General features: G+C 36.5%; 21 protein-coding genes, 4 long non-coding RNA genes, 1 other non-coding gene and 1 pseudogene across 33 annotated transcripts; 16 read left to right on the top strand and 11 right to left on the bottom strand.

The window, feature by feature from the left end:
- Positions 1 to 7771: 7771 nt before the first annotated feature.
- Positions 7772 to 9934, top strand: LOC121803060 (protein XRI1-like). The gene is made up of 8 exons (XM_042202773.1): positions 7772 to 7852; positions 8255 to 8310; positions 8387 to 8509; positions 8662 to 8792; positions 8870 to 8933; positions 9025 to 9112; positions 9198 to 9241; positions 9316 to 9934. The coding sequence occupies exons 1-8, from the start codon at positions 7830 to 7832 to the stop codon at positions 9651 to 9653; spliced, it is 867 nt and encodes a 288-aa protein (XP_042058707.1). The 5' UTR covers positions 7772 to 7829; the 3' UTR covers positions 9654 to 9934.
- A 2517-nt stretch (positions 9935 to 12451) lies between these two features.
- LOC121804353 (serine/threonine-protein kinase STY13-like) lies at positions 12452 to 15495 on the top strand. Its single transcript, XM_042203837.1, has 6 exons — positions 12452 to 13586; positions 14196 to 14314; positions 14397 to 14602; positions 14675 to 14849; positions 14941 to 15075; positions 15153 to 15495. Exons 1-6 carry the CDS (start codon positions 13271 to 13273, stop codon positions 15357 to 15359), a joined length of 1158 nt encoding a protein of 385 aa, XP_042059771.1. The 5' UTR covers positions 12452 to 13270; the 3' UTR covers positions 15360 to 15495.
- A 76-nt stretch (positions 15496 to 15571) lies between these two features.
- LOC121804352 (ATP-dependent RNA helicase SUV3, mitochondrial-like) lies at positions 15572 to 21073 on the bottom strand. Its single transcript, XM_042203836.1, has 16 exons — positions 20736 to 21073; positions 20244 to 20367; positions 20027 to 20148; positions 19768 to 19958; positions 18667 to 18807; positions 18329 to 18451; positions 17780 to 17857; positions 17210 to 17378; positions 16933 to 17045; positions 16762 to 16842; positions 16616 to 16681; positions 16418 to 16482; positions 16293 to 16338; positions 16089 to 16205; positions 15916 to 16007; positions 15572 to 15850 (listed from the first exon to the last, which is right to left on the bottom strand). Exons 1-16 carry the CDS (start codon positions 20782 to 20784, stop codon positions 15757 to 15759), a joined length of 1671 nt encoding a protein of 556 aa, XP_042059770.1. The 5' UTR covers positions 20785 to 21073; the 3' UTR covers positions 15572 to 15756.
- A 6495-nt stretch (positions 21074 to 27568) lies between these two features.
- LOC121804351 (type IV inositol polyphosphate 5-phosphatase 6-like) lies at positions 27569 to 31145 on the top strand. Of its 3 annotated transcripts, none has more exons than XM_042203833.1 (11): positions 27569 to 27662; positions 27865 to 27986; positions 28081 to 28171; positions 28441 to 28509; positions 28627 to 28732; positions 28825 to 28929; positions 29013 to 29742; positions 29845 to 30038; positions 30101 to 30227; positions 30346 to 30494; positions 30591 to 31145. In XM_042203833.1, exons 2-11 carry the CDS (start codon positions 27957 to 27959, stop codon positions 30811 to 30813), a joined length of 1824 nt encoding a protein of 607 aa, XP_042059767.1. In that variant the 5' UTR covers positions 27569 to 27662; positions 27865 to 27956; the 3' UTR covers positions 30814 to 31145. The 3 variants fall into 3 exon arrangements, with proteins under 3 accessions (XP_042059767.1, XP_042059768.1, XP_042059766.1); XM_042203834.1 differs by having other exon boundaries at positions 28624 to 28732; positions 30119 to 30227; XM_042203832.1 differs by having other exon boundaries at positions 28624 to 28732.
- A 285-nt stretch (positions 31146 to 31430) lies between these two features.
- On the bottom strand, positions 31431 to 31512 carry TRNAS-AGA. The gene has a single exon. It is a non-coding gene; the product is annotated as a tRNA-Ser (tRNA).
- A 3664-nt stretch (positions 31513 to 35176) lies between these two features.
- On the bottom strand, positions 35177 to 36327 carry LOC121803375 (non-specific lipid transfer protein GPI-anchored 21-like). 2 transcript variants are annotated; one of them, XM_042203048.1, is made up of 4 exons: positions 35906 to 36327; positions 35786 to 35812; positions 35623 to 35691; positions 35177 to 35481 (listed from the first exon to the last, which is right to left on the bottom strand). In XM_042203048.1, exons 1-4 carry the CDS (start codon positions 36258 to 36260, stop codon positions 35252 to 35254), a joined length of 681 nt encoding a protein of 226 aa, XP_042058982.1. In that variant the 5' UTR covers positions 36261 to 36327; the 3' UTR covers positions 35177 to 35251. The 2 variants fall into 2 exon arrangements, with proteins under 2 accessions (XP_042058982.1, XP_042058983.1); XM_042203049.1 differs by lacking the exon at positions 35786 to 35812.
- Positions 36328 to 37549: 1222 nt separating this feature from the next.
- Positions 37550 to 38233, bottom strand: LOC121803442. Its single transcript, XR_006051009.1, has 2 exons — positions 38142 to 38233; positions 37550 to 38028 (listed from the first exon to the last, which is right to left on the bottom strand). It is a non-coding gene; the product is annotated as an uncharacterized LOC121803442 (long non-coding RNA).
- Positions 37736 to 38392, top strand: LOC121803441 (non-specific lipid transfer protein GPI-anchored 5-like). Its single transcript, XM_042203107.1, has 2 exons — positions 37736 to 38036; positions 38158 to 38392. The coding sequence occupies exons 1-2, from the start codon at positions 37736 to 37738 to the stop codon at positions 38271 to 38273; spliced, it is 417 nt and encodes a 138-aa protein (XP_042059041.1). The 3' UTR covers positions 38274 to 38392.
- Positions 38393 to 45870: 7478 nt separating this feature from the next.
- On the top strand, positions 45871 to 47951 carry LOC121804923 (FCS-Like Zinc finger 8-like). Its single transcript, XM_042204637.1, has 4 exons — positions 45871 to 45888; positions 45979 to 46379; positions 46462 to 47276; positions 47576 to 47951. Exons 3-4 carry the CDS (start codon positions 46504 to 46506, stop codon positions 47688 to 47690), a joined length of 888 nt encoding a protein of 295 aa, XP_042060571.1. The 5' UTR covers positions 45871 to 45888; positions 45979 to 46379; positions 46462 to 46503; the 3' UTR covers positions 47691 to 47951.
- Positions 47952 to 51854: 3903 nt separating this feature from the next.
- LOC121802753 lies at positions 51855 to 58365 on the top strand. Its single transcript, XR_006050844.1, has 3 exons — positions 51855 to 53289; positions 57448 to 58033; positions 58111 to 58365. It is a non-coding gene; the product is annotated as an uncharacterized LOC121802753 (long non-coding RNA).
- A 3680-nt stretch (positions 58366 to 62045) lies between these two features.
- Positions 62046 to 62393, top strand: LOC121802913. The gene has a single exon (XM_042202605.1). It carries the CDS (start codon positions 62046 to 62048, stop codon positions 62391 to 62393), a length of 348 nt encoding a protein of 115 aa, XP_042058539.1.
- A 2224-nt stretch (positions 62394 to 64617) lies between these two features.
- On the top strand, positions 64618 to 66208 carry LOC121805204. Its single transcript, XM_042204993.1, has 3 exons — positions 64618 to 65465; positions 65532 to 65681; positions 65774 to 66208. The coding sequence occupies exons 1-3, from the start codon at positions 64776 to 64778 to the stop codon at positions 66059 to 66061; spliced, it is 1128 nt and encodes a 375-aa protein (XP_042060927.1). The 5' UTR covers positions 64618 to 64775; the 3' UTR covers positions 66062 to 66208.
- On the bottom strand, positions 66176 to 68728 carry LOC121805203 (pentatricopeptide repeat-containing protein At4g14820-like). The gene is made up of 2 exons (XM_042204992.1): positions 68055 to 68728; positions 66176 to 67828 (listed from the first exon to the last, which is right to left on the bottom strand). Exons 1-2 carry the CDS (start codon positions 68633 to 68635, stop codon positions 66235 to 66237), a joined length of 2175 nt encoding a protein of 724 aa, XP_042060926.1. The 5' UTR covers positions 68636 to 68728; the 3' UTR covers positions 66176 to 66234.
- A 942-nt stretch (positions 68729 to 69670) lies between these two features.
- LOC121802543 (protein OBERON 2-like) lies at positions 69671 to 73058 on the bottom strand. Of its 4 annotated transcripts, none has more exons than XM_042202230.1 (6): positions 72992 to 73058; positions 72579 to 72643; positions 71444 to 71838; positions 70736 to 71277; positions 70561 to 70624; positions 69671 to 70251 (listed from the first exon to the last, which is right to left on the bottom strand). In XM_042202230.1, exons 3-6 carry the CDS (start codon positions 71829 to 71831, stop codon positions 69809 to 69811), a joined length of 1437 nt encoding a protein of 478 aa, XP_042058164.1. In that variant the 5' UTR covers positions 71832 to 71838; positions 72579 to 72643; positions 72992 to 73058; the 3' UTR covers positions 69671 to 69808. The 4 variants fall into 4 exon arrangements, with proteins under 4 accessions (XP_042058164.1, XP_042058165.1, XP_042058162.1 ...); XM_042202231.1 differs by having other exon boundaries at positions 72984 to 73002; XM_042202228.1 differs by lacking the exon at positions 72992 to 73058 and adding an exon at positions 72824 to 72910.
- A 4630-nt stretch (positions 73059 to 77688) lies between these two features.
- On the top strand, positions 77689 to 80367 carry LOC121802471 (electron transfer flavoprotein subunit beta, mitochondrial-like). The gene is made up of 5 exons (XM_042202148.1): positions 77689 to 77911; positions 78008 to 78292; positions 79388 to 79468; positions 79809 to 79903; positions 79980 to 80367. The coding sequence occupies exons 1-5, from the start codon at positions 77843 to 77845 to the stop codon at positions 80203 to 80205; spliced, it is 756 nt and encodes a 251-aa protein (XP_042058082.1). The 5' UTR covers positions 77689 to 77842; the 3' UTR covers positions 80206 to 80367.
- Positions 80368 to 82356: 1989 nt separating this feature from the next.
- LOC121804132 (transcription factor bHLH104-like) lies at positions 82357 to 85110 on the top strand. Its single transcript, XM_042203673.1, has 5 exons — positions 82357 to 82714; positions 83697 to 83783; positions 84239 to 84316; positions 84423 to 84585; positions 84679 to 85110. The coding sequence occupies exons 1-5, from the start codon at positions 82578 to 82580 to the stop codon at positions 84925 to 84927; spliced, it is 714 nt and encodes a 237-aa protein (XP_042059607.1). The 5' UTR covers positions 82357 to 82577; the 3' UTR covers positions 84928 to 85110.
- A 132-nt stretch (positions 85111 to 85242) lies between these two features.
- Positions 85243 to 87478, top strand: LOC121804131 (annotated as a pseudogene).
- LOC121804130 (1-aminocyclopropane-1-carboxylate oxidase homolog) lies at positions 87436 to 90907 on the bottom strand. Of its 2 annotated transcripts, none has more exons than XM_042203671.1 (3): positions 89576 to 90907; positions 87924 to 88245; positions 87436 to 87783 (listed from the first exon to the last, which is right to left on the bottom strand). In XM_042203671.1, the coding sequence occupies exons 1-3, from the start codon at positions 90058 to 90060 to the stop codon at positions 87649 to 87651; spliced, it is 942 nt and encodes a 313-aa protein (XP_042059605.1). In that variant the 5' UTR covers positions 90061 to 90907; the 3' UTR covers positions 87436 to 87648. The 2 variants fall into 2 exon arrangements, with proteins under 2 accessions (XP_042059605.1, XP_042059604.1); XM_042203670.1 differs by having other exon boundaries at positions 87436 to 87821; positions 89576 to 90899.
- Positions 90908 to 91365: 458 nt separating this feature from the next.
- On the bottom strand, positions 91366 to 93581 carry LOC121804133. The gene is made up of 5 exons (XM_042203674.1): positions 93391 to 93581; positions 92262 to 92376; positions 92052 to 92141; positions 91871 to 91969; positions 91366 to 91728 (listed from the first exon to the last, which is right to left on the bottom strand). The coding sequence occupies exons 1-5, from the start codon at positions 93456 to 93458 to the stop codon at positions 91627 to 91629; spliced, it is 474 nt and encodes a 157-aa protein (XP_042059608.1). The 5' UTR covers positions 93459 to 93581; the 3' UTR covers positions 91366 to 91626.
- Positions 93582 to 95729: 2148 nt separating this feature from the next.
- Positions 95730 to 96917, top strand: LOC121802911 (FHA domain-containing protein At4g14490-like). Its single transcript, XM_042202603.1, has one exon. The coding sequence runs from the start codon at positions 95730 to 95732 to the stop codon at positions 96915 to 96917; it is 1188 nt and encodes a 395-aa protein (XP_042058537.1).
- Positions 96918 to 101295: 4378 nt separating this feature from the next.
- LOC121802561 (ethylene-responsive transcription factor 14-like) lies at positions 101296 to 101877 on the top strand. The gene has a single exon (XM_042202248.1). It carries the CDS (start codon positions 101301 to 101303, stop codon positions 101682 to 101684), a length of 384 nt encoding a protein of 127 aa, XP_042058182.1. The 5' UTR covers positions 101296 to 101300; the 3' UTR covers positions 101685 to 101877.
- A 1730-nt stretch (positions 101878 to 103607) lies between these two features.
- Positions 103608 to 106403, top strand: LOC121802905 (protein FAR1-RELATED SEQUENCE 5-like). The gene is made up of 3 exons (XM_042202598.1): positions 103608 to 103680; positions 104111 to 104837; positions 104966 to 106403. The coding sequence occupies exons 1-3, from the start codon at positions 103608 to 103610 to the stop codon at positions 106401 to 106403; spliced, it is 2238 nt and encodes a 745-aa protein (XP_042058532.1).
- A 1036-nt stretch (positions 106404 to 107439) lies between these two features.
- Positions 107440 to 108716, bottom strand: LOC121802902. Its single transcript, XM_042202592.1, has 5 exons — positions 108595 to 108716; positions 108336 to 108516; positions 108142 to 108264; positions 107902 to 108045; positions 107440 to 107829 (listed from the first exon to the last, which is right to left on the bottom strand). Exons 1-5 carry the CDS (start codon positions 108714 to 108716, stop codon positions 107440 to 107442), a joined length of 960 nt encoding a protein of 319 aa, XP_042058526.1.
- A 675-nt stretch (positions 108717 to 109391) lies between these two features.
- Positions 109392 to 109852, bottom strand: LOC121804419. Its single transcript, XR_006051139.1, has 3 exons — positions 109829 to 109852; positions 109569 to 109679; positions 109392 to 109476 (listed from the first exon to the last, which is right to left on the bottom strand). It is a non-coding gene; the product is annotated as an uncharacterized LOC121804419 (long non-coding RNA).
- Positions 109853 to 113567: 3715 nt separating this feature from the next.
- LOC121804559 lies at positions 113568 to 114222 on the bottom strand. The gene is made up of 3 exons (XR_006051174.1): positions 114095 to 114222; positions 113959 to 114015; positions 113568 to 113648 (listed from the first exon to the last, which is right to left on the bottom strand). It is a non-coding gene; the product is annotated as an uncharacterized LOC121804559 (long non-coding RNA).
- Positions 114223 to 123398: 9176 nt separating this feature from the next.
- On the top strand, positions 123399 to 124041 carry LOC121803113 (ethylene-responsive transcription factor 1B-like). Its single transcript, XM_042202816.1, has one exon. The coding sequence runs from the start codon at positions 123511 to 123513 to the stop codon at positions 124039 to 124041; it is 531 nt and encodes a 176-aa protein (XP_042058750.1). The 5' UTR covers positions 123399 to 123510.
- An 11471-nt stretch (positions 124042 to 135512) lies between these two features.
- Positions 135513 to 136144, top strand: LOC121802897. The gene is made up of 2 exons (XM_042202585.1): positions 135513 to 135872; positions 135941 to 136144. The coding sequence occupies exons 1-2, from the start codon at positions 135513 to 135515 to the stop codon at positions 136142 to 136144; spliced, it is 564 nt and encodes a 187-aa protein (XP_042058519.1).
- The last annotated feature ends 1899 nt before the right edge of the window (positions 136145 to 138043 follow it).

Here is a 138043-nt window from a genome sequence, read left to right as displayed (position 1 = left end):
GCTCTTATTTTCTCTGCCAAACTGCCCAGTTTATCAACTTGCCCAGTTTACGTTCCAGTTTATATGTTTTCTTCTAAATGCTTTTTATTCTCACTATTAATTCCCACATTAGTTTAAGTGTTATTTATATTTCGTAGTTTAGTTCCCACCCCCAATTTAGAGCGTGGCGGCATCGCCAAAACCTTTCTAAGTGTGGAAATACATAACGGATGCTACCGTTCCTCGTGGGTTCGACACCCTAACTTACCATATGCTAATTAATAGTATTTTGGAAAGTGGGAACTTTTAAATATTGTTGAATAGGAAGGGACACGCGCCTACGACACGCGTGCAAAATCCCGTCCTTTCAAATGGCGCCGTTGCCGGGGAACGGTGTTGTTATCTTGTTATGTTTTTCTATACTTATTGTATATAGTTTTTGACATGTTTTCTTTTTTTTTTGTTGTTTTTGTTTTCTTTCTTTTTATTTTTAGTTTATGAGTAGGTCCTCTTCACCAAGGCTGCTGTTCGATATTGAGATCGAGAAGAGGGCGAAGAGGCTGCGCAAGGAAACACGTTTGAGAAAACAAGCTGAAGCTAGTCTTTCTGGCCTGGGCAGTCCATGTACTTGCCCAGTTCACCAGACTGTCCAGTTTGAAGAGTCAGAAGGTTCGGAGTGAACCGAAGAGGAAACCAATTCAAGCGGCAATGACAAGAGCGGTGCGCCATTAAAGGGAAATCATGGATCATTTCACAGATCCTTACGATCATGGATGGGATGATTACTCCTATTTTGAATGAACCAACCCGAACCAACAATATCAAGGTCCACCACCACAAGGATATCATCAAGCTCTCCAAGAGTCAAATGAAAATCATGTTTATTGGCCTCCCGATCAAGAAGAATTCCCTCCGTGTTTCCAGCCACAAGAATTCGGCCAATATCAATCAAATCATTCGTCAATGCCGCCCATGTGCTTAGAAGATATGATGGAGGATCTAATCACTTCCCAACAACTCATGCAAAACAATTTGCAAGCCAATTACAATGTGGTGCATGAGATGCATGACGAACAATATGAGCAAATGATTAGTCTTGATCATCTTGCACGCCAAATGACACAATTGGCGACTTGCATCAATGATATGCGTGGGAATGGTAGAGGAATTCCGGCTCAAGTGCAACCACCAAGAGAGGAGAATCTTGATCATATCACCATTAGGTCGGGGAAAGAGTTGAAAGCTTCATTCAACAATAACTCAAACAACGGACTGGGTGAATCATTGGATCAGGGGCTCAGATTGCCCAGTCCAACACACTGCCCAAGTCAGGTGATTGCTTGGTTTGAAGATGAAGAGGATAGCGATGAGGAGATTGAAGAGAATGTCATCATTCAACCCAATGGGCCTACACCCATGCAATTGAGACCAGAGGCGGCCATCATGAAGTGGTGCAACAAATTGGAGGGTGCAAAATCTGCCAGTAACCTACCCAATCCAGACGAACTGCCCAGTCAGTGCCACCTGCCCAGTCTGAGGGCAGAAGAGGAATTGGTGCCGTCGGAAGTTCGGCCTCCAAAATTGGAATTGAAGCCGCTGCCTACTAACCTCAAGTATGTCTACTTAGGAGAAAATGACACTCTTCCAATCATCATTAATAGTGATATGGAAGATGGCCAAGGTGAAAAGTTGATCAAAGAGTTGAAAGGTCCCGACTTTCTTGATGCCGAGTTTTTGCAAGATATGTATCCATTGCCCTCCATTGAAGAAAAAGTTGAGCTCAAAGAATTTAGTGAATGCAAGTTGTTCATTACTCAAGGGCTTGGTGATGAGGAGATAGAGGCTGAAATAATGACTTGGTGCAAAATGAGGGATCACACAAACCCACCCGAGAGATGTAAACTCTTCGATCCTAAGGAACTGCCTAGTCAGAATGAACTGCCCAGTCCAAGAGTGGAAGAAGAGTTGCTAACGTTGGAGATGCATCCACCTAAATTGGAGCCAAACGTATTTCCTTCCAAACTCACATATTTGGATGAAAATGAAACCATTACCACGATCAGTAGCCTAGACAAGAGTCGAGAAGGCAAGACAATCAAAGCTTTGAAGAGGTATAAGGAGGTGATCGGTTGGACTTCGGCCGACGACATCGTGAGTATAATCCCCGATGTTTGCATGTTTTACATGAGTTCAGAGAAGGGTTCCAAACTCTACAGGGATCCTAAAAGGAAGTTGAATGCTTCTACTTGGAAGGATTGGAAAGCAAGATTTGATGACGATTTTTTGGAAGAACACATGTATCCTGCCCAGTTTGTTGAACAGGGCAGTCTGAATGCCCTAGTGGATAAAGTGGCCAAAACTGGAGGAGCCGTGAAGCCGACACATGAGCTTGGAATCGAAACCCAAGGAGGCAGTTGCAACACCTCCACCACCACCTGCCACATCAGCCCATACCCCCCGCTTTGTGCGGGGGAGGTGATTTCTATCCAACCCTCTCTTTTAGTTGTTGTATATATGTGTGATGTATGGGTTTGCTTTGCAATTTTTGTAATTGTGGCCTTGCCGGCCTTTGTGAATGTTTTGTGTTGTTAGTAATCTCTCTCTAAACACTTGGTCTACTTGCTCTAGAGCAAGCAATGCCCAAGTGTGAGGAGGTGGGATTCTTGTGTGTTGTTCTTGGTTTTCTAAGTTTTATGTGATGTGTTTCCTTTCCAACATTTTAACCAAACTTGCTTGAGGGCAAGCAAGGTCTAAGTGTGAGGAGGGGGTTTGTTTTGTTGTTCGGTCGTGTTAGTGTTGTTTTGTTTTTGTAAAGAGTTGTGTTTTATCTTTTTTCCAAGCCTTGATGCATGATTTGGTAATGATCCCCCTATTGAATCGTAGCAAAAAAAATCATGACTTGCTTTGTTTTGAAAAATCTATTCAAGAACTTGTGGTTTTGATTGAATGAAGTTGAGTACGATGGAAATGTGAAGCACTATCACTTGCATAAAAACCCATAAATGGTAAGGTTCAAAGCCTCAAAGTAGAACACTTTCTACTTGTTTTCGAGCGTGGAATGACATTGCATTGCATGATAGTTGATATCGCTTGGTCACTATGGCATAGATAGAGGGCACTAGGAAAAGCCAATTTGAGCCTTATTCTTTGTGATTACATCAACCAAAAATAGCTATCCCTAGTTGCCACTTTGAAACCTTGAGCCTACATTTCATTTTAAGTTAGAAAATGGTTTCCCTCTTGTGCAAAATAAATGTGCTTAGTTGCTCCTACATGATCACCACATTTTGGTAAAGAGATGTTGATTGTAAAAATTCAAAAAAAAATCTATCGCCTCCCACCAAGAAAAAAAAAGAAAAAGATACAGTGGCTACCAAAAAAAAGAAGAAAAAGGAAAAAAAAGAGAAGAAAAAGAAAAAAAAAAGAACAGAAAACAGAAAAAGAAGGAAAAAGATGAAGGAAGCCAAAACAAAGATAAAATGACAAGGAATGTGTGGGAAGGTAGATGTTGATCGAAGAAGAAAAAGAAAAAAGAAGAAAAAGAAGAAGAAGAAGAAGAAGAAGAAAGTGAAGTGCATCTCTAGTTTTGGTTTGATTGTAGGTGATTGTGTTTTGGTGTTTCTAAGTATCCCTTTGGAGAAAAAGCACATGTTTTTTGTTGTACTACACTCACTAGCTTAGGACCCCTAGGATCTAACCGACAATATTTAAATGGTCCCAAGCCCCATTACATCCCGTACAAGACCCTCTTGAGCTACATGTGATAAAGTGATATCTCCTTGATTGCATCTTCGTCATTATTATTGAGAGAATGGTCCTTACATTTTGAGAGGGATAGGGAGTGAATCTTTTGCTTGTGATATATGCTTAATTATCTTGATGAGACCGACGGTTGGAACCACATTGTTCGATGAAGAAAATTATGTTTCAAAAATTATGTTTTACAAATCTGTTTTGAGCTTGGTTCTTGGGGGTATCATTACGCTTTTTATACAATTTGCTTGGTATGTCTTTCATGTGTTTCTTGAGTCGTTGTGTGTTGTCTTATAAATGTCTTTGTGTAATGTTTTGTTTTAGTGCTGTGTGTTTAGAAAGTAGAGGGGAGTGACTTAAACTAGCATTGAGTGAAAAGTCCAACCACATACTTGGGACAAGTATGATCCAAGTGTGAGGAGGTTTGATAGGCTAGTTTTCGTCACTTGGAATTGGTCACTTTTCGCACTTATTAGTTGAATATTTGCATGAGAAGATGCTATTTTGGCAGGGAATGGATCATTAAGTTCGGAAGCTGCTTAATGAAGGCACAAAGAGGAAAACATGCAAGAAATAGGGCAAAATGACAAATAATGGAAGAAAGTGAAAGGCAAAGAAGACTCAAACTGCCCAAGCTGTTGGACTGGCCAGTTTGAACCTGACGGGAAAATGACTAAAGCCACTTCCACGTACTTATCAAGGATGTATCCCACTTGCTACACACACCCATTTCTTCCCTTGGAAAGTAAAAAAGAAAGGAAATATCTTTTATTGGAAAGAATGTAACAAAATACTTAACTATTCTCTCCCCCAAGATTCACTAGTCACTTTGTCACTTAGCTTTAGTTTAGTTTTAGTTTATTCTCTCTCTAGGAAACTTTCCTCTCTTCCTTAAGAAGAGAGATTTCAACTTCAAGGCTGCCAAAAATCTTTGTTCATCATGGGTTGAAGTACTAGTAATTTAGTAGTAGTGTTTATTTTCTCTAGTTGCTTGTTCTTAACTTTTGGAGTTCTTTTGCATCAATCTCACTCTTAGTTATTGTTGTTGTTCTTGTTTTAAAAGCTCATTTCAAGTAGTAATTTCTTTAAGTGTTTGTGTTTAATGTGCTTTAAGTTTAGCTCTTGTTTGAATTTCGGTTTTAGCTTGTTGTTTAATTTTAGTGTTGGTTATGCTCTTGTTTAGTTAAAACTTCTTTCAAGCTTTTAAAATCAGTTTCTCAAGCATTTTCTTTTCACCATGTTTAAGTGTTCTTGAAGCTTCTTTCATCATGTTTAAGTGCTTTAGTTTTCAACTTTTCATTTGGTGTTTTCAATGCATGTTTAGGTAGTTTAATTGATGATTTGGTGTTTCTCTTGCTTGGTTAGTTGTGTAGCAGCCATTTAGTCTTTTATTTACTCTTATTTTCGTGCCTTTAGTGTAGGATTAGTAGCTAAAATCAACTTTTAGAAGTCAAGTGAAAGAACCATTAGTTGTAGGCTTTTATCCAATGGTTTTACACTTTTGGGTAATAGGAGTTAGGAGACAAGATGTACACCTTTTCCATCACTTAGCTTTTCACTTTAGAAAGCCTTTTAGCTTAGTTTATCACTGCACTCAACCACCATTTAAATCTTATTTAGTTTAGCTTTTAGGATTCAATTAGTTTAGCTACTTTTTAAGGTCACAATCCTAGTTTCTAGCTTCCTTTAGGTGATAACACTTAGTTTATTTTCCTTAGCTTTTAACTTAGTCTATTTTGCTTTCTAATCTTAGGAATGTTCATGCATGTAGCTGCTCTGTTTTTATTTCCGAATGGTCTTATTTTCGTTGTGTTGTAATTTTCTAGCTACTGCTCTTATTTTCTCTGCCAAACTGCCCAGTTTATCAACTTGCCCAGTTTACGTTCCAGTTTATATGTTTTCTTCTAAATGCTTTTTATTCTCACTATTAATTCCCACATTAGTTTAAGTGTTATTTATATTTCGTAGTTTAGTTCCCACCCCCAATTTAGAGCGTGGCGGCATCGCCAAAACAACATCCTAAGTGTGGAAATACATAACGGATGCTATCGTTCCTCGTGGGTTCGACACCCTAACTTACCATATGCTAATTAATAGTATTTTGGAAAGTGGGAACTTTTAAATATTGTTGAATAGGAAGGGACACGAGCCTACGACACGCGTGCAAAATCCCGTCCTTTCACATGTTCATATATTTGTGTGCTTACTGTTATAAAGATATTGTCTAACTATCTTTTGCAAATACTATTATATTAATCTGCATATATCATTATCTCACTTTGAAAATGTCACTTGTATGATCTATATCAGTTTATCACATAACTTATATCTATATGGAAATAACAAAGATAATTATAAAAATATTTTGAACAAAAATTATTGATCAATTATCATATTAAATGTATCATCATAATATAAAGAACATATCAATACGTTACATGCCATATAATAGTAGTATTATGTATATATGCATATCAAAAACACGGACTAACAATAGAATTTTCCATAACTAAAATTAAAGGTAAATGAGTAAAATACATTGAAGTTGAATTAATATGAATAAACTTGCTTAAAACATTAGATGTCAAATTAAATGAATGTTAGTAATAAGTATAATTTTCATTTTAGATTTGATTATTATACGTATAATTAATCAATTGGTCTGTCTATCTCTCTAGTCAAGGCACCCACTGTCCTTTTATCACAAATCCACTTTATCCGATTTTTATCTAAAATAATATTTTAACCATTTTTTTACCAATATGTGTACACGAACTGTATGTTCTCGTTTGACAGATATTACATTTCTTTTAAGTATATTTTATATTATATTATTACTGAAATATGTAAAAAATTGATATTGTATATATATGCACGGTAATAAGGATCAAGAGGATCGAGTCAATTGACCATGAATTAACTAACTCTCGTTGAATGAGATTAAAGAAATTTTAGAGAAGAGAATGGAAATAATTAATAATAAAAAGCAAATGCTCGTGAAATGTTAATTATTTCAATTAATGTAGCAGATCGTTTAAATACAAAACTAGACATTTTTAATACAATAATTAACTCCGGTCCTACCAAAAGTGGAAATTAATTCATTATTTAAATTAATTGCTTATAAGTCATCAAAATTAAAACATACTGTATACAAGAATATAGATCTATGGAAAATAAAAAAGGAACCATGATCAATCAATATATATTGATTCATTAAAATTAAAACATTTTAATAATATGGATCTATGGAAAATAAAATAGCAACAATGATCAATCAATATATATTGACTCTTCATAAAGAGTCAATGAAACAAAAAAGATACTAATCCATAATTGAGATCCCATATTCGCATGTAATAATTTTTAATTTATAACGCTCTTCACACAAAAAAATTCTATATTCATGACAAGATGTATATAATGTTTACTTATGATTTGCTACATGCGTATAATTTACTATATATGGATGAGGAATGATATGCTACATATCTTATGTGGACTCCTTATGTGAGAGCACCACTCTCGTTTGACACACGTTTATCGTTGTTTGTTTCGATTTATCTATTTAGTTTGATTCTAATACATTAAAAAATGTTATTGCAATTTTTAATTTCACAAAATTCATAAAAATCAAAGCTCGATTTGCTCGTTTTCTCTATAATTTCAAATAAATGAATAAAATAATAAATCAAGCTTTGATTTTTATGAATTTTGTGAAATTAAAAATTGCAATAACATTTTTTAATGTATTAGAGTCAAACTAAATAGATAAATCGAAACGAACAACGCTAAACGTGTTTCAAACGAGAGTGATGCTCACATAAGGAGCCCATATAAGGTATGTATCATATCATTCCTCAGATGTGTATTATTCAAAAGATGAGCTTTTTCATTAATAGTTAGCTATATATTCCGTCTTGGAATGTGTAGTTGCTGAGTTTTATTTTTTCATTTATTAAACAGGTGAATGTTTAATTAAACCTGTAACGGCTAGTTAAGATTTGTTGTTTTATAACATTATAGCAGTTGTATTGTCTGATTTAAAGCATATTTTTCTTTTATTGGAGGAAGGAAATTTTTTACAGGAATAGAAGATGAGCTACAACAACAATGGGAGGTTAGTTCTTCAATCCCCAACCAAAGCCCCACTTTGTTTTCTTCTAATTTTTCGAAGAGGGTCCATTTTAATTCTATTATTTTCTTGATTTTGTGGTTTATCATGCTACTTTCTAAATCTGTAAATGGAGATGTTAATCCTGATTGTTTAGCTATCTTGGAATATCTGATTCTTGTATATTGTTAGATGTCTTTTCTTGAAGAACTTTCCCATTTATTTTATGTATTTGACAAGAATTTGTTAATTAGGGCATTGTGTATGCACAAAAGAGGTTTCTTGATTTATTTAGTTAGAACAATCATTTCTTAACTTCAGCATGATTTTCTAGTTGCTTATGGTTTCTGGGCTTCTTAGATTATGCTCAAAGCTCATTGTTAAAAGAAATTGGTGAATTGATAACAGTGACATGTGGGGCTGGAGAAATCAGGTTTATTCTCTTGAAGATAACACTAGCATAGGTAAGCTTCGAATTCGTGTTTTTTGCTTGTTTGATTGAGGGATTTGAAGCTTAATTTTGCCTAATGTGGCTGGCAGAAGCATCTAAGTCCCTTATGAATGAAGTGGAGCACAATGTAGATCATATCTCTTATATGTTCGACAACGAGACTACCCCGGTTAAGGCCTGTGGAGACTTGCCTTACTACGTCTCCAACAATGGTACGATGTTCTGTCCATCTAATCGTTTTTAATTGATGTGATGAAGCAAAATCATCTGTTTTTTCATCATTTGTTACTACGCTTGTTCTATCTGTGTGCATTCTTGCTTTGTCCATGTTGCTCAACTCGTGCCTTGTTGGACAAAACTGCAGGGACATCAGGGAAAGAGTCGGAGCTGTACAGGGATCACTCGTCTCAAGTGAAAAGGCGCAGGATGCTGCAGTTTGAGTCCGAAGTCTTGGAAACGCCCATTTGCAATGATGAGGAGTTTTTAAGATCGAAGGTTGATGCAACTAGTTAATTTTCCATTACATTTTTTTTCCAACACAGATGCTAATTCTAGTTTGATTCCTTGTTTAGGAGACAGAACAGTCTCTTGAAGCTGCTATTTCAGACATGTCTGAGTGGGTCGCTGGTTTCACAAGTTCGTCTCTTACATATCTCGTGCCTGAGTTTAAAACATGCGTGTGTTTTTTATATAACGATATACTAATATATAGATGGCATGTCTGCAGCCAGCAATGAGTGCTTGGATCCTTCATCCGAAGGGTGGATGGCAGACTGCTTCAATGATCCCGGGATGCACCTCTGCAACGAAGATTTGTACGTTCGCCATCACTTTTTCACCGTTTTTTTTTTCTCAAGTAAAACAGTATTCATGACAGGAGCTCTGTGTAATAAACAACAGCAATAGTGCATGTGGAGGAGCTTCCGACGTTCAAATTGATACGGGTAATCTAAAAACCATCTCCGTTACTTCCACCTCTCGTTTGATCTCTCAACGCAGCGTAAACGTGCTATTGCAGAGCTTTGCAACACTGCTCCTACTTATGAGGTCAAGAACAATCTTAGTATTAGCACTCCTCGAAACGTTGTCTTCAAAGGTACAAAATCATACATGCGAACGCCTCCCAAGCCAGCATCATCGGTGATCTATCCATTCACGTTCATCAAACCATATAGTCTGCTCGGACACACAACTCTCCAGGACATAAACCAGAGGATACACAATCCACCAAAGCCTAAACCAGCAGAAGACGAGTATCCCACATCAGCATTCTCCGGGAAGCCTGTCGTTGGGAAGACCAAAATCCACACTGAAGGTGGGAAGGGCAGCATCACAATCATGAGGACCAAAGGGTAGGTGATGGTCAAGGATGCTCGTTTCTCACGAGGAACGAGAGTTGCATCCGCAGTAAGCCTGCTCGCGCCTTGAGATCAGTTCCCAACTGATTTCTCAAGATTATACTAGAGGATCTTAGCTTAAGTTGAGCCTCATTTTTGCATTGTTTCTATAGAGGAAAGCTACTTCAGTTTTCATTGTTTTTCTTTGTGATAAACACTTGAACAGCCATTGATTTTGAGGTTTTCCTTTTCCTACAGCTTTATCAAAATGATAGGCATATAAATGTATAAATAGTTATACTTGTTGATGCCATTCTCTTTTTTATTTTTCAACATGTTGGTATTGATTTCAAATTTCAGTACTGAAATGTGTATTTATTTTTTTTCTTCTTTTTTTGTGAGATATGTTTTACTGCATTGGGCTTGAATAAATATGTAAAAAGGCTAGTAAATATTGTTAGATCCCAATAAAACATAACAACACCTTATAAATAGTTGGTGGTTAGTATTTAAAAAAGCAAACTGTTAAATTCATATTTTCTTCTACAAACTACTGTTAGCACAAGCATTCTTTGTAACAAACTTTCTCATCAAAATTATTCTATCAACTAGATGTGAAAAGTTCTATATAAGAAGAATGTTTGTATTCATTCATCAGTGAGGCTATACTAATTTAATCTTCCATTAATTATTACAAGTATCTAAAATTAAGTATCATAAGGGTATAATATTATGATTGTGGTTTCTATTATTTTTGTAGTAAGAAATTTGGGGTCCTACGCGCGCAAGATTCGAATCTGGAAAATCAATAATATATTTAATTATTTTGTGTATTTATTTACGTCATTAAATGTGAGTCTAAAATCAAATTTAAATTTATTACACGATGAGATAGTATATCCATCACAAAACTATCTGTAGCTTACAGAACCAAATAATCTGATTGTTTATTCTGTATAGAAAAACTCAATAACTCACTAATTTATTGGTAGTCAACCTTTTGTGGAAGACTCGTATTTGTTGGATCTAATCCTTAGGCGTGCTCTTTACATTAGAATCAATCGAATATTTGTTGAAACAATAAATAATTGTTATTTATAGGTAGACTTTCTTTTAATTTGCAACTTCTATCACTATTATTGTATGTATTAAAAGATTAAATTTTAGAGACGAGTTTGGTTTGACATCCCATTCAACTACTGCTACTTGTTGTCAATGAAGGTGTTGGGTATCGGTGGTGCACACCCGAACTCCACATTAGTATGAAATTGTCCGCTTTGGGCAAAGCCCTCACGGTTTTGCTCTTGGGGTACTTCCCAAAAGGAGTCATACTAATGGAGTTGGGGTAGCTCATTTATATGCTTGCAACTCTTGTCCATTCTCCGATGTGGGATATGGTTTGCTTCACCACAATCCTCCCCTCAAACCAAGACCACCAGACCAAGACCACATGTCTGTGCCCCCATGTTACAGGTCACCAGGTCACCACAAGTCTTGGTCGAGCTCACGCAGAGACATCGGAGAACTTGCAAGCGCAACCCACCGAACCCCGAGCCACACAGGCCCAGCCCCTGAACCAGGGCTCTGATACCACTGTTGGGTATCGGTGGTGCACACCCGAACTCCACATTAGTATGAAATTGTCCGCTTTGGGCAAAGCCCTCACGGTTTTGCTCTTGGGGTACTCCCCAAAAGGCCTCATACTAATGGAGTTGAGGTAGCTCATTTATATGCTTGCAACTCTTGTTCATTCTCCGATGTGGGATATGGTTTGCTTCACCACAGAAGACAAAGTAAACACTAAAACAGGTGGTTGCTTCTTGTTACCTTAAAGTTAACATTTTTAAGTTTATGCCTTTTCCATAAGCATAATGTATACATGGGCTCATGTGATTTTCTTATAAATGTCATCATAAATTAATGAAAAAAAGGTTATGCTGCATATCTTATACTACTACTATAGTATATATCGCTCTCGTATTGTTCATTCTTAACTTTTTTGTTTCATTCATTTGGTTTGATTCTAATAAATTAACCATTATTATTAACAAATTGCCAGTTTTCTATTAGAATTAAACCAATTAAAAAATGAAAAAAAAATATAATGTGGATAATTGCCAATGGTCCACAAATTAACCATACTAACAATAATAGCAAGGGAGTACCTTGGTATCTCCGCCACACCTCCAACTCCCCTCGTCTTTTATTTGTTGTAATTGGATACTTACTAATAAAAGTAGAGGATAAAATATACTTCTTTGTTTAGATTATGCAATGCAAAAATTGGTGAGATGATTAATAATACTCCTTCCGTCCGCTACTAGAAGTCTCATTTCTTTCCGGTACGGGTTTAAAGAAATGTTAAGAAAAGTGAGTGGAAAAAAAGTAGGTGGAATATTAGTCTCACTTGAATATATTAGTTTTAAATGAAATGTGAGTGAAATGAGTTAATGGAATGTATGACCCTTTTACCATTTATTGTAAAAGTGAACTAAAACTCTTTTTTGCGGACGGACTAAAATAAAAAAACGAGACTCCTATTCGCGGATAGAGGGATTATAAGAGAAATACTACAAAATAAGTGGAGCCACAATAACTTGTGTAAATAATTATATTGAAGGGTTTCATGGATTGAATTTTTGTTTTTAGGCAGTTTTAGGCCGAACTTAAATGAAACATTTAAAGTGGGACGAAGGGAGTAAATTAAAAAAAGTGGAGGGGTAATTTGGTAAATTCAAGCGCGCACTTCTAGATTTTCAGGTAATTTAGTTGGACGGACATGCACGGAATAGTACCTTTATGTTTTTCGGTGTAGCTTCTGTCCTATCCTAAATTCTCTCTCACTAGAAACCTAAGTAAAAGTAAAACCTAAATTTTAGGCAACACTCTCTCTCTCTCTCTCTCTCACAGCACTTTATATCTGGACCCTCATTCTCCGTCATTCTTCTTCACATAATTAATATTCTCTCTTTCTGGGAATATGTCAAGTTCTTGATTTTTTTGAAATCTGGTCAAATTTTGCGGTTTTGCAGTTTAAATCGTGCGATATACGTATTCGTAGTTAGCATATGCTTGTTAGTATATTTTGATTTGGATATGTGAAACTGTTTATTTTTTTCACTTGAAGAAAGATTTGTTTTTTATTTTGTTTTTTGGGTTTGATTCTGTTAAGAAGATTGTTTTGGGTTATGTTGGAGTCGGTCTCTGAGATTAGAAAAATATTGAGGTCATTTTCTTAGGGTACTTTATAATCTTTTCTATTTGGGCATTTTCCCCAGCTCTGATTGCTGGCTTGAATAAATAAGGCTTTTCATTTTTTGAAAAGTCAAATATTAGTTTTTAATTCTCTTGCATTACTTTGTCCTCTCTTTTATATGAATCTTATTGGCTTAGAAGTCCACATTGGAATAGACTTCTTTGTTTAGCTCATTCGTAGTTATTTGTGGTAGAGTTCTTCTTGCAATAGGAAAGTTATCAGAGTTTTCGTTGCTATAAATTTGGAGATAGAAAGGTTGAGTTGAAGCTCTGATCATTTTGGTGCAACATATTGATTTTGTATGCTGGTTTGCCTGTTTTAGTTAAAAGTTTTGGTTTCTGCTGGCATATTTTCGAGTTTAAGGGCTGAGTTTTAGCAACATGGATCCGAATACGAGTGAGGAATTGAAGGGTCTCGGAAATAGTAGTAGTAAGAGCTTGTCGGATAAGAGCGTAGGAAGCATTAGCAGCAAAGATATGATTTTTCGGGCGGATAAGATTGATCTCAAGAGCTTAGATTTGCAGCTTGAGAAGCACTTGAGCAAGGTTTGGTCTAGGAATTTGGAAACTCAGAGCAGCCAGAAGCCGAGAGAGGTGTGGGAGATCGATCCTACTAAGTTAGAACTTCGATACCTTGTGGCTCAGGGAACCTATGGCATAGTTTACCGGAGTACTTATGATGGTCGGGATGTTGCAGGTATTTTGTCCAATCTTGTTGTTTAAGGCTGTCTTCATTTTATGCACTATCTGAAACTGTTTTTATCGGCTGTATCTTTTAGGCGATGCTCGTTGCTTTCTTTTCTGGTCGATACTAGTGAAAGCTTACACAATGACTTATTCTATTTAGCTTTTAAATATCAGAGTAAATGTTTTGGCTGATACTGTATCTACCGAGTGATGGCTGTTGAAGTCGTTATTCAACCAAAATGCGGTTATTACTTAAACTTGTGTGCCCTCTAAGTCATAGTAGTATTTGCGCGAGTTGCTTCTTTAATAAAAGCTCATCTTCTTCGATAGACGTGTTCATTTTAGGCCTCATGACGTCCCTTTCTCTGTTTCACCACTCTGTAGCTACAAAACATCATATGCGTATTTCTTATAACGACAACCCTTGATGTGTTTCTAGACATTGCCTGTATTCGAGTGCATAGATTTAGATTTGCAGCAAAATTAAATCCAAAACACAGTGGATTAGATGATTAAAGTAACTGAGTTGCACAGTGAAAACTTTATATGCCACATTATATGTTTGTGTGATCATTATTTATAGCAAAAATCGAGTTTAGATGTTTTTCTTCTTCTGCAGTTAAGGTGTTGGATTGGGAGGATGGCACGAAAACAGCTGCAGAAGCTGCTGAGATTCGAGCATCATTCAAACAGGAGGTTTCTGTTTGGCACAAGCTCAACCATCCCAATGTTACAAGTGTAAATATCTAACCTTTTTCACGGTCTATTCTCCGTGTTTGAAGTTTTTGTAATTATTTCTAAAAATGAATTCTCGGTGTAGTTCATTGGCGCGTCAATGGGGGTGTCACAATTGAAAGTTCCTCCAAAGAATCCATCCGAGGGTCACACAAACCTTCCGCCAAGGGCATGTTGTGTTGTCGTGGAATTTCTCTCCGGAGGCACATTGAAGAGCTACTTATTCAAGAATCGAAAAAAGAAGCTTCCCTTTAAAGTTGTGATCCAGCTTGCTCTGGACCTTGCACGAGGGTAAATCTTTCTTAAATGTGCATTTTGTCTCTATTATTCGATTCTTACCTTATATCATACGTCTCCTTGCAGGTTGAGCTATCTGCACGCGCAAAGGATTGTACATCGTGATGTCAAAGCAGAAAACATGCTTATAGGTGCTCAAAGAACACTAAAAATCGCTGATTTTGGTGTCGCTCGTGTTGAAGCTAATAATCCGAGCGACATGACTGGTGAAACTGGAACTCTAGGCTATATGGCCCCTGAGGTAACTCTCTAGAAATGACATAAAATATGGAAATCAGTATCCTTTCTTGCGACGTATATGCTTATAAATGATAAATTTATGGTCTACTTAGGTACTCGATGGGAAGCCTTATAACCGGAAATGTGACGTATACAGCTTCGGTGTTTGCTTGTGGGAAATATACTGTTGTGATCTGCCTTACAATGATTATAGCTTTGCTGATATTATGTCAGCTGTTGTTCGACAGGTAACTTTTATTCACCTTACTGTGATTAAGTTTTGAGCGTTCGATCATTCTAATACTCTCGTCATATGTGTTGGTAGAATCTACGACCGGAGATCCCGCGTTGTTGTCCTAGCTCTCTTGCAAGCATCATGAAACGGTGTTGGGATGCAAACCCGGACAGACGGCCGGAGATGGATGAGGTTGTGAGGCTGCTTGAGGCAATCGACACGAGCAAAGGCGGCGGCATGATACCGGAAGACCAATCAGCAAGGTGTTTCTGCTTTGCTCCGACTAGAGGCCCATAAAAGATTGTCTAGCTTCTCCTCTGTTTTTTCAGCCATTAATTAGATGAATTCCCATTTGTGAAGATAGTTTTCTTTATCTACTTTTGAAGATTTATGGATTTGTGATTTCCTTCACAATGCTATCAATTTGCCTTCATTGTTGGCCCTTTTTTTTTCTTTTTAATTCCTAATGAAATGACAGATTTGCAAAAATATTGTACCAAGTAAAGTAATGGAATGGAGGTAGGAATGGTAATTTTATTCACCCCATTTCATCATAAAATTTAAAGAATGTGTAGTTTATTTTCTGTACAATGTTTAAATGCAACCAAACTAAATCAACTAAGCTATGTCAACAAGGTTTTTCATTAAATTGCTATCCCTAAAAAAATAAGGTTTTGGGATTACAAAGAAATGATCAATACAAAGATTTCAAGCGAGTGGGGCGAGGTAATTTTCTAGGGATTGGCTTCTTCTCCCATCCACTCCTTCCCAAGAACTCCTCGATCAACCTAGATGAATTTTATCAGAAGCAAAACAAATCTAAATTATATTTCAAGAATAAAAGTATACTTACATGCTGCAAATGGCCTTTTGCGATGCTGCTAGCTCCCGGTCGGGAAAGCATTCGTCCATATGAAAACTCAGCCAAACGTAAAGATCTAGAACCTACAGTTACCAACAGAAGAATAACCCAACGGCATTTCTACGGACCATGGGTCGACAAAGATACTAGCTAGTGTTACAGACCTTATGAATTGATTCGAGTTCCTTTAGTTGCTTGTGTGACTTGGGTATTTTGAGCGTTCCGGGGGTAAATATTTCCTTGAGCCGCACAATATGATTTGTACAATAACTTGTTGCAAACTGACATCAGAGGGATAAGGTAGAATAAGAAAAACCTCACCACTAATTTAACAAGGTGACGGGCTAGAGACTAGAAGCATATCTCACCTGAGTGAGTCCCTGAGACGAGATGTCATCTTCCATGTCAACGGGACTGGAAGTAAAAATGCAGGCTAGTTATCATGACCATTGTGTACGAAGGGGATGATTCAATAGCAGAATATAAATGTCACCTCATAACAAATAGATACTTATCACTCAAAGTAAGAGGTAGCTCATCTATTACGGCTGCTACTTTCTGTATATAGGTAACAAGAAATTAGCATCTACAACGATAGATATATTAGAAAAGACGAACAAGCATAGATGGGAAAATGAAGTAGATATATCGTCTTGTGTGTGCGAGCAGTGGAGGAAGCAAGCAAGCATACCAACATCTCCTCACAATTAGTGATAAAATAGTTATCTGACAACTTGGCGTGCTCAACAAAATGCTCCTAAGAAAGACGAGCAGATAGGTATCAGACTAATTAATGGATACTGAAGTAAACACGTACAAAGAGAGAGAGAGACGTACCAATATCTGCCTTAGACCATAAGTTGGATGTAAACGTGAAAACATAACTATAAGATCGAAGCTAGGGAAGAGTCCAGCTTGCTGCATCACAGAATGTCCAACCAGAAATTGTGTCATTGGAAAAATTCCAGCTTAAGTTGGTAAGAGCCAAAATGGAAACACCCTAACTACCTCCAGAGTAGGAGAAGGGGAACTTAGTGATGAATGAAGTAAAGGTAGATCGTCAGCCTTTACACAAGTCACTTCACCAACAGGAAATTTAGATTTGTATCTTCCAGCTCTTCCTACAAGAAAATTGACGACATAAATATATATTGCGTACAAATGATAAGTATATTCTTAACAAAAACTACTCTCAGACAAAGACTTCATGAAAGATTTGCCACTCAGCATTAATTTTAGTGAAACACAACTTACACAAGTACAGTTGGCAAACAGAATAGCTTACCTGCAATCTGTTTAATCTCAGAAACAGTAAGGTCCCGCATTTCTATACCATCAAATTTTTTCAATGTTGAAAAAATTATTCTGGATATGTTAAGATTGAGACCCATTCCAATGGCATCACTTGCCACAAGAACATCAAAACCATTGTTTTCGTCGTTGAACATTGTTGCCTGCAATCTTAAGGAATTTGGTTAGTTCAGCCAATTTCTGCCCTACCAGATAAAGAAATCAAAATGAAAATGGAAAGATAAATAAAATTATCCTGTAAGAACAATAGCATGTAGTCTGAATGAAAAATAATAGTATATATATATGTGCGAATAGATGAAAGCGAAATAATAAAATCCATAGAGATAATATATATAATTGACTTAATCAAAAGCAAAAAACTGAATCACGTAGAAGGTAGATGTCTCCAAATGCCTTAAACATTAAAAGCCTTCAGTAAAAGGATATATTTCAACCGCATTACAATTAGATACAATTCAAGAAGACACAGAAACCTATCCAATTTACTACACTATCTAAATAAACAAATTCCTAAGCAAGACAAATGATAGCCATAAAGAACCTGTCTGCTTCGAGTGGCTGGAGGCAATGAACCATAAACAACGGAGCACATATGCTGTCTTTGATCTTCGATTAGTCTCTGCCAACATAACAATGATAAGAGGGGAACTCAAAAGCCTATAAACTAGTGACCACATTAAAATCTGTATATACATGATTTTGATTTGATTCAGATGACACTGTAATTATATGAAACATCCCTGACATTATCTAGAAAACCCTTAAATTTATATTAGAAGACCTATACACATACAAAAAATAATTGACTTCTCCACTTTCGACCAATACTACAATGATTTGCATCCAACTCACAAGTAGCAAATTTGATTAGTACTACATAGAAGTTATGGTGAAGATCAGGGCCATATTTTGGCAGTTTCTTTATATGCAAACCATTAGTTTTAGGCTTGCATGCACATGGTTCTTGCCTACATGGTGACTTTAGAAGGCATTCAAAAACTTGCAACTGAGTGTCAGTGGGGAGGTACAAAGGGTCAGATACTGAGTACATAAGCCTACCTAAAAGAAAATAAACTGGAAGTTGCCATACCTTCATTTTGTATATCTCATAACATGAGAATGTGACAATGCAGTCACCTGTCCGTATCTTGGAAAAAGATCCCAGCGGAACATCCAAGGGGACAAGAGGTGAAAGTCTATCATAATATTTAACCTGAATCAACAGGAAAAGTGTACAGTTCAGATTCACTAAGAAGAACATCACATTCCTCTCCTGTAATTTGGCAATTGGCCGCACGATAGACATAAGCACATGTGTTTGAAAACAGTGCAGTTTAAGATTGAGAGAGATTATAATTAAAAGAAATGTGACTTGCTTGAAATGAAAAAGAAATTCATTCTACAGATTAGAAAGCCGAAATGCAATACCTCGACAACATCATCGGTCACTTTAAGGATCTCTTTAATTAAAGGAACAGCTGCTGGATCCCCACACAGGTGTAGTTCATCAGCACATATTCCTAGTAAAGCCCTGGTAAATGAAAAGCCACTTGTTTTGCACCCCAACATCTGTGAGAAAGATAAGATAGTAAACACAGATTACGTTGCGCACACGTATTCAATACTACAGAACAGAATCCATATAAAAAATCAAGCTGATGAAAGAATTTAGATAATGATGCCTAAACTGTGAAGAACTACAAGTGAAATGCAAACATGGAGAACATAAGCAATCTAAGCCACACCCAACCGCCGTATCAAAGAAGAGAAAGGAAAAGAAACCAAATCAGAAATTTCCATTTCAGAATAGCATAAGTTGTTTTGTCCCGTCCAGCACCTTGGAATGAAAAAAGATAACCAATGTCATAATACCAGCTAAAAAGAGACAAAATATCTTTCAAGCATGTAATAGTCTGCCTTTCAATCCTTAAATATTTTGATCTACCCTCCATCTTATTTATGAATAGAAGTTCTATTAAGCAGAATATAATCAGCACATGACGGCTTCTCGTTAGGATTTCGCTTAGAAGTGATATTCCTAGGGTTGGAACGGTACGGTATACCGTGCCGAAATTGCCATACCGCATACCGATATACCGAAAAGTCAGTATACCAAAATTTAGATATCGTTACCTTACCGACATTTCGGTATACCGCAATTATGTTTAATAAAACATTTTGGTACGGTACGGTATGATACCGTACCGAAAAGTACGGTATACCAAAAATTCGGTATTTTCGGTACGGTAAGTGCGGTATTTCGGTATATTTTCCCAACCCTAGATATTCCCACCCAAATTGTCCTTCCCTACAAATAAGATTTATAATTGGACATTGGAGAAAATATCATCTAGGTCTTCGAAGGGGTAAAATAAGCATCAAGCGAATAATCTTACAGTCCAGCAAATACAGTTGCTTTGCAAGAGACACACAAACATCCTGCTAGTGACACTATCTGGTATGCACAAAGATCTTGCTATCTGAAGTAAATAGACTAAAAATAATGTCCGACTTAGACCATAGGCACACCTGAATTTCATCTACAACCGCACAGCTATAATCAGAATTGACATCTGACATTTCTACAGTAACAGCTTTATGTTTTGCTCCATCAATCTCCTCTCTCTCTTGCCCAGTAATGAGCTCACAAGGAACATTGGCCTTGTTCAGACGCTGAGCAACCTCCCATGCTAAAAGTCTCAACGGCCCACAATAGATACCTGTGGCATGATTGTTAAGTCGAAGCCTAGATTCCACCTCAATAGATAGACCTAAACATATTATGCACCTGAAGGACTCAACTCCAACCGCTTCAGAGCATGGTATGTTTTGCCACTATTTGTTGGACCAACATGCAATATTACATTCCGTTTTTTTCGCCGAGCAACAGGATACCATGTATGAGGGCGCCTAATTTGTGAATACAGAATTAGTACTACAAAAAGAATGCAATAAAAATGAATTGCCAAAATACCAAACTCCATACTGACAAAAGTTTCTCTTACGTGAGGTCTGTAAAATCAAATTTAACGTGCGGTGTAGAGCTGCTGAGCTTCCTTAAGCATTCATAGATGCCACATGAAGTTCTAAACTTCAGCTCCCACGTAGAGCAATAGAAATCAGTATTATCTGATCAGCAAGAGTGAAAAAAATGAAGATAACATAACAAAAGAATTGCAGTAAAATATTTAATGCATTTGCATTAATTTCCAATCATCATTCTACCGCAGTCTATCCCAAATGCACTAAAAATGTCAACATGGAAAACGGAATAAATAAAATTCAAGAACCCGAACCTTAAATTCCTCAGCTTGGTGAATCTAATATAAACAGAATATGTCCCATTTGACCCACTCCTATAAAAAAACGTACATATTTATCATATGTTCTTCTTTTAACGATCCCCATTCTCATACTTGCCCTATAAAGAGCTCCCATTTTCACGGAAAGCAATAACCAAAACAAAACCTCAAGAAAAAACTAGAAAAGTGAATTACCGGGAAGCAATGACCTAGAAATCCTCCGGCGGAGAAGCAAGGAGCTCATTTGAATATTATACGTTTAACTTAGAGAGTGTAGAATTCACAAGGCTCGGTGCCAAATTAAATGGAAATTGTCATTGCAGAGAAATTGCAATTTGGGAGTGCTAAAAAATTAGCGATAAAATAACGAAACATTGGGAGAATTGGTGGCGCGAGATTTCAGTGGAGGTGAAGAATTTCGGCGTTAACCCGCCGACTCCGAAAATGTTCGGCGTTTATATATTTGCGTCTTTGTATTGTTTGAAATCTGCTCGAGGGAAGAAAGAGTATTTTGCAATTTGGTCGTCAAGGATTAGAGAAATACCTATTAGGTCCAAAAGGTTGTAAGGGAAGTCAAAATAGTGGATAACTATATATCATTGTATCAATTCCACCATAAAAATCTAAGGACTTTCAATTTTAAGGTTTACGAGACGTTTATCAGATCATTTCTCTACATCTTTGGAATTATATGTTGAGCGTTAAATATAGGCAAGACATCTTAAGGGAAAGTGAAAAGGGAGAAAATTATAAGAATGTTAGCTCAACTGTTGTTTATACTGACACGCTCAACATATCATTTCTCTATATATGTGTATACAATATATAATTTGTTGGCGAAACTTGAAAATATATATGGTTGAGTTAAATGATTGAATTATAACTAGAAAGAATCATATACACGTTGCGATTTGGACTACAGTTTGGCAGGGAAATTTTATGTCCTAGTATTAATAATAACAATTCCATTTTTGAATCGTTTTATCCATTTTCTGTATACAAACTAAGTATCTTCAAATTTAAGTTAATTTTGTTATTTTATATAAAAGCTATCATGTCACAAACTATAGATAGTGTCATTCGTGTGTAGAATGAAGTTTTTAAATAACTCAAACTTGATATCGACTATATTGGTTGACTTGTTATTGAGTAAAGATGAAATCTATGTGCATGTGAATCGCATTAATTTCATATCAAATGTAATAAGTAGGAGAAATTTACAAGCACTTTTTTATAAAGAAATAGCGATATTAAACATAGCTCTTTTTCGTTGAAAAATATATACTCGATCATCGATCACAAAGATATTGGAAGTTTAGGAAAGACACAACACATATTCGGTCTCGAATAGTTTTTACGAGAAAAAATCAAGATGAAAAAAGTAACATGATGTATGAATTTGTTAAAATTGGTAAGATTTGATATTTTTAAAACCCTATTGTATAGAGAAATAGCTTATTTATACTACTAATAATATTTTATTGGTATAAACAAAAGGTTACTGGGCCTTTAATGAAGCCATACGGCTCATATTCCACAGTCGTCACTGGGCCCATTTTGTAGCTGATGAGGCCATCCACAACGCTGTTCCTATACCGTTCCTTAAACCACTATTTGAGGGCCCCTTGTACTTTTTTACTCCATTCCTTAACTAAGGAACGGAACCTGCAACCCTTCGTTCCTTAACCGTTCTTTAAATTACTATTCATTCAATTTCATTTTTTTTATTTCCAACCCAATTCAATTTAAATAAACACACTTTAATAAAAAACAAACACACTTTATTAAAAAACACACAACATTAAAAAAAATTCAACTTAAACTAAAAAAAATAAAAAAAGCACACAATTAAAATCCTAAAAACATAAAAAGCCGCGAATCTGGGATATCCTCCCGAATCTGGGACAAACCCTGAGAAAGCCGCGAGCCGGGTGGTCGAGCGTAGGCATCCACATCGAAAGTGGGTGGTTGGTACCCACCCGGCGTCGCCGACCCCTGGGTGCCCGGCGTCGACGACCCGGAACCACCTAGTGTGTTGTACATGGTCTCCCAATCGCCGAACGCGTTGAGATCCCACCCACCGGAGCCGCCACCGGCGTAATTCCCGTCGCCGGACATTTTGTGAAGGAGATTGATATAGAAAATTGGAGAGGAATTGATGTTGATTTAGGAAGAGTAGATGTGTAGTTGTGTGTGAAATGTAATAAATTAGGTGTATTTATAGAATACGAAAATAAAAATAAAAATAAAAAAAAATAAAAAAAAAAGTTAAAAAACGGTAATATGACCGTTTTAAAAAAAATTATAAAAATATATTTTTTTTAAAAAATTAATTATTGCGTCATTGCTGACGTGTCCCACTCGCGGGCCGGCGAGTGGGAAGCACGCACGAAGCGGGGGCGCCACGTCGCCCGAGCGCGTGGCGGCACAAGCCGTGCCGCGTTCCGTGCCGTCGGCAAGCGGAACGGAATGGGAGCGGAACGGTGCGCCGCAACGCGTTCCGCGGCGAAACCGTTCCGGCGGAACGGCACGCGGAACGCCGGCGGCACGCGTTGCGGGTGCCCTGACAGACATTAGAGAAACTAGTATCACGCCGGTGCTATGCACGGATTAATATATTTTTAAAATATTAATTTAAAATTTAAAATTAATTAAATAAAATTAGAATCAATATTAACAGAGCTTCGGCTATGCTTAGATATGAAATTATATTATTATACTAACTGGTATCACGCTTGTGCTATGCACAAATTAATATATTTTTAAAATATTAATTTTCAATTTTAAATTAATTAAATAAAATTAGAATCAATATTAACAGAGCTTCGTCTGTGCTTAGATATGAAATTATATTATTATACTAACTGGTATTACACCTGTGCTATGCACAGATTAATATATTTTAAAACATTAGTTTTCAATTTTTAATTAATTAAATAAAATTAGAATCAATATTAACAATGAATAATAATATGAGTAACAATTTTAGTTATATGAGAATCAAAAACTATACGAATCAACATTGAAGCAAAAATTTAAGGGAGAAGCTTGGAGAACCCAATTTTTGATACAAAAATAAAAACTTGAAGCATCAAACCGCTAAAATCCTTATAAAGGAATACAATGCTAACCTCCCACTCACTCACGTATATATGAAACATGGGAAATTAATCTCCACTAATAAGAAGAAACGTGGGAAACCTGTTTATTAGGATTATATTATATATTTATTATAATTAATTTCTGAATTTTATATTAATTGCATTTACATTCCTCAGCATAAAATATTATTCAAAACCTCCCAAAACTCCCCTTTTATAGATTGTATAGATTACTATAATATTTAACCAACTTTATTGGATATGAAAAATGTGAAATGAACTAAAAAGATTGGCCTCTGAAGATTGTTGTAGTATATAAATGATCTTAATATAAATCTATTTATCCTTTCAAAAATTTCATTATTTGTATTTTGAATATAACATGTTTTGTAAGTTGTAACGTCACAACTCATTTACTTTATATTATAACCTAAAGATATTCGCTCAATAAATATAGCATAATCATTAACACAGATGATATTTTGCCATAAAAAATACATACATGTAAATGAATACATAATTTTTTTACTCAATAATTTTACACAGACGAACGACGTATATATTAGCATCATTTTCAGTGAGTATATATAGTTTTATTAAATTATTTCACCCCAAAAAAATGTCGCATCAATTTCCACGCTTCATTCATGCACTCACTGAAAATTAAATGTAATCATGTTCTGATTGAATATAAACACAATTCATTTATTCAGATGTCATTTTCTTTATGTATGCCAATCAAAATTAGTCAAAGCTTCAATAGGGACATGTTTTTGATTGAGTTAAATAAACACGATATTAATTAAGTAAAATTATAAATAAAAATGGTGTGAATTTATTCACCGTATTAAATTTTCCGTCACAAAATGGTGTCATCTATCCGAAAGAATCATTATTACATGAGATAAAAAAAATATATTTATATGAGTTCTGGTTAATCATGGGATGGTTCAACCGTAAAATAAAATAAATAGGTTTGATGTAAAATGTTACGAATATGATAAAAAGAAAACATAAAGCGTCCACGAAATAAAAGAGATTGACAAAGATGACACATACATGATACATCCCATGTAAATGGAGTTATACAAAACCTTAATCATCATAAATATTGGGACCCAAATATTGTGGATTGCTTACTTATTCTATCCTCGAGGACTAGCATTAATTTGCCGTCAATTATATATTTTTTAAATATTATTAAATTTGGTGCTATTAATGTGAATATATTGCTAGTAGATAAATATGAGTTTATCGATTTAATTGTCTCAACAACGGGGTATTAATATGACAAAAAATTACTACTATTATCATCATTTGAATTAGATTTTTATAAATATGTAAAATATTATAAATTTTGGTTTTTAATCAGCTCTATTTTTGTCAATAAATAATTTACTCGGAATCTTATATGAATTTCGGAGGTACTATTGGAAGGAGGTGGATCCCCTACGGTGCACAAAATCACAACATCTTGTGCTGTGCTTAATAAGCAAGTTTTTAGGAACAAAACACAACATTTTTATTCCTTTTCTTTTTTCCAATATTTTCATTCTTTATTTAATACCTTCTCAGTCTTTTTCTACTTTTAATAGTAATTTCTCGTCTTTATTTAATAGTGCTTAATACGCAAGTTTTTATGAAAATATTAAAAGTAGAGAAAGACGAGATGGTATTAAATAATGAATGAAAATATTGGAAAAAAGAGAAGAAATAAGAACGTTGCGTTTTGTTCCTAAAAAAAATCATACACAATACTATAGAATTTGATTTAAAAAAATCTAAATTAAGTGGAGTGTTATGACAAAAAAAAGAAGGCTATTTCCTAACCATTTTCGGTACTCAACGCCTAATTAATGAACAATTATGAATTGGAGTGAAATTTCGAACAAGATATATATAAAATTGGTTGAATGGCTGCATAAACAAAATCATGATTGATGAAGATAAATCAACTAAGGGAAAAAAAGATATAGCAAGAATCAATAAATAGATATGGTATATCATGTTTTATGAAAATAAATTGATTTAAGGAAAAAATATATTACAAGAATCAATAACATATAATGAAGTACATAGGTCACAGTCATTAAAAATAAGATGGAAAATAATATTGAAATCTTGACGTGAATTGTCGATTAACAATTCTTCCTAATAAGTGAGAATGTAAAATACATTATGAAATCTTGATAGTCATTTTCGCTTGATTTATTACGTGAAATATCAGAGGTAAGATAATATAATGAGCGAAATTTATGCAGATAGCTGATGATTTTTAAAATGACATTCTTCCTTTATCTTTAAATTTAAAAAATAAATATTGTAATATAATGGGTGAAATTTATGCCTATAATATCTGAAATTTATTTAAAATAACATTTATTCCCTTATCTTAAATATTTTAATAGTACTAATAAATATTGTTAAGTGTTAAAAAAGATCTGTTAGATTTTTAAATCCAATAATTTACTAATATTATTTGTTTTACAAATAATTAATTATGATTTGATCAAGTGTAGGTTTTTTATAATTAAATTTATTAATTCAAAAATACAAATTAAATGGACAAAATGAGCCTTGAAAAGGAAGGGCCACTGACGACGCCCCCCTAAACTGAGACAACATATCCCATATTTTCAGCCTCACATTTCTTCAATATTACCCACAATTTTCAATGGTTTTAGGCCATCCCAACAATATAAATATTATTTTCATCCGAACAATTACCTAATAGAATTTTATTAAAAAATTTAATTGCATAAATATTAAACTCTACACCCTAGTAATAAAAAAATGACCTTTTACTTTTACAAATGAGTAGGAGATTATTTCTCATTGTGCACAGACAATTATACTGATATTGCACTGATAAATTCAGTCAAAATTGCAGGGTCCTCTTATAAAATCTTGGAATAGTTTTTGTTACAAAAATATTTACTGTAATAGATAAAAAAAATTGATCTATTTTGTTAACTGTGAATATCAATGAGGTGGTCTTCCAAACATTTAATTAAGAAATGAAACATAAAGATACACATATAAAAATGACCAGTTGAAACTAAATGTCCTAACTACATTAACTATCATACTAAAAACACAACCACTTTCAAAGATAGTACAAACTATATTAAAAAATCATGACCAAATTAATGAATCTTGAGGAGGCAGGTTGAATAAATGTTGACAATTAATATCACCAGAAAATCCTGACCACTTCAATTTATGTCTCAACAGCATAAAAAAGCATTAAAAAGAAAATAACCTAATGGTGATAAGATGCTAAATCCCACTTTAAAAAGGGTATAAAAAAGATTAAAAAAGACCATCCTTAACATACAAACATTCCTAAATTCTCAGACACCCAACACCAAAACCCAAGAAAAGGAATTATTACTACAGCATTGTATAAAGCAACAGTACAACATTAAAAAAGTCCAATAAAAGAAAAGATGAAAAAAAATCACAGATTTGCAGCACTGTTAATCACAGAAGGGACTACTAAGCTTTATCTTTACATTACATATAACAATGTGCCTCTTTTAATTGCTTGCTTTTAACTTTGTTTTGTGAGACCAAATGGCAAAGACAAAACAAGATAATATACATACAGCTATAAAAAGTATTTCCATTTAGCACTTTTTGTCATATCTACACACTTTTGCTGACCAGCTCAATTTGTGAAAATAAATTCAAGATTTTTATCAGAATTCGAAGAAAATGTATATGAACTTATTTTGATGAAATTAAAGATGGAATTTGAGTTTCATCTATGAAATCTGAGTCTATATATTTTTAATTTATTCTGTTATTTAAAGAATTGATTTTGATTAGAAAAATGGATCATAATTGGCAATTCGACTTGGTGGGCCAGCCTTGGGCTTCGTGTAAAACATACAAACAAGAGAGAGAAGGGCAATGGCTGAACTTTATTCCAATCACGCTATATAGTTTCGATACAATGGTGTAACTATTTTGCTGCTGAGAACGAGGCAGTTTTTCAAAGAAAAAGAAACTAAAGAAGGTCTCTCTCTATCTCTATGCAATGTCATGTCAAAGTTGGTCTTTTCGTGTTTTTGGTGTCACTTGCATATGGGTTTTTGAAGTGGGCATCTTAAACTTCTTTCATTCTCACTTGCATTCATAATTAAGTGTGTGTTGCTAATTTTTTGAGGATCATGAAGTCAATTCAAGCATAAAAATTCGATCTTGATTGATGGGTGCAGAAACAAGAATGGGAAAATGAAGGTTTGTTGAATTTTGGGAGTGCCCAGAGAGAGGTTTGTGAAGAATTCGCATGAAGCAATAAGTGGGAGCCATGAAGTATGAAAATGGCAGACAGAGCAAGGTTTTTTTTTTTACTTTACTATCAATTCTTGAATTGGAAAAAAAAAATTAGTTAGTTAATGTTGAAAATGATCTAGTTTTGGTGTTATGTGAAGCTCTCTTGGTCAAAGAAACTGGTTAGGAAATGGTTCAATATTAAGTGCAAAGATGAGGAATTTCAGGCTGATGAAGAAGCTGTTTATGGAGGTGACCTTTGCATTTTGCTAAATTTACTCTTTGCCTTTTATGGTGATTTCTTATTTTTATCTTTTTCTTACATCAATTTTTTAAGTTCTTAATATTTTAATGATTAGCTGCTACGAAATCCTATGAAAGAAACAATTTTATGGTGTTTTGTTGCCTTCTTTGACTCTCATCTGTTTGTCTGTTGTCAAACAATTAAATAATTAGCTACTTTGTCTTCATTGGTGCTGTAAATGACAAATTAATTTAATTTTTGTTGGTTTTTACTTTAGGGGGTGAAATGGAGTGGAGGAGTTGCTTCTCTGAAAGGGAGCCATCTACAATCAAGAAAAGTAAAACAGGTGATTGATTTATGTCTAAAACTGGAAACAAAATGCATTAATTGATGGTTTCTTCCTTCCAAGTACTATGTTCTTGGAATCACTCCTTTGATATTGAAGATGTTGGTTTTCTAGAAGATTCAGCGAAGAACATGGAGCGTTCCTTTTCACGTTCAAATTCGCGATCCAGGCGAGGGAGAGGCTATCTTGATCACCCCCAGGTTTTAAACATCCAAAACCACAGGTTTGATTCGTCTCAGTGACAAACATTGTGGTTCAGTGAATGTGTTTCCAGCTCTTGGTTGAAGTTCTAGAATCTTCTTATATTTCGAGCAGTGTCTTTGTGTCAACGTGGAATGTGGGAGGAAAAGCACCTAGGAGCAACATGAACTTAGATGATTGGCTACACTCATCTCCTTCTGCGGATGTATATGTTCTTGGGTATGATCATGATCATCATTTTTTGCAGATATATATATATGTTCGTCTATGGCTTCTAATTCTTTGTTTTTTCAATCTTGAAGTTTTCAAGAAATAGTTCCTTTGAATGCTGGCAACATTCTTGGAGCAGAGGACAACGGCCCTGCTAAGAAGTGGCTCGCCCTAATCAAACGAACACTTGACAATGCTCCGGGCACTAGTGGAGTTGGGGGGTGCTACACACCATCTCCGATCCCTGATCCAGTCGCTGAGTGGAATGCAGATTTCGAGGGATCATCCAGGAACAAAGCCTCCACCTTCTTGCCACGCCGGTCGTTCCAAACGCCACCACAGCGCTGGAACATGGAGAATGACATGTCAATCCCACAACCTCCCCATGATAGGCGACTCAGTGTGTGCGACCGTGTGATTTTTGGTCACAGGCAGAGTGACTTTGGTGGGAATGCGAGATGGGGTTGTAGACCTAGTGACTGCTCGTCTAGCCAGAGGACGAGCGACTTCTCTTGTGGCCCTCGTCCCAGTGACTACTCCTCCAGCAGACGACCTAGTGACTACTCATCCAGCAGAAGGCCTAGTGACTTTGACGATTATCTGACTGGTGACTCGCCTAGTATGGTCTTACAGTCCAGAGCTTGTGCCCCTGCAGAAGATTCTTACACAGAGCCGGGAAGATCGAGATACTCTTTGGTTGCAAGTAAACAAATGGTTGGCATCTTTCTCACTGTCTGGGTTAAAAGTGAGATGAAGGAACATGTGAGAAACATAAAGATTTCATCTGTTGGAAGAGGATTAATGGGCTATCTTGGTAATAAGGTAGTTGATTTATGTTATTACATTACAAAAAAATTAAATTTTTCTATAGTTTTTATGTTGTTTGATCAAACTTAGAAGGCAATTACCGTCCTTTGATCACAGGGTTCCATTTCAATCAGCATGATGTTGCACCAGACCAGCCTTTGCTTCGTGTGCAGTCACTTGACATCCGGTGAGAAGGAAGGAGATGAGCTCCGTAGAAATGCTGATGTCATGGAGATCCTAAGGAAGACACGGTTCCCACGTGTCAACTCCATCAACGATGAAAAATCACCCGAGACAATCCTTGAACACGAGTAAGATTTCCTCTAGTTTCAACTGAAAGAAGTTCAACAAATTGTTTTTATTGTGTCCATAGATTTATTCTTGAATACAGTCGAATAATTTGGCTTGGAGATCTGAACTATCGAATAGCTCTGCCCTACCGATCTGCCAAAGCACTCGTTGAAATGCAAAACTGGAGAGCATTGTTAGAAAAAGACCAAGTATGTTATATAACACACTCTTACTCGGGGACTTGGTTCTATAGATGTGGATTTTACCATGTCTGCTCTTTATAATGATATGAAACCCTGAATCCCGACAATTTCTATCATCTGACAGCTCCGGATAGAACAGAGACAAGGACGAGTATTTGATGGATGGAAAGAAGGGAAGATCTACTTCCCTCCAACGTATAAATACTCGCACAATTCAGACAGATACGCCGGCGATGATATGCACCCAAAGGAGAAAAGACGAACTCCCGCATGGTAAGGCTCTCCTGATTTTCTACAATTTAAAAGCAAAAAAAAAAAACTACCAAAAACAATCCATTCACCCAATCTTGGCATTGTGTGAATCTGAAGGTGTGACAGGATCTTGTGGTACGGAGGTGGTCTTCAGCAGTTATCCTATGCACGAGGCGAATCCAGATTCTCAGATCATAGACCAGTCTCTAGCGTTTTCTGTGCTGAGATCGAGCTAGTCCCCAACCGGTTCAGGAGAAGCGCAAGCTGCTCGAGCTCCAGAATACAGGCCGAGGAGCTGTTACCCTACACAGATAGTTACACCGAACTCTGCTTCTTTTGAGAAAGGATACGTGCTGCATTGCCATCCCGTATCATCCTAGTCTAATTGTCTTTCTCGTCAGATGTAGATACTGACAGTTTTGGAGGCCTAACCTAACAACAGAAGATTCCAAGTGGGAGTACAAGATTCTTATTGTTTTAAGATTCTTTGATTTGTTAGCATAGGATCATAGATTCTTGATAAGGTAGGGGGACTAGGCAGTCACAATAATCACCCTTTTTCTTCTTCTTTAAATTCAGAAATTTGCAGTTATCAATGTAAGAAAGAATTGGGAATCTTGATGTAAAAACACTCATTGGTAAGATGAAAGTGAAATATCAAGGTTGTACGAAGAAGCTTGTTGGTTGCCAATGATTTTTACTGAAAAGTTGGTTTCAAGGTGCCTCCACATTCATTCTCTGTCTGCTTTTCCTTTTTGTCTGAAAATTGAAAGAAAAAAGATAAATCCCTCTGCGCATACAAAAGCAAAAGACAGGTTAACACATTTTGCTTAGATGTCACACTTTGAAATATTGTTAAAAATTGAAATTAAAATATTTGGATAGAGATTCCTATATTATCAGGAAAATTTGTTTTGAGTAAAAAAATGGGAAAAACAAAAAAATAAAATAAAAAAACGTGGACGGCAGGATTCGAACATGCGCGGGCAGAGCCCACATGATTTCTAGTCATGCCCGATAACCACTCCGGCACGTCCACTTCATGATATTTAACGAGCATGTATTTACTTTGAAACATTGTTATTTACCATATCTTATTGATTGAACTAGTAGTTCATACACAATCGAAAAAAATAAGCCCCAAAATCCTTGTAAATTCTATGAGAATAATAATGTGTCGGTCGCTCTTGACGAAACCAAATCAATTTGCATTATTGTTTTTGGGGAAATAAGTTCATAATACCGTGACACATTATAATACGTGTGCATCCAAATGCAACTTTGTTTTCTTGCATATTACAATATAGTATTACGTTAGTTACTCTTGACAAAACTCAATCAATTTGCATTATTATGTTTTGGGAATAAAAGACACTGATTATACCATACCTACTACACATGGTGCATTGTTTATTGTGATAGTGTGTATTCCAAATGCAGCTTTGTTTTGCTGCGTAATCAATGCTGGAAAAATATTCAGAACCATAAAATGATAAAAGTACAAAAGGGCCAAAAAAGTAAAAAGAAAAGGATAAATTTACAAATGATTTGATTTTTTTATTATTGTAGATTCTCTCTCTTGAAAACTTTTAGAAGAAGTGTCAACATCATCTTTGACCTTTGCAGGGATAACGAGAACGCACTTCATTTTATGCAAGGCAAAGCCAATCACGCTAGATACCTAATTTTCCTTGATTTGATCAAATATTTAATCATGGAAAAAAATATTAGTATAAATTTCATGATTGTAATGCAATCGTTGGATTAAAACAAAATCAATGTTATCATCTATTAATAACACTATAATTTTGGAGACAATCATGCTATATACCTAATTTTGCTTTATTTGATCAAATATTTAGTCGTAGAAAACATTATTATAAATTTCATATGTGTAATGCAATTGTTGGATTAAAACAAAATCAGTTTCATAACATTATAATTTTGGAGACAATCATGCTACATACCTAATTTTGCTATATTTGATCAAATATTTAGTCGTATAAACATTATCACAAAATTCATGATTTGTAAAGCAATCGTGGGATTTAAACAAAATCAGTTTCATAACATTATAATTTTGGAGAATTTAAGAGATTGATAGCCAAAACATAGCCCACATGATTTCTAGTCATGCCCGATAACCGCTCCGGCACGTCCACTATATGAGCTCGTTTTCATTATTTATTTAGTTATAACAACTTATGATATCAATCATATGATTTAATGGACTTATATATGATGTAGCTCGATTTAATGAAGGTCTTATACTCTCATATGATGTAACTCAAACCTTAAAACATGAACAAACTATATAGGGCAGACAAATTGTGTGGCTTGGATATCAACTAGAGGTAAACCTACTTCGCTGTTTAGGGTTCAACTAGAGGTAAACCCATATCAACTAGAGGTAAACAGGAACCCCTAGAGGCAGTAAAGGGAACAAAACTCAAAAACTTGTAAACCTACTTCGCTGTTTCTCCCCCTCTCAAACAACAATGTTTGTCTACAAAAATGGATATCAACTATTTTTCTCTCTCTAGTTCATACAAATTCGATAAATTGTAAGTCCTAAAGGTAAGAGCATCCGCATCGGTGATCACCGGGACGGACGGCGTCCGTGCCTCTGGCACGGCAACGCGTTGTCTGCCGCTGCGCTCTTGCCGCTGGCACGGCGTTGCTCGATGCATCGAGCACGTCCGCGCCGCTGAGCAGGCTGACGTGATGCGATGGGATTGGCAAACGGCATAGCCGTTGGAATTTTCAATTTTTTTTAAAAAAATCGAATTTAATTTAAAAAATCATTTTTAAACAAAAAAAATTTTCTCTCTTCCCAATAAATTATATCTGTTTACTCTCCACTTTTAATTTATTTTTCAATTTTTTTCCCAAAATTCACATTTCATCTATAAATACCCTCATTTCCACACAAAACATTTCCCACCACATTACACAATTCTCATCTAAATTCTCTCATCAATTCTCAATCTTTCACTCTTACAAACACAAATGTCCGGCTCCGGCGATCACCCCTCCGACTCCCGCGGTTGGAACCACGAATGGTTCAGCTCACAACCATTCCCTAGTCCGAAAACGCAATTCTCGGCCCCTCCTCAAACCTAAGGTTCTCAAATTTTGGGTGGCTACCGGCCTTACCCGGTGGACAACCAAGATGCCCCCGATGGGCGATACGAGTGGGCACCCGAACCCGGATCGGGAGGGAGCGGCGACACTCAAACTCCTCATACTCCTACTCCTCATGGTGTTCGTGTTCAGGGTCGTGGTGGTGACAGTCATCACGTCCGCACACGTACACTCCGGCGGAGATGAATCAATTATTCAAAGCCTATTTGATTATCTCTGAAGATCCGGAGGTTGGCACGAACTAAAGCGGGGATAGGTTTTGATGGCGCGTCTCTCGTCGGTACAATGAAAACCAACCGGATGGAACCATCGAGCGCAATGAGAGTATGGTGCGCAATGCCATCTTCAGAGCCAACAAAGAAATCCAAAATTTCAAGGGGTATTACCTCCAGGAAGAGAGGTCGACGGGGAGCGGTAGGATCGAGCTCGACATCATCAGTTCCACCATGGCGACCTACCAATCCCAACATTACAAACCATTCAAGTACCTCAACGCTTGGCAGGAGGTGCGTGTGCATCCGAAGTATAAAGGATGCGTATCATCCTCCTCCAGCTCCTCCAGCAAACGGTCGAGGTCGGTATCCCTATCTGACGTCGGCGAGGATGAGGTGGCTAGCCAGCTTGCCGGAGCTAACTTGGGTAGCTTCGACGCCGGCCCGAGTAGTTCCCAACGCCGGCAGCAAGGAAGGAAACAGATGACGGCCAACCACCGTTGCACCGCTCCCGCTCCCTTTGTGCCACCTCAACCCCCCACTAACTCGTTGTGGACCCTCTTGGCTCAACTCAATATGGCCGAGACGTCTCACATGTCTCCCGAGCAACTTGAAGCACATCGAGCAATGATATGAGGTCTTCGACAAACATTGGGGATAGGGCCGGGGAACTAGTCTTCCACGGGGGTATTTTTTAGCCTTTAATTATGTAATTTTTAATTTGTAGGATTTTAATTATGTATTTTTTATTTTTTAGGATTTTAATTATGTAATTTTTATTTTTTAGGATTTTAAGTTTGTAATTTTTATTTTTTAGGATTTAATTATGTAATTTTATATTTTTAAAATTTGTAATAGTAGTTCGAGTATTTTTAATGTATTTTTTATTGTAGAAATGTTTTTAGTAATTGAAGTATTTAAATTAAATAATGGAATGGTGGGACCATTGAGCATGTCCTTGTAGAAGAGCATGGATGTGAGTGTTGTGCTCTTGGGGAAGAGCTGAGAGTAAAAAATTAATAAAATTGGGTCCGAGCTAATATCCATGCTATTTGGTAAGAGCATGGATGGGGATGCTCTAAGATCAAGACAACAAAATAGATTTTTATTAGTCAAATGATTCAAGAGGATGCAATTAATGAAACCGGCACAAGAGATATGGTTATTTATTATTTTTATTATTATTACTATTATTATTATTTTGGTGCTTCATTTGTAAGTTTGTCAATTATTAATATCACGACTTCACGAGTATAAATTTATGTACTCGTAGATTATATCACAACTCAGAATTAAATATCACATTTTTTGGTCTAGAGAAGCGCAAAATTAACAAAAGATCGAAGGGTATATTAAAGAAAATATTCTACAAATGATGAATCAATTATCTCTAAAAAAATCCACAAAAATTACATAGTACTATCAATGAAAGAAGACAAGAAAGACGCCCATCGTCACTCCAAGAATAGATGGAATAACACTCGAAGCTGGCTGTGCAGCCGACAATGTCGGCCGCATTTCCGGCGGCGTAAGCGTCGGGACTAGGTCACCTTGCGGCGTCTCAGGCTGCGTCATGCCATCGTCACCGTCACCAGTACCGCCACCGCTCCCGCCGGAAGAAGGTGGTGTCAAGGGCTGAGGAATAAACGGAACTGCAAAATTTGAAATTATATGCAACATAAGAAGTAGTAGTAGAATTTGACTATGATATGTGGACTTAAAGACATTAAGTAATATTTTAAAATTTATATACCAAAAGTTACATAGTATAATATTGAATTGAAAATTAGTACCTTGAGGAATTGAGGGAGGAGATAATCCAGGATTTGTATTTGGTGCACCGGGGTTTGAATTCCTTGGTTCTATACCATCCAAAACATCAAATTAATCCAAATTCATCAAAATTTAGTTAATCATTATGTTACAACAATATTAATTCATCCAATGTACACATACCTGGAGCTGGAACAGGGCTAGCCGTGGCTGGAAATTTAGGACATATTTAGTTAATTAATTACCACCTTAAATTTATAAATCTAAAACATGGAGTATTTAATTTTTGATAAAGTTAGTTACCTTTGCATTCAATTGGGACACCGGATTGCTTGCATGCTTTAGGAAGGGAGATAGCCAAAGATCGATTGATGGGAATTTCGAAAGGTACACCTCCGGTAACGATGAGGCACAAGCAATCTTGGCCGTTTCTCATGAGGTCTCTCAATGAGTTGCAGCAGGCTGAAGTCGGTGATGACGAACCGCCTGACCCACCAGCCAGGAAGCCTAAGCAAGACCCGAAGCTTCGCAGCATCGGCCCCGTGCATATGGCATTCGTGTTCGTGTTCGTGTTCGACTGCGCCGCTGTGTATGGGCTTAGGGAGGCTAGGATGATCATAGAGGTTGCTAGAGGGATAAATAGATTCATGATTTCCATATGGATTCTTGTTTCAGAGAGAGAGAGAGAGAGTTGTACTAGATTGGTGATTAGGGAGAAGCTAGAGAGGGAGAGTTTATAGATTGCTTGGTTTAAGGTTGCAAATAAAAGTGGGATTTTGTGGCTAGCTCAACTACCTTAACTGTATTTGGAGGGTTTGGGAGACTTTGCTAACTAGTTTTTCTGTTTCTCACGAAATAGAAGAAGCAATAAATTAAATATGGTGTTGCTCGATTTAAATTCTGTTGATTGAGATTGACTACGAATATTTTAATGTGTAGTTTGATTTGAAAAGATGGAATATCGATGGATTTTATTTAGTTCTACACATTTAAACCCTAAAGATTATAGAGTCACAATTGAATTAGTTGAGTTACATCACTTGATCTTGAGCAAGGCAAATTAACATCGATTAAAGTTTTAGAAGAAAGAAACACTTGTTATAACAATCTGCATGACACCTTGCATAGATAACCAGGGGTTGGTCAACTACATAACACTTTCATGAATAAGCCTTTTATTGTATAGTAGTACTAAATTAATCTACATTTCTTTTAGCAACTCTTGTACACCAAATCCCGATTCGTCTGTTTTATGAAAGTTTTCATGAAGAGAATATATATATATATATATATATGGATGTATTCATTTCCTTTTTGCATATTTTCTCTTTTTCCTTCTCAATCTCAGCCCCACGATTTTGTCATCCAACGGTTAAATTAGTGCCACGTGTCATTTAACAAGTTAAAATAAACGCCCGTTTTGGGTAAGTTAAAGTTTGAATTTTTATCATGATAGGAGTTGTGGGGAATATTGCAACGGAGGATATATATCAACTTCTATATTTTCGTACAAATTTCCAAATATATATCAACTTCTTCACTAAATGCCCTCTTATTAAAATTCATAAAATTACTCTAGAGGATATAATTTTGCCCCCTTGAGGGATCCGATCATAGATATATATCCAATGTAAATTTCATTCGGTTTGTTTTGTATCATGTTTTTATTGTATATAACTGATCAGTAGTGCATTAGATCTTTACTTTGTATTTCATGCGTGGTAATGGTACGGTCTCACAAAAGTCCATAGAGTTCTATCTCAAAACAAATTAACGATATCTATGGAATAGTCGATAAGACTTGTATCACAATTTAAGTTTTCTATTTACAGCTATAAATACTACTAGTATTTGTTGGTTTCATTTGCCCATAACAACTTTCCTCCACAATACTACGCACTCAAGAAACCCATTTCAATTTGTTTCTAGAAAAGAAAAAGAAACCCATTCCAAAATTCCGAAACATTAGAAAAGAAAATTCAAAGAGTAGGAAGAAAAGAATTGGTAACCCAAAACCAACCCCCACTCCCAACTCCAAGTCTTCATTTTGGCTTAATAATCCTAAGCCCACTAGAATAAATCCCAAAATCAACACACTCAAATTTCTAATAAAAAACGCCACATCTCCCCCAAATGGCAAAGCTACAATTCCAAATGATTTCAATTATCGTCGTCGCATTCGTCGCCCTTGCGGCGGCGCAATCCGACGATTGCACGAATGTGGTGGTGAGCATGTCTCCGTGCCTCAACTACGGCAACTCCTCCGCTGCCCCGACGGCGGCATGCTGCACGCAGCTGAACACCGTGGCCCACTCCCGACCACAGTGCTTATGTCAAGTATTTAACGGCGGAGGATTAACCGTTGACCAGAGTCAAGCTCAAGCCCTCCCAACGGCTTGTAATGTCCAAACTCCCCATCTCAGCAACTGCAAAGGTACCATATTTGACCACAATTTCCTTTTAATTTTTTAGATTAAAAAAATACCATAAATGTTAATAAATTTGATTTGTTTAGTTAATTAGTTTAATAAAAAAATACCTATATTTGGATGCAGGGGGTGGATCATCATCACCTGGAAATGGCTCCTCCGATGCAAGTGCAACCTCCTTTGGATTTAATCGATTCTTTTTTATTTTGCTTGTTTTTGCTACATATACATACACATTTTGAGTTTGTCTATGGCGGGTGGGAGTTGGTGAGCGGGGGTTTATGTCCCTACATTAATGATTGACTTATAAAAATTCATCTACAATGTATGACCAACTTTCCTTAATTGTAACTTTAGTTAATTGAGTTGGTGGACTGTTAATGATCAGCTCTCTATTATACACACTCCTTTCATTTTAAAATAAAAACTACTACAAACTAAGGATTTTTTTTTATTTTTTCATAATATACATGAGTACATTGTATGAATTCAAATATAAGGCTTCAACTCCCGATTTTGAACCGAAACAAGAACCGATGTTTTCAGTTTTACCGGAACCATTAATAAGGCTTCTGGTCCGTCTGTGGTTCAACTCTCATGGAACTGGAACAGGAACCGGTCGGCGATTTCCATGTTGGCAATTATTGGGCCGAGTCAAAATAACAGGCCCATTGCTGAGAGATGTTTATATGGAGTACATTTTAGCCCAGGATCCATATTTACTCGGGCCTTTTACCTTTCAAATAGTGCAATGTTATTAATTGCGTTACAGATTTTATAGAATTAGTTATTTATTGTTAATTGTATAGGGTGATGGAACATCGACGTGATTAATTATTAGACATGCTATGATGTGGTGATTACATTAATATGCAACTTGAGAGTACTGCTAAAATGTGACATTAACTGAATGCTATGGCGTAGTATTAGACATTTTTATATCGAATACTTCAATTAGGGATTTTTTTTATTTATTGTGAGCAGACCTACATACCGAATGAAATTCTTTCGTGTTTTATATTTTGCTTTTAATTGAGAAAGTCACTATTTAACGTGTATATTTAGAGAGTTCCACTTACATACTTGGATAATATTATTAATATCCAGAAATCCTCGTTTCAACTAGTTTCTAAAAGTGAGATTATACATGCAAAGATAATTCACATCATCAAATCACACTCTAAAGTTGCTTATTCATTATAAATATATACTTTAGCTTTTCAATTAACGACAATTTTCTTTTTAACAAATGACTCTTTTCTAGCAAGTTGGTAGATCGGCTGCCTCGAGACTAATGATTTGTTTATAATTTATATATTTTGAATGATGCTCATCAGTATATATCTGCAAAATGGATCAAGCATAGGCTGTATTTTAATAATGATCTACTTCCAATCAATTATTAATATATATACTTATAACAATGCTAATTGAGGGATCAAATTAAGAATATCCATTTTCTTAGTTAATTGCGTCTACTAATTTGAGGGCCGCGTATTACTTGCCCTTTGTTTAATTTATCGAGTTGAGTATAACGTCATCACTCTATTGTCTTTTAGTGGATTTGACTTAAAAAAATAATCCTTCGTTTTAGAGCATCCACTAGAAGGGAGCCGCGGCTCGTGGCTCGGTCACGGCGGGGGACAGGAGAGAGCCACTCCGGCGGCTCGGACGCGGCACTTGGGCAGGGGCCGAGAGCTGTGGCTCCCCTAATTTCAATTTTTTTTATTTTTTAAATATTTTCGAAGTATTTTTTTATAAATATCTCATTCCACCCTTTTTTATCTCACACACATTTTACCCCATTCTCTACAATTTTCAAAAAATGCAACGAGGAGATGATAATTCCCCCGGCTATGGAGATTCGGGATACGAGAGCTTTCCACCTCCCCAACACTAGAGATCGAGTCCCACCCCCTTCCAGATGTGGAGTCTGCCATCGCCGTGGCAACAAACACCCTAAAACCGGGGTCAGTCCCCCCGCTCAACAGCAAAGGTATGTGGGTCGTCCCCAATCTGGGTTGGGCGACTACCGACCCAACATGGACGCGATAAACTTTCCGCGTTCTGATATCCCTTCTCAATTCCATTCCAGTCAATCTCCTCTGGATGAATCTGATAGATTCACATAGGAAGAATTGATGGGGACACCGGAGACCCCGACGTCCAGACGTGTGGAGACGGGGAGAGGCGGCGGCTCTGGGGTGGGGTGAAGTCGCGGTGCGCGAGGCACCGGCCGCGACGGAGAGCAGGAAAGCGGCGGCCGCGGGGGCGATGATAGAGATGGCGATGGCACTAGTGGTCGATGGGGGACTCTGTATACAGAGGCGGAGTCCGTTGCTATTGCTAGGGCCTGGGACGCGGTCACGACGGATGCCATAGCACGAATCAAACCGACGTATGCTTCTGGAAGCGCGTCTTGGCAGTGTACAATGAATTCAAACCGCCGGGTAGCGCTGAGGGTACACACGACCAGGTCCGGAAGAAGTACGGCAGGATCACTACAGCCCTCCAGAGTTCATTGGCATATACGAGAACCAAATGCGCACTCCTGAGAGCGATCGCAGCGAAGCCGACATAAAAGCGTTGTCGATGCAGTTGTATAATACTGAAGGCTACCCCAAGTTCGCCTATTGGGAAAAATTCCTCGTTCTGCGGGACTCCCCGAAATTCAGAGCCATCTGCGAGGAAGAGATTGCTCCTGGTGCGAAGCGTACAAGACTCGGCAGGGCCGGAAACTACAGCAGTAGTAGCGGCTCACGTCCCTTCGACCTCAACGACGATGTTTTGGAGGAGCCCCCCTCGTCACTCTCCCGGTGCCCAGGTTCACAGGGTCAGCAGTCCACAATCCGAGACGCTAGATCCGCCTCCCAACACTCTGCTGCAGGCGCGTCTGCATCCCGCCCCGGACCGGCTCAAGTGGCGTTGAACAACACCCTGGAGGTGCAGATGATAGAAGCAAATTCAAGATACTTTGTCCTTGTATGAGAAGACGGCAGACCCGCCCACCAAGCGGATGTACTACGACCTTATACTGAGGCTGAGGTCGAGGTTGGGGTGGGAGGAAGCGGCAGCGACGGGGGAGCTGAGTGCGGCGACGGTGACGACGATGGTGATGCAGCGGCGGATTCTGATGACGCCACCGAGTAGGCGATGGTGACGGTGTTTTTTTAGTGTTTTTTAATTTTTTTTAAAAAAATTCGTTGTATAATTTTACCCATATCTATAATACAACGAAGATTTGGTTTTAATTTTTGTTTTTATTAAATTATGCATTTTTTTTATAATTATTATAGTCCGATAATTTTTATTATAGTTAAATTAAAATACATCAAAAAATGAAAAAAAATTAATATTTAGTGGCTTGAGCTTGTCCACTATAGTGTGAACAAGTATTTTTTGTGGCCCGGCCAAGTTTTATGGCTTGATCCAGGGCCACGGGCTCTACTATTATGGACACCCTTAAAAACAAAGTATTTTATGAATATGTATAATATCATAGTGTGGCCATAGGTCCTATATATATAATACTACTACTAATTCTACAAGAAGCATTCATATCTGTTTATTACTTTCGTGAGTCTTACACATTAATATTCGAAAACAAATCAGAAACTGCAATTAGTCAAATTGCACCATACTGATCATCACAAAATTCTACTGAATCATTAACTACTATCATTTTTAAAGGAAAATTACCACTAAAATAATGAAGATAGAAAGGTTCTGATTAATCCCACAGATTTAAAACAATATCATATCTCAACTTTGTTATTTTTGTAAATTATCCTATTGATTTAGATTTAGGAATAAATTGTGTATAATTTGAAAGCCAAAATACTTTAATCAATGAATTTTGTAAGTGATATAAAAATATAAAAAAAGTACGGCTTCCAATTCATACATAATTTTCCTTCAAATCTAAATCCATGGAACAATTAAATAAAATATCAAAGATTACATTATTTTGAATTTAGTGAGATTGATCAAAATTCATAATTTTTCCAATAACTTTCCATTTTTAAATACTGTATTTTAAAGAAACGATTCAGTTCATTTATTACAGAAGGATTAATTATCTCTACTTGTATTATCATTATTATTGTTATAAATATGAAAACTTAGACCATCTCCAACCCTTTACACCAAACTCAAATCCATTTTTTGGTATGCGTCACACCAAAAAGTAGTTTACTCCAACCATTTAAACCAAAATCAAAATTTACACCATTTTTGGTATCACAAAAATTTTGCAGTAACACCATATTTGGTGTTGTTTCACAAAAAATACCAAAAATGAGTTTGAGTTTGGTGTATGATTGGAGAAGATTTCTACATCAAAACTGATTTTTCGAGTATGGTTGGAGATGGTCTTAGAGTAGCTGAGTATATTGTGTGTGGGGTGGTATTGCAATATAGTAAAAGGTGGTGGGTGAATATGGAAATAAGGGGGTCACAGTTTACTAGGAGTAAAGTGGACCCCACATCATAGACCTCGAATTTACGTAAGCTACTCCATGAGTCTATTGACTGTCACGTCATTATAGCTGGGCCAATATTTCATAAAGTTGAGTGGCCCCACTCTTTTATCATTGGATTATCTCATCTTTCCTCTATTATTGGCCCTTTTTCCTCATTGGATTAACACCTATAAATACTACTATCTCGCCCACTTCCACTTTTGCCCCTCAACATGCCGGTTTTTGGATTAATTAAAATTATTAATTCAATGTAAAATTTATAGTGAATTCTAGTGGGATTACTTCATTCATCATATTTTAAGAAAATTGATGAAGGTGGTTATGAGATCGTTCCATGACTTTAGATACGAAGCTGTCTGAAATCATTGTATCAATTGTATCATTCTTCAAGGTGTGTATAAATTCACACTAGAAATAGTTATCGGTCCAACCAAATGATACACTTAGAGCATCTCCAATAAGCACGGACGTCAAATAGCCATCAAATAGCCTTCACACTGCCACATCATCAGCACTACAATTCTCCTGCCACATCAGCTTGCCACATCAACTGGACATCAAATAGCCCTCACATAGCCTTCACACTACCTATCCACATCACTAATAACAATTATATAATTTAATTTACACTTGTATAAACATACGAAATTTAATTTACGAGACAAATACGGAAAATTCGAATAATAATATTAAAATTTAAAAAGTACATTACTTTTAAAAAAAAGTACAATAATATAAAAAAGTACAAAAATTAAAAAGTACATTAATTTAAAAAAGTAAAACAAAATCACTCATCGCCGCCGTCCTCGTTAAAACAAGTGGTGCGAATGAAAATGAGGTTCAACGCGCGTATATATAGTGTTTTCGAAAAACAAAATTTTTTTTTTTAAATCCGACGCCGGTTTGGCGCCGATCCGGGACGCACAATGGCGCCCGTGAGGATCGGCATCGGAACCGGCGTCAGCGCGGGAATCGGCATGGCGACGCCGATTTTGACGCCGATTTCGCCCACGCCGGTTCCAATGGTTCGGCGTCAAACCGGCGTGGGCGAAAAATCAGCGTTGCGGTGGTGACGCCGGTTATTGGAGATGCTCTTAATCTAGCTAAGATAAAGTATTGTAATAGTAGTATATATTTTTATGTCAAAATAAATACTTTTTCATTTGCAATTAAGAGTCCTAATTGAATTTGATATGAATATTTTAAAAATACTAGTAGTATAATTGAAAGTTGATAGAAAAATGTAACGGAATGTAAGTAATGTTGAAAATCGTGGATGGAACGTTGTGATTAGTCCAATAAGAGGGAGAAATTTTCTATATAACCGTATGGTAGGAGTAAAATGGTGGGGCAGGTGGGGTTGCTCAACTTGTATGTCGTCATCCTAGAGAGAAAAGGCCCCACATTAAAGTCTGTAATTATTGATTAAGAAGAGATTGATAGAATTAAAGAATACGGTACTCCATAATCAATTTTCGAGTCAGAATTGAATATAGAGTGTCAAACAAAGTTATTTAAATGGAAACCAAGCTTTGACTAAGGGTATCCACTGTGGGGCGGCGCCCCGGCCCGGAGCCGCCGCAGCCGCAACCGCGGCGATCCATAGTGGACGAAATGTCTGCCCCGGCATGGACGGATGGGAGGGGGCGGAAGGGCAATCGCCGAGTAGACGGCCAGGACGCGGCGAGGTGGAAGGTGGTGCGGCGATGCACTCGCCGGGTGAGCCACGGCGGTGGACAAATCTTTTTTTTTTTCATTTTTTTTAATTGCCTATGAATACACCTCATTTCTCTAATTATTTTCACATCATTCCAACTCTTTATTCATACGTTGTCTCTCTAAAATTTGTGGATTCCATTGCTATTAAAAAATGAATGATTTGTGGAATGACGCGTGAGATTCTCTTATTCATGAGGTGCAGAGGGAAGCCGGCGAGGATGAATCTTCAATTTTAATTTAGCTAATTAGCCGTTTTTTTTTCTAATTATGTATAGTCTGATAATTTTAATATTCATTGAATTAAAATATATAAAAAATAAAATAAAGTGAAATGTGGCAAAAAAAAAAGTGTCCATTATTGTTGTGAAAACTTTTTTTTTGTGGTTGTGGATAAATCAGAAGTGATTGAGGATCATAAAAAGTGGCTTGTAGTGTCCACACTATGGTGGATACTCAAAATACAATTATCTTATCAAATTTGCTTGATCGCACATTCAAATTTGCTTGATCGCACATTCAAATTTGATTCCCACTAAATTTATGTGCTATTTATCCGACTTCGTGGGATATGTGACAATTTAGAGCTTGTGAATTTGATACAGAAAAATACCACTCCTCGATTACCGATTAAGAATCTCTTTTTTTGGGCACAAATTTTAAGTACAATAAAGATCAAATAAAATAGGTTGATAAGACGTGAAACTTTGAGTTAAAATCAAATGAAATGGTAGATAGATCAGAAGGATAAAAAATACTTACTCATATTTCTAAGACTGGAAGAATATAAATGTACTATGATTTTACGTACTTGTTAATACACCCTCCGTGCTTTTTTAATTGAGTCGTTTTTATATGTTAGACAAGTTACAAATTTTTAATTGAGTCGTTTTTATATGTTAGACAAATTGCAAGATATTTGAGTCATTTCTATTTCTGACAAAAAGTAACATTTTTTTTATTTAATACTCTTCATTTCTCTTACTTTATTCATCATCCCAAAATAAGTGTCTCTATCAACAAGGATCGAAAGAGAGTAATTGAACATTATTATTGAATTACTTCCCATGTTTCTTGATAATAGATGCAAATCTTTTCGATACCGGAGTTAAAAATTAATAAGTGAATAGAATATAGTAATAAAAGAAAATAGAATAAAATTTGTTTAATTTTATTAAAAATAGATTATATTGAAACATCCTAAAATGAAAAAAAAAACGATATATTAACCCTGATCGGGAGGAAATTTAAAGAATCCTTTTTGGGTTGGAAAAAAGGGATGACAATGCATATATTTTTCTGATAAAACAAAAAGAAAAAAAAGAAAATATTCGAAAACGATATCCCAATATCAATCAAACACTTTTGATTCCTTTTCCCATGCCTCCACCCAAAATTACCCTAACCTAATCAAATCACCGCCAGTAATTTTTGTGTATGAATAAAATTGAGAGAGAGAGAAAGGTTGATTTATTGAAACCACTGATTATGATGCACACGCATCTTTAAATTCAGCATTCTTATCGTTCTCTCTCCTCATTTGTTTCTCTAATTTTCCAGTGGGCACGTACGTAGTCAGTTTTTACAGAGCTAGGTAGAAAAAAGAAATGAAAAAGATGGTATTTAGTGGGGGGCAAAGATAAAGTGTTCCCACTTTGAGGTGGTAAAAGGGAATTCATATACAAAAAATACTCATCACTCTTTTTGTTTTCTTCTTCACCATTTTCTTTTTATTGGTTTTCAACTTCAGGTACTTTTGATTTTATGGGCCTTGGCTGCATGTATTGCATTGAATCTGTATGATGAAAGGCGACCAGTTTTCAGTGGTATAGAGAGTGAGTGTGTGTGTGAGAGAGAAAGCATATTACAAGCTTTGGGCTTTCTTTTGTGTATTCTTGGAGGTTAGTGTAGGAAAGTTGAGAACAATCGCTGGAAATCAGAGAGTAATTCCTCATTTGTTCAGACAAGTAGTTTGGTATTTTCTTCAAGTTCGATTCTTGATAGTTTGACTGTATTATGTGCTACTATTAAAGATCGGTTTTTTATTGTTACATTTCCTATAATGATTGTATGATTAAACTCCTCATTCACACTGTGAAAAAAGAACCAGTTCGATTCATTTGTTGATAGAGCTTTCCCGAGCAATTTCAGGTGTGTAATTCTTCTCTCACTCTCTCAATAATAGTATATCTTTTTTAGTGATTGAAGTTCAAATGTATGATTTTGTTTTCAGAGATTGGTATTGTGGGAAAGAAATTCTTGAACAAGAGCTCTAATGGCAGATTACTCCTCTCTGCAATCCCCAAAGGAGTATTACAGACAGCCCATTTCCTCAATTTTCACTTCACCTAGGTTGTTCACTAGTTTTGTGTCAAAGGGCTCTCTTGAAACTGAGTCTTTAACCAGCCCTACTTCAATCATGGATACCAAACCGTTTTGTGCTCTGAGAAACCCCTTTAAGTCTGAAACAAACTCCCCCAAACCAGAATGCAAGAACCATTGGGATAAATTGGAGTCGAGAGGGGTTAGCCTTGGCCTTATAGATGCACTGATTGATGAGAACTCGCAGTCGAATCTGTCAAAGCACGACAGCCGGATGGTCCTCTTTGGATCACAGTTGAGGATCCATGTCCCTCCCCTGCCTCCCTCTGTAGCTTCCCCAACCGATTCCCCCAAATCCCCCTGTGATTTTGGCATCAAAACTAGGCACTCTCATGTGGGCTTGCCGTCACCCTCGGCTAATCTGAGGAGATCCCCCTTTGGCTCGATGAATTCGGGTGGTTTTAGTAGTCTCTCTGCTAGTGAGATGGAGCTCTCAGAGGACTACACATGTGTGATATCTTATGGCCCAAATCCAAAAACTACACACATATTTGATGATTGCATTCTTGAGAGCTGTTGTGGGGTTGTCAAGTTCTCTGAATCAAGAAAGGACAATGGCCAGTTTTCGATGAATCAGTCGATGAGTTACCCCTCTGAGAGTTTCCTTAGCTTCTGCTATAGCTGCAAGAAGAATCTTGGACAAGGGAAGGATATTTACATGTACAGGTGAGATTGGATAAGAGTTCTTGATAAACAAAATCATAACAAGAATACAATTTGGATGTGAATGCAGTTTAATATGCCTTGTTTCTTGTTCTTGGTCACATGTTTGAATGCAAATTTACTATTCTTGTGTTGTAAACACTAGTTAAGTTTAATTGGAGCTCAATCTATTAGTGATTCAAGTGTTGAAATGCAGTTTTCTTGTGTTGTTGATATAAAAAAGTGAATTGATGCACATTTTGTTGGTGATTGTGTCTTTTTCTTAGTTATGTGATATAGCAATGGTGCTGGTGTTTTTGCAGGGGTGAGAAGGCATTCTGCAGCAGCGAATGCCGGTGCAAGGAGATGATGCTCGAGGAGGAGGAGGGGTCGGAAACTTCTGATTCCGACCACCACATGTATGGTACTTCCTCGTGAAGCTTATTTTTTCGGCTTCCTCATATGTTACTGATCCCATCAAGATGAATTGTGATGCAAGATAAAACAAATCAAGATTGTGAGATGTTACAATGGATTGAATCTTGTTTTTTTTGAGCCTTTTTGCTTATGATCAAAGGTTTAGATTTGGTTTTTGTTGGGTTGATGATGATCATCATGTTGTTAAAGTGTGAAGGACTGATTAGCGTGTTAATTGCTGTTACAGTGTAAATAATGATAATAATATCATAATTTTGAGTAGATGATATCTGGGTTGAGTGGATTCTTACCTTTCCTAAATTATGTAGGAGTACTATATTTGTTGTTTGTGGTCCTTTTCATAATAGGAAATCTTACATTAAATAATGTAGTACTTTGTAGAAGGAATACTATGTGCTGCAATAATGCTATTAGTCAATAATTTATCCCAAAATGCCAAGAAATCAAGGATTGGCGTCTGTCATGGAAGCCAATATCATACCATGAAGAAAAAAAATGTAAATTACAGTATTATTTTATGATTAAAAAAAGTCATCTATTATACTTACTACTAATAGATTATTGTGGTGAGAAAAGCAAAAAAAAAAAAAAAAGTTTAAGCAAATATCTATATATCCTTATAATCGAGCAAAGTCGAAACAATAATGTGTTAGGCAGTGGAAGGAGACTTATCATAATAAGTGACAAGACAATATATATCTGTGTTTGGGATTTTGGACTAGTTGTAATTTTTGAGCTTTCTGAAATAATTGCACAATGGCCCCATATGTCATCACGTCTGATAATTATTTTTTGTTGGATTTGGAATATTGTTTGGAACAAATACATATACGTCTTCAACATAAATTAAGATGTTATCTTAATTCTTACTACATCCTAATCTTATTAGACAGGGGTACATGATAATTTCAGTCGACGACAATGGTGGGCTCTCTAGAAATATGGGCTTTGTACCTTCTTTACGTAGTGGGCCTTTTTGTACATATATAAATCCAAAATTATAAACATATGTTCATACTATCAAGTGTTGCTAAGAGGTAAGAACATCTATAAAATTAATGACCAAGTTGATTTATACTACTATAGATATATATATATAGCCTACAACAAAATTTTGCTTCTTTTTAAAACGTTATCACAAATGGATATCTCAAACTAGTAGCTCTTAACCCAATTTTTGAATATTCATGAACTAAGTTACGCCCACTCAAAATTGTTTGGCTACCGTATTTTGATAGGCTAGTCGCTTCCTTTGCATAATTAGCTGGTGTTGAAACGAAGTCTGTTATCGATTCCAACGGGAATGCCGTTTTTGAAACGAATTCGAACTGACGTTGTATTATGATGTAATTTTGGGAAGTGCAAGTTTGTATAGATTGTTGTAGATTGGCAAAATTGGCAGTGTTTTAGTTTTGCAGAAGTATGGGCTGTTCTACTTTTGTTGTATGTAAATTGTTTGACAAGGGCAGATTTTAGATGATTGATGGGCAAAACCTTGTGATTATGACGACGAAATACAATTGAGTCAGTAAGATGATCATCTTCTAATTAATAGGTCGAGGATTCAAGTCACTATAGTACTATGATATTTTTTTACATAGTACGTATTGTGATTATGCAACATATATAGTAGCATGAATTTGGATTGTATTTCATCGTGACTATTTATTGTTGATTTTATTGACCCATTTACCCTAAACCTGTACATTTATTACATGTCTTGCAACTCACAAAAAATGAGCATCATCGAAAATTTTATTAATTTCTAACTAGTAGTACTAATAAATTAAAGAGCCAAAAGTTCAAATAGTAGACAAAAATTATTCGATCTTGCTTTTTTGGCCAAATACAGGTATGATGTATTCCACTGTTTTTTGTTCTGACAAAATTAAAGCATCGTCAAGTTAAGGATTGAATTTGTTTTAAATTTTAATTCAGTTGAAACTTTAAGTAAATAATCCACATAAAATGTCAATCGAGAATCCTCTCTTCAAAATGTTTATTGAATTAAATTTCTTACGCCTTATTGTCACCTCACCTGCTTAATCTAGCCGTAACATGCGGGTGGATAAAATTGCAGGATTCCATAATTTTATAAAAAATTATTGGACAATCTCATGACATTGATAGTTTCAGAATCCCATCAACCATCATTATTGGAATTTAATTAAAAATAATCATTTTTTCCTCTTCTCCTAACTATCTAGGAGTATTACCCAATATATAGTTAGTGATTATGCCAACTGGGTTAGTTTCATTAGCATTATTATTTTGTTTTCTTAGTTTGGGAATGGAGAGTATCAAGATTAGAATCTTTTACATCTTTATATTTATCTAGAAAGTTTTCGTTTTTTGATTATCTCTAAAGACTCTATTATATAATTATATATCGTGTTAATTACATAGGTTTGGATAATAACAATTTACCAATCGAATTTTATTAATACACCCCATATATGTATAACTTTTGCTACATTTTACACATAAATTTGTTTTGAAAAAAGTAAAGAAAATTATTAGAATAAATGCGCAATTTGTTTTAGCATATATTAGTATGTGGTTGAACCCTGATCAAATCATATAGTAAGACATCTAATCATTACATTGAGTCCACAACTTGAAGATTCTATTAGTGCACTTATAATCCCATTTTTCTCTTGTAGCTAGTCTTAATAATTGCCATTATAAAACTTAACCGCCGCACACATATCAATAATGATAGTGAATTATCATCTCATAGGCCATATATCAATTATTCCAATTATTTTAACACACACACACACAAATAAAAGACAAACCAAATCTAGCAACTTAGTTAGACGCATAACATAATAATCTATACATAGGAAATTAAAGTGCTTGAAAGAGTTTGGATTATTGCGGTGTGAATGAATAAATTTTTGAAATTGGTTGAGACTAAGGAATAAGTGGTTATATATAATATATTCATAGATAAAATGTGCATGTGGGAAAGCCATGTGAACGACATTTGAATACAAATTTCATAGTTTCATATGATTAAGATATGGAGGAAGAAAACAAGAGGCCATGTGAGGAATAATTGAGCAATGCATTTAGAGCTACATTTATTGAATCATTGAATTTGTACAAGTTTGTGTGTTATAAAAATAATTAATGTTGAATTGATTGTTAACTAAACCTTATAATAGTATAAATTTCTTTTTTTGGGTGTTTGTTGTTCTATTATTTGGTCATTAGGAATTAGGACTATTTAAAAGTTTTAACAAGAATTTTATGTTGCCTAATTATAGTCTCCTATTTAATTTTCAATGCAAAATTTTCTAAAGTCTTGACCTTTTTATGCCTCTTGCTTCGTCAATACTATTACATTCATGAAGTCATAAATAGGTCTTTAATTTATTCCCAAAATCAACGTAAGTTTCAAATGTTGTCTTGAGAAATTATTTGATGTGATGGATTTAACATTATAATCTTTTGAGTTTTATTTTGAAATATTAATAATTTGGAATAGTGATGGGTTTTATTTAATGTCCAAACTGATCAACATCCAAAAACAATTAATTCTTAAAGATATGAATAAGTTGTGTATGAAATAGCAAGAGTTAGACAAAGAATTGAAACAGGAAGGCAAACTGTATGTAGCCACTGGAATTGCCTGCTGCCAACTTGACAAATCGAGTAATCAATTTGGAGACTAAGACAATTTTTGCACCTTTTCATTTGCACTTTTTCATTTTCTTGTGGTCTATAATTTAGACGTAGAATTTAGGTTTTCTTCATCTCATCACATATTTTATTACTATTTCTACAAGTTGGATCGATGTCTCATTTTAGATATGCCAGTGACGTGTGTATGTATATATGGCTGGTTTAATTAAAGAATATCATTTTCATTAGCTATGAATCATTTGAATGTCTCAATCTATCTATCTATCTATGTTTATATAGGTGTTGGCTAAATAAAAAAAAAATTATAATGAAAATTAAGAATTATTTTCAGCTTTTAGATTATGAAAATTATGTTGAATTTATTGAATAGATTAGTGGTCTTGGGTTTGAATATCTTATGTAACAAATATTTTAGTTTTTGAATTCATATATTTTCCCTACAAAATTCATAAAGTTTTTCAATGTGATGGTTCATAATTTTTTTAAATGGAGCGCAATTTACAATAATTTACAAGATCATTTTGTTAGAAACATTGTATAAAAGACGGAAAATATGATGATAATAATGAAACAAACTAGACTATAAGTTTGGTCGATGAAGCTCTCTTTCCACATAATTTTATTCCTCCATTTGTGTTCTTGGATTGACGTAAAAGCATCTCAAATCCACTATATATTGACATCAACAAACGTACAAAGTTCTGATAAAAGGGAGGCATACTTTCAGCTTGCTTGTTATGTTATATATGTAGTATTTCTCTCTAAACTCCATCTATTTATAAGTTGGAAATATGTACCTCTAGATGAAAGATCAAAGGCCTCAAGAAGAAGAAAGATCAAAGGCCTCGGCTTCAATGTGTACGACAATTTTTCGGTACACGTAAATTCAATTACTACTTTATATGTTAAGTGCAACTCGACATGTTATTAAGTGCTAAAGTGCGTGTCTTTCCCTCTATACTATTCAAGATGTCCATTTTCTATATTTAGAAATAAATCTCCTTCTCTCCTCTATCCTCATTTAAATATTCAACTACTTTTTTTCTCAACTTACTCCACCTAATAACTCTTTCTAAAATCTCGTGCCATTCAAGAAGGTGGGGAATTGTTTTTACCAATAAAATTAGATTTGTGTATAATAACTCATGTTAATTGATATTTTAATCTAGCTTCGTTTTTCGATCATTTAATAATATTCCCACCTTTAAGTTTTATTGCAATCAAACGATGAGAGTAACCTGATGTGATATTAAAAGATCGATCGACTCATTTTTGATAATTGAATGGAAAGTACATAGTAGTTCTCACTTCTCATGTGCAACAATAATTATAATTTCTTTTTTGTTTGTTCTTTTTCCTTCGTGTTTTTTGAGTTAGGGAATTAAATGTGTTCCTAAAAAATTAAATGACTTTGGGTTACAAAAGGTATATATGAAAGATCAAATCTAAGTCGGGTAGCAAATAAAGATTTAGTGATTTAACCCATTTTGGCATAGATTAAGTGTATGTGACAAATCAATTAATTATCCATTTTTGGTGGGAACCAAGTCATGTTCTTGTCTAATCAGATTGGTTCATCCACCTATTAGTTTTAAAATGTTATTGTTATTATTGTTAGAATAGGTTTTGGGGAATATTGTATCTCTCATTCTTATTGAAACGAATACACATTTACATGCCTCTTTATAGGCTCAAGAATACAACTTAAGGTAAGTTTATTACCCTAACTAATCTTCTATACAAGGAGAAAATTAATTACTAATTTTCCACTTATTGTGATTGCAGGGAATCAGCCTCTTGATTCTCCGTGATCTTTCCTTCCAACACTCCCCCTCAAGTTAAGTGATGAGATCACCAATACTTAACTTGTCCAATACACCTCGAAAAGAGTGCGAACTTACTGCCTTTGTCAAGATGTCCGCCAGTTGATCTTCTGACTTGACATGGGGTAACTCCACCACCTTTGCATCAGTAGTATCCTTTATGAAGTGTCGATCTACCTCCACATGCTTGGTTCGGTCATGTTGAACTAGATTTTCCGAGATACTGATGACAGTCTTATTATCACACAATAATCGGCACGGCTGAGTGGATTTGAGGTCGAGTTCGGTCATGAGCTTTCTAAGCCATAGCACTTCTGTCAATCCACTCTTAATTCCTCGAAATTCTGCCTCGGCACTCGATAAAGCTACCACCTTTTGCTTCTTACTTCTCCATGTTACCAAGTTACCCCCTACAAAGGTAAAGTACCCCCCGGTTGACTTCCTGTCATTTGGATTTCCTGCCCACTCTGCATCCGTATAACCATGTATTTCTAAATACCCGTGTTTCTTGAAAAATACTCCATGGCCCGGTGTACCCTTCAAGTACCGTACTATTCTCAACACTGCCTCCTAATGCTCTTCTTGTGGTGCATGCATAAACTGACTTACAACTCCAACGGCATAAACAAGATCTGACCAGGTGTGGGATAAATAGATGAGTTTCCCGACCAATCGTTGATACCTCCCTCGGTCAGCGAGTTTGGCTCCTTCACGAATCTGTAGTCCGTGATTCTGGACAATTGGAGTGTCTGTTGGCTTGCAGTCTATCATCCCTGTTTCTGCTAGAATATCAAGCACATATTTGCTCTGATTGATAAAGATCCCCTGCTTTGATCTAAGCACTTCTATTCCTAAGAAGTACTTCAAGTGGCCAAGATCCTTCATTTCAAACTCCTTGGACAGGTTCTTCCTTAGCTGATCTAATTCTTCTTCATCATCACCAGTAATAATCATATCATCAACATAAATAATGAGACATGTAATCTTACCATTCCTCTTCTTGAGGAACAAGGTGTGGTCTGAGTTGCTTTGGCGGCAGTCATATTTCTTCATTACTTCTGTAAACCTCCCGAACCATGCTCTAGGGGATTGTTTGAGGCCATACAACGTCTTTTTGAGCTTGCAGACGTCTCCGTGCTGGAAGTCTTCTGTAAACCCAGGTGGGGGAACCATATAAACGGGGTTGGTCAGTTTTCCATATAGAAAGGCATTTGTCACGTCGAACTGATGTAGGGGCCAATCACGATTAGCTGATATCGAAATTAACACTCACTATATTGATCTTAGCAACTGGTGAGAACGTTTCTGCATAATCGACGCCGTAAGTCAGGGTATACCCTTTTGCGACTAGTCTCGCCTTGTATCGGTCAATAGATCCATCAGGTCTTCTTTTGACTGTAAACACCCATCTACATCCCACGGTAGTAGCTCCTTTTGGCAGTTCACTGACTTCCCAAGTCTTGTTCTTCAATAAAGCATCCATCTCTACAAACATCGCATCTCTCCAATGTTTAACTTTCATTGCCTCTTCGGCTGTAGAGGGAATTTCCTCTTCCTCGTAGAAGCAACTTCAAATGCTCTAGCCATCTTGGTTAGGTTTCCTTTCACAAAGTTTGCCACAACGTACTGGCTTTTCCTCCTAATTTTTTCTGGTGAGAATCTCTTCGGTGGTATTCCACGAGTACTTCGTGGTGGAAGTATATATCGACATGTGCTCTCATCTAGAGTCGTGTCTACAATTTCTGCATCAGTAGGATCAGTAGTTGAACTATTTTCTTGAGGTGAATCGGGAATTACCTCAGATGCCTCGGATATCGGTTGAGGAGAGACAATAGGACGCGGTTGAGAGTGCTCTGTTGTGTTTGAGACCTGCTCGGCGACAGTGCCAACCTTTTCTGTTGGGTCCTCGTTGGAGAGATTTGACTCAGGCACAAACCAACTTAGGTAGTCAACTGTGTTGTATGACTCACTCTCCCCTCTGACTACTAAGGTGGGTGTGGTAATATAACTCGGTTTCCAAAAAATTGCAATTCATTATGGTTACTACCCTTTTTGTAGTTGGGTCATAGCATCTATACCCCTTTTGGTTAATCCCGTAACCCACAAAAACACACTTGGTAGCAAAGGGTGACAACTTCGTTCTGTCATGTTTTGGGATATGGACATAAACGGTACATCCAAAGACTTTGGGTTGGAGGTTAAGGTGTTTGGGCAATTTGGTGAGTTTGGAGAGCGTATCGAGAAGGGTTTTTTTGTTTAGGATTTTAGTGGGAAGTCGATTTATGAGATAGATGGAGGTAGCAACAGCTTCGGGCCAGAAGTGGGTAGGAACTTTAGATTCAAACATCAAGACTCGGTTGATTTCAAGGATGATTCTGTTTTTCCTTTCTGCTACCCCATTTTGTTCTGGTGTATAGGGGCACGGGGTTTTATGGATCAGGCCTTTTTCGGTAAAGAAGTTTGTCATTCTTTGGTTCACAAATTCCCTCCCATTGTCGGATCGAAGGGTCTTTATTGTGGTCTGAAATTGGGTTTGGATAAGGTTAAAGAAAAGAATGAATTTGTCAATCACTTCAGACTTGTGTTTTAAAAAATATATCCATGTCATCCTAGTGCAATCATCCACAAAAATCACAAAATATCTCAAACCATTCCCCCCCAATAATAGGTGTAGGCCCCCACACATCAGCATGAACAAGGGAAAAACAGAATTCATACGAGTATGCGTAGATTTAAATGATTGTCTGTGGCTCATGGCCAAAGCGCAAGTCTCACAAGAAAAATATTTTTGAATAGAGAGTTTAGGAAAAAGTAAACTAAAATAACCAGGGGGAGGGTGTCCCAGTCGTTGGTGCCAAAGCCAAATCTCTCGTTTCGTGGACCCGTGAGCCAGCATCACACTACCTTGTTGAGCTATCTCGTCCACATAGTAGAGTCCTTGGCTCTCAGTGCCACGCCCAAGTATCTTCCTCGTCCGAATATCCTGCAAAATACAGAAGCCGGGGTGCATCAGCAAGGTGCAATTCAATTCTTTTGTTACATGGCTTATAGACATCAATCTCTAGGACAAAGTAGGAACATAAAGACAGTTCGACAATATCAGGGTTAGGGATATTTTAATAGTGTCAGCCCCAGCCACGGTAATTAATTCCCCACTCGCGGTCTGTATATAAGTTTTAGTAATTTCACTAAAACTAACAAAATCATTTTTATTTGGAGTCATGGTGTCGGTGGCTCCACAATCAAATATCCATCCCTTTTTTATCACCCCCACTATCCTTCTTTATGGTAAATGCAGCGGAAATACGGTTCAAGGGCTCAAACTGGTTTTTAAGTGGGATAAGACTAAATTGCACAATTTTCAAACAATCAGGGGGTTTTCACAATAATTCACAATCTGGGGTTCATCATGTAATTCATCATAAGTTTGGTGGTTGTCATGCAATATCCGGGGTCTGTGATCTAATTTTATCAAATCTGGGGGATCATTTTAACCCCTAACCCTTTACCTCCTTGACTTCTGCTGCCTCCCCCATTCCGGTCCCATGCTTTTCCGGCGAAATTGACGGCACCGATCACTCCACCACCGTTCCCGCCTCTGCTGGGAGCCTCTGGTTCTTCCTTCTGTTTCCCCCGATTGGTCACCATGTCCCGATTCCCAGTCGGCATTTTCGCCGCCTAATTTTCAGCGGAAATTCCAATTGCCATCTTTGCTTTCGCCGTCTGCCTTTCCTCCCACCATTCGGGATATCCGTTCAATTGAAAGCAAGTTTCTCGGGTGTGTTTTTGCATCCCACAGTGGGAACACCAAAGTTTCGACTTGTCCACCGGTTTGTTCCCCGGGCAGTGAGCGGCGGTGGTTTGACGTGGGGCTCCGCTCTGGTACCCTTGTCGCTGTCCTTGCGCCGCCAGTCCGTGCCCAATTCCTTGTGAGTCTTCCCCACCGTGACTGTGGGTGATGGCATTTGGGGATTCCGGTGGCCCTAGTCGCCGTCTGGCCGCCTCCTTTTTAACCCACCTATAGGCAGTTTCCAGCGGGGGAGGGGCGATACTTCTTTGAGGATGTCTCGCCGGACTCCCTCGTGTTATTCATTCAGTCCCGCCAGAAATCGGAGCAGCCTTTTGGTGTTTGTGTAGACTCTGAATTGATTTACTCCTTTCTCGCAGCAGTCGACCGGTTGTTTCTGGCACCGGTCGATATTGATCCACATTCCGTGGAGTTTGCGGTAGTATGTTTCCAGATCCATATTCCCCTGTTTAATTGTGTTTGCTTCGTCTTCTAGGTCATACACGAGGTAGAGGTCAGCCTCACTCTCGTATGTGACGGCTAGGATGTCCCATATTGCATTGGCCGATTGATGATGGGTGAAATCTGCAATAATATAATGTTCGATATTATCCACAATCCACGAGAAGACAATTAGATCCGTCTCTTCCCAATCGCCATACTCCTTGCTTTCCGACAGTGGTGGAGCCTGTTTTCCGGTTATGTGGGAGTAGCCTCCCCTACTCCCTATTGCAACCTTCATCAGCCGCGACCATAGTGGGTAATTTCCTCCGTTGAGTTTGAACTCAATAGTGACGTTCTTACTCGCTCGTATTTTACTGCCTGATGATTCTGATTCTGTTGGTTTCTCGTCGTCTGACATTTTGGGTATTGATTTGAATTTGTTTGCTCACTGGGTTTTTGTTGATTTGGCCGAGATTGGTATGGGTTGGGCGGTGATGAACGAAAAAATCTGAGCCCTAGTTTAAATCCTGCTCTGATACCATGTTAGAACAGGTTTTGGGGAATATTGTATCTCTCATTCTCATTGAAACGAATACACATTTACATGCCTCTTTATAGGCTCAAGAATACAACTTAAGGTAAGTTTATTACCCTAATCTAATCTTCTATACAAGGAGAAAATCAATTACTAATTTTCCACTTATTGTGATTGCAGGAAATCAGCCTCTTGATTCTCCGTGATCTTTCCTTCCAATAATTATTTCCAAATGTATTTCAAGGCATACAACCTTTTATGTCCATCCTAACTAATATTGAAAATTAAGAAGAAAAAAAATCATACTGTACTATATTTTATCATGGTTTCTCTTAAATATTTCACATAATTAGAGAGGGAGTATCTAGTACGAAGATCATCCAAAAATGACAAAAAAAAGAAGAAAGAACAAAATCAATAGAAATCCAAACTCAACTGACCAAATCCAACCAAATCACTGGAAATCACATGACAAATGTCATGCATATTTTCAGACATATTTATGATCGAATTGATGCACAAAACAGCAGAACACTCATTATTTGATATAAACTCACTAAAAATAATTTAATTTACAACGCTTAAATAATGTATTAATTGAAGTTTGGATTTAAACTATTGCTAAGTGACTAAGTCAATCTATGGAGCGACTATCAAAAGTCAAATTCTAAAAGAAATGGTAATAACTAGATAATGTACTCACTTTTTTTCTTCCTTACTAGAAAGACAATGGCACGATATATTGTCTTGTAACAATAATAATATTAAACAGACTATATTAAACAATGCACATTACAAATAAAATAAACAAATTGGAAGATATGTAAATGTAATATGTTTATATATAAAAAATTAAATCACGTCTATTCACAGCATCATATTTTTGACTCAAAAGTGTAGTATAATAATGCATATTGGACTAGACGATTAAATTATTTTATATGTGACGTCACTTCTCTCTATTTTATTACATGTGAATATGGTAAATAATCATACTCTCAGCTCAGATTGTTGGATAACGTGAATCTTGGTCATTTTATGCCACTAGCTAATAAATCCAATTTTTAATTAAATTCTAACTGTTGATATACAGCAACATATGTTGGTTTCAATTATTTTACTTTATTATGTGACTAACTGCATGATTTGTGTATAATAGTTATAATGATAACAAATGTATATCTTTGTCTTGACGAAATAAAATAGTTTTTTCCGTGCATGTAACCTATGTAGGGTTCAGATTAAAGCAACCAATTATTAATTCCAAATTTGAAGATTTGACATTTAAAATACTAGTAGTATATATGTTCATGCATTGAACTTTGTCGAAAAATTGCTCCATAAAATGCTACAAGGCTTTTAAAAATAATTTATAAGCATTTCACACACGGTAATGCATGATCACATAATATTTATTCAAACATAAAAAGTTAACTAATTTGTATTTTGATATGCAACAATATTATTTCAATTGATATAAACATTTTAAAAAAAAGTTATAATACAGACCTGTATCAGATTTCAAATATATTGATATCAGTTGTCACCACAAAATTATTTAATTTTGGATTCAATATCAGTTCGTTGATTCATGAATATCAATTTCCGACTCAATATCAGTAATTGATATATTTTATGATGCCAACTGATATCAGCTAATAATTTTCAATCCTAAAAGTTCTCATTTTAAAAAAATTCCAACTGGAACCATTTCCTAAATTTATATCCTCATACATTTAAAATTTGTGAGATGATTCCATAACAAACTACTCCAAAATATATTTATCTGCATATTTCGATCAAAATTATTTTTGAAAGCCTATTGTTACCCTTTTGTTTAGACGTGTTACTTAAAGTCTGAAAAAGGGTGATGCAAGTCAAGTCAACATAATCAAACACAATTACAAGTGAAAACAACCCTAATATTATTGGGGTTGAAAAGGTATACCCTAATTAAACCAACCACTAAACTATAATGTGGAAAATCTTCGAGTATCATGCTTTAATTATTCATGTGTCATTTTCATGATGATGAAATTATGTTATCAACATTTCGTGATAGATACGATATAATAAATTAGCATAGAAAATCAATTGAATTGTGATCAATTATGTTCTCTTCAAAATCATGAATCTTCACTAGCTATAATCAAATGATTAATTATGAGGCCATCTTTATGCTTTCGAGTCAACTCAAAGATGTCGAGGCTACTAGTATAAGTATAGTTGAAGATCGTGATTTGAATCCAACTTCTATTTAATGACTTATCTTCTATCTTTTATAAAATAAACAAAAAGTAAACTCGAGAGTGGAGAAACTCATGGTAGATAATTTAATTAATTGCATTATCATTAACAAAATTTTAATTTATCTGCACGGTAAAAGATGCTTATCGTTCAACTAATAGGTGAAGAGTCCAAGTCAACTATAAAATTATGCGTGTAGAATTATCCATGTAAAATTGTGCGTATGTGAATCTAAAATATAGAGATAGACAAACAGTTTAGATCGTAAAAGTGAGCTCTACCAAATCTTGGAAAACCATGATTCAAGACATACCTAGTAATTTATGTAAGAGATGTAAATTGTTTGTTTTTTTAAAAAAACTTCTCACCGACCCATTAATAATATTAACATATTTCAAAATGGTTGGTTGCCCATGTCGAAAGATGCCACTATTTCGTGCCATAAATATGGCCTCCAACTATATACACACCTATGTAAACGCCACATAGGTGTGTGTGTGTGTGTGTTTTGATTTTATGTACATTGTGTTTAGTGTGATTTGAATTTTCTTGTACCTAAAAAATAAAATAGTATCCTACATCAATAGTAGTTTAATGAAATACTACGTGACAAGCGTAAAACCGGCCAATTAAACCAAAGATTAAATTGAAGCAACCAAGATATATATAGTGAATCATCCCATGTTAGAAATATGACAACGTGTATGTCTCAAATTTCTAGAGCAAGAAATACTGTCTGCCAGCAACTTTTATCAACACATAATAAATCTTGCCTTAATTGGCGAATCATCAATCCATGCAACTTTGTCATCAATGTCAAGACATTACACTTAAGTATTTGTAATTTTCAGCCATCCAACGTTCATAGCTGTCTCAATTAAATTCTTTGTAGTTTCTAGCATCAAATTGTGGATCTAACACATATCCAATTCGTAAAATAGTCCAATCTACTTATCACCAATTAATTAGCTTATGGAGTATAATTTGAAGTGAAACATTTACAACTACTAGTACTATATAAATCTCATGAGTTACTCTACTCATTATTAAACAACAAATAAATAGAATTTGAGGTGGAAATATACACCCCTGTAAGAGTGGTGCCATGTCAAATCCAGCGTGCAATAATACATAAATTTTTCGATGCTGAAATGATCTGGGCCTCATGACCTAATTCAAAATGGTTAGTTGTCTAGCTATAAAATCACAAAGAATGAGTAATTTTTCGGTCAGTCCCACACCTTTAAAGTTGGAATAATAAGTCACGAAGTTTCAAAAGTTCTGAATTATCTCATTTGACCAATTTTTTTTTATATTATGTTCAAAACAACGTCATTTAGTCATTCACGTCGAAAAATCAATACACATAAAATTTATGTAAGTATTCATCGAGATTGCAAAAATTTTACATGTGATCACCATATTATTTAGCATTGTATTTGCTTAGAAAAAAAATCATCGTGGGACAGTTGAAAATTTTGAAACTTCATACTTTGTCATTCAAAGATTGAAACGTATGAGAAAAATCAAAATTTGACCAAAATTTATAATTTTATACTACTTAATATATTAATTATAACCCGATTAAAGTTACAGAATATGTCCCATGTTTTACTAAACTATGTGAATAACCGATAGTAACCGCCAATTATGAAGCCGAGGAAAAATCCAAACACCGAAAAAAATGATAAAGAATTGAATGAATTTCGAAAAAGAAAAAAAAATGGGGCCTGACTGTCTCATATTCCTCAACCCCTTTGTCCCTTTTAACATGGAGAAAACTGTGGCAGATCTCTCCCTACTATAAATGCCTCTCTCTCCCACCATTCATCAATACAACAGTCCATTAAAAAGAAAAAAGAAAAAAAATGGAAATTGAATCAGCAAAGTGCGAGTGTTGTGGACTAAGGGAAGACTGCACACAAGATTACATCACTCAAGTGAAGTCGAAATTCCAAGGCAAATGGCTCTGCGGTCTCTGCTCCGAGGCCGTTAGCGATGAGCTTAGCCGAGGCAAGGCCCGGTCCGGGTTGGACGAGGCCGTCAAGGCCCACATCTCCTTCTGCCGCAACTATAAGTCCAATCCGGCCGTGAACGTCGCTGACGGAATGAGGCAGATGCTCAGGAGGAGGACCGATCTCTCTTCGCCCTCGTCTTCGTCTTCGTCTAAGAAATATTCTAGATCGTCGAGCACGTCGCAGGTCGGATTTTACTAGCTTCATTTGTTTGTGTCAATTTGGAATAAGGTTAATTAAGTTAACTTTTATGATCATCATCTTCTTGTCGCGGTTTGTATAGCTTAATTTCTTTTCTTTCTTTTTTTGTTATCTTTATTTTTATGGGATGTAATGAAATCCTTCTCCTCTTACGATGATGTAGAATTTTTTGTGGGGGAAAAGTGATTCTAGCATTGAATTTAATTGCAAGAAAGTAATGGAACCATTTTTTTCTTTATTTTTTTTTCATGCAAATATATGTGTGTGGAGAATGATTAAAAGGGAGGATGATATATGCATTAAACTTTAGAATAGTTAAGATAGGTCAACTTCCCACTTAAACAAGAAAAGTGTGGAGTATGAGAATCGTGATATATGCTTTACATATTTTAATATATATTTATAAACACAAAATATATTAGTACGTATATAACCCAATTGAGTACCAAGGTAGAAGAAGATAGCTCAACTACATGAGTCATCATTAAGCATATCTTTTTCAAGTTATTAGTTTGCCAACTTGGACAAAAGGCATTATATAAAATTTGTCAAAAAAGCATCAACCAACTCAACTTAATTTGCCCAATGATTTCATCAATATAAAACATTATGGGCATAAGTATAATATACATATATCAATCACATATGCAGTGGTTGCCCTTATTTTCAACTTCATTTTGCTCGTACAGTTAAAAAAAATAATTTTGTTTTTCTATTTTGGTTCATCTCTCAAAATTTGTCACAATCTATATATATATAATAGTAGTAAGTTTATCTCTAATAATATGGATCCCAGTTTTTTTATTAGAAACTACTTAACCAATTTTGGATTAAAACACATATTGTTCAATATAAAGACTATTTTTTGTGGTGTGTGAATACATAATCACATGTGGTGTAAGGTAATATATACATGGAGGTAGCACCAAGATTACCAATTTAGGAATTAGGTTCGATAGTATGTCACCTCGTTGGAATGAATTCGACTCATTTTCTATGTTACATCAAAGATAGAGTATGAGATATCTGCAATAACATGTCACATGGTGGGTGTGGGTGCATATATCTATGATCAGCAATCCTCCCAACAATTCTGTGGTGAGCAACAACATATGCATACAACCAAAATTCTCTCCTTATTAAAAAAAACCACCAATAATTCTTCAGGAGAGAGAGAAGGGGGTGTGCTGAGATTGAGACATGAGAGAGAACTAAGAGAAAGACATGATATATAATTATATATAATAGTACTACTATATTTACAGTGTTTGTGTGATTCTGGTTCATAACCAAACAAACAGCAAGAACAATATAAAGGGTAATTTTTAATTTATTTTTGCTATATTCCATAATCAAATCAATGATGTTTTCTTGTCTTAAACTGTTTTTCAACAGTTTTCTTAGCCCGTGATTGGAGAAAAGTTAAGATATCTATACTATACTACTACTTTTGTGATTTTAGTTTGTTTTTCTCTTCAACAACATTTTAGGCAGACCAATGGCCAATAAAGAAAAGAAGAAAAAATGATTTAATATACCTGATAATGATATAAATAATTGTAGCACACAGGCAAACCTATTTAAATTATTTGAATATCGGCTTATAAATTAATATTCCAGATTTTATAAAACTATTTAGATCTCATATATTTTGGAACTAAAATATCCAAGTGTTCGAATATTGTGACTCAGCATTTGAGATGTCTAGTTGTATCATATTTGATGCTACAGAATTATTTCTCAAGATAAAGATTGGATTTTTGTATTGTTATTACAGAAAAGGAATTCGATTTACTATTTCTATAGATACTACTCCCTCCGTTCCATAGTAGTGGAGTCATTTTGCCATTTTGGTACGTTCCATAGTAGTGGAGTCATTTCCCTTTTTAGTAAAAGTTAACACATTTCTTCTCACTTACTTTACTCTCTCTTACTTTATTCTCTCTTACTTTATTCTCTCTTCATCTCTCTACTTTCTTAATCTCCGTGCCGAAAAGAAATGCCCCCACTACAATGGAACGGAGGGAGTATAAAATTATGCGTGTAAAGCACCCAATATCGTATTTTAAAATTTATAAATTAAAATAAGAATTCTCAAAATCTTATTAAGAATATCGTATTGTAAGGACCGAATAAGCACCCAATAAGAATATCGTATTAAGAAATCTCAGCCCAAATCTTATTTCAATGCCCTAAAAGGCCAGCTATTCGCAAAAGCCCATAATAAGTGTGTGTGTGAGAGAGAGAGATTTAATATTTTTGGTATCCTGTCGACCGTTGGAGAATCAAAATTTCAAAAAAGGCAAGAGTATTTTAGGTATCCTCTTTGCACCAATATAAGTGGAGAGCAAAACACCAAGAAATTCAAATCCCACAAAAAATATGATTTCTAGAAAACACAGAACCCTCGAAGAAGCCACGAAGATGGCGATGCACACCCCAATTTCTTCTGTCAAATCATCGCTCACAGTCGACAGCAGCAACACTCCATCAGAAAGCCGAGATCTTTTCTACTTCCCAGGCTGCAAGAAAGATGCCAACTGCAAGTGCGAGATCTGCATCGCCAGCATCAACGCGACTCTCGACTTGATGACACAGAGCTCGAACCGAAGCTCGTTCAGAAAATCCTACGCCCCACGCACCTTCACTTCAAGAAGCCCCATTTATTTCAACTCTTTCTCGGCCAATCTCTCCACACCTAAATTAAGTGCTCGGACGATGACGCCTGTGGCGGCCTCTCCACCTCCCAGTTCAAATGAAACAATCAGTCGTCACAAGGAGGATAAGAGGAGAAAGGATGATTTGGGATATGGGGTGTTTTCCTTGAGAATATTATGGTGTTTAAGTTTAATCCTTGTTTTAGGGGCAGAGTACGGCGCTTCTTGGGTGGTCTCTGGGATTGCGAGGGCTAGGTTATCCCCGGATTTCGTCAACAATTTGGGACTGAAATCCGGGGTTTATGAAAATTTGAGTGGAAGATTTGTGTTCTTGAAGAATGAGTTGGAAGGGTTGGTTGGTGGAGATGTCTCAAGCTGTAGCTCTGTTGATCATTCCTTGTGGAGAATCAATCAGGTTTGTAGTGAGTGTAGTGTGACTCATTTGATTCTGTTAATTGATACATTGTGTTATTGGATTTAGGATGGAAGGCTGCTAACCTCGCGATGTGTGCTCTACGAATCGATGATCGAGGAAGTAAGCATTTGGGGCTGGCCGCTGCCGACTGCTGGATTGCTTGCAGCTGAGTATTCAACAAGATCATACACAGTCATAACAGGAAGAGTTAGAGAGGTAACAAAATCTACTATAAAATCAACTGGCAGATTTGTACTTATATTTTACACCATGTTTATAGCTCTGATCTCTATGATTCATTTTGCTAGTGGTCAAATGGGGGTGCTGAGTATCTGGTTCGGGAGGCTGGTAACAGCTCATGGACACAGCAAAAATGGAGTACCTCGGTGGTGCAGCTCGAGTCGAACACATGGATCCTCGAGTACAGAAGGAGCTTCATTGGGCACAACCCAAAGTTGGTCTCAGCTGCAGTGGAGTTCTTGAGATTCAAGCTCACAAGCCAGTTCAAGAAGATGAAGAGAGAGTTTTGGTTGGCACCTGCATTCGGCGGTCAAAATTCTGAAGATAGACGAGGGCGCATTGTGCCTCCTACATGAGATATTTAGTCATCTCTTCTCAATCCTCATGAGAAGCTCTTCATGTTATAGAAATTTTAGTTTATGGTGCTATAATATAATGGTGCAGTAGTAATATGTAGACACCAAATTTTAGCAATATTAAAGAAGTGACAATAATTATTTTCACTTGTTGTGGAACAAATCAATTTGTCTCACCAGTAGTCCTTGCAAGAACACACACCATCTCTACATCGATGAAATCTAGTCCTATCTCTGATAATGATTTCTGTATCCAACACCTTCGAAGCCATCTTCATGAAGTCGTGGCAGTCCTCACAGATCCTAAGGTTTTTAATTATACGAATCGTGGATTGTTTCTTCCTACTTATCAGCCCGTAACACAAGGCTAGCTTCTCGCTGTGCCAAAGAACGGCCTCTTTCTTTTCATCTTCGCTCAAGTCCACCAAAACGCAGTTGGTGTTTGGAGCATAGCCTACCTCTCTCAGTTTGTCAACCACCACGCCTAACTTGGCGTAGATCTCATCTGTTCGTCTATGGCTCTTGTCTGCTGTCAGGAACGTGTGCATATCACCATTCATTTCAATCATGCTGCATCCTCGTTCCTTTGATACGCCTTTATGCTTCATGGCATTCCTCACAGCTCCGACATTCTCCCACTTCCTCTCTTTGGCATATATGTTTGATAAAAACACAAGGGCTCCATCGTGATCAGGATCGATATCGAGAAGACGTTTTGCTGCAAATTCTCCTAACTCGGACTCACCATGAATACGGCAGGCAGCCATCAATGATCCCCAGATGACAACGCTTGGAGCCATTGGCATACCCTCGACTATCTCCAGAGCATCTCTGAGACCACCAGCTCGACCATAGAGGTCCACCATGCATCCATAATGCTCTAGCCTCGGAGCTATTCCATATTGTTTCACCATTGATTCAAACAACTTCTCTCCCTCGTCGACTAGTCCTGCATGACTACAAGCATACAGAACACCCACAAACGTAATCCAGTTCGGTTCTACATTTTCAACTCTCATCTGTCGAAAATGTCTCAGGGCGTTGTCCACATCCCCGTGTGTGGCAAAAGCATTGATCATGCTTGTCCAAGATATGACGTTTTTCTTACGCACACGGCCATAAACTTCCTTCGCTCTGTCAAGACTGCCACATTTGGCATACATATCAATCAGGGCATTATTGATAGGCAAAGCCGTTCCAAAACCTTTCTCATCCACATACAAATGGACTTGTTCAGCCTTATCCAGCGCACCAAGACGAGCACATGCTGAGATAACGCTCAACATGGTGACTTGATCAGGCTTAACTCCAAGTTGCTGCATTTCACGAAATATCTCAAGAGCTTCACGAGGCTCATCACTATTCGCATAACAAGAAATCATGGCGCTCCAACACACCAGATCTTTATCTACCATTTCATCAAAAATTAATCGAGCAGCTTCAAGATTGCCGATTTTTGAGTACCCTGTGATCATGGCAGTTGAAGCCACAACATTTTCTGGCTTCAGCTCGTCGTAGAAACTCTGTGCTTTGTCCATGGCGCCGAAGTTGATATACATGTTCAAAAGCGCAGTCTGCAACTGATAATCGACTACGACGTTGCTCTCAGATATGTATTCTTGCACTAGCCTCCCAATATCCAAATTCCCAACACGGCTGCACGCAGCAAGAATGGTAGTAAAAACTCTAGCGTCAGGTTTTATAACAGAGCTCTTCATCTCTTCCAAGAGGGCTAAGACATCATCAAAAAGCCGGCTTTGACAATATCTGTTTGATCAACAACTCAAAATTACAACCAAGAATAATGATTCCTTCACTTGCAACAACAAAATTTGATCCTCATTTAACTCTAATAAATCAATGTACGATCATGATATTAATCTAATTCTATGTTTATTGCTATCAACAATTTCACACTGATATATGCATGTAAGCATTAAAATCAAAATTTGTTTGTTAGAATTTTCTTCAAAAAGTTTCCAATAAAACTCACCCATCGATCATGATATTCCAAGTGACGACATCTCTTTGAGGCATTTTATCGAACACTGTACGGGCCTCCGAGATTAGCCCACAAGCGGCGTACATTCCCAGCAACGCAGTTTGCACAAAAGGGTCGGATTCGAACCCAAGCTTCGCGGCCAGACCGTGAATCATCTTCCCTTCACTGAGAGATAGAGCTCTCGACGCCGCTTTGAGCAGCGGCGGGAAGCTGAACCTGTCTACGGGGAATTTGTTCTGCATCGCTTGGAAAAACACGAGCGCCTTGTGGGGGTTGTCCGAGCGGGAGAGATGTTTGAGGATCTTGTGGGGCAGCTGGCGCGGCGGAGGGATGTCGGCGGGGATGAAGGAGAGTAAGGAGAGGGCGTAGGAAGGGAAGGGGAGGGAATAGAGTAGGAGTTGGAAGAGGTGGTGGTTGTGGTGGTGGTGGTGGGGGTTGCGGAGGATTTGAGCTTGGATTTGCTTGAGGTGGGGGAGGGAAGTGGCGGTGGAGATGAGATGGGTGAAGTTGGGTGGGTGGCGGTGGGGCGCCGGGACGGGAAGGAGTGCGGCGGAGGGCAGAGGCTGAGCCATGACTGCAATATGTTCGACGAAATGAGTAAAAATTAAAATAAAACAATTCTTTCTTTTTTTTTTGGAGAAAAAACAACTCTTTCTATTCTTCGTTTCTTTCTTTTCAATTACTAGTAATTTTTGCTCTTCAGATGATAATAATTTATTTAATAACTATACTACTTCCATTGTCTTATTGATGTTGGCCGTTTTCCTTTTGGGGGTATGATTTTTTAATGTTATTTCAAATTTTTCTTCGGTTTTCTGGAATGTGTTTATTTTCTTAAAAAATGGCAGTACGTAATTATGATTTGTTAAAGACAGAATCAAGACGATTTTGTGACTTAGCGAGTTTTAACGTAAATCAGTAAAGTAGGAAGGAAAGATAAATTATTAAAGTTTTCCCTTTTCACTATTAGGAGTTTCATTTATTTTCGGCATGAGTTTAAGAAATGTTTAAGAAAAATAGACGAAAAAGTTAGTGAAATATTAGTCTTATTTGTATACAGTATTAGTTTAAAATGAAATGGAAGTGAAATGAGTTAGCGAAATTTGAAGTATAAAATCATTTATAGTAAAAAAGAATCGAGAGTCCTACGGAGTGTGAAAATGGGACTCCTAATCGCAGATGGAGGGAGTTTTATTAATTGTAGGTGGATAAATAGAAGATAAAATAAAAGTAGCAGGAAGAAAAAATGATAGGCTAATGTTACAAAAGATGAAATGTAATTAGATAACTCAAAATTAAAGAAAAAGATATTGGTCGTGGATGGAGGAGTATAACTTTTGAAATCAAAGACACATAGCTAAATCCACTTGGTTTTCCAGGTCATTCCTAATTTATGAAATCCCAGTCCTTACTCGAAAAATAAAAATAACATTTGCCCCAACAAAAAAAACCCAAAATCAAGAACTACCGTCGTTATAAAACAATTTCAACAATGCATTTGGCCAGTTAACTAGCCAATGATTCACATATTAGAACTCAATAAAGCCCCATCACAATATTATGCTACTACTATTCACGAAATATAGGAAGCTCAATAAACGGACTACTAAAGAAACACCAAAATTTTGAATCATTGAGACAAACATATTCATTACAAGAAAACATTTATTCTGCATTTGGCAGAGGTGCAAAACTGTGGTTCAAGCATGAGAGTTTTCTGTGGAGTTCCCTACAGAAAGCTTTTGTCAATGCTCAATTTCTAGACTAAATTGTTCCTTGAGAATACGTTTAGGAACTCTACCGAATCCCTTGGAGACTTCTCCCATGTCCTTGAGCCGGGACACTTCCCGCTTCACCTGAGAAACTCTACTCAAGACAGCATCGAGCAATGAGTCCTGCTTCTCAGATATAGATGTATGCTTCAGCAGGGCAGACCTCTCTTTCTCAAGCTCTTCGTAGAGATTAATGATATACTTCTTCTGAGCTGAAAGCCTTTCCTCAGCTATTCTGTATTCAATCTCTTGCGACTTCCTTAGTTTGTCCAGGATGTAATCAATTTCGTTCTCCAGTTTCAGTGATTCCACTTGATAGTCAAACTTTGATGACAACACTGGAGGCGACACCAGTTGGCAGTCTTCCTGCTCCCTCTTTGGGATTTCCAGTACGCCGTTTCCATTTTGAGACAGCCCTATTAATATTTCAAGTTCACAAAATAAACATAAACGACAAGAATGCGCGAGGAAAGCAGGAAGGATAAAACTCAAATGCCTAATAGAAGCTAAGAATAGTTCCATTTTCTCTTGAAGAAAGCAACTCTCTTAAAACGTGAGTGTCAAATCTCACTCAATGAAGGTGTAATGGCTCCTGCAGTCAGTCTTGCGAAGAAGATCTAAGCTGAAGGAGACGATTTTTCCTAGAGTGTAAGAACAATTTTGGAATTTCTAAAACAGTGTAGATGAAAATTCGAAGAAGAAAAAAAATGTTAAGAACAGTATACCAGAAGCATCTTCAGAGACATCTTCCATCTTCCAAATATCATCCAGATAACTTCCATTCTTAAGCTGATGAATATAATCGACAGGTCATTATTGTGGCAATTGAAAAGGGCGTACAGACAAGAAAGTATAATTGTATTGAGAAATAATTATTAGCCTACCATTCACTTCAGATACCTTTGACATGGCTAGCTGAATAAGATGCAACAGCTGCGTTGCGCTTGTTCTATTCGACCCACGCAGCACACGGATGCCAACATTCAAGATCTTCTCAATCTCATCTGGCAAGTCATTTGATTTACATTTCTTTACTAGTCCAGTAACATACGAAACCAGATCGGTTCGCGTATCACAGCGACGGCAATAATACTCTGCATCCAAACCAATACTCCCTCCAACTGACCCAGCCAAGTAAGCTCGTAGAGCACAGTCAATATGACAACTATGTCCGCAAGCACCACCCTCAATATCAGCTTCACATCTAATGGAATTGTATTCTTCAGAAGCTTTCTCAATAGTTTGAGAACATAATATACAACAGCAATCTCTGCAGAAACCAGCTTCACCACAGCAAATATCACAGAACATGATTTGTGAAACAGAGTCCTCTCGTGCAGCTAAGCTGCTGCAAAATCTATTGCCAGCTTTACAACGTGCTACACCATCAGATACTGGATCTTCTGCTGCCTCCGGAAGGGCCCTGAGCATATCTCTATCAGCTGAATTTGAAGCATAATAACAGAGCAATATGTTAAATAATGTTTTATCTTAATGTAGTCAGAATAACTTATATCGAAGCCCAAAGTTTGTATGAGAGATAAAATATGAAAGATGAAAAGTTAAACTGAAACAAACTTTATAACACAACCAAAGCATGATGCAAACCTTTCTTGATTACTTTTGAAGGGATTCTCCAGCTGAAAGCTGCAAAGAAAGCATCAACATCTGCATCGGGGAATTTTTCTCGAATATAGTGTTCAAGTGACAGCCTGCTGGCGAAGCCTTTTCTATCTCCTATCTTGCGGAACCTGGTGGGAACATACAAATATCTATCTATAAAGTATCCCGAAGCAGAAATTCTTTTCCCGACTTTCCAGCGCCACTTATCACCAGGACTAGGCCAATCTTCAGGAGCATATGGAAGGCCTTCACCCGAATCATGAACAGAGACTGGGTACAGATTGAGACCATTTCTAACAAGCTCATACGGCAGCTCCTTAGTATCTCCCGGGCTGTCAATGTCCATAGACTCTTTTTCTGGCTCGCTAGACATTTAGGCTCTGTAACATGTAACGAATACGGCTAAAATAATCCTATAATATGAATATAGTAGTAGTTAACATATAATCATAAGATTAATAAAATATCAACCAGGAGGTGTAAGGACATGTTCATGCCAACAAAGATATAACAAAAGTGGACTTCCTTCAATAGAGCAAGTTCAATTGAGACTTGTTGAAGCATATAATTAGCTATAGTTATCGTAAACTCAGATTTTAATTCCTTAAATTGCTCAAAAACTCTTTTCTAGTAACCTTCGATCATGCTTGTTTCAATCAGACTTGTTGCTAATGAAATTAAAGTACATTCAACTCGATGGATATACCACTACATTAGGCAAAGCTGCACGATCAAACAAAAACGACATATATATAACTAGCTATAGTTATCGTAAACTCTAATTTGAATTCCTTTTATTGCTCAAAACCTCTTTTCTAGTAACCTTCGATCATGCTTGTTTTAATCGGACCTGTTGCTACTGAAATTAAAACACATTCAAGTCAATGGATATACCACTACATTAGCAAAGCTGCACGATCAAACAAAAATGGCATATAACTAGCTATAGTTATCGTAAACTCAAATTTGAATTCCTTTAATTCCCCAAAACCTCTTGTTTAGTAACCTTGGATCATGCTTGTTTCAATCAGACTTGTTGCTACTGAAATTAGAGCACATTCAACTCGATGGATATACCGCTACATTAGGAAAAGCTGCACGATCAAACAAAATGACATACCTCTGGAGAATGATTATCATCAACTCAAAATTGCAGAAAACAGAACAGAGTTAGGGCTTCTAATTCTGCAGAAAACAATAGAAATAGTAAGAATTCATGCAACGGCTGATCAAACAACTCAGCTGAATTAACTGATGCCGCGCAAAACCTAAATCGGTGCAAAAACTGAAGAAATAAAATGCACGCATTCTGAAGAATTCAATTTGCAAAAGTGAGAATTCAGATATATACACAAATACACATACATGCTCCTCAGAAAAAAAATACATTAATAAGCTAACAGCGAAATTAACTCAGAAACCCTAATCAACAGTAGACAGAATTGGAAATTGGAAATTGGAAATTGAGGATCATTATAAATAGCTTGAAAATGTTAAAGAAATGGCAACTCCAGTAGGAAATGACCGTTCTACCCCTGAACTCAGATTTCGTTGTCGGAATACATCAGGATTTCCGTTGCCTGATCGCCGAGTTTCCTCACGCTCCATTGGCGCGCGTGATCCTTCGGTCATTCCATTTCCCTCCTTTCTAGTATGATTTCATTTTGCAACACAGTGTCTCATGTCAACGAGCACGGATATAGGCCCAGACCCTCTTTTACTCCATGTCCTGAGGCAAGAGCACAATACCCACATCCGTGTTCTTCTGCAACGACAAGTTTAAGGGTCTAGCCATTCTATTATTCAATTTAAATAAAATCATTTCCACAAAATTAAAATGCATTAAAAATATCCGGAATACTAGTACAAATTAAAAAAAATTAAAATTACGTAGTAATTAAAATCCTAAAAGTTAAAAAGTATATAATTAAAATCCTAAAAATTAAAAATTACATAATTAAATTCATAAAATTAAAAAAAACCCACTACTCGTGGCCGAATTTCGCCCATATGGATGATGAATGTGTGTATTTATAGATGATTTTGGGATTAAATTTTTAAAAAAAATATCAAAAAATGGTAATAAATTCTGTATATTTTTGGGAATCCGAATTTATTTTTTAATTTTTGGTATTATTTTCGATTTTAAAAAAATGCCAACGGCCAATAGAAACGTGTCACGTCGCCCTGCTCAGCGGCACGGACGTGCTCTATGTATCGAGCAGAGCCATGCTAGCGGCGGACAGAGGTGTGCCGTGCTAGCGGCACGGACGGACGGACGGACATGCCACTGCGGACGCTCTTATCAATGATTTCTTAAACACGTTTAATTTCTTTAATTGATTTATTAATCATTATATATGGTTCAGTTGCCCGAGAATGCAAGTATTTAAAGTCAAATCTTCACACTTCATTAGTCGTCCGTATGAATATTTGATTCAATACGAATCTAATGTATAATTCATAAAGTAAGAGAAAAATAAATGATAGTGTAAGTAGTGTCAGTGGAGAGTGAACTCCACATCATTAGAAGTGTAGATTAATGGTATAAGTTGTAAATAAATTGATGTACAGAGATAATGTGTTGTTTAACTATTCCAAATCTAGAAAGTCCATATTTTTAAAAGGCGGACTAATAAAGAAATGTTCATACTTTTTTATGATGGATGGAGTATTATTTTATTGTTTAGTACCGTAATTATGAGAACTTGAGCGCCCGAGAAATCGGATAGAGCTCGCACTGTTCACATGAAATTAATAGAATTCGAATATGCTATTGAGCATGATATGCGTATATATGGCTTGAATGTTGAACCCAGAATTGCCATTGAAATCATTGATCCTTTGGGTAGCAAGGTTTCTGGCTTGGAATCTGAACCCAAAATCACCAAGGATTAAAGGTCAAATCTTCATATTCGTGGCTTTCGGTTTTTAAAAGCGCACACATTAAAAATCATTGACGTTTAAGTCGGGAGGTTTTGCAAAAGTGAAGTAGTCATCGCTGGAAATTGCTTAATCAGAACCCTTTGTGAATAAGCCACCTAGTTGGGTGATTTGGTGAGACTTCGCGTCAGAACAAGGAATGTGCACAAATTTTTGGCCGAGTGGAGTCGATAATGCTGAAAATGGAAACTGCTCATCGGAAACTTGGAAACTTATCAATACAGGGGGTCAATTCCGTCAATAGCCTCAGATGGTCAGTTCCGCAATAGCCCCCAAGCCTCCCTTATAAGCTCTCTCCAATAATTGCGTAATAAACCCCCGCTACTCATAACTACTTTCTATATCTTTTCAATTAAACGACACTATAAAATTTTTGTTTTCTGCATAATTTATGTGCAAAAATTTTAATAACCTAAATGTGCAAACTTCAAATGTATCTTACTTAAAACACCTATGTGATGATAATCAAAACGTATATACCTTTCCTTTATTCAATGAATTTATATAGTAATAATTGAATCACTAGGTCATTACAAATTTATTACTCCTTTGTTTTAATAGAAAACAATCATTTTTTCTCAACACAAAAGTAAGAAAAACAAGGTTAGGTGGGGGCCGTGGGGGCATTCATAAGACCACCCCCATAGGTGACTTTGTGATTGGGGGCAAGCATATAAGACAAACTAGAGAGAAATAAAAGTAAAATAAAAATAAAATAACCCAGCCCAACCCCCATTTTGTGATCTTGTCAGCATGCCCAACCTAAAGTGGAGGGCAAATGACACATGTCTATTTTCTATTGGGACAATGCATTATTGTTTTTGCTTTTTTTATTTACTATTAATTATTGATTTATACTACTTTATTTAATTATGTACATGTTTGAGAATGGTATACTATAAATATGAAATGTAAATATTTTAGATAATCAAATTTTGAATATTTTGAACATTGTGAATTTATGATATTTTTATTACTTTTAGTCATTAATTTAATTTATTTAATTATTATTTTTTTATCTTTATATATCATTTCAAAACTCATGTGAATTTTTCTTCCAAACATTCATGTGAGCCCCTCTTCTGAAAAATTCATGTGAACTACATTTGTCAAATCAATCACTTCTCCACAAACTCAAAAGCACAAGTTGTTTGCTCAACACCGAGAGTCTATTAGAAAAGATGTTGAGCGAGCATTTGTAGTCCTACAAGCACGTTTCGCATTTTTGCGAAGGTCGTGTCTTGTATGGGATAAGATTTTGATGGGAAAAATTATGATGGCTTGTATCATCATGCATAATATGATAGTAGAAGATGAACGTGATACATATCAAAATTATTAGGGGTGTCGAAACGTATCCGGACCCGATTTTGGCCGAAAAGTTAGTCCCGATACCCGTCCAGCAGTTAGTCGGGTATTGCCCGATACCCGAGTCGGGTATCCCGCACCCGACACCGCGGGTACCTGACCCGAAACATTTTTTTTTGAAATCTTCTTTTTTAAATATTGTTTGTATATTTTAGATGCTTTTTAAAAAATACTACTTGATGAATGTAATAGTCTCACTTGAAACTTTTTATTATTATTTAATTTTGTTGAGAATTGAGATCAAACCATGTAATCTTTGAAATATCTGCTTTAAATAATCGTATGAGCTGCACAAATATCACATGTAAAGTAAACATGTAATCCAAATTCAATTACAATGCCAAAAAAATCCAAACTCCAAATTACCATTCAAAAATCTAAATATGAAGAGCAAGTATTAAATATGTATCCGACCCGAAACATTTTTTTTTGGAAATATTCCTTTTTAAATATTATTTGTATATTTTAGATGCTTTTTTAAAAATACTACTTGATGAATGTAATAGTCTCACTTGAAACTTTTTATTATTATTTAATTTTGTTGAGAATTGAGATCAAGCCATGTAATCTTTGAAATATCTGCTTTAAATAATCGTATGAGCTGCATAAATACCACCTGTAAAGTAAATATGTAATCCAAATTCAATTACAATGCCAAAAAATCCAAACTCCAAATTACCATTCAAAAATCTAAATATGAAGAGCAAGTATTAAAATAAAAAATAAAGAATTATAAAATATCAATATATATATCGGGTATTTTAGGGACTATCGAGATACCCGATACCCGCAAAACCCAAAATTATTATACCCGACCCCACCCCGTCTCCCGATTCCGTCGGGTAACGGGTCGGGTTCGGGATTACCCGTTACCCGCTACCCGTTTCGACACCCCTAAAAATTATTATGATGCCACTGAGTTTATTCAAGATACGCATACAAGAGTACATGAAGAAAATGTTGAAGCCTTTTGCTATTCCACTCAACGGATCGGGAGCTTGTCATCATATATGACTAATCGAGCTCAACTCCGCAATAGAGAAGCTCATATTGCTCTTCGAGAAGATTTGATTGAGCACATTTGGATTAAATTTGACACAAACAATTAAATATGTACTAATGTTTATCTTGTTTAAGCTAGCTTTTTTTTCACTCTTCATTTGTATTTTGGTTTGTTTATTTCTATTATCGCCTTGTATGTTTTAATGAGTGTAATTTATTATTATATTGTGCTTTAATGATTTGAATATCTAATATTTTTTGTTTTAAATTTGAATCATAACTTTTTTATTACAATTTTAAGACATTATTTAAAATATCTAAATTAATTATAAATCAAAATATTAATATAAAATATATGAAAAAAAATATTTAATTGGGTTGGGTTGGGGTCACTGATGGAAGTAAAAAAGTTGATGGGGGTTGAATTGAGGAAGGGTTGTGTATGTAGAGGATAGAGAAATGAATATTTTATTAAAAGGTTGATTGAGGTTGAATTGAGTGAGTGTTATTGACATACACAACCCTTACTTTAATATTTTAAATTTATAATAAAATTTTGAGATTTCTTATCAGACTGATTAGGTATTTATTTCCTGTATAATTGAGACTTCCTTATAATAAAATATGACGTGATCAGCTCACAATCTACAAATCGTTACAATCAAAGAAATCACCACAATATCTATACAAAAGTGTATAACAATATACGTACAAAAGAGATTAGATCGACACGAAAACCATACATATTTAAGTACTTATACATAAAATACATTAATCAAAACAATTACAAGGGAAAAAACAACCTCAAAATATTGAGATAAAGTAGTTGAGAATTGAATAGGTCGAACGACCTTTCACATGATTTTGGATTGATAATACGGATCTTTTCCGGGTCAGAGCTCGGGTAACAAGTAATAATCCGATGGAACATCTGGTCTCGGAGATTGGGTTTGGGCTTAGTTAAAGACTTGGGCCAGAGAGCCCAAGACAATATATGTTAAAAAAAATATAATTGAGTCGGGGAAGAAAGAAGAAAAACAGTTTCCGACCAAAATTTCTGTTCCGGCGATCATGAAGATCCTAGTGGCCGTCAAACGGGTCGTGGACTACACCGTCAAAATCCGGGTCAAACCCGACAAGGTATGAGCTCAACGCCCCCCAAAATAGGATTAAAAAACGAAAGAAAATAAGCTCAATTTCAATTTTCCTTCTTGAATTTATGATTTGTTGTTGCAGAGAGGCGTGGAGACCTCGAACGTGAAGATGTCGATGAATCCATTCTGCGAGATAGCTTTAGAGGAGGCGCTCCGGATCAAGAAGTCGGGCCGGGCCTCGGAAGTCGTGGCCGTGAGCGTCGGCCCGGCCCAGTGCGCTGACACTCTCCGCACCGGGCTTGCGATGGGCGCAGACCGGGCCATCCACGTGGAATGCCCGGCAACGCTTTACCCCCTTTCTGTTGCTAAGATCTTCAAGGCGCTCGTCGATGCTGAAAACCCCGGCCTTCTCCTTCTCGGAAAACAGGTAAGTATTTTTTAAAAATAAAGTTGGATTTTAGGAAATTCTTTTGTTTCATTTTCTGGTTTTTACATTTGAGGTGAAGCTGTTTGTGATTTGTGCTAGTTATGTTTTCTGCTGTGTGATTGGAATTTTGGGATTGATGGATTTCTCATATACTTTACGGAGGATGTTTAGTCTTGAGGATTAGCATAGATAGATAAACATTGTATTGAGATTGACTAATTTATTATTTACTACGATGGATTGACACTTTTGGGATATTTTATGGCCTTGAATTGGGATATTGCTAATAAGTAAGATACAAATACTCAATACGTTTACTAGTAAACTGCCCGTGTTTAAATTGGGTAAAGTGTTCTTGGCATAGCTCTTCTCTAGGTATTGAGAGTGTTGCAAATGTGAGGTTTAGTTGGGTAGGGAAGCTAATGACTTGTATTCTGTTTTCACATTCGAAAGGCATAAGCTGGCAAGATTGCGTTCTTGTGTATAATTTGGTCTTGCTTGTGCTTGTGTTCTATCACAAAGTTATGTCGGGATTAAATATGTACTATTGTGTATTGTTCATGATATTGAATTTCACAACTCAATTCTGGACTATATCTCATGATTATTTTGTCTAACAAACCAAACAGCCACTAGGAGTATCACATTTGGATCATATGGTTGTTACTTGCTATCACATTTGGATCATATGGTTGTTACACACTTGTGTCCATTTGTGCGGAATGTAATCTGATGTGCTTGCTTCCCTTTTTCCTTTTCACTAGAAAAGAAAATGACGGTGTTGCTACAGTTTGCTTATAAAGGTGTGCTTTTACATTATCGCATAGCTAGTTCAAGGAGAAAAGATTTTTCCTATACTATTTAATGGACATTTCTGATATAAATGATCCCCTTGGACTTCATATTCATATGTTATCTCTTAGTTTGAGTTTTATCTATGCCTCGAAAGAAATGTATGCTTCTGTTTTGAAATGACTGCTTCTACTTGCTGACCTGAATTTCATGCTGTAGACCTATTTTTCTGTCGTTTTATGTTTTTTTAATGGTGTACGTTTCTTCCTCAGATTATTGTTTCTGATGTTCAGATATATGCAGGCCATTGATGATGATTGCAACCAAACTGGGCAAATGATTGCAGGGCTTCTTAAATGGCCTCAAGGAACCTTTGCTTCCAAGGTTAGCCTAACAGTTCTCCTTTTTCTATGAGATTATAGAATGACGAGATAGAATGATCACTATGTTTTCGTCTTAATGCAAATGCCTACGATACGGAGGAAGATGAGAACTACTTGCTTAGTCACCCAGTCAGTATTTAAAAAAACCATTATGATGCCTTGTTATATCCCATCTTTCTCTTTCTTTATGCGATTTCATCGAATATATTTTGTTATACTATCAAATAAAGCTTACCTCCTCTCGGACTATATGTATCTTGCTAGAGTATCTTCTTTTCATTGGCTTGAAGCAAACTTTGACACATAACTCGAATATTCAAATTTTTGTTCAATTCCATTAGGTTGTACTCGATGAAGGAAATAAAGTAGCAACCGTGGACAGAGAGGTTGATGGTGGTCTCGAGACCTTGAGCTTGGATTTACCTGCTGTAATCACGTAAAAATCTTCCCTTCTTACTTGTAATGATTCATTTTCTCGCGGTTCCTGTTCTGACCTGCATTCTTTATTGCAGCACTGACCTGAGGCTGAACCAACCAAGATATGCCACTCTTCCAAACATTATGAAGGCAAAGTCGAAGGTGATAAAGAAGCTCACTCTGCAGGATCTGAACATCGAGATCAGATCCGACTTGGAGGTTGTTCAAGTGACAGAACCTCCCAGAAGACAAGCCGGGGTAGTTCTTTCTTCTGTAGATGAACTCATCGATAGGTTAAAAAATGAAGCACGTGTTATATGATTCTGTGAAAATTATCTGCAAATACTGGAACTTCAAACATTTGTAGTTGATATGATTCTTATAGTTGATATAATCGTGAAGTTTTGATTTCTTCACAATTATTCCCTGACGAAAAAATGCAGTCACCTACATATAAAATGTCTATTTATGTTTTTCAGCTAACCGACGCGTTTATTTTTTTTTATTTTTTTTGTATGAATATACGATACTGTTAAACTCATTTGTAACCAAAAAATTTTGCTGAGGAAAATTGCGAACAAGTCTACAAACTTTTAGAATATTATTCCTAAATTTTTGAGGTGCAGATTGCAATGATTTACTTATTTATTTATTATTTTTACTGAGTTTAAACTTTTAAAGACTGATTTTTTATTTGTGGGACAGACTATTAAAAAAATTTCTGGTTTTCTAACAAATTTGTCAGTGGTTTTCTTATGCTAGCTTGCAGTTGTTCTTATAAATGTATTTTGGAATATTCTTCCTAAATTTTTGAGGTGTAGAATGCTCGTCGACGCCGGCGGGTACCAACCACCTCATTTTGATGTGGATGCATACGCTTGTCCCTCCGCCCTGAGGTATTCGCAGGAATTATCTCAAATTAGGGAGGATTATCCAGATGAACCCAATACGGAAGGAGGACGAAGCGGTGGAAGCTCCAGGGCATTCGACGTCGTGGATGAAGAGGAGGAGGCGACCGAGGAGGAAGAGTATGTAGGCCGTCATTCGTACAGCCGCAACGACACGATGACTCTGTACAACGCCTGGATCAGCGTCTCGTACGATCCCATCGTCGGGAATCAACAATCCCGGAAGTGCTTTTGGGAAAAGGTCACCGAGGCCTACAACGAGATTAAGCCGAAGGGGTCCCGCCGCCGCACATTGAAGATGCTCCGAAGTCATTTTGACTGAGTCGACAGAGAGGTCAAAAGATTCTGCGGCATCTACAAGAATGAAGCGGCTCATTACCAAAGCGGAGCCACTGGAACCGACATTCTGAGATCGGCTTTGCGAGTCTATTTCGACGACAACGTTAAAGAATTCAAACATGTCGATGTTTGGGAGGCCGTCAAAGACGTCGAAAGGTGGGCCGGCGGAGTCCAGTCCAGCACGGGCTCGACCTCGAAACGCTCGAAGCACACGGCGGTTGGCCAATACTCGTCTAGTGGGGGCGGTTCAGGCAGCGCCACACAAGAGGTTGCCTCGCAGGAGGTTGAGGGCACGACAGACGATACAGGAGGGTCCTCCCGTGGGCGCCGTCGGCCGCAAGGGACCAAGGCGGTGAATGCGGCTAGAGGGAGGAGGGGCCGAGACGAATCAAGCTAGGCGGGTTCCCAAGGGCCGCCCTCCTCCCTAATGTCCATGTACTTCACCGCCACGATGACGGACACTTCCCGGATGACGCCCGCCCAATATCAAGCCCATCATGCCGGCATTGTGCATCTGGCGGGACAACTTGGTATTCCGCCTCCATTCGGTGGTGCACCGCCACCGCCTTCGGGTGATGATTCGCCGGCGGAGTAATTTTTATAATTTCTATAAATTTGTATTTTAAATTATGTCTTTTTTTATTTATTCTGCCATGAATTTAATTATGTATATTTTTTTAAGATTTTAAGTTGTAATTTTATTTTATTTAATGAAGTGTGTTTTTATTAATTGAATTTGTTGGAAATAAAAAAAAATGAAATTGAATGAATAGTTAAAGGATGAGATGGTTAAGAGACGGATAAGAGATGAAGGGTTGCATGTGTTGTCTCTTAGTTAAGAGATGGAGTGAAAAGTACAGTGAGACCCATGAATAGTTAAGAGATGAGACGGATAAGAGATGATGTAGTTAAGAGATGGAGTGAAAAGTACAGTGGGACCCATGAATAGTTAAGAGATGATGGTTGCATGTGTTATCTCTTAGTTAAGAGATGGAGTGAAAAGTACAGTGAGACCCTGAATAGTTAAGAGATGAGACGGTTAAGAGACGGATAAAAGACAACGTTACGGCTGACACGAAGGAGTGAGCATTATTGGAAACAACAAGAATTCATATCAATTAATCGAATAAAAGAAACTGCGAATGGCATCGCATGTGAAAATCATTTCACCGCATTGTATTTTCAGGAATAAATACGGCGGCAGATATAGCAACTTCGTTGGTTACGGCTAAGCCAATAATTGACGCCGCCGTCCACGTGTCTCCCCCTCAGTGGGCAGCTTCCCACTACCCATCGAATCATATCTCGTGACTGCTTTTCACCCGCAAATTAATTGCCATCAATCCATTTTCCTTCAAAAGTTGAAATCGAAATCGAAACCGAAATCCCCAATTATTAATTTGACTCGCCTACACCAATTCTTTGCCCTAATCACACGTGAATGTGATGATGAATGGCTATGCACATCACGTGGATTCACTCGACGAGAATTGCTGGACCGAGTTAATCGATTACAGCTTCCTCTTGGACGACGCCGTCCCGGCCGCGGACCTTTATTTGAACCCTCAGCCACCGGCGCAAAAGTGAGTTTGTTTTGGATTATTTTTTCTATGACAGTAATTATTGGTTTGTGTGCTTGATTGGAATGTTTTGATTTTCGAATTGACTTTATGAATGATTTTCTGCGTCCCTGATCTATAGGGATGTGGTTTTGTAGATTTATGCCTATGTTTGGGATTGAAAGTTGGAGATAAGAAATCGTTTTGTAGATTTATTTCGTTATTAATAGGTTTTTCTGTGCAAATCGAGATTTAATCCAATGCAGCTATCGAAATATTCAGCAAAACTGAAAAAGACATATCTAGAGTATTTTTAAGCGGTTCTTACGGTTATAAATAGACAGAACAGGTTGAGATTTGAGCTCATGTCTAGATATTTTGCAAACATTGAGCTGCTTATAGTGTTCCAGGCGCTCATTTGTCGCTCAGCTGATAAGATTCAAGATTATAGTCATGGTAAAATAATCTGCGTAGTCTGTCCTTTGAATATTGCAACAATACATCCCAAGTTGCAGCTTACTTCACCTAACCATTGACTGATAATTTAGCAAAATTCCAAACTGTCCCTGTGATATCATGAGAAGAGCATCGATGTTGCACAATAGAAAAAGCAAGAGGATGAGATACTTGGGACTGGACAATCAAAGAATATCTGGATATGACTTGTGGTTATTCCTCCATTTCAAATATTTCTTTAATAAGGTAATCTTGAATCCAAAAGGCTCCACCTGTGCTGAAGTCAAGCTTATTGAGCTCGTGTTTGGAGCCTAAAGTTATTCTTAGGTGGTTTTAGGTTTCAGTCATGAAATTTTTAAGAGCCCAACTTGCATGCTGGTTGCTCTTAATCTTATAAACAAGGTGTGGTAGTGACTAGTGATGTATTAAAGTTATAACACAGTATCTTGGCTACTCTTTTGCTTACTAGTATTACACTGTTGCTAAATATATTACCTGCTGTAAATCTGTCACAATATTTGTCATTGATATGATCATTATTTTATTGAAGCGCTTGCGTGACGAATGATGTGTCGTTTAGTGGAACTACATCACATATCAGTGATTCTGTGGAAGAGCGAGAAAACCCAAAAAAGAGGTAATCTTTAATATAATCTGTGTATTTCTGTTGCTGGAAGAACTTATATAGCTTCTATAATGTTATTCAGCTGGATTCACGAAAGTACTAAAAATCGTGATATGGCAATTTTGAGTCATTTCTCACTCTACATGTACGGAGTTTGAATTTGCTACATGGAATCTTGCTGTCTTAAAGCTGCTCTTTGTTGTTCAAAAACCTGAAGCACGTCTATTACAGGCTAACATTTGTTTAATGGCTAGTTCCTTCAATGTATGAAATGGCTAGTCTTTGGCCTTCATATATTGTATCTACATAAGGTTTTCGCAAATGGACTTGCGAAAGGAAGTTTGGTTATGTTTTCATGTTCTTTTCCTATTGCAAATCTATTTTAACTTGTTCTGGATACATGCTTCATCACAATTTTTTCGAACAAAACCAACTAAACTCTTGGCCTTGTTGCACCCATTCTACAGGGGTCGCAGTCAACAATGTGGTGGAACAGGAAACAAAGCATGCCGTGAGAGAATGAGGAGAGAAAAATTGAACGACAGGTAGTATCTACTATTTCCCGAAAGAGAGTGGGAGATTGTGGTAGTGCATTACGTGAAGGACTAGATAGATTGTTTCAAATAAAGAACTGTTTTGGGCTTGGTGCAGGTTTACAGAGTTGTCTGCTACGCTAGAACCTGGGAGACCTGCAAAAACTGACAAACTGGCCATACTAGGTGATGCCATCAGAGTTCTAAACCAGCTAAAAACTGAATCGGAGGAGTATAAAGAGATGAACGAGAAGCTTTTAGAAGAGATAAAAACTTTGAAGGTCAGACATTACCTAACCACCTCAAATTGCCATGTTTTTTGAGGTTAGTAGAAATCCCTTTACAGCTCTATAACTCTGTCATATCTAAAACAGGCTGAGAAAAATGAACTTCGTGAAGAGAAGTTGGTGCTCAAGACAGATAAAGAGAGGATGGAGCAGCAACTGAAAAGCATGGCTGTTCCTCCTACTGGTTTCATGCATGCACATCCACAGGTATACCCTGCTGCCTCAAACAAGATGCCGATGTACCCTGGCTACAGTCTTGTACCAATGTGGCAGTACCTACCTCCGTCTGCACGTGACACATCTCAAGATCATGAGCTCAGGCCACCTGCTGCTTGATTTTGTGTGCGATGACGCTCCTTATAAGCTTTGATCATGCAGTTGAGAATTGTTCTGCCTGACATGCTTGTAAATACAAAGTCAGAAATGCTCGCTAGTTGATTTTGTATTGGTTTTAGATCTTTTGCTTCTAATGCTGTTTTGAACAAATTTTGAGTACTAAATAAATTGAAAGATTTCTAATTTCTTTTTGACGAAAACGGGTTCTTACATTTTGCGCTTGCGTTTCAGTTTCATCTCTTTCCTGCATTTATATATGATGCCTTAGAGCAATTTTCTATTTTCTGTGATTAGATTTATGCGGTAAGATAATGAAATGATTTACAAATTGAACTTTTTGAAGAATTATTAACTTTGTTGTAGTAATAAATTTTGTGCACAACCAAAATTATTTTATCTGATATTCATAGATGCGGCGCCGCCACTACAGATCGCATCAATGCTCACATCCTTTATTTTGCTTCGACCCTATTTGTGTGTGAAAGAATTGAAATTTTTTTGTGCATAATTCTAAACCAATAAACAAAGATTTGTAGAAAAATCCATGTAGTGATCCATATGAAGCCAGCGGAGTCAACCATTAATCCATTAAAATAATAAGTGTGCAGCTGCTTTCCACAAAAATCCTACTTTCGCTGGAAAAAATGGTAGTTTCAAGCAGCATGGATGCACAATCCGATCGGAAGAGCGAGTTGCAGGCCTTCGACGACACGAAAGCCGGCGTGAAAGGACTAGTCGACGCCGGGATCACCAAGCTGCCCACAATCTTCCTCCATCCACCGCAAAATTTGAAGGATATCGGGACCACGACCGGAACTCACTTCGATTTTCCGGTCATAGATCTCGAGAGCTTCAACAAGGATCCGAGCATACGCCGCAAAGTCTTGGACGGGATTCGAGAAGCGGCGGAGACGTGGGGTTTCTTCCAAGTTGTGAATCATGGGATTCCGGTAGCAATTTTGGATGATATGTTGGACGGGGTTCGTGGATTCATGGAGCAGGATTCGGATATCAAGAAGCAATATTACACTAGAGACTCAACTAAAAAGTTTCGGTTGGAGAGACTCTTTTTACTGTGTTCTTGCTCCTAATCCTCCACAGCCTCAACAGCTGCCTCAAGTTTGCAGGTCTATAACATTCTAGAAGCTTCCTTTGTCAATTCTTGATTATGTGATTATTCTTCTATAGTTAGAGTAGTGTTGTAGATGGAGTTGGATTGAATTGATTAGATTGGAAGAATTTAGAACTTGTGATGAAAGATTGGATGACTGTGTGTTTAGGGAATCTTTTTTGTTGTGTTCAGATGTGTTCTTGATCCTAATAGTTTGCAGTTCCATAACAATCTAGGAGCTTCCTGAGTTCTTGATTATTTGGTTATTCTTCTTTAGGTAGAGTAGTGCTGTAGATAATGTTGGATTGAATTGATTAAAGTGGAAAAATTTAGACCTTGTGATGAAGATTGGATGATTGTGTGTTTAAGGAGTCTTTGTATTGTGTTCAGTTGTGTTCTTGCTTCCTAATACTCCACTGCCTCACCAACTACCTTAAATTTGCAAGTCTATGAAAATCTAGAATCTTCCTTTGTCAATTCTTGATTATTTGATTATAGATGGTGTTCAATTGAATTGATTAAAGTGGAATTTAGGGCTTGTGATGAAGATTGGTGGATGATTGTGTGTTTTAGGGAAATCATGATGGAATACTCTAAGCAAGTGATGGGATTAGGGAGGAGTTTGTTTGAGTTGCTGTCTGAAGGTCTTGGACTCGGCACAAATCATCTCCTAGAAATGGAATGTGCACACTCACTTTTCATGGTCTCCCATTACTACCCCTCGTGCCCAGAGCCTGAGCTCACATTGGGCGCGACGAGACACTCAGACAACGACTTCGCAACCGTGCTTCTGCAGGACAACCTCGGAAGGCTCCAAGTGATGCATCAGAACCAGTGGGTGGATGTTCCTCCTCTCCGAGGCGCCTTAGTCGTCAACATTGGAGATCTTCTTCAAGTAAGCATCTGTAACGTACTCCAGTACTGTCTCATGTTGATTGTGTAAAACATCTAGTATGAGGTTATAGACCAAATGGATCCTCCCTCTGGATAGATTAGTCTTTTGAAAAGAGTTTTCGTGTTTGGTCTGTAACACATCTATAATATCAATCTTGCAGCTGGTAACGAACGATAAGTACAAAAGCGTGGAGCACAGGGTGGTGTCGAGCAAGGCCGGCTCTAGGATATCAGTTGCCAGCTTCTTTGGGAGGGATTCGGGACCAAGCTCGATCGTTCATGCCCCAATCAAGGAGCTCTTGTCGGAGACAAACCCTCCCAAGTACCGCACCACCACGTCGGAAGAGTATAGTGACTACTTCTGCAAGAAGGGCCTTGATGGCACTTCTGCTTTGCTTCACTTCCAACTCAAAGGTTAGCCTTTGGAGTTGAAATGTAACACAGCCTTCATCTATAGCTTCATTTCTCCTATCTTTGTAACCAACATTTGTAATAACTTAAACTACCTTGAATTATCAATATATATATATAAGCATTGATAGTTTAGGTTCAAAGTTGTAAAGACAGCCACAGACAGTTACAACATAGTAATAGTAGGAGAGATTATTTGGATGAAATCAAAGGGCTAATTGAGCTTGAAATAGGACAACAATGGGGTATTAGCCTCCATTCCCTTTGCATATCTACAAGCAATAATCTCCTCCCCTTTGGCCGCCCTATAAACAGGTGGATTCTCTTCGGACAGCAGCTCCTTGATCGGACCATAAACCTTCGAGCCGTTGCTCTCCTCTACATGCATACGAAACACAAGCGCAACTGAAACCCGCGGACCAATGCTCCTCGCCAGCGCCCTGTGGTACACACTTTTAAACGCACCGTTACTGATTAGCTGCAACACACAAGCACTAATCGTTAAGGGCATCCACAACAGAGTGCAGTGCATTGAAAAGCACTTACACTATTCACGTGCTTATCTACTTACGTAACGTACCTCCATGAGATCACCGACATTAACCAGAAGAGTTCCTGGAGAAGGCGGGACATCAACCCAGCAATGGTTGTGGAGAATCTGTAGTCCACCGATATCGTCCTGCAGTAGAAGAGTGAGGAAGCCACTGTCTGTGTGGCTGCTGAACCCGAGCGCCATGTCCGGCTCGGGACAGGCCGGGTAATAGTTGCACCCCACAAACTGCGCCTCTGCGCAATCCATGTCGATAAGGTGATTCCGGTCCAGCCCGAGAGCTTCGGACAGCAGCTCGAACAGAAGGATTCCGACGTTTTTTGCTTGCTTCGAGTATTCCAGCATTGCATCTCTGCCAAATCCAGATGAACACATATCAAACCAAGCTTTATACACTACAATTTGAAAAGTATATTAAAAAAATATATTAGAATTTTAAGTAGTCAAATTAGTCCATCTCATGAACAAAGATTGCACAAAATACACACATGACACATATGGTAGACACAGAGAAAATAAACACAACACCTACACTCAAACAGAAATTCAAAATATATACTACTAGTATAAAATTTAATTTAGAGTTACATGGTTCTCTTCTAATGCTTATAACACCATAATTCAAAACTAAGACTAAATCTACACTATTGGATTTTAAAATAAGTGGATGAGATTAAAGCTCACAAATTTCAATAAATAGTAGACAAAATATCAACAAAAGGATAATATCGTCATTATGTTATCATATGATCATTTTCGTGGGTTTTTTTTATATCAACATAATGTATTACAAATATCAATAATATGACATGAGAATATCAACACAATTACAAGAAAATATCAACACAGTTTTATTGATATTTTACCTACACTATATTGAGATTTTGCATACACTATATTGAATTTGTTGATAAAATCTGCTTATCAACATATATGAAAATTGAAATATAATTTATCAAATTGCATCACCCGAACATCGTCGGAACATATGCAATTGAGATCTCATTGGAATCTTTATAAAATTATCTTTAATTTGATATATTTTTTGCCAAAAAATAATTTAAATCGAGAGAGTTACATAAATTTAAAGTTTTGAGATGATTTTGATGAGAGAGAATTGACAATAATACCCTTTATATTTATTTATTTTTTTTAATTTAAAATATAATCCATGTGGCATTGTTTCAACCACTAGATCTCCTAATCTAATGGCTAAGATTTGATCTTAATTTGTGATTGTTAATTAGTTAGCACTTGATCACTCCCCAACATTATACTCCTACATAAATGAAAATTAAAAATATATTTAATTAAAAATCAATATTAAATTTTGGTTCATTTTTTGACTTATAAATTATTGTCTTTATACTAATAAAGAAATTGAAATTCAATTAGAATAATAAGTTCATATCCAATTCCATAAAATTACAATAAACGCAATTCGAACTCTACCAAAGGGATAATGTGAAACTTCGAGTTGTCAATTATATCATATTTGAGAATGGTAAACCAATTCGAGAAATTTCTAACACAATATTTATTAAATTTGAAAAAAGAGTTAGAAGAAGCGATTTAATCTTCTTGACATGATTTCTCAAATATACATCTTGCTCGGAAAAGAATCAAGAGAAAAAGAAAGAATCGGAATGAATTTATAGATTTGTACTGTAGTTAATAAATACCTGCAGAGTTGAGGCAATTCATGTGGATGGGGTGGATTAGGAGCCATGACCAAATATAGAGTATCCCTCCAGTTAGCATAAGGCACTCTAAACAAATCAAAATTGCTATTAAACCCCACTTTCCTCTTTATATCTCGTGTGTAATACTGCTTCTTCTCCTCACCATCCATCTCAAAAAACTCCTTCACAACCTCCATCACTTTGTTCATCAAATCTGCCGGAATCCCGTGATTCAGAATCTTGAAAAACCCCCATTCCCGGCACGCAGATCTGACTTGATCGATGACTCCTCTGCGGTCCTTCTCCAAGCAGCCCAAGTCGACTACCGGGACACTGGCGTCGGAAGTTGTCTTCTCTTCCTTCATGTATTGCTCGTGGACGAATATTCGAGGAATCTTTGTGGCCCCGGCTTCCACGAGCCCCTTCACGCCGGCTTTCGTGTCATCGAACGCTTGTAGTTCGCTGATTCTGTCGTAGTCAGACATCTTGGCAGCTAAGATGATCTCTTTCAGTTGATTGCAAAGTATGAGGTTGTGTAATGATAGTATTTCATCAACTTATCTTATATTCCATCACTCTTTTGTCCTTTTTCCAAAAATGGAGTAAGTATTTTATATTGATATGCCTCCCTCTTAAGGTAAGGTGATGCTCTCAAACATATCGGCCTACCACAGCTCAATTACATGCTGAATTTTAAAAAATAATTAAAATTACATGAAATTGATTAACTATAATAAACTTAATACAGTAAACCAGCATTATAATCCGAATGAAAGATATGATACCAGATTGATCAGGTATAAAAGTGGTCAAATTATTCGAAGAAAAGAAGAAAGTGTCCAAATTGATCAGATATAAAATTGTCCAAATTGATCAGATATTAGCACTAGAATGATTCCTTTAATAAAACAAAAAACTTGAATATGGTAGTACTAGTATTTTTTTTGCTTGAAAAGAAGAAGAAGCACTTTAGGTGTCTCAATTTAAGTTCAACACAAATTTTAAGAAATGTCAAGAAAAGTTAGTGAAAAAGGATAGTGGAACACGATTTCATTTTTATATACTATTAGTAGTTTTATACTATAAAATGTGAGCAGAATAAAGTTAATGAAATGTGGGACTTATTGCCATTTATGAAATATTCTAACTAGGACTTCTAAATGGGACGGATTAAAATGAAAAACCTATACTTATAAAGTGGAACGAAGGGAATATAATGGAGTATAAGATTTGAAGAACACATCAATAATAATTAATGCCCGCATCTACCGCTGTTTGAGTCTTAGAACTAGAGAACACAACAAAATCAATGTTTTAAAATCAGACTAATAAACGAACTACCAAAGCTATCAAATGGTAAAATCGGTTGGACATTGATCAGATTGAAATATTATAAATATATATAACTGAATAAAAATTTAGTGAATTGCTATGAAATCTTAATATAATAAGTAAATTCCAATAAAATTATGAAAAGAAGAAACACTAGTGCCAATCTTTCTTTATCATATAAATATACTACCTAATAAATATGCCCGGATCCACCACTGCATAGTTCTAGATAACTCGAGTTCACTGTTAGATTCTACACTAATTTAATTATAATATCAAAATATATGCCATATTAAAAAAACATATATTAAAATTTGTAACAACCAATTATTAAGTAAGATCAACGTTAAAAAGATAATTATAAACCCCAGCCAATGCCCCTAAAAAATCAATGATTACAAATTTATAATAAAACATGAAATTGGAATGAAAACACAACTAAATCAAGCAAGAGTGAATAATCAAACTTAATAGCCTCATCTGTGATTAATTCCTGGAAAAACTAACATACATATAAATTCATGAATTTCAAAAGAGATCATGGCATAGCCGAGACAACATCGTCCAAAAAAAAAAAGACAAAACGAAATCACAGACACTCTAGTGCTGCTGATGATGATACAATACAACCCTTACAAAAAACTGGTTCCAGTACTCCCTAACCAGATCATTAAAGCAATTTAATGAAGCAACTAAAACCAATCACTTTTGTCTGACCTCTAGTTAGTTTTTGCCTTAGGAGCCTTCTTCTTTGAAGATCTCCGAGGCATTGAGTTCTTCATGCCAACAAAGAAGAGCAAAGCCCCGAGCAGTGCCAAGTTCTGGTCAGAATGTTGGAGTGAGTTGTAATGTCAGTAATGAATAATGGAATGCAGCATGATGAGTAGTAACTAGTCGCATAAATGAATTCCCTTAACACTCATTTGTTTGGTGGTGCACATGGTTCTTAGATTGAATGCTTACCTGAGTGAACTTGATGAAGAGCTGAACAAATTCCTTTTTGTCAGCTTCGTAGTTGTAGAAGTCATACAAGATGGGTGTTGAAATAGCTTGATGGAGTAGCTGAGAATACAAAAGAACTTTAAGCAACAATGATTGAGTTCATATATTATATATATACGGAAGAAGGATTGGTAGTTGGTACCAGAATCACAGCTCCAAAAGAGCTGCTGAAGACGAACAAAAGGCTACCAAGAGACTTCATGATGATAGCTCCCAATATCAAATGTTTCATCTGAAATAAACAATTCCCTCAATCTATAAATTCATGCCAGTGAATATATATGTGTCTTTGTGAGTGTGTGCATAGTCGTGTATCATCTATGAATTGCGAATAAATGAAGACTCTCCTTACATCAACATGGGGAATTTGAAATCCAGTGTGAGTAGCAACATGTTTTGAGAAAACATTGAACTTTGGCCTTAATTGCCTTGCTGCCGGTCCACCATCATTACCGAATTCATTGAACCTACAAAAGTTTACAATGGGTTGCATAAGAAGGCGCTTCATACATTCATGTATGGCTTGATACATGAAACAAATGAATAGTAATTCTTGTACAAATTGCCATTTCAGACTAGATGAAGCTTCATTCAAAATCAACAGATAAGTAAAACATTGAGTAATTAACAGACACATGGCTTCATAAGTAACTACCGTATAGCATTTAGAATGTTTATAAGGAATAAAAATTAAAGAATCATCAGTATAAAAGCATCTCCATCATACAAAAGAAATCTGGTTCAACCAACAATTTCAGCAGCACACTAACCATTTTCCCATTACCACCACAAACATGCAAAACATAAAACAATTCTTAACAAGATCCAGATCAACAAAGGTAACAAAATCTCAGTTTCTACGTAAACAATGTGGCAATTGGACGCATTGGATCAAAATCTGGAAACACCTAAATTAGCTATACATAATCATATAGCAGCAAAATTCCAGTAGTAGCTTCGATCTATTGATCCTCACAAAAATGAGAGATCATTGACCTGCAACTGCAAGAGCAGGGTAGCATTGCTGAAGAATGCAGTTCCGAAAACAAAATAACTAATCCACCCTGATCTAATCAAAGTGTCAATTATACCAAAATTAACTTAGAATTTTACTTTACATTGTTATCTCGCTTCAGTTTGAACTTTCTTAATCAACACCAATGAAATCGATACTACCAATCTTCGAATTGAGGCAGAGAATATATCTAACTCGAAATCATCGCCTCATCACCAAATAGCTCAAAATTGTAAGATCACAGGCTGTGATTCACAGCACTCAAAATGTGAAGTCCTCAGTACACAATCTATCGACACATTCATCAGATCCAATTGCGTAGAATCACTCCAAATCACAAGTAGAAGATGAAACCAAGCTAAATCGATATAAAACGATTGAAAAGCACCAAACAAACAAAATCGCGTGCGGTGAAAGCAAGGAAGGTGAAAGGAACGCAGATCTATGTAAGAGGCAGAAGTCTTACTCTTGGTAGGCGGAGAGAACGAAGACAGAGACGAACAGGAGTCTACCGAGGAAAGAAATGAACGCCATTGTCTCCCTGTTTGAGCTCTCTCTCTCTCTTCTCTCAGTAGATGATGAATTGAAGTATCTTTAGATTTGGTGCACTTTAAAATGGCAAAGATTCAAAAGAGGCGACTTGAATGCGTGTTGTTTGAATTGGAAATTTTGTGAATATTGCTTTTCTTTTTTCTCTTATCTAAATTTTCCACAAAATTCGTCTTATTATTAGAATTCGAATGCCTATATTGTTTAATGATTTTATTAAATTTAAGCCAATATCTATAAGTTATCAGTTACTACTTCTCAATCTAATTTTAATAAAGGTATCAATTTTATTTCAATTTTCCCAACTTATCAATTTCATCCTCACCTTTTCTAATTTGTAGTATCAATATTTTCAGTCATTTTATACTTTAATAATTGTTCAAAACTTAAAATAACATTTCTAATATTTAGCTGATTTACAAAGCAATAGTACTACTATTATCCAACACATATGCCACGATCCAACTGTTAGAAATGAAATTATAGATATACGGAATAATTATTAAAATTTTGACTAAATTAATTAAAAAAACAGTAAATAGTACTCCCTCCATTCCATAGTAATGGAGACATTTTTTTTCGGCATGGAAATTAAGAAAAATAGTGTTAGCTAAGTTAAGTAAAAAGAGAATAAAGTAGAAAATGAAAAAGGTAGAGAGGGTAAAGTAGGCATAGAAAAATGTGTTGACTTTTACTAAAAAGGGAAATGACTCTATTACTATTAAACGTATCAAAATGGTAAAATGACTCTATTACTATGGAACGGAATGAGTAATATTAAACGTATCCCTATCCTTTACTAAGAATAATACTGATTGTGGAGTGGTATAAAACAAATGTTTTGCACTCTGTTTGAACACTATTAGTCGAAAATATAATAAGTCCGCAAATTTAGACAAAAAACAGCGGCCTCACTGAAATATTACCCAAAAAACAGAAGTCTATGGTTTATATATTGCCCACACGCGCGAGTACCAAAAGCTCAGATTTAGCACAGCTGTATCTGACTTGGAGTTAATGACAATGGGCCACGTTTGCGCAGCCAATAAGAATGATCTCGTGATGTATCTAAGTGAACACGTGGCCTTCTGTAGGCGCGAGTTCGTTTCACGGCTATGAAGGAGTATATAAATATTTATTAAACTTTGAGATATACTCGTCTTGATTTCTTAGTTAACAAAAATATAGTAGAACACTGAACCTTGAGGACTACCCAAAAAAAAGAAAGAAAAGACCCTGATGTCTACCGAAAAAAAAGACCTCGAGGTCTCTTGCCTATTCTATTTTTTTTAAATTAAGTACAACATCACAAAAGTTACTCCATATTCGTGCTCAATAAGCCACACAATACAATATTTTTGTAAGAATACAGCTTCAAGTTGTAAATCGATTGGAACTCAGCCTATTTTCTTTGGTGCTTTTGACTTTGTCATTAGAGAACAAAATAATTTTACCACTAAACCTTTTGTTTACCACGAAGACCTTTTTTTTATTCCATAGGTCATTCGGTAGCTTACTCTACGATAAATTTATTACATGCAGTTGTTTTGTCAGACCTAATTTTATTAACCTTCAAATTTTAGTTAAAGTTTGCTGTCAAGGTTAAGAGTTTATAATATTTAATGATATATACTAGTACTATATTGGTTTGATTAGTTTATCCATTACGATTTTATGCTAAAGTAGGACTAAGAGCATCCACAATAGCGGACTTCTAGCCGGACGTCCGACCGGCGTGCCGGATGTCTGCGCGGGACGTCCGCCATTGGGCATGGGAGGGGCGGATGCGGATGTCCGCTGCGGACACCTCACATCCGCGGCTTTCCGGCGATGTCCGTCGGGACGTCCGTCATTGCGGTGCCACGGGGACATCCCAATTTTTAATTTTTGTTTTATTTAATGAAATTATCATTGCACTTTCTCCGTCCGTATTCGTGTCGAAATTTTAATTCCGTAAATTTTTAATTTGATGAATTTGTGAATTTTTATTATTGTGGATATCTATCGGGATGTCCTTGGTGATGTCCGTCATTGTGCAGTGGGATGTCCTTATAACGTGGCAGGAAGTGTTTTTGGGAAGTCCGCCGGGACATCCGCACCATTGCGGATGCTCTAAAACGCATGTTTAATAGAAGTATTTCTCGCGCTCAAATCAAATTCGAATTTTCAAGAAACTAAAATTACGAAAAAGACCCCTTTTCTCTATACTCCCCAAAATCACTAACCCTACCCGAAAATTCAAACCAAACCCGGAAAATGCCTCCGAGAAGATCCGCTGCAGCCTCCGCCGCCGCCAGAGGAGGCGGCCAAGGCCCCACACTGAAGCTAATCGTGGACAAGGGACCGTTATCCGGCAACACAAGTGAGTTCAGGCTGGGAACCGCGGTCAAGATCGGACGCCTTGTCCGCGGCAACACGCTAGCTATCAAGGACTCAGGAATATCCTCCAAACACCTGCTCATCCAAGCCGAAGAAACGCCGGATCCTTCCGCCCGGTGCTGGACCGTCTCCGACCTCGATTCCTCGAATGGAAGCTTTCTCAACGGCGCGCAGCTCGAGCCATTCGAAGCGGCGGTTCTGTTCCATGGCGACGTTATCAAAATCGGCGAGGAAACGTCGATTAGGGTGGAGATCCTTACCGGGGAGGATAATGAAGTCGTTTCCGTGGTGAGGAGGAACACGCGTCGGCGCGTGAGGGAGCAGGTCGTCGATTTGGGGGTAATTGACGAGTTTGCCGAGCTAGGGTTACAGAATAATGTCGATGAGGAGAAAATCGAAGTTGAGGTGAATCAGGGGAGGAATGCGAACACTAGGACAAACAGAAATTCAGCGAGAAGTAAGAATTTGGGTCAGGATTTGAATGTGGAAGAGGGTAAAGTCGTAAGCACTAGGATGACTAGAAATTCAGCGAGAAATTTGAAGTTGGCCATGGATTTGAAGGTTGAAGAGGATAATGGTTTGGAGCCAAGTGAAATCAAAGGATCGAGAGGTGTAAGCACTAGGAGGAAGAGGAGGGAAGACAATGTCGAAGAAACTGTAGTCGATTCAAGCCTGATCGATGGCAAAAAGGCAACGAGAGGCAGAGGAAGGGGGAGGAAGAAGCTAAGTGTGGAAACTATTTGTGAAGAAACAGAGAATGAAGGAGCAAAACCGGAGAGCAAAGAAAAGGAAAACAGATCAGATATTGCAGCTGATGAAGTGAGAAGCTCTGGAGTGGAAGAATGTGTTGCTGCTGGAGCTACTACTAGTAAAGGGGAGATGGTGGCAGATTTGAGTAAGATGACGTTGGGCGAATGGCTTGATTTTGTGGCGGTATACGAGCCTCAACAGATCATTGCTGAAACAGAGGAGATGCTGGCAGAGATGAGGCAAAAAGCGGAGAGATGTCACGAGTTCATGTTGCAACAGAAGAAAGCGCAAGGGTTGAATACTTTGAGCAAGTGAAGCTTTTATGGTAATTTATGTGTTCAAGTCCAGATTAAGTTAGATTAGCTATTCTAGTAGGACGTGTTCAAGTTACAATATATGTGCAGATATGGGTGTAATTCTTTGAGTTATTTTTGTGATGCCCGCTGATAATATACGGGCTCGCACTGTTCAAGTGGAGAATGCGCCTAATTCAAAAAAGCAGAATGAGCTGCTTTTTATTTTATTTCTTGCCTTGGATTTCGGATCCAGATTTGTACTGAAGATTACCCTTTTGCCCCTGTTATTTTCAAATCACCCCCAAAATTGATACAACCGAATGGGCAATTTAGACACAATACAGAGTGGGGCGCATCAAATAAATGAAAATTCCATTTTGAACGCTAGAAACACTCCATAAAAAATTCATTTTGCATGAGGTGCTGAGTTCGAGCCATCTTGACATCAGTTGTAATTTCCTCCTATTTATAGTATAGGAATTTATTTATAATTTTCTCCCTTATATATGAGTTAATTTAAATAAAAAAAAACTAATTGGAAAAGTACCAAATCCTGACAAGATTATATTATGGACTTCACATATCAATAAATCTGAACAGACGCTCGTAATGTATATGTTCATCTATTGATGAATAGATCTGCTAGATAGATTATGGCGGACTATTTTAATTATTGAAGAGAAATATAATCAATATTTCTGTAAATAACTATACTAGTGGAGTACTATTAAACATGCCCAAATTAACATGGTTTAGAAAAAGGTTCTTGTGACTTGTAGATGAATCCTGTCCATTACATATCCACAAATATAACTTTGGTTAATCTGAAAGCATTTTGTTTGCAAGAAGTTGGTTTTATTTTACATTAGTATAACTCACAAGATTTTAGAGATTCAAACTACACATAAAAAAATGTTTGAACTTAGTAGGGGTTTAAGTCGTGAGTCAGCGAGTGTATTGAGATATCTTCTTGAATACAAAGAACATGATTCTTACGTCCTTATTTATGGATTTAATAGTAGTAAGATGGATGATATAATTCGCCCATCCACTTCAATTTGTAATTAAGTACTACTACTATGTTTGATGATTATATGATTAGTGGCAACTTCCGATATGGTCGACACTTGACATGAACAATTGTTCAGTTCCTGTAAAGATTGTTTCTAGCTAATACTCCCTCCGTCCCCGATTAAGAGTCACTCTTTTTCATTTCGGTCTATCCCCGATTAAGAGTCACTCTTCCTACTTATTACATTTGAACATAAAAAATACCCTAATTGGGGACGGAGGGAGTAAGTTACTCCACATTTGAAAAGTCAAAGAGGTCCCACGTTTCACTACCTAACTCCATTTATTATACCACGCATTCAAACACTTCCTTAAAACTCGTGCCCGGTCAAAGAGTGACTCCTAATTGGGGACGGAGGGAGTAAGTTACTCCATCCGTCCCACTCAAGATGTCCACTTTTCCTTTTTAGTTTATCCCACTCAAAATGTCCATTTTATGTATTTAGAAATAAATCTCTCTTTCGTCTCTTTTCATTAAAATATTCATCTACCTTTTTTTTCTCTACTTACTCCACCTAACAACTATTCCTAAAATCTCATATCGCTCAAGAATGTGGACATCTTGAGTGGGACGGAATGAGTACTATATTACAAATTTCACTTTTCAGATATAAATTCAATGTATCATACATGTGAATTTAAAATTGGAAGTTCATATTCATCTATGTAAGCCACAAACATATTGTTTATCATATCAAAGATTCAAAATGGATGTATTCTCAAGAGATCAAAACCTATACCGTACTTGGAGAGGCCAAGATCGAAGTCTTGATGAACTTTGTTGCACCTTGAGGACAAATTGTACCTTAACTCCGAGGAATTGAATGAATATATCCGGAGTGAGCTATGAATCTACATATTACTATTATTATTATTGCTTGGTTATGAATTTATAATTTATTTCCATAATTTTTATAATTTGATTTATTTTTCTTAGTTTAAGATATGTGTGTAATCTTTGATGAGAAGCAATGAATGAATAAAATTATTTTTATTATTCTGTTTTATAGTACTACTGTAGTAGAAACCCAAAAGTAACATAATACTATGTCTATTAGTAGTAGTAGTAGTTTGCACTTTGCAGATTGATAAATAGCAACCGGCCGGTGAATCAATCCAATAATCCATCGCCAATTATTGATAAATGCTAATTACACCTATTAATATCTAAAAAGTTTTAACATTAATATTTGTTAATTAATCATACACATCAACTGGCAGCTGGTTAATTCTAGAGCACTTTTCTTTCTTTCATCCCTTTAATGCAGATGACTATCCTGCTATCCACAATTATATAATCAGAAATCAACAATATATCTTTAATTCGAATTATTTAATTACAATGCCTCTTTAATTCCGTTTACATTAGAGCATGTTGTCACTGGATTAGAAACGGTGACGTCACGCGAATCAAATCAAGCTAATTTGATCATGGACCCACAAAAATTCCCTTCGATTGTCCTTCTAAAATCATTAATTGATTAATTAAGGTAATTAATTTTCTTTAATAATGGATATTATTAGTATATAGTACCTCAAATCCTAGCTATAATCGTAAAGTTTAAGGTAAAGATCTGTCACTGTCTACACTACGTCATACGGGACGTCACCTAAACTGACTTCATTGTCCATTTAGAACATTGTTTGAGTATTAAAACTTGAGAAAATTCATAAACTAATTCTTTTTGACAAAGACAAATTCATTTGTACCAAATGTGCAGAATCGAACACTCTTATTTTCAAACACTACATAAAATTAAAGAGTAATAGGGTTATTACTCTAGAGAAAATTTCAGTGGTTAAAACTAGAGAAAATTCATAAACGAATTCTTTTTGACAAAGACAAATTCATTTTTACCAAATGTGCAGAATCGAACTCTTTTATTTTCAAACACTATATATAATTAAAGAGTATAATATGTAACATAACACTGTTTGAAATGTCAAACAAGACTACCGATTGACAATTGAATTGTTCCACAATTTTTTAAGATCTAATCTTCCTTTACATATGAATTAGTGCCTGATAACATTGTTTGAAATTTCGAACAAGACTACTGATTGACAATTCAATTTTTCTACAGTTAATTAAGATCTAATCGTCCTTTGCAATTATTAACAATAATAGTAAATAAAAACTCTTATTATAAATATAGTAATGTAAAGTGCCCATTAAACAATATATCCAGCTCTAGGAAGCGAATAGGAATCGTGTGATTAAATTTTTGTTAGGGCCTTTTCTATCGATTTATACCAACATTCGAATATAAAGAAATTCCAAAGCCATCACATTGACTAGGCCAGATTCAGAGCATGTCACATATTTGGTCAACATTAGACATTTCTCCCACGTGTCAAACACTTTTCCTTCGTATGATAATCCTACATGGCTAATCTTGAACCATTCTTTTGCCCAATACCAATAGTACCCACTCATCTAATCGCATAACAATTTTTATTACGATTCATCAAATTGTTTGAAAAAATGTCGTTACAAACTACTCTTCCAACTATATCGAGTCATAAAATAATAAAGTTTATACCCCTCTCATTCCTTGAATAGAAATAGAAGTCTCATTTGAGTTTAGTGCAGATTTTAAAAATGATATAAATAAAAGTATGTAGAAAAAGATAGTAGAATATGAATCCTACTTTTATATAGTAGTATTAGTTTTATAACATGACCGAAAAAAGTTAGTAGAATGAGATACCTACTTACCATTTATAGTAAAAATAAATCGAGGACTATGGAAAAACGGAACACCTAATCGCGGATGAAGAGAGTACTGTATAAATTATCAAACTTCGAATTTTCACATCAACAAAAGATTCTACCAATAAATAATCATACATTAATCAAGGCTAGCATGATCGACTAAAATTGTCTACGTACTTGCTCACTTTATAGCTAAAGCACACCTCTGCCCATGCTCTAAGCATAGATAAAATTATATAGTCGTTGGTATTGCTGCATAAATTAAACGACATATACATATCGAATGCCATGTTAGCATCAGCTAGTGGCTAAATCGGTCTCCATCGCAAAAACTAATCAAAACCAGTTAAAAATATACTCCTTCTAACCTACTTATTTTTGGTGTCCCGAGATGTGTACTCCTTCTATTTTACTTTATTCCTTTATCCTTAATTTACTAAACATTCGAGAGTATTAATTGACCTAGATACCTTTAATTATAAATTAATGGGACTAAGATTATGTAATAAAAAACTCCATGTCTCCATTAATAAGACTTTATTAGAAGGTTCCACGATAACTATATAAATGCCAACGTTATTCTCCCACAACACACCAACAAAAACACACACAAGCATGGACGAAGGTCCAAGCAACAGAGGCAAGAGAAGCAGCGGCGGCGAGAAGGAGGAGGAGGTGAAGTACCGGGGCGTGAGGAAGCGGCAGTGGGGTAAGTACGCGGCGGAGATACGCGACACCTCGAGGCAGGGCGCGAGGGTTTGGCTGGGCACGTTTAACACGGCTGAGGAGGCCGCGAGGGCCTATGACCGGGCGGCCTACGACATGAGGGGCCATTTGGCGATCCTCAACTTCCCCGAGGAGTACAACTTGCCCAGCAGCTCCTCCCACTTTGCTGCCCCGGGCGGTGGCTCGCAGCAGGGAAGGCAGGTGTTCGAGTTCGAGTACTACGACGATACACTCCTTGATGAGCTTCTCGATGATAAAAAACATAAGAAATGACTAGGTTTTGATTTTGCATTTCGTTCCCTAATTGCGAGTGGCCTTTGTAATAATATAACAAGCTAGGGTGAATAAAATGGAAATTTATGAGAGAGAGACAGAGAGAGATTGGTGTGTAGCATTTCTAATGGAGTGCATGCATATGCATTCTTGTGTGGTTGATTGATTTTATGCATGGAAATTTATTGTGCTACTTTTATTTTTTTATTAAAGGTAGGTTATGGTTATGATCTCTAAATGAAGTTGAAATAGCATGTATTAAGAGTTATAGATGTACATATATGCACAGAGTGGGGGAGGCAGAAAAAAAATCGTAGCTCTCGATGTTTCCCTAGCAATTCCCTAAGAGATAGAGGGGAACGGGAGAGACTATTGTCAAGGCGACAAAGACAACAAAGGTGTTGTCAATTCGAACCAATTTCTTATTTTCAAAGAAGAGGAAACACAATTCAAAGAACAATAGATACTAATTTTTTTTATTAATTTAATTTTTAAGTAGTAAAATTAAAATGCACTTTACTTTTTTCTTTCTTTCAAAGTTGTTGGGGCCCATAGGCCCCTCCTACGTTACCTGCTTCATCAATATATGTATGCATATATATTATCTTTGTCTTTGTCCTTGAAAAATAGAAACCTTTGAACTGACATATGTTGTAATGCATAATTGCTATTGTAAGATAAAAAATATTTGTAAAATAAGAGAAAAAGAAAGAAAAATTGGTAAAGTAAAAAAGATGAAAAGAGAAAAAATAGTGGATTGCTGAGTTCACGTCCTAAAATAAAAAGCTTAAAAAAATATTTTTAAGGGACGACATAAAATGTAAATAGTTTCTATTTTTAAGTGATGGAAGTAGTATTTCAAATGAATTCGGAGTTATCATATACTATCAGTATGAGCGGAGTGCATATAGGCGATGAAGAGGGAGAGAGAGAGGTCCACGAATCAAATCCCACCTTCTCTTTCACCTAAGTAAAAAAAATGTTTCACATTTGACCATATTAAGTTTGCATTAAACTTGAAATATTACCTACAGTTGAAGGTCAAATAAGCATGATTTTGAAAGAGGAAGATAAGAGCATCCACAATGGCGGCGAGCGGACCGGCTAGCCGATTCCCGGCGCTGGCCGGTCCGCTCGCCGAAACATTGCAACAGGCGAGCGCCAAATCGGCGAGAAAAACGGCGAGCGCAGGCCGATTCCTGGGCTCTGGCCGCCATTGCAGGCTTCCGATCGGCCAAACGATTTTTTATTATTTAATTTTCGAAACAATATATATATATATATATATATATATATATATATATAGGTATTTGATCAAAACAAAAATGGCCTTAAACCAAGAATTACAGACCGTTTTACATCCATTGGATGAGACAATCTAATCTTAAGATTAAAGTATTTAACCGCCAGATTTAATTAGAAAATATTATTATTTTAATTATTTATAATCTACAAAGGTTAATTAAGTAAATGCAGTATATTGTTAGTTATTGTAATTCCTATAATTGTGCTCCGTCTTCTCTCCACTAACTGCTCTTTAGTGTAGTGTATTAGCCCATAATATCTTCTTCTTCTTCAATATTTCGTCTAATTTGCATACCCTATTCCAATTAATGTAGTTCTGCATAGTCTTAACATTTGTAGATATGCAAAAATTCTCCGTCGATGTTATTATTGCGGTGTAGTATAATTCCTTGTCAACATTTGAGTTTCCATTCCAAAATCTCGATGCTAGCCATTTCCGTTTAAATTGCTATCTTCCATCCAGTGTTTGAATTTGTGGTTCTTGTATATCTGTCAAATATATACGGTGAGTAATTTTTATGTAGACGTATGAATTTATGTTTCTGAAATTTCATTGATATTGTTTAGTGTTTTAAGAAGAAGATTTGCTCTATTTTGTTATGATATAGACATCCGGGAATGGATTATGAAACGCCATCTACTTCGCATGTAGATAATCAGTCACCCGTAGATGACATTGTGCAGAATACAGGTTATCCTTTTAAACATCCTTTGGAGAATTATACTTATATTACTTTATTTTAATCTTGCGTATTTATCAATATTAGTAACTATGTAACTCTTACTTAGTTGGCGTGTGGCTATGACATTTTAGTGCAGGCTGTTAGTATAGAATTGGTAGCAACGTACCTAATGTATGCTTATAGGTGTGTTTAGTATTACCCATATTTGTAAAGGATAGTTGTATCACTTCTATGAAGCGATTACATCCTATTATGACGTATAATCATACTAATTTTCGGAGTTGGATCTTTGTATTTAATTTATTATTTTCTTGATAGTAGTATCAATTATGAAGCGATTTCAGTTTATTATTACCTATTAGCATACTAATTCCAGCTGACGGATTATTTTTGTTTGGTATTATTTTTTGGGTATTTTCTCATTTTGAATTATTTCAGATTTAAATATTCCAGAATGCCCAATAGAACTTAAACCATATGTTGGTCGTAGCTTCCCTACTTTGGACAACGCAATTGAGTTATACGAGAACTATGGGCGACGCGTCGGATTTGATACAAGGAAGAACGGTTCAAAGAAGGTTGATGATATCACCTTATGGTTTTACATGGTGTGTAATAGAGAGGGTGAACAGAAGTTTAACGATCAACAACCCAAAAGACGACGCAAATCAAAAAAATGTGGATGTAATGCTTCTGTTGCTTTCAAATTTGATTCAGATCGTGGTTACGTAATTCAACACTTTAAAGAAGAACACAACCATCCCATGGTTGATGTACAACACCACAAGTTCATGAGGCTAAATCGTCAACTTGAACCAGTTCATCAAAAATTTATTTCAGATTGTGCTGGAGCTAATATCGGGCCATCTCTAACTTTCAAGCTGCTTACTGAGTTGATGGGCGGTTATGAGTCTGTTGGTTGTACTGTGTTGGACATTCGCAACTATACACGGGATATCAGAAGATACGCTGAAGGATGTGACGCCCAAATGATCATAGATGAGTTGAAGAAGAAGAAGGAAAATTGTGATGCCTTCACGTACGAGTATGAAGTTGATTCCCGGAGTCGTTTGAATCATTTGTTTTGGTGCGATCCTATTGCCAAGATGAATTTCTTGCAATTTGGTGACATTGTTTCTTTCGATACTACGTACTCAACTAACAGGTAAAAAATTAATTAATTAAAATTGATGCATGTATCTGTTATGTTTTTACTTTGTTTTATTATGACATATTATTTGATATATCAGTATGCGCGAGTAAATCTTGTATATCTCATTTTTTCCATCGTAGGTACTCAATGATTTTTGCTCCGTTTACTGGTAAGGACAACCATGGCCGTGCAGTGTCATTTGGAGCTGGTTTGCTTTGTAGTGAGAGTGCGGATTCGTTCTCTTGGCTTTTTAATCAGTTTGTGAAATGCATGGGCATACATCCGAAGTTGATAATTACTGATCAAGATTTGGGCATGAAAGTAGCTGTTGAAAAAGTTCTTGTGAATACACGGCACAGTTGGTGTATGTGGCACATCATGGCAAAGGTAGCTGAAAAGGTTCCTAAGTCACTTCTTGGAAATAATGATTTTAAAAAGGATTTGAATTCATGTGTTTGGTCTGAGTTGATTGAACCTACTGAGTTTGAAGACAAGTGGAAGAATGTGATGGAGACTTATGATCTTGTTGGCTCTGAATGGTTTGTTTCTATGTTCGAATCAAGAAGGTATTGGGTTCCAGCCTACTTTAGGGACTTTCCTAATAGTTCGTTGATAAAGACGACATCTGTTTCGGAGTCGCAGAATAGTTTTTTCAAGAGGTACACTCAGTCTAGGGCGAACCTTGTTATTTTTTTAATGAATTTCAATAATGCAGTTGATGCCCAAAGAAACTACTCTGCAAAGCTGGATTATATGGATTATAATACAACTGCAAAGTTGAAGACAGAATGGTCGATTGAGAAGCATGCATCCTCGATATTTACTGATGGTGTGTTCAAGGAAATTCAAGAACAGATCATGGAGGCTTATAACCACTGTAGTCTGGTTTCGATATCTAATGATTCAAGTATAGAGGTTTATAAGGTTTTAGATCATTTTTCAAACACATGGTCGGTCACATTATCTGTGGAGGATTCTGTTTGTGTATGTGGTTGTAAGATGTTTTTGAGGACTGCTCTTGTATGTTGCCACATCTTCCTGGTGTTGAAGAACAAAAAATATCGATTGATTCCGGAGTATCTGATTGGAGGTCGATGGTTGAAATCTTCTTTGCTTAAGGCTGTGCATGGCGTCCAAAACTCAGATGTTGCAACTCATGTTTATGTTGATGAGAAGAAGAAGGCTCAAGCAATTTTGTTGGGAGAGATGTTGGGTCTTTACCAAGCGGTCTGTGTTGATATTGATCAAATCCATGAGTTGACATCGATAGTGCGTGAAGCTCGACAACAAATTTTTGCCGACGGGGTTGTAACGTCTACAGCACAGAAGAAGAAAATAATGGAGGAATTTTATGGGGCTGAGGCACCTCAGGAAGTGGATGTTCAACCACCTGAAGTTGTCAGCACCAAGGGATCTGGTAGTAGACTCCCTTCAAGAGTCGAGAAGGCTTTGAAGCTTAAGAACAAGGCTATGCGTCAATGCAAGAAATGTCAGGAGTGGGGTCACCACGATTCTAGGAATTGCGACAAATTTAAAGAGAAAGAAAAGATGCGGTCCAGGAGAAATTCTGATGTTTGATACAAGTTTTTTAGTTTTTTAAAGTGATGTTCGTTTAAATCATTTATGTTGAACACTTCGTTTGAAAAGTTAAGAATATAGAAATTAATGAAGTTCAGTCTTTTACTGTGTGTGGCTGTATTCTTGGTCATAGGTATATGGTATGGATCAATTTTTGGATTATTATGCTTAAGGTTACATTTATATGACCATGACTTATTTTTTGTTTATTATGACACAATAGAATAAATTCATCTTTTGAGTTATAAAATATAATCACTGTGTTATGACTTGAATGTAGTTATAGTTTGACCCTATATTAACTTTTTTTTGTTATGACACATAACATTAAAGAGTATGACCCAAATGGTTGTCTATTATTCTAAATGATATTTGTGGATTGCTTGAAATTTATATTAACATATTTTTTGTTATGACACATAACATTAATTCGTATGACCCAAATGATTGTATAATTCGACACATTGTATACTAACAATTATATGACCTACATATGCACTCTATTATGACACAATATACGGAGTACTGTTTATACCACCAGTTTCCGTTAAACATATCCACTAGGAACCCAATAAGATGGTATTGCTCGAAAAAAATTTCATAATTTATAATAGATCAAACAGTTTAATGTTGTGTTTGATATAATTAATGACCCAAATGGTTGTCTATTATTCTAAATGATATTTGTGGATTGCTTGAAATTTATATTAACATATTTTTTGTTATGACACATAACATTAATTAGTATGACCCAAATGATTGTATAATTTGACACATTGTATACTAACAATTATATGACCTACATATGCACTCTATTATGACACAATATACGGAGTACTGTTTATACCACCAGTTTCCGATAAACATATCCACTAGGAACCCAATAAGATGGTATTGCTCGAAAAAATTTCATAATTTATAATAGATCAAACAGTTTAATGTTGTGTTTGATATCCAGGAGCTGTGTAAAACGCAATTCCTAAACAAGGGTAACATTGTCAATAAAGAAACGAACAAAATGAAAAACTTATTTAACCTATGCAATATACATTTGCACCGATCCGTAGTTTGCTATCATGTGTTCTACGTTGATCTTGGTTTTCTTGTTTTCCTTCGCAAAATGTTTATATGCCGCATCTTTATTGAGTAACGCGCTGTGATTAATTCCTGCCAACATCAACACACGGTTGTATTTAGCTCTTAAAAACTGTAGCACACCTTTGTTTTTTGTCGTTAGTCCACAATTCCATTGTCCCTCCCTTTCACCCATGTAGACTTCAAGGTGTCTAAGCAAATAAACGCCACTGTCTTCTGCATTGTCTGTTGTTCTCCAACTCATCTTCATCCTCTGAATAGGCACGTTTATAACCGATTTGCATTGATTGTGACAACCAATTCTTGATAAATACTTACAAAAGAATGTCCTCTGTAATGCATGCAAAGTGTTAGTATCAACAATTATTGTGTAGTACTGTGAGTTGTAATGTTTTATTCATACCAATGCCTCTGGAATACATCCGTAGGTGAATCGCAAGTCATTGTTTTCTCCATCTTTACAAGCATCTATAATCACCACTGATCTTCGTTTGAAACAAAAGCACACAGTGTAGTACCTTTTTGAAACGCAGAATGCAAAGAATACCTATTTTGTGTAATAGGTTAGTCCTCAATGGTAGAATGAGTGTTGTCTTTTGTCTTAGTAACGTAATAGTATGTTATTGACTATGCAGCAACATACCATATCTATGTCACCCCATGCGAAGTGTGGTATTTCGCTGACCTCTTTGTCAATGTTTGAGGCAAATTCGTCTAGTTTGTCTGCATCATCATCCCGGCCATTACTCATAACAACCGTGTAAAGCTGCAAATATTTATATCAGTAGGGTTAGTTATCATGTTTAGGTTAACAAATAATCGAATAGTTAAACTCACAGCAGGGTAGGTTGTGAAAAATAGTCTTTTTGGAGAGGTGACAGATTTCAAATCTTCCATATGGTTAAGTACAGAGCAGAAGGAGCTAATTACTCCACTTGAAACCTCATGATGCGGCAGTAGCGAACAGAACTCCAAGAGCATGACCTCAACTACTCGGTCATTGTAGATAATTTGTTCTCTGTAATTATTACAATTAGTTATTTGATTGAATTCAGGGCAAAAAAACCAAAATCTATGATGATATCAAAACACTTACTCATTTCCGTGGTGAGTGTTCATCAACCAGTAATACATTACTCGTTCATCTGGAGTAAGCTTTCGTGACACAGTGACTGCTCTCTCAAGAAATGGTGAACGCAGTGCATTAGAACATCTCATGTCTGTCTTGGTGCGAATGTTCATCTTAAATGTTTGTTGCCTGTCATGTGGCTAGGAGTAGAAGGTATTGATCAGTGGTACATGATGTAGATATAATTTGTTTGGTTGGATTAAGAAGTACACGACCTACCACATACGTCTACATTTCTAATTACAACAAAGCTTACTTGTTTGTTTGCAGTGATGACCAAAGCTTCGCCCAATTTTGGTTCTGATTTTTTTGTGAAAGGTGTGACAAAATCCGCATCTGCCTCATCACATTCCATGTACGCTTCCACTGCAGATTTTACTATGGCCTCCACATCGATTTCCTCACCCTACATGTTGATTTTAACAAAATCGTTCATAAGATGTCATAATAAATATGAATAGATGTCATAATTAGTATGGAAATCCACATACATTAGTATCATCATTGATTCTAAGCTGATTATTCAAACTTGGTGTCGTTTTCGTTGCTGAAGCCTCCGAATAAAATTCATCAGCAGCGTCATCACCACCGCCATCCATGTAGTCAGCCATTGCTGATTTTACAATCTCTTCAACATTGATAGTTCCTTCCTGCTTATATATTAGTGCGTATTAGGCAGTGTAATAATATGTGGATGATGTTGTTATGCCTGATATATGGTTAATAATGGGTCCATACAAGAATATGTATCCATATAGTTTGTACCTGTTCTTTACCCTTCTGATTTGATGCAACGCTAATACCGTTAAATGATGTTCCAATCATGTTGTTGCGTTCCTGTTTATCACTCTGGATAAAAAAATGCCAATACGTATATAGGAACTCAACAAGCTTTGCAGTACACATAGTGTTCTAAATTCAGTTTAAATTTTGACATTTACCTTTGATGCACACAAACGTGCTTCTTCAGATCCAACACTTATAAATGATTTTTCTGTATTCGAGCTCTGAATCATTCCTACAGCCGTGAAGCTACTAATCTCCGCCACAGCCTACATTAAATATTAATATTACTGAATGTGTATGTATGTCAATGATGTACAGAAATCGCCATTGGTTTCATATTATATGGCAGAGTCAGTTTAGAAACATATTTATAGCAGTAACCAATAAAGCTATATTTTTAGTACAATAGAATTACCTTGTTTACTCCATTCTGTGGTGTAACATCACAATTTTGAATTACATGTACGTTTGTAATTTCAATTTGTTTAACACCGCGTCTTCTTGCGAGTTCACCCTGCAATTCACTATGGTTGTCGAATCGTATTGTTTATATAATGGAAAAAACCAGCTAAATAATAGATAACTTGTTTTACAGTTCTATTCAGGCATGATCATGGCTGCCAAGTATTAGCACGGTCGAAGATTTCTCGTACAATTACACCTAAGGTATTTTACCTGGTTTGGGCCATATTAATTGAATATGTAGGTCATGAGTACATATGCTTATAATATGCCTGCATATCATGCATTTGGGTCATACGTTTAAAGCGTAGGCTGATCATATTTACATATTTTAATGAACAATTCAGGGTCATAATATACACTAAACAACGTTATAATAACATATTGATTGCAGTATGATCATAATAAGCATTTAACAAGTCTTACAATATAAACAATTAACTGTACACTTCAGGTTAAAAAAAATGCACTAATCGAAGTCATAATAACATATAGATGAGTTTGGTAATAATAAGCATTTAATTCGTCTTACGTTTATAATAAGAATATTTGATTGATTCCTGTTGGGTCATAATAGTGCTACAACCAAACTCATAATAACATATAACTACGTTTGGTCAGAACAAACATTTACTTAGTAATAAGCTTTTAATATACATAATCTAACCATTAAATACATACCAACTATATGCTAATCGACGGTATAATAACATATAGTACATTTTGGTCATAGTAAGCTTTTAATATGTCATATGCTTTTAAGATTAATAGTTGAATGATCACGTCAGGGTCAAAATATGCGCTAATATAGGTCATAATAACATATATACAAGTTGAGCCGTGATAATCATTTATTTCGTCATACGATTATAATATAGTTTACTTATAATAAGCATTTAATTCGTCTTACGCGTATACTATAAATATTTAAATCGCCATTCTTGGATCATGACATGCGCCAACCGAAGTCATGATACGCGCCAACCGAAGTCATGCTACGCTGATACTATAAATATTTAAATCGCCATTGTTGGGTCATAGTATGCGCCAACCGAAGTCATAATAACATATATATCAAATAATTGGCTCATGGATAAAAAAGGTTACACATTGTAACAAATAAGATGGTCCTGGGGTTCACAGTGTCATTTCAGCAGTACAAATCAGGTTGGTCTTGTGCACTAAATTGTTCAAATATATAGTACAGACCAAAATGGTTCACCATCCAAAATAAGTTTCGGGTTTGAGTTAGCTTTTAACTTACATTCTTTTGTTCAAATGAAGGATGGATGTCGAAGGGTGGCCCATCCTCAGCAAGCTTGGTAAGCTGTGTTGTGACTTTGAACATGTTCTTCACAGCTTCTACAAGTTCGGGTGAATTGAGTTTGTCCTTCGCCAACGCTGCCTCAAGAGATGTCAACGTTTTTTTCTCATCCACCGCCGTCTCAGGAATGACCCCAATCATATTGCATGCAGTTGAACCTGCAATCTTCATAGATTCAAAATTCTGGATCATGTTTTTCAGATCAGTCATACTTAACATCAAATTATGAAGGCCCCTCGCAGCATCTTCACTTGCTGTTGCAAACCCCTCGATTGCAACTTCCCACTGGTCCTTTTCCGTTGTCTCTGTCTCTTCAAAAACAATTATGCTCGAAGGACGAGGCAGCTTGTCAGGGGCACCTCTTTCTACTAAGCTTCCCCTCCCGATAGTATGTGATGATTCAAGCTCCATCTTCTCTCTTAGCCTTAGCTTCTCGCTTGTCCACCCAAAAACTGTTGGGAAAACGCGCGAAACCAACATTTTTTGGTGGAAAACACGATCCACATAAAAGGCCTGATATAGATGTGTAACAGATTAATAGTAATTGACAATGATGAAACATATGAAATCTAATATGTAAGTCACGTATGTCTATTATATTGGTCATATTATCATAATGCTTCAATAAGGGTTGATACATCGCTTACCACCAAGAATGATATGGGTCCTGTGAAAGGTGTATTTTTTGTAGACCTCCAGCTCTTTACTGCAACAGCTAGTGTCTCCAGCACATATGCACACCAGTTGTACTCTTTCACCACCGAAATATCTCTGAACAAATGGTCTATATGTGTCCTACACTTACCATCACCACAAGGATTAATGAGTACTGTGTCAACTATTAGAAGGAAAACCTTCCAAAACCACTCGCCGCCAGTTTTATACTTTAATGCCTCCTTAATCAGGTCTTCTGGTAGAACACGCTCGACATGCTTCCCAACCCGTCGAGCCACCTCATCAAAGAATGGTTTCTTCTTTTGTCTGCTTACGCGGTTGATCAAGGTTCCCCCGATAGGCAGCCCTAAAGTAACATACACATCTTCTTGGTATATTGACAGACGTTGGTTTTCCAACTGTATAGTGCAGTCTACATAGTTGAATCCTTTCACCAGGTCATACGCCAATTTTCCAGGGACCTCTGCTATTCCAAAATGTTGTAACTCACCAAAAACCCATGTCAATCACTTCATGCAGCTGTTCTTTGTTTAGCGATTGAAACAACTCGATTATTTTCCTTGGACTGGTTTTCAGCTTCAAAGCTTCGTGCCTTACATTTTCCTCATCTGTCTCTCCCTTTTCTACCCCCTCCCCCACTTTATCCTTCCCTTTGTTCACCTTATCTTTAGCAACCTTCTTTGATCCAGGGACCTTGCTTGGTTCTTCAGCATGCTGTATTTCAGCTTGTTTGTCTGCTTCTGGATCGTTTATTTGCAAAACCGATTCTTTCATGCGCTTAGATCCTGTAACAATAATACCAAATCAAAATATATTATTCATATTTGTTTATATTAGCTGGGGTATAGTAGTGGCATACCTTTCGTCTTCTCAGGTGTATTCTTAACCGCATCATTGTCTTGGGCATGGGATGTATCTGCATTCACATTTCCAGTCGTTTCCAGATTCATTCTTTTTAGGTTTTCCTGGGCCCGGGCTCTTTTTCGTATAATCAGTTCATTAGCTTTGTTTAAGGACAGTCCAGTCCTTCCTACAGCTACACATTGTGTTATATTAACAGAAATATGATCAAATTAGTTCAATTGTATTCACTAATCATACCAAACTTAGAAAGCGATTTTTGATTTTGAAATTGAGACATAAGCATCATAACAAATCAAAAAATTATTACTCAAATCATTTCAAATACAGCAATGTGGTCTTAAGTTTTTTATTATACTCACCTTTTCCAGATTGAGAAACAGGTTCAGCTTTGTCTCCAGTAGGTTTTTTCACTACTGCAACGCTTTTGGGTGTAGGCCTTGTATCTGAAAGTATAATCATGATTAGTGCTACTTGTACAGAAATATTCTGCAAACACTAAATACAATGACATTCTTATAAACACATAGTATCCATCAATGTTTTGTTCAGAGATATGTTCAGCCGTGTACTTTTTTTATCCCGTCTCAGTGTTTTGTTTACTCTTTAGATATTATTTACAAACATTAAAGTCAATGATACTTTTATACACACACAGATGCCACCCATGTCACACCTTTTTTTCCTACAAACAATCACATGGTTCTAAATAGCAGAGATAGTTAATAATGAGTTGTTCCATCTTAAGCCGTAGGGGTTTAACACAACCAAATGCGTTTACATATATCATCCCAAACATCACAACTAAGTACCAGTTGGGAAGATCACAGACCGTTAACAGGAATTGGAGTTTTTGCATCAGCCTCCTTCCCTTTGTTGGATTGCGGTGTTGTTTTGTTTTGTGGTACAACCCCTGAAACATAATCACATTAGCTTTTAACTCAACATTTAAAAATTCACATAAATATGCCTGGTAGCCAAGCAATTATTTTTCTGTTCTGTATCTCTTTATTTTGCCTTTTTAAGAGTGCATCGGTACAAGAATGAAACAAATTAGGCATAATAATAGTTAATTATGTCATGCATAAACTCGCTTGCTTCTGTGGTTGGTGTGGATGCAGAATGTCCTTTTGTTTATTAAAAATATCACAATTACATACGCTGCTTCCGAAATTGATATGGTATTACATCATTAAATAAACTAGAAGGGGAAAGCAATTTACTGGTTTGAGCTTTGGGGATCCGCGGTGGCTTGGTTTTAGTGTTCCTCCTCTGATACACTGGTTGAACAATAAAAGCCGTTTTAGGTATGAAGTATTTGAAAGCGGTGTAGGCAATGGTATACTACAAACATCTAACCTTTTCCGTCAGTCGTTGCAGATCCAGATGCCCGAGTATTCACCATTGCCGTCGTTGATTGTTGGATTTTCCTGGTCGTTGCTTGGAGGAATCGGGATAGATTGTCTGGGCTCGAGCGCTGATTGTGGATGGTCGATTTAGGTGAACTATCTGACGCTTCTTCGATTGAACAAAGACTGGTTGAAGTTCCTAATTGTTGTGCCGCTTCAGAATTTACAGAGGTAATGTTTGATTTAGGTGATTACGGTTTTTGGGGGAGGTAGATATATGGTGGGGGGAGAGACGAAGTGAATAGGCGGGAACCGAACATTAAGGTTAATGGCGTGTGGAGTTATGATCCCTTGATTTACGCGAAGAAAAACCGGAACGTCTGTTCATATTTTTTTTGTTTCCATTTTACCCTTTTATGCCTCTGTTCAGTCTTATTATGACATAACAAAATGGTTGTCAAGAATAAATCGTGGCCGCCCATAGTCAGATCCTACGCTCCAGATTTGGTCTGTATTTTTTTACTTAAGGACGTATTTTGATAGATGAATACCCTATATATATATATATATATATGCGATTTGCACGTCATTTTCAGCGGCGGGCTTTATAAGGAGTTCACCTACTGGAACTGCTATGAGGTGCTGATGGACTCCGAGAAGTTTCGGGCAGGTGTCGATGTTGGCTGGCCGAAGAAGCAGCGACTGAACTATACCGCTGATTACAAAGGCGGCGGCAGCGGCGGTTCCCACGACCTCCCCGAGGATGTTCAGGAGTTCCCGTCCCCTCCCGCGTTTACTCGCCGCACTCGCCCGGTTGGTCAAAGGCGGGCGCAACGGGCTCGCCATGAGTCCAGGAGGTCCAATCGGCATCCCCCCTGTTGGCATATCGACAGCCGAGCTCGCCTTCTTCACGCGTCAACAAATGCGGGCTCAGATGTACAAGATCTTAGCTGACTGGAAGGCGGCAACTAACCCAGAGGAGAAGAGTTTTCTTCACTCAATTCTCGTGAGTATGCGAGCCGATTTGTGGAGGAGGAGTTTTTTTAAAAAATTAATGTAATTTTTTTAATTAATGTATTTTTTTAATTAATGTACTTTTAAAAATTTTAATATTATTATTGAATTTTCCCGTATCTGTGTCGTAAATTTAATTCCGTATTTTGTGTGATTGTTAATTATTTGTTTTTTATAATTTTGTTTATTGTGGCTAGGCTATGGTTGGCCTATTGCTTGTCCAGTTGCTTGTCCTGATGATGTGGCAGGAGGAGTTTTTAGTGCTAATGATGTTGGCGGTAAAGTTTGTGGCTAGGCTATGACTGACCTATCTCTATTGGAGATGCTCTAATAGTGAAACAGTTAATTGAAGTCAGCCCGATTCAGTATTGAAAACTATTGATCACTCACTATTGAGTTGAAAATTTCACTAGAGAGTTGAAAAATCAAATAAAGTTATAATAATGATTGAACTACCGCCTAGCTATTTGAAATGATGACATAATGTCAATAGGAGTTGGTACAATTTTTCAGAAATTTCCTTTTCATTAGAATTTACTTGAAATCAGTCAAATAAAAGTGGAAGGCATAGAGAAAATTAAATAAATAGTTGAACGTAAAAACTAGAGCCTTTTGTTTTGTAAGAATTGGGAATCCATAGTTTTTCAATAGGTGTCGGTTAATAGAGATTATTTATAGGGGAATAATTAGTGTTACTGTTTACAACACAGCTTTAGGGGGCAAAGTATTATTCACCACTAAGCTCACTTAAATAAATTAAACATCTTTACTAATCTGAAAATGATGAGCATCATTAGGCATCCCCCACTTTGTAAGCGCTATATATATAGATATGATTAAAGAATATTGGCCATTCAATATTAAAATGTTTATTTTGGTGAATTACTTATCCACATAGCAATATTTCTATTACTACATTTTGATTAGATTATTTGCACATAAATTTTTACAAACAATAAAATCAAAATACCTTATCTGCTTATATATACCTAACTTATTAATTACTACTAGTATTATTTTTCCATTTTGTATAAAGGAAATAAAATTACTACTAAATGTCGAGTGGTAGTTCAGCCCGTGATTGAATGACAACGGATAACGGGCCTTATAAAATATGGTCCGGGCCAGATATTTTGTCCAAAACTATTAGTGAATCCAACCCTTTCAGTCCACTAAGAAACAAATATGGAGTGCTGCAGATAATTATTTAATTGCACAAATAATACTACCTCCGCCCCCAAAGAATATGCACTTTGAGTTCATCACAAGTTTTAATTTAAAATTTATAAAGTGAAAGAGAGGTAGAGAAAAAAAATAATTAAAATATTGTTAGTGGAGAATGAGTCCACCTTATTAGAGAGAAAAAACTTTTCCAAAATTAGAAAGAGCATATTCTTGTGGGACGAACTAAAAAGGAAAGAGTGCATATTCTTGTGAGACGGAGGGAGTAATGATTTAGTTTTTGTTAATATGTTTACCCCTCCGTTCCACTATTGGAGTCATATTTTATGTGGGCACAAATTTTTAAAATGTGTACTTCATAATAGTGGGTTAGAAAAGTTAGTGAATGAAGTGAGTTAATGGAACGTGAGATCTACTTATTACTCGGATAAACTAAAATGGAAAGTGAGACATCAATTTTACGGACCAAAATGTCATTTGCAATAGTCCATAAATAATTTTTTTTTCTCGTCAATCGTTTGTTCAGCCGGTCCAATATACGTCCATTTCCGCCTTGTTTAGACGTATTTCTATAGGTTTTGGGTGACGATGTTGTCAGTTGCTTTCACCAAATGGAAACTAGTCGCAAAATAAATTCGAAAATTATGGAGTAATAATATTCTTTTGTATGTTACTCCATACGAATAAAAAATTGGAAGATGTTGCGGAATATACTGATTTTAATCCCAAGTCTTTAATCGTATAATAGTGTTAACTGTAAGAATCGCAATAAGTCATAAGTTACATAATTATCGGACACCTACGTCGAATAGACATATTCTTGTAAATACATTGTACTAGATTGATCTAATTATTAACTTTGGACTTCAAACAACAAATTATAACTTTAAAATTTACGAAAGTGTTAACTCGCATATAACTGGACGAAATCTTCTGTTTCCCAAAATTCATATCTATAACATCCGGTTTTAAACCAAGTGTGAACTAACTAGTAAGTGTTTGGAATGTCGCAATTAATACACATTTTCCAAGAAAGAGGAAAGGAGATAAATTAATGATTTATAACTAGGACCATGGAAAGAAATAAAGAAAGAAACGTAGAGATTTTTTTTAAAAAAAATCGACTAAGTACTCTGTATCTGTAGATACTTCGATGATGACCTAATTTATCACTTTGATTGATTTACCCATATTTGATAGTGACAGTTAAATCCTTAAATTTATATATTCACCTATCTATTTACATTTTGTAATTTTGTGGCTGCACTTAAATAAATTAAACAATTTTGTGTTGTTCGAGAAGCGTGCGTAATAGATCATAGGAGGTTTCCACGAAACATCATTTTTATTTTATTTATTTTTATTTGAGAGAGAGAGATAGAGAGTTGTGCCTAACTAGCTAGCTAGAGCTATCTAAGAAACTAGCTAGATTCATGAACTTGATTAAGGATGAGAGTTGATTAATTCTTAATTCATGCAATTATAGAAAAATAATCAGTTACTTATCGAGTTGAAGTCTAGGAATTAAAAAGGTTTACATGTTGATGAAAAGAAATTGAGAGCAAATGTGGTAATACGAGAAAATATAAACAACAATGTTGACGGATCATCATCTTCCTAATTATAGAAAGTGGTAGGTAGCAACGCACCAACTAACCCAAGTTATAATTATAACATATGTGATCCTTTTAATTATACATTTACATATTATACTCCATCTTTTATTACGTAATTAAGATTAGCGTGACATCTAACTTGTCGTTACTTAATTGACTCACAAGACCAACTACAGTTCCACCCTAAGGAATTCAAACTATACCTATACAATTATAAACCTCCTAAAATATTTAAGGATTGTATTAAAAATGGTTTATTTTAATTATTTACTTCAATTAAATGCAAAATTGATATGTGATATATTAATATTATGTTATATACTAATAATGTAACTAACTTGGGAAATTGTTTATTGATTAATTTGGACATGTTTAGTAAGTTTACTATGTATGTCGGTGACTGTATGTATATTGTTTATAACTATTATAATACAGAAATGTAGATATGTTGATAGGTATAAAGTAGTTGTATGGTGTACATGTTTTTTTTTATCAACGAAGTAGGGTGTACTTTTCTAATATTTCTGCTCTATAAGTCTAGGCATTCAAAATTCTAAAATCAGCTTGGAGAATGCGGCAGAATTTATTAGATATTAGGCCATCCACAACGCTGTTCCTATACCGTTCCTAAACCGTTCCTTAAACTACTATTTGCGGGCCCCACTGTACTTTTTTACTCCATTCCTTAACTAAGGAACGGAACCTGCAACCCTCCGTTCCTTAACCGTTCCTTAACCGTTCTTTAAATTACTATTCATTCAATTTCATTTTTTATTTTTATTTCCAACTCAATTCAATTAAAACAAACACACTTTAATCAAATTAAAATAACATTACAACTTAAAATTCAAAAAAATAGAAAAAGACATAATTAAAATCCTAAAAAAATAAAAATTGACATAATTTAAAATACAATTTTATAGAGACAACCAAGAATAAGTTTGTCCCACATCGAAAGTGGAACATAAAACATTCAAGGATGTCTCTATAAAATAGAGACAACCAAGAATGAGTTTGTCCCACATCGAAAGTGGAACATAAAACATTCAAGGTTGTCTCTATAAAATAGAGATAACCAAGAATGAGTTTGTCCCACATCGAAAGTGGAACATGAAACATTCAAGGATGTCTCTATAAAATAGAGACAACCAAGATGAGTTTGTCCCACATCGAAAGTGAAACAAAAAACATTCAAGGATGTCTCTATAAAATAGAGATAACCAAGAATGAGTTTGTCCCACATCGAAAGTGGAACATGAAACATTCAAGGATGTCTCTATAAAAGAGAGACAACCAAAAATGAGTTTTTTCCACATCGAAAGTGGAACATAAAACATTCAATGATGTCTCTATAAAATAGAGATAACCAAGAATGAGTTTGTCCCACATCGAAAGTGGAACATGAAACATTCAAGGATGTCTCTATAAAAGAGAGACAACCAAAAATGAGTTTTTTCCACATCGAAAGTGGAACATAAAACATTCAATGATGTCTCTATAAAATAGAGATAACCAAGAATGAGTTTGTCCCACATCGAAAGTGGAACATGAAACATTCAAGGATGTCTCTATAAAAGAGAGACAACCAAGAATGAGTTTTTTTCCCACATCGAAAGTGGAACATAAAACATTCAAGGATGTCTCTATAAAATAGAGATAATCAAGAATGAGTTTGTCCCACATCGAAAGTGGAACATGAAACATTCAAGGATGTCTCTATAAAAGAGAGACAACCAAGAATGAGTTTTTTTCCCACATCGAAAGTGGAACATAAAACATTCAAGGATGTCTCTATAAAATAGAGATAATCAAGAATGAGTTTGTCCCACATCGAAAGTGGAACATGAAACATTCAAGGATGTCTCTATAAAAGAGAGACAACCAAGAATGAGTTTTTTTCCCACATCGAAAGTGGAACATAAAACATTCAAGGATGTCTCTATAAAATAGAGATAATCAAGAATGAGTTTGTCCCACATCGAAAGTGGAACATAAAATATTCAAGGATGTCTCTATAAAATAGAGACAACCAAGATGAGTTTGTCCCACATTGAAAGTGGAACAAAAAACATTCAAGGATGTCTCTATAAAAGAGAGACAACCAAGAATGAGTTTCATAAATTCGCAAGCCCATCAAATATATATGGGCTAATACGAATTTCTAGTATTCATTTATTTGTAAAAAATTGTTTTTAAATATAAAAAACAATTTTTATAAATAAAAATATTTTTTTTATTAAATTCGATTTTTTTTAAAAAAATCGAATTATTGCGTCACCGTGACGACGCCCACTCGCGGGGCAGCGAGTGGGCGTCACGCGTCGAATGGGAGGCCGCCACGTCGCCTCGGCGCGTGGCGGAACGTGTCGTGCCGCGTCTCGCGGGAACGGCACCCGGCACGGCACCGGCACGGAATGGCGACGACACGGGCGGCTGCAACGCGTGCCGCCGCGGTTCCGTTCCTCCGGAACGAAATAAGGCACCGCAACGGCACGCGTTGCGGATGCTCTTAGTACTATTACGTATGGATAAATAAAAATGAAAAGAAAAAAAATGAACTTCGAGATACAAGATGTCTATCAATGTTGAGGAATGTTTCAATTAAAAGTCCCTAATTGAATTGCGGCTGAGTTAGTTCAGATATCACCAACTAAACTTACACTTTACTCCTTCCGTCATAATTCGTCTCACTTTTACCGGACACGGATTTTAAGAAATTCAATGAAAAGTGAGTTGAAAAAGTTAGTGGAATGAGGGTTCTACTTTTATATTAGTTTTATAATAAAATGTGAGTATGAATGAGTTAGTGGAATATGAGATCTACTACCAAAAATGGAAAAAAGTGAAATGAGACAAATTATGTGGGACGGACCGAAATGGGAAAATGAGACAAATTATCTGGGACGGGAGGGAGTATATATGTATGCATCGTTCATTCGTTTTTATGGAAAAATACTTTTTAAAAAAAAATACCTTTAAATTTTCTTTTTAAATGAATATTGAGATTTTTTTTATTTTTCTATTAATATGACCTCTTATTTTCCTCCAATTATGCAAATACATGAAAATCCAAGAAATTTGAGATTATTATAAATTAAAAAAATTTAAACAAGTGACTGTTCAAACCCAAAAACAGAGGCGAATGCATTTTCTGATCTGTAGCTAACAATTCTGGAACTGACGACATGTCTACTAGAAATAATATTTACTCGAACCCTTGACATATTGATTAGAAGCGTCTTACCAACTGTGACGCGCTTATCATACTACTATATAACACCTTTAAACTAAATTTTAGATGTCTTACACGAATAAATTATGTGTTTTAAAAGTCATTTTTGTATTTACCTCCTAATCAGAAACTTGATCGAGGAATTATGAAGGCTCATCGATGGTGCAGATTGACATCATCACTAAAGGGTGAAGGCTTAACATGACATGAGAAAAGTGACAGTATTGTCCCCTTTCAAGGGATCCATCTCTTGATTTGATAAAAGAAAGAGGTTTCTAGTTGTTGATTTATACAAACACTCAAGCTAGCTCGACGAAGGAGGAAGGAATTTTCGATTGTGATAACAAAAGGATTTATTCTCAAATATGTCAAAGACTTAAAATATGACGTCCACTTATTGTCTTCTATGGTGGAGTTTCAAAATAGCCATGATATATTTTTTTACCGATTTCGTTATCTCTATTAGAAAACATTTTATTAAGCATCTAATTAATCACTTAGCTATTAACTATTTATTACATGATCCGGAATATATATTGAGCATAAATTCTTTCAATACACTCTCTTTAAAACAAAGATAAAAACATTTTGACAATAAACCTGATAAGCTCATATAATTAATTTAATCGAACTGCGTCGATTTAGGATTGGACGCAGCACAATCATATTACTGTTATCAAATTTATGACGTGATTGATGATGATTTAACTCTTCTTTTTCACTAAATTTTTGGATTCGTTTGAATTAATTCTTCTTTTATTTTTTCTGTGTTATGTTCGAGTATGAATGAAAGTTGGATTTTTTTTGTACAACACAAACTATACGACTATCACATGCAGACTGCAGTATATAGTGCGTCACATTCTATGTCACGAATGCCAAGTTTTGATACAATTTACTCATTTTAGATCTATTTTTAGTGATAGCGATATGGATTTCACAGTATTTAGTCTTGTACAAAGTAGATATGTTTAATCTTATTTATATCATTGATTATTAGGATTTGAATTTTATTTTCTATAGCATAGGATATCTCTTTATAGTCTCCCCATATAATAAATATGTATAAACTTTTTAATAATTATTTATAGTCCCGCATATCATAAATATGCTAGTATTATAAACAAGTGTCAAATTTTTTATAATGAATTAATGAATAGAAAAATTAAGAAATATTATTTGGTTATAGTTATCTGTAATCTCTGCCCATATCTCACGCCACAAAGCTGGCTTTTCAACCTTTCTTCATCTAATAGAGACTAATACCCTTAACAGATAAGATGGATTGATAAAAATAAGTGAAGCCAATTCTATAATACTCCTTATTTACGTGTAAAAATAGTATATGTATCTTATTTAGGAAATGTGAATTAAATTCACATAATTAATAGTAGTATTGTTTGTGATCTGTTCATGCCCAGTCAAAATAGGTGATCATCTTTAACATTGTGTAATGCAAATAAGCTAATTCAGTGAATATTTACATAATCCAACAAACATATTGACATATTTTACTCTTCAAACTCTAGAACTAATATAAAGTGATCACATGGACCACAGGACCAAATGCACTACTAACACTTATATCCAATATTAAATACAGTAGTAGTAATATTTATAATTTGATATGGCATTATAATAAAAATCTGACAATGGCAAAGAAGGTTAGACGGAAAGAAGAATCAGAAAAATGATGACGACGTAAGCATTTGAAAAAACAATTAATTATAAAAAAAGAAGATATTACTAGGAGTACTAGGCTACTACTCCTTGTTTAACGGTATTTGATTTTCTTGATTGAAAAAAGATAAAACAAGGGACTAGTTGTGACAGGGAACGTACCCATACATACATTTCATGATTTCACGCATTAATAATTGTGGGTAAATATATTTCATTTGCTTGTCCAAATATGCCAATGTATAAATAATATCCCATAAATTAATTAACTTTGTTTGCAAATTTATGCTTACTTCTACAATTGTGTTGACGAAGACCAAATATAATTTGATCTTAGGAATAATGCAAAAATCATAAATTTAAAAATAAATGCACATTATTATCCCAATCATTTTTTACACCATTCATACTAATATACTACTATTTGTCTGATTTGGCTGCGTGGCAATTGCTTTGACTCACGTGTGATATATCCCTCTTGCTCCTCCTAAAATTATTTAAATGCCTACTACAGTTCCAATAAATCAAAAACATCCTCCCTTAACCGATGTCACACTCCTATATTTTTTAACAATAATAATATATTCCCATTTTCCGCAAAGTAAAATGTTTTACACTTCTGAACATTCCAATATCCACACATATATAAAGAACCCAAGACATTAGACACACAAACACAAATTTGAAGTACAAAAATAGAAAATGAAGGAGGAAGTATTTAATTCCCAACCATTGAGCATTGATTTGTCTTCGCCGGAGTCATCTCTCCCCTTCAATGAGAACGATTCCGCTGAGATGCTCCTATACGACGTCGTGGAGGAGGGGTGGCGGCGCTCGTCGAAGGCGGCCGCGGCGTATCGCGGCGTGAGGCGGCGGCCGTGGGGGAAGTTCGCGGCGGAGATAAGGGACTCGACGCGGAATGGGGCGAGGGTGTGGTTGGGGACGTTTGAGACGGCGGAGGCAGCGGCGATGGCGTATGATCAGGCGGCGTTCGCGATGCGGGGGCAGGCGGCGGTGCTCAACTTCCCGGTGGAGAGAGTGAGGGAGTCGCTGCGGGAGATGCGGTGGGGCGTGGAAGAAGAAAGCTCGCCGGTGATGGCGTTGAAGAGGAAGCACTCGATGCGGCGGCGGAAGAAGAGGGAGAATGTGGTGGTGTTTGAGGATTTGGGAGCTGATTATTTGGAAGAGCTTTTGATGATGAGTAGTAGTTCAAGTGTAGAAGCTACTTCTTAATTATTACTAGTTTTCTTGGTGAATTTCACTAGCCAACAAATGGATTACTTTTTTATAATTTTCCTAAATATTTTGTCCATATGTATAATGTAATAGGGATAAGGGGTCACCTTTTTTTTGATGTTACCAACAAATGCTTTTTTCTTGAGCTTTTGTTAGGAGGTTTATTTTCTTCCATTTTTTATGAATTTGGATGGAATTTTGATGTTATAAGTATATATAGTGCATTTTGTGGAAGACTCGAGTGTTTTTTTGCATGGGATGAAAATGTTGTTTAGTAAAGAAGAAACACTATTTCGATAGTTTTATAGGGGCTCATAATCGCATTTTAAATAAAGTTGTCACCATTTAACTCGACGCGAGTTTTAAGAAATGTAATAGAAAGTAAGTTGAAAAAGTTAGTGGCATGTGAGTCCTATTTTTATATAGTATTAATTTTATAATAAAATGTGAGTGAGAATGAGTTAGTGGAATATGAGGTTCAATACCAAAAATGGTAAAAGTGAAAGACGATAAATTTTTAGGGACGGACGAAAATGGAAATAAGTGACAAATTTTCAGGGAGTATTAATTAGAACTTTGTTATTCGGTAAATGATCAAAATGTGAGTTAAGCAACTAAAATTTCAGCCTAGCCGAACCAATAAAAGAACCAACCGGTTAGTTATATAACCGACCCGTCATAACCAGTTGACTATTCATGCCGACAGACAGTGACAGCCCTTTTGTTGACTCCTTCTTTCAATTCTCAAGCATGCGTTCCATCCTCTCTCCACCAAACCAATTGTGATTAAGTTGAAATGATGAAATTTTTTCTTCAAATCAAAATAGCACATGCACATGTGCACATTAATCATTCAAATTGAAACTTCCAAGTTTTCGACCATTTAATTTAGAGATGAGTTTTATCTTCTACTATATATTTTCTGAAAATCCATATTGGTTTTGATTTTTAAGGGGGAGATAATATGTATATATAGAAAAATGCAGAGGCATAAAGGATTCGAATACAAAAACAAAATGATACTCCGACAACTAGGCTAGGCTAGAAAATATGATTTCAAAATATAGTTCAATTGTTTAATCGCCTTATATTTTTTTTACATCATTGGTTTTTATTGGGGCGGGTTTTAATTTGTGATTCGGATAGAGATTGAAACTTAAAAGTCTAAAATTATTGTTTTTTTGTTTTATTTTAAGGTGATTTATATACAATGTAATCCTTTTATACATTTATATATATATTACACCTTTTATTACGTAATTAAGATTAGTGCGACATCTAACTTGTTACTAAATTGACTCAAACCACCAACTAGAGTTCCACTCTTAAGGAATTCAGACTTTCCCTATACAGTTACAAACCATTCAAAAAATTAAATTATAAAACTACCCAAAATATTTAACACTACAAAAAAAGAGCGGTTTAATGACGGAATTAGTGACAGAGAAATATCTGTCTTTTATTTTTGGTGGAATTAGTGAAAGTATGACTTTTTGAAAATATTACAATTTTATTTTAACGATAGTGACGCCATTTTTCGTCACAAAATTATTTTTATTTATTTTTAATTTTATAAATTAGTGGCAGACATATTCCGTGAATTAATCATGTACTCCCTCCGTCCGCCATTAGAGTCTCGATCCACTTTTACTATAAATGGTAGGTGCACCTCACTTTCCACTAACTCAATCGACTCACATTCTATTATAAAACTAATATATAAAAATGGGCCTCATATTCCACTATCTTTTCTCATCCACTTTTTCTTACATTTCTTAAAACTCGTGGCGAACTCAAATGAGACTCCTAATGACGGACGGAGGAAGTATAAATTTTTTATTTTCTGTGAGATTAATAATTTTTTCAGGTTTATAAGAGCACCCGCAACGCGTGCCGCCGGCGTTCCGCGTGCCGTTCCGCCGGAACGGTTTCGCCGCGGAACGCGTTGCGGCGCACCATTCCGCTCCAATTCCGTTCCCATTCCGTGCCGGGTGCCGACGGCACGTAACGCGGCACGGCTTGTGCCGCCACGTGCTGGGGCGACGTGGCGCTCCCCGCTTCGTGCGTGCTTCCCACTCGCCGGCCCGCGAGTGGGACACGTCAGAAGATGACGCAATAATTAATTTTTTTTTTAAAATGATTTTTTAATTTTTTTTAACGGTAATATTACCGTTTTTTAAACTTTTTTTTTAATTTTTTTTATTTTTATTTTTATTTTCTTATTCTATAAATACACCTAATTTATTACATTTCACACACAACTACACATCTACTCTTCCTAAATCAACATCAATTCCTCTCCAATTTTTTATTTCAATCTCCTTCACAAAATGTCCGGCGACGGGAATTACGGCGGTGGCGGCTCCGGTGGGTGGGATCTCAGCGCGTTCGGCGATTGGGAGACCATGTACAACACACTTGGTGGTTCCGGGTCGTCGACGTCGGGCACCCAGGGGTCGGCGACGTCGGGTGCGTACCAACCACCCACTTTCGATGTGGATGCCTACGCTCAACCACCCGGCTCGCGGCTTTCTCAGGGTTTGTCCCAGATTCGGGAGGATATCCCCGTTGAACCCACCGAGGGAGGAGGCCGAGGCGGTGGAAGCTCTAGGGCTGCGTCTGAGGCACCCGAGGAGGAGGAGGAACTGGAGGATCTGGGCCGGCATCCGAACAACAACGAAGAAACTAAGGCGGTGTACACCGCCTGGCTCACCGTCTCGTACGATCCCATCGTCGGGAACCAACAAGCCGCCAAGTGCTTCTGGGAAAAGGTCCGTGATGTCTACCACCAGACTAAGCCGAAAGGGGCCCGGAAGCGCAAATATACAATGCTCTGTGCTCACTTTGGCCGAGTCGACGTACAGGTCAAAAATTTTTGCGGCATATACTCGGCCGAAGCGGCGAACTACCAAAGCGGAGCTTCGGGCGCCGACATTCTGAGGGCGGCTTTGCGCGTCTTCTACCAGGACACCGGTCTACAGTTCAAATATGTTGATATTTGGCAGCTCGTCAAGGACGAGGAAAGGTGGGCCGGCGGTGTCCGCTCGAGCTCGGGCTCAACCTCAAAGCGCACGAAGCACACGGCGAGCGACAACTACTCGTCTGGTGACACCAGTGAGGCCAGCGAGGGTGAACCGCAGGTGTTTGGGGGTACAGGGGATCCAACGCCCGACGAATACGGGGGATCCAGCCGTCGGCCGCAATTGACGAAGGCGGCGAAGGCGGCTAGAGCGAGGAAGGGCCGAGGCGAATCAAGCCAGTCGGCCTCGGGATCGGGCTCGCGTGGAGGCTTGGACACACTTATGGTGGCGTACATAACCGCCACAATGGTGGACACTTCCCGCTTCTCGTATGCCCAATTCACGGCCTGGTGGAACGGAATTGTGCATATGGCAGGACTACTTGGTCTTCCTCCTCCCCCTAAACCTCGACCGCCTCCGGAGGATGATTCGCCGGCGGAGTAGTTTTTTTATTTTCCCACGTTTGATTGTGTGTTTTTTATTTTGTGTTTTTTATTTTTTTAGGATTTTAATTGTGTGATTTTTTAAATTTTTTTAAGTTTAAGTTGAATTTTTTTTAATGTTGTGTGTTTTTTAATAAAGTGTGTTTGTTTTTTATTAAAGTGTGTTTATTTAAATTGAATTGGGTTGGAAATAAAAAAAAAAGAAATTGAATGAATAGTAATTTAATGAACGGTTAAGAAACGGTTAAGGAACGGAAGATTGCAGGTTCCGTTCCTTAGTTAAGGAATGGAGTAAAAAAGTACAGTGGGGCCCTCAAATAGTGGTTCAAGGAACGGTATAGGAACGGTATAGGAACCGCGTTATGGATGGCCTAAGTACTGATAGAAATATTCGGTCAGCATATATATATGTTAGAATTTTTTTTTTCACTTTAGCGGCGGGCATACGACGTCACTACTGTTTACTGATTTTAGATTTTATTAATTAGAATTAGTTAAAACTTAAAATTGACTTCAAAATTTAACGTCATTGAGCCCTAGTATTCTGAATTGACTTCCAATCAGCACCGCCATTTCTTCCTCCTTCCATCGCGGCAGCGCCGCTGAGTAATGGTCGCCGACAAGCCTATCGTGGTGAAGGCGAAGCTTGTATCGAAGAACGTCGAGAAGAAGATCGAAAGCCGAACTCTCGATTACTCTCTCTCTCTCTCTTTATTATTTTCTCACTCACAGTTTTTTCTCATTGGTGATTCCATCTCAGGTTTCATTTTGCAATATAATGCTTACTAGTTTGTTTGTGTGAGCGGACTTTTATTGTGCTTGAATTAGGGCTTATATTGTTTGTTCATCTGTGAAATTCTGGAAAGGTTTGAATATTCAGGGATCAGTTTCATCTTACAACAATATGCGATATCCTGAATTCCTGATCTTATTTCTTGTAGTAATTGTTTGTGTGGTCAACTGTTAATAAATCGCATTAATAAGGGTGTCTTTCAACTTGCATTTTGATGGCCTTATTGACAGTGGCAAGTTTTGGTTGACGGAATTGTATCAAATTCTGCATTACAATGCCTAGCACTTCCGAAATAATGTGTCAGTTTCTACTATTATGAAGATAAATTTTAAAGTTTCATATGAATATAGCATGTGACAAATAAAAACTCTAAGACTTTGTGGACGATCGGCGGAGAAGATTTGGTAGATGTCCCAATCCCAAGCCTTTAATGTTTCGGAAACATAAACAAACGTTCGAATTTAAAATTATACTCCTACATCTTATGTATTTCTCGATTTACTAGGTTGATTACAATTCAACGAAGGGGATTTTTATAAGGGATAATTGCTACGAGTGGAAGTTTTATTCATCTTATCTTACAGTAATGTATTTAGAAGGGGGTTTATTTATAGTAAACAAAAACTGGTGGAGGAAATATATGGTGGTGGATTCTTCAAGGTGACCATATATCTTGAATCTCAGTCTGGATTTGTTCTTTCAACGGAAATAGTATTTCATTTATGTGCATGGTGATCATGTGCCTCTTTTTATATGTCTTCCACCACGGAAATGGGACTCTTATGTTGTGGTTGGATCGGATGTAGCTGAGCAAATGTCTTCTTCAGCACTTCAACCCCAGCAACTGAAACCGCAGTAAGACTAAGAGGCACATAGCTAATCCTGTTGGTGTTAAAAAAATGAATGCTTTAGCTCAGCAATGGGATAAAAATATGGTCTTTCAGTGAGACAAACAATGCAATCCTGTAACTCCAAATAATGTCCTCGATTGTGATGTTATTAAACAATTAGTGGAAAACCTCCCTATCCTCCTTACCAAACACCATACATAATTACTAATTTTTAATGGATTCATATAAATATTTTCTTCAAATCTTCTAAGAATAAGAGGTATCAGATGATTCTTCTTCTATTTGGTTACATATGCAATTTGTGAACTGACATGAATTTCAGGTCTTTCGTCGACAATGGATGTTCGTGTTAATTATGTAGACGAGAGCATGTGCAGAATCTTTTTTGCATCGTCTTATGGAAACTTGTTTCAGCAATGTGAAGAGCTGGATGCATGCATGACACTCGCATCTTTTCTAATGTTGAAAACAAGCTACAGAAGCTGTTAATGAAGTTAGAGATGTGGATATATGTAGAGTTCCTCGCTTGGGAATAGAAGCTGAATCCCGAGACGGACTGTTGTTGTACTCATCATGCTTATTCCTGGTTTGGCTAGTTGGTTGAACCCTATGGGAAATTAATACTAAAATCTCTTAAGAGTTATGATCACCAAACCACATCTTCCTATCAGAAATTTACAAAGCAGCTTTTATTTAGTAAGCCAGGACCAGGTGCATTTGAATAAAGAAAAATGATGTACTTATATTTCTCCTAGGTGTGGAACTCACATCCAATATCTGCTCTTCCTGCTTTATGCTTCGCATAGCTGCTGCTATGCAGGATCAAGGTGCTATTCCAAATTCACATATCAAAAATACAAAGAGGTTCCAAGCAGAGATGGTAAGTCTTTAAAAAAGGCAACCACCACAACTGCTAAACTTTTTACCACTTCCAGCTGATTGGCTTTGGGCATTCTGGACTCGGTGGATCAACATTCACGACAGATTTTCTATTGGAGAAATCATGCAGTTAGTCTGCTTAGAACTCAATAATCACTAGTACTAATAAACTTAACTAGTGCCACATGTTGGTTTCTGGGATTACAAGAGATACAACCGGGCGTAATACAACCCAAAAGAAAGAATACAAAAGAAATCTGAACTGAAATTACAATTGAAAATCGAAACAACTAAACCGTGAAATTTGTTAGCCGAGTCGAGGAGTCCTCTTTCCGCAAGACGAGATACGCCCCAGTAGTACTCTTCGGATTGGCGTTTCGTCTCCAAAGATAAAACGGCCACGTCTCTGGTGAAGCAGCACCGCAATCAATAGAGCTCCGGCGAACTGGATGGAGGAGAGGGCAGAGCTTTCGACAGAAAAACAATGCAGAGAGAGGGAGAGAGCTTATGATGCAAATGCTTGTGAATATTGTCTCTAATGCAGTGGAATGGCTAGCCTATTTATAGGCCAAGCCACCATGCAGGGTCAACCGAGCCATGAAGGCTCATCATGGCAGATTCGTAACCGTCAGCGGTTACAAGCGTGTGGCAGGAGTGTGCCTTTCGCGTGTGGATTTCTCACGTGGCAGCCTTGTAGGCTTTGACTGTGCCACGCTTGACGATGTGTCAAGCCACTTGGATTGCTGACTCAGCAGTGGTCTAAAAAGATTACTACGGGTCCAGACCCAAGCCCAAAGACCAATTGCCAAGATCGAGATCAGGATCGGGACCAGGCCCGGGCCCGCGAGCACGGGCTCGGGCGGGCGGGCGGCGGCGGCGGCGCGCGTGTGGGCTCTTTCACCCATCTTGGTCCACTATAATTATTAAGTAACATAAAGTCACTTAATTTAAACACATTAAAAGATGTGTTACTTCTCCAATGTGGGATAATTAACACTAGTTAATTATTCTCTAAGCTCCAACTCCAAGCTTTAATTAAAAGCTAATTATGCCCAACTTTAATCCACTATTTCTCACTCACTCAACCCTCGAGAGGTATATAAGCATAAGGATAGGTAGTTGTTGGCTTTGAAACCTCCATAGTCGACACCATCGGATACACATGCGGCTTAGTAGCGCGATGCTTTGAACTAATCCCCCACGGCGTGCACCGAGACAATGGTGTTAACGCTTAAACACATCAACCTCATCCATTCTCACATTTTGTGTCCATTGCGGTCTTGGACACCACTTTGGATTCATAAGTGCGTTTTATGAAGCGACCACACTTCGCACCTTACATAGGTGATTCTTAGTCAAGTACCTTGCCATACTTGGTCTCTATGGGAACTCCATCTCTTTGAGATCCTTAAGAACCATTAAAAGTCATAGACTTATCCTTTACCATTAGGCTAGTTCTCCAACACTCTATTGCTCTTTAGGGAATAGATATAGTTGAGTGTTTCTCATGAACTCTCATAGCTTAGTTTTCCCATTGAACCAAGTTCTTGGGATCTCCAGTCATCATGGTTGGGTTACCACTATGACAATTCTTTAATTTGTGGGTTTCAAACCCATTTTGATCACGGTTTAACCCTTTGGTTAGCGGATCCGCTAGATTATCTATTGACTTCACATAGTCAATTGTAATCACTCCTGTTGTGATCAAATGTCTCACAGTGTTATGTTGTCGACGTATATGTTGAGACTTACCATTATATAAACCATTGTTTGCCCTTCCAATAGCCGCTTGGCTATCGCAGTGGATCAGCACTGGTGGCACTAGCTTAGACCAATATGGAATATCTTCAAGGAAGTTCTTAAGCCACTCGGCTTCCTCACCAGCCTTATCTAAGGCAATGAACTCCGATTCCATTGTTTATCGGGCTATACATGTCTGTTTTGTGGATTTCCACGATACAGCACCACCCCCAATAGTAAAGACGTATCCACTTGTTGAAAATGAGTCTCTATTATCGGATATCCAGTTTGCATCACAGTACCTTTCAAGTACCCGGGGGTATCTCGAGAAGTGTAGCCCATGATTTTGAGTATGTTTTAAATATCTCAAAACCCTCACAAGAGCTCTCCAATGCTCCTTGCTTGGATTGCTCGTGTAACGACTCAACTTGTTCACGGCACAAGCAATGTCAGGTCGAGTGCAATCAGTCAAGTACTTTTGTAAAGGCGGTTGTTGGCGACGAAGTTGATGGCCAGCGCTTTACCACCTAAAACTTCGGTGAAGAGGTCGGATTGCGGGAGCACGTTTACGTCGTTGTTCGACCTGGGGACCTCGATGTAAGTGTGCCAGATCCATAGGCGGTAGTCGACAATGGCCTCGAGTATAACGGTGGGTGGGTGCCTTTGTGGCCGCTCGTGTAGGACCCCCTCCACGCCGTCGGGCAATTTTTCCATTTCCAGTGCGTGCAATCGACGCTGCTAAGCATCCTGGGGAACCCGTGCACTTGTTCGTGCAGGTCGAGCAGGAACTGGCAATCTGTCGTGCTTGGCTTCTGGAGAAATTCGTCGGTGAAGGCCTCCCGTACGCCTTTGCAGAATTGGAGCAAGCACATTCGCTCAGTGCTGTCTCCAATGAGGAGGTATTCGTCGAACACGTCGGCCGTCTGACCAGTCGCAAGCTGACGGATTGCTGCAGTACATTTCTACAGCGTCGTGTGGCTGGGACGGCGGATCTCGTCGAACCCTTCCAAGAAGAACTCTTCCCGAGCTGCCAAAGTGTTCGCGATGTGGAGAAATAGCGGTTTCCCCATGCGGAAACGGCGACGAAAGTATGTATCTCCCCAAACCGGGTTATCGCAGAAGTAGTCTCGTACTAACCTTGCGGCGGCTTCCTCCCGGTTACGATGGATGTACGTCCGGGAGCGTCGTTGGGGCAGCGTGGCTTCCTCCGCCTCCCGACGTTGATCTTCTTCAAGTGATTGTTCCATTATTTGACGCATTTGCTCAAAAGGATCCATTAGTTTGATTAAATTTGGGAGAAGAAAAACCGAGTTGGTTTGAGATGAAAATTGGAATGGAAATAAAGAGGATTTGAGAGGAATAGATGTGTGTTTGTGTGTGAAATGAGTATGAAATAAGAGTATTTATAGAGTAAAAAATTAAAAAATATAAAAAAATTGAAAAACGGTTATAAAACGGTAACATTACCGTTTGGATTTTAATTTTTTTATTTTAATTCAAAATTTAAAAAAATAAATTATTGCGTCAGCGTGACGAATCCCACTCGCGGGCCGGCGAGTGGGCATCACGCATCGCCTCGGAGCGCGCCACGTCACCTCGGCACGTGGTGTGACAGCTCGTCACGCGTCTCTCAGGGACGGCACTCGGGACGGGATGACGACGGGCTGGGGACGAGACGGGGCGCCGCAACGCGTCGCGCCACCGTCTCGTCACTCCGTGACGGAACGCGGGACACCCGCGTAACGCGTCGCGGGTGCCCTAATATTATTATTATGTTATAGTATTTTAATATTGTTAAGTATATTAAAAATATAGAGTGTATTTTAATATAGTTTCATAAATCGATATACTACTAATTATTGTTTTGAATATTATAGTAGCGTTTACATAATTATTTAAACACATTATAATAATTAGTTTCCAACTTAAATTTTATTATAAAAGTTATACAGTAAAATCTCAAAATAGAGTAATTTATTTGAAAAAAATATGAAATTTTTGATTCCTCGCCGCCATCTCCCACTCTCTTAGAAAATCAAGATCCTTCCCTTGTAGCATATAATATACTAATACATATAAAAATGACAATATCAAAATATAACATTATAGATAATATTTTACAAAGTAAAATATTTTTCAATTATAAGGTGTGATATTATCTTATAATAATAGCAACTAATATTAAGATTGTTAACATGGATTACAATATGTGCTAGTATATAATATTAAGAGTTTATTATTGCTTTATACTCCACATAACATAATAGTACTAGTTACTATTAATAATGGCATATACTAGTATAAGTTATAAGCTTAGTACTTGTAGTTTACTTTGATAAATAATACTTACTAATGACAATGATGATAGTATAAATTAGTCACCTATATTCAAAATGAGTTGCTAGCCGCCGCCGACGACGACGATGATGACGACGACGACGACGATGATTGAATTACTTATAAAATAATAATTATTAAATTATAGTACTTGCATATATCAAATTAATTAGTAACTTTAATTTATTTCAAAACAAATACTTAACTCTATATTTTATGGAGTGTAATTTAAGGTTTTATTCTATTTTAATTATTTTATTCTAAATAATTATAATCTCACAATAATTTAAATTAACATAATAAACTATATAATTACCACATCATTTTTTATTAAAAATAAAAAAACATAATATCATCATCAAATTTTGTTTGAAGGGACTTTTATAGTGTCTTGAATCACTACTTTGTTCTTGGGCATACATGGGTTGATGGGTAATTGTTACTGAAGTTAATTATTTTTCCTATATGCAAATTTCAAAATTTTTAATAGTGGCAAACGAATATTATACATGGGTAGTTGTTACTAAATAATTTCAATTGCAACCAACCATCTTAATGTTTAGATAGTGGCAAATGAATATTATACTTTGTAAATTAAATTGATGAATAGTTCAGTAAATATAATTACCAATGAAAAAAAATTGCTATAGTTTGTAATATTATATACGTACAGTGTTATAATTTCAAATTATTATTGAATAAAAATAGCTATAAAAATAATGTAATAATAATATTTTAATAAATATTCGAGTAATTTTACAAATGATTGAAGTATAGACGTATCAACTGAAATATGATTATCAATAAAACATTAGAAATTCGATTTATCTACAAATTGATCAATTAAATACTCAACTGGATTTAGCGATTAACTTAAATCTACAATTCCTAAATTGAATCAAATATGAATTAAAATCTTCAATCCTTCAACTGAATTTGAAATCAATTGAACCAGTTGTTGAATTGAGATATATTGAATTACTCAATCATCCAATCGAATTTAATACATAAATTAAAATTTTCAATTATTCAACTAAATCGAAGATATATTGAATCTAATAACAACCGAAATCCCAAATTATTTAATTAAATAAATACAATATCAAATTTAATTTTTCATTTATTAAACTCAAGTCGGAGATAAATTGAACCTTCATATAAACTAAAGATAAGTTTAAGTACACAATCAGTCGGAGTATAAAACATGGATTAAATGCATTAGTTTATATTAATAGATTTTATGTTGAATTAGCATTAATTACACTAATTTTTTTATTAATATTTTAAGTTTATGGCTGGCTATATTATGGGCATTTGGCACCACTCTTTCTATATATCCCTCTCTCTCTTAATTATCACTTATCAGTCATCTCCCAATCTCTGCTCTCGTCTCCTCTCGTCATATATGGCTTCTTTTTACTACTACTGCCTTCTTCTAGTTGTAGTGTTGCTGAGTGCCGCGGGCACATCGGGCCGCCCCAACGTGGATAACGTTCCAGAGTTTGCCCGGTGGCTTGTCCACAAGGGCAAGTGGGGGGTGATCTCGTTCAACAGCCCCGTGTTTGTACCCCAAGGGTACATTGCATCCTACGCGGATGCAGGCACGGGGAGCCCCTACTTCTACCTCTCCACCCTCGACCCGGTCGGGATGGTTGTCCCCACGGACGCCCGAGGCAGCCTCACGGTCAGTGAGATCTCATTCGACGGCTGCGGCGGTCAAGAGGCGCAGAATCCCTCCTGCGCCAAGATCTCTCTCTCCAGCGAGGTACGTACATTCCATCTCTCCTTTTTCTTTTTCTTTTGCTTTCTCTTTCTCTCTCACCTTCTCTCTTTTTTCAGCTTCTCATGCTGCCGGGGGACTCGGAGGAGGGTGCAAAGGCGGAGCGGGCTTTATTCAAAGCCCACCCCTCCTTCTCCGGCTTCCCCAAGATGAACCGCACATTTGCCGTCTACAAATTGATTGTTGACGAGATCTTCCTCGTCAACAAGATGGCGCCGTCCCGGTCCCTCTCGGTGGAGGAATACTTCGAGGATTGAAGTTGACGAGGAGTGTGTTGTTTAGCGTTAAATGTTAATTAAGTGTGTTGTTTAGTGTTAAGTTTGTTGTAATCCGGCCTTATGTAGTACTCCACTTATGGACGTAGTTTTATTTTAATTCGGGTCATGTAATTAATAAACTATATATTAAGTTGGTTGTATTTGTATACATTTATAAACAAATACGGATTATTGAATAAAAACTTAGGCAGTAATGAGTAATTGGTCATTTGAGGACGTCAACAACTATACTTAGTAATGTAAACAGAAGAGAGAGGGGAGCGCTGACTAAAATATGCATACTTTGACTTTTTAAATTCTGAGTGCAGAATAAGTGTTTCATTAGCTCATAAATAAAACCAATTAAAGATTAAGTACAAGAATAACCTCTGAATATAAATCCCCAGATAATCCACGAAACTCACCGAGAATTAAAGTATCATATCTTCCCTGATTTTGATACATTAAACGTTGCCATTAAATTCCATTTTTAATTATCTATGTAGATGGAATTTATAACACAAATTAAATTCATTTTCAAGGCCTATAGAGCATAGATTAGGATGGGGCAAATAATACTTATTTCGAAAGTGCCTTTGTGGCAACAGTTGGCATTTGTTATAAAGTTACAAATAATAGATAATTGGATTTTTTTTCTTTTCAAATGAGTCCATTTTTGCTGTATAGGTTTGCTATTGAGAACAATATTGAGAAAAAAATAGTACTCATAATAAAGTACTAATTTCTTAGCTATCTCTATTCAAATACGCCTTATTACACATATATGTGTGCCTTAAGACTGTTTCAGCCCAATCTTAATTGGTATATGTCTTTTTAGTACTATACTATTTGTTATTGATCTATGATCCATTTTATTTTTAGGTATCCAATAAATAGTGATAACAGTAATTTTACAATTCAAATTATTTTCCCATGTGATTAACGTGTACAATCAATTTTGTTGTAGAATTGAGAGAACAATACATCACATCCATAAAAGTGATTGTGTTGCGTTACTAGAGTTTCATACGATTCTAGAATTACATCCAATGATCATTATTAACTACTTAGTTGGCTATGGCTATGGCTATGGCTATGGTTAATACAATCGAGAATTGTACAATATAATTTTGACTCAAACCACAATTGGATAGTTACTATTTTTAGTGATCTATATGCTCTGACTTTTGGCAACTATTATCGAATCATTTCGTATTATTTCTCTCACTTCAAGTATTTAAGCATCGAAGAGAAGCAATTCATAGTGAAATCGTGTTTATAATGAACAACTACATTTCGGAGATTTTTTGTCTTGTACGGATATATTAATTTTTGTATGGAAGAAGAAAGACAAGACCGATTGAACCTATCAAATGTTCGAATGCGGTTATGGTTTATTCTTTTTCAGGAATTTTGGTTTGGTTTTTTTCAGGAATATATTTTGGTTATCTGGCCTAAATGGCCTAGCCTAGGTCTATCCAAATGGGTATCGGCCCGATCCGAAATTTTCGTATACCCAGACCTGAAAATTGAAAATATGCTCATCCTAAAAATGTCTTTCGTATGATTTTATTCTATATTTTTGCATTAAAATCTATAAAGAATTCGAACCTTGGGACTTTTAACCTCAAACATTAACTTCTATACTAGTTGCGGCCAACTTACACGCGTGTTAATGTTGCTATATGGTATTGGCAGATGGTGGACAATTTGTAAGACAGTAAAATGCTCCACCGTATACGAAAATTAGGATGATGAAGGACAATAGAGTGCGGAGATGCAAAACATCAATATAAATATATAATCGACACATCAATATAATCCCGCAAAACATCAAAATATATAGTCAACACATCAATATAATCCCGCAAAACATCAAAATATATAATCAACACATCA

Source organism: Salvia splendens, chromosome 5 (assembly GCF_004379255.2).
Source record: "Salvia splendens isolate huo1 chromosome 5, SspV2, whole genome shotgun sequence".
Lineage (NCBI taxonomy): Eukaryota > Viridiplantae > Streptophyta > Magnoliopsida > Lamiales > Lamiaceae > Salvia > Salvia splendens.
Note: the sequence above shows the minus strand (reverse complement) of the source record. Positions and strands in the feature narration are given on the sequence as shown.

Excerpts from the sequence above, each read along its gene's own strand:
- LOC121803060 (XM_042202773.1), top strand. The coding sequence starts at position 7,830 with ATGAGCTACAACAACAATGGGAG. Across the intron at positions 7,853-8,254 it reads AGCTACAACAACAATGGGAG|TGACATGTGGGGCTGGAGAA; the intron begins GTTAGTTCTTCA and ends AATTGATAACAG. Across the intron at positions 8,311-8,386 it reads TGAAGATAACACTAGCATAG|AAGCATCTAAGTCCCTTATG; the intron begins GTAAGCTTCGAA and ends TGTGGCTGGCAG.
- LOC121804353 (XM_042203837.1), top strand. The coding sequence starts at position 13,271 with ATGGATCCGAATACGAGTGAGGAATTGAAGGGTCTCGGAAATAGTAGT. Across the intron at positions 14,603-14,674 it reads GCTCTGGACCTTGCACGAGG|GTTGAGCTATCTGCACGCGC; the intron begins GTAAATCTTTCT and ends GTCTCCTTGCAG. Across the intron at positions 14,850-14,940 it reads TAGGCTATATGGCCCCTGAG|GTACTCGATGGGAAGCCTTA; the intron begins GTAACTCTCTAG and ends TGGTCTACTTAG.
- LOC121804352 (XM_042203836.1), bottom strand. The coding sequence starts at position 20,784 with ATGAGCTCCTTGCTTCTCCGCCGGAGGATTTCTAGGTCATTGCTTCCC. Across the intron at positions 20,149-20,243 it reads TTTGATTTTACAGACCTCAC|GCGCCCTCATACATGGTATC; the intron begins GTAAGAGAAACT and ends TTCACAAATTAG. Across the intron at positions 16,206-16,292 it reads CGTCTCAGGGACTCACTCAG|TTTGCAACAAGTTATTGTAC; the intron begins GTGAGATATGCT and ends CTCTGATGTCAG.
- LOC121804351 (XM_042203832.1), top strand. The coding sequence starts at position 27,957 with ATGAAGTATGAAAATGGCAGACAGAGCAAG. Across the intron at positions 28,172-28,440 it reads TGAAGAAGCTGTTTATGGAG|GGGGTGAAATGGAGTGGAGG; the intron begins GTGACCTTTGCA and ends TTTTTACTTTAG. Across the intron at positions 29,743-29,844 it reads TGGGCTATCTTGGTAATAAG|GGTTCCATTTCAATCAGCAT; the intron begins GTAGTTGATTTA and ends CTTTGATCACAG.
- LOC121803375 (XM_042203048.1), bottom strand. The coding sequence starts at position 36,260 with ATGGAAATCATGAATCTATTTATCCCTCTAGCAACCTCTATGATCATC. Across the intron at positions 35,813-35,905 it reads TGTCCCAATTGAATGCAAAG|CCACGGCTAGCCCTGTTCCA; the intron begins GTAACTAACTTT and ends CTAAATTTCCAG. Across the intron at positions 35,692-35,785 it reads TAGCCCTGTTCCAGCTCCAG|AACCAAGGAATTCAAACCCC; the intron begins GTATGTGTACAT and ends TGGATGGTATAG.
- LOC121803441 (XM_042203107.1), top strand. The coding sequence starts at position 37,736 with ATGGCAAAGCTACAATTCCAAATGATTTCAATTATCGTCGTCGCATTC. Across the intron at positions 38,037-38,157 it reads CCATCTCAGCAACTGCAAAG|GGGGTGGATCATCATCACCT; the intron begins GTACCATATTTG and ends ATTTGGATGCAG.
- LOC121804923 (XM_042204637.1), top strand. The coding sequence starts at position 46,504 with ATGGCAGATTACTCCTCTCTGCAATCCCCAAAGGAGTATTACAGACAG. Across the intron at positions 47,277-47,575 it reads AAGGATATTTACATGTACAG|GGGTGAGAAGGCATTCTGCA; the intron begins GTGAGATTGGAT and ends GTGTTTTTGCAG.
- LOC121802913 (XM_042202605.1), top strand. The coding sequence starts at position 62,046 with ATGGAAATTGAATCAGCAAAGTGCGAGTGTTGTGGACTAAGGGAAGAC.
- LOC121805204 (XM_042204993.1), top strand. The coding sequence starts at position 64,776 with ATGATTTCTAGAAAACACAGAACCCTCGAAGAAGCCACGAAGATGGCG. Across the intron at positions 65,466-65,531 it reads CCTTGTGGAGAATCAATCAG|GATGGAAGGCTGCTAACCTC; the intron begins GTTTGTAGTGAG and ends TATTGGATTTAG. Across the intron at positions 65,682-65,773 it reads TAACAGGAAGAGTTAGAGAG|TGGTCAAATGGGGGTGCTGA; the intron begins GTAACAAAATCT and ends TCATTTTGCTAG.
- LOC121805203 (XM_042204992.1), bottom strand. The coding sequence starts at position 68,635 with ATGGCTCAGCCTCTGCCCTCCGCCGCACTCCTTCCCGTCCCGGCGCCC. Across the intron at positions 67,829-68,054 it reads TGGAATATCATGATCGATGG|ATATTGTCAAAGCCGGCTTT; the intron begins GTGAGTTTTATT and ends TTGATCAAACAG.
- LOC121802543 (XM_042202230.1), bottom strand. The coding sequence starts at position 71,831 with ATGTCTAGCGAGCCAGAAAAAGAGTCTATGGACATTGACAGCCCGGGA. Across the intron at positions 70,625-70,735 it reads TTCAGCTAGCCATGTCAAAG|CTTAAGAATGGAAGTTATCT; the intron begins GTATCTGAAGTG and ends TATATTCATCAG. Across the intron at positions 70,252-70,560 it reads TGTCTCTGAAGATGCTTCTG|GGCTGTCTCAAAATGGAAAC; the intron begins GTATACTGTTCT and ends AAATATTAATAG.
- LOC121802471 (XM_042202148.1), top strand. The coding sequence starts at position 77,843 with ATGAAGATCCTAGTGGCCGTCAAACGGGTCGTGGACTACACCGTCAAA. Across the intron at positions 79,469-79,808 it reads AAGGAACCTTTGCTTCCAAG|GTTGTACTCGATGAAGGAAA; the intron begins GTTAGCCTAACA and ends CAATTCCATTAG. Across the intron at positions 79,904-79,979 it reads GATTTACCTGCTGTAATCAC|CACTGACCTGAGGCTGAACC; the intron begins GTAAAAATCTTC and ends TCTTTATTGCAG.
- LOC121804132 (XM_042203673.1), top strand. The coding sequence starts at position 82,578 with ATGATGAATGGCTATGCACATCACGTGGATTCACTCGACGAGAATTGC. Across the intron at positions 82,715-83,696 it reads CCTCAGCCACCGGCGCAAAA|CGCTTGCGTGACGAATGATG; the intron begins GTGAGTTTGTTT and ends ATTTTATTGAAG. Across the intron at positions 83,784-84,238 it reads CGAGAAAACCCAAAAAAGAG|GGGTCGCAGTCAACAATGTG; the intron begins GTAATCTTTAAT and ends CCCATTCTACAG.
- LOC121804130 (XM_042203670.1), bottom strand. The coding sequence starts at position 90,060 with ATGTCTGACTACGACAGAATCAGCGAACTACAAGCGTTCGATGACACG. Across the intron at positions 88,246-89,575 it reads GAATTGCCTCAACTCTGCAG|AGATGCAATGCTGGAATACT; the intron begins GTATTTATTAAC and ends TGGATTTGGCAG. Across the intron at positions 87,822-87,923 it reads ATGTCGGTGATCTCATGGAG|CTAATCAGTAACGGTGCGTT; the intron begins GTACGTTACGTA and ends TGTGTGTTGCAG.
- LOC121804133 (XM_042203674.1), bottom strand. The coding sequence starts at position 93,458 with ATGGCGTTCATTTCTTTCCTCGGTAGACTCCTGTTCGTCTCTGTCTTC. Across the intron at positions 92,142-92,261 it reads TTCAAATTCCCCATGTTGAT|ATGAAACATTTGATATTGGG; the intron begins GTAAGGAGAGTC and ends TGTTTATTTCAG. Across the intron at positions 91,729-91,870 it reads TCTTCATCAAGTTCACTCAG|AACTTGGCACTGCTCGGGGC; the intron begins GTAAGCATTCAA and ends CATTCTGACCAG.
- LOC121802911 (XM_042202603.1), top strand. The coding sequence starts at position 95,730 with ATGCCTCCGAGAAGATCCGCTGCAGCCTCCGCCGCCGCCAGAGGAGGC.
- LOC121802561 (XM_042202248.1), top strand. The coding sequence starts at position 101,301 with ATGGACGAAGGTCCAAGCAACAGAGGCAAGAGAAGCAGCGGCGGCGAG.
- LOC121802905 (XM_042202598.1), top strand. The coding sequence starts at position 103,608 with ATGGATTATGAAACGCCATCTACTTCGCATGTAGATAATCAGTCACCC. Across the intron at positions 103,681-104,110 it reads TGACATTGTGCAGAATACAG|ATTTAAATATTCCAGAATGC; the intron begins GTTATCCTTTTA and ends GAATTATTTCAG. Across the intron at positions 104,838-104,965 it reads ACTACGTACTCAACTAACAG|GTACTCAATGATTTTTGCTC; the intron begins GTAAAAAATTAA and ends TTTCCATCGTAG.
- LOC121802902 (XM_042202592.1), bottom strand. The coding sequence starts at position 108,716 with ATGAGATGTTCTAATGCACTGCGTTCACCATTTCTTGAGAGAGCAGTC. Across the intron at positions 108,517-108,594 it reads AACACTCACCACGGAAATGA|AGAACAAATTATCTACAATG; the intron begins GTAAGTGTTTTG and ends TAATAATTACAG. Across the intron at positions 108,265-108,335 it reads TTTTCACAACCTACCCTGCT|CTTTACACGGTTGTTATGAG; the intron begins GTGAGTTTAACT and ends AAATATTTGCAG.
- LOC121803113 (XM_042202816.1), top strand. The coding sequence starts at position 123,511 with ATGAAGGAGGAAGTATTTAATTCCCAACCATTGAGCATTGATTTGTCT.
- LOC121802897 (XM_042202585.1), top strand. The coding sequence starts at position 135,513 with ATGGCTTCTTTTTACTACTACTGCCTTCTTCTAGTTGTAGTGTTGCTG. Across the intron at positions 135,873-135,940 it reads AGATCTCTCTCTCCAGCGAG|TTTCAGCTTCTCATGCTGCC; the intron begins GTACGTACATTC and ends CCTTCTCTCTTT.